Genomic DNA, 124,196 nt, shown 5'->3' with positions numbered 1-124,196 from the left:
GCAGGCTAGATAGATAGAGAGAGAGAGAGAGAGAGAGAGAGAGAGAGAGGGGGGGGGGATACTGAGTGAGCGACAGTTAATACCCATAGGGCATAACATGTTTATCCTTAAAACGAACTCCGACTTTCAGTGCTTTATTCATGTCATGTTCACAGTGAGCTCGTTTGCCGCTCTCACCAAATACCATAGTCCCTAGCTAGAATGGTGATCTACCTTCGGTTGTTGGCAATATATAGCCTGCTCTTGTATTGTATTGTCCTCTATAGTTAAAATGTTTTAGACTTAATTAGTGGTTGTACGTTTCCATCTGTGATAATCTGGATTTTGTAATCTAATTCCACACATTATCAATTTATAACTTTTTAAGGCACGATATATTGAAGGTGACCATAAATCCGAACTCACTCACTCACTCACTCACTCTCAACAAATGCAATCTTGTTTGTGGGGATAGTCAAGACTGGGTACCATCTGACTATTTATATTTACAGACACCATTCTATTTCGAAATGATTCAAAATGATTCACATACGGGCATAGAACTATTAACTAAGCTGTAAATGTACAAACCAACAGGCTACGCATCATGGGCGTTTCCACAGTAAACGGCCTACACAATCCCTCACGAACATGATGATACTGTTACATGATACTGCTTGCACAGGTCAAATTACTGACAACGTATTGCCTATCCACACGTCCAATACATTAAAATTGTTGTCAATACGTTGGTATTTGTGTTTTTCTTCTGCACGAATTACACAAGGTGTCATATCAGGACAGTGTATATATATTTAAGAAAAGCAATGGGAATGTTTGGTGGACGATTGTAATTAAGTGCACTATTACGCAACTGCTCGGGTTTTGTTGATCACGCGAAAGCCTTTCACACACGTGTAAATAACTAGATACCTTTCATCGGGATTAGACGCGTATAATTTCGATGACATATCGTGTTAGTGGAAGTTAAACACAATGCACTACGTTATACGACACCGGTGTTTTCCCATCAACTTGCAATTCTGGTTTTATCAACGTACAGTGATTCCTGTAACTCCACCACCCATAAGCTATTTACATTCTGGCATTGAACTTCATTCGTTCGTGCTATAACACTAAAACCACACATTCGGGTATGAGCTGAGGATTTCATACACCGGGTGACAATGCCACTCTCTCTGTCAGCTGCCGCATTAATCTATTAATAATTAATAGTCGTTTCACGCAAAGGTAATAGATCTGTCAGGGCGTTATTGTCGGTGGATACCGTTGACAGCGCTGCACGCGGACAGCAACTCGTGTACATGACGACTGACCGAAGCTGTACAGTTACGACCACACTGGGGTATACTGCGTGAATATGACAGCCAGGATGACTCTGGTAGGTATCAAGTTACAATATATTACTGCAGCAGGATGTTGGCAAATTAGTATAAAAGTTTTCAGCATAAATTCTTTCCGCATTTCATGTGTTTTGTTTTCAGTACTGCATTGGGAAAGATGTAACGGTATTCTTGTGAATGACATTATGACTTACAATGTTCCGTTTTCAAATTGTTACTGTATTCAAACTCGCGTTCATTTTCATCTGTCAGCAGCACTTGTATTTGTTGTGTTTCACATCGCCAGGCCGACATAAATAAATAGAACGATAAAATAAAATGAAAATGAAAATAAAATTTTAAAAAATTGTTTCATTGCAACACCGCTGACTAGAACCCAAAGCGTACCGTATCGTCATTTGAAATGTTTATCTATCTGAAACGTATATAGCATCATATAATGTATAATAATAGCAGCCTAACCGAAAACTTCATCATTGTGTGGTCTCACTGTCTTCCATTGATCCATTCCATGTTTACAGCGGTGTCTTCATGCATTACCGGACACACAAAACCGTCCTTAAACAACCAAAAACGAAATACAGGAAAATTTAAAATTTAAAATCAATTAAGTGGTGAGTGTTCAAGTCGAGTCGATTTGTTCAAGCGTGAAATGAACAGAAACCTCACTTTCTGCTCTTTTGTGAGAATGGTAACAACCAATCACTTGACACATGGGCCTTGGTGGTCGTGATGTCTTAAACTTCCCTTGGGGGACAGTAGGTATCTGGCAGTTACCGTGCTCGAAGATCTGTCCCGTGAAGTCGTTTCGGGACATGTGAACCTTCAGTGGAATTCCGACAGGCGTCAAGAAGTCTCACCATGCTTCCACTGAAATCACATTCCCTCGGTATACACATATACATACAACCAATCTTATGTTTTAAATGACAACATAAAAACAAATTTATTATTATGAAACTACGGCATGCTACTCTACTTACAATGAAGCGCCATGTACAAATTTATTTTCCATCAGCCGAAATTTGCCCAGATTTGTAACAGACTGGTGTCTGAAGTTACAAGAGTACCTATGATTTACAGTTTTTGTGTGTTTGTTGTTGTTGTTTGCTTGTTTATTTTTGTATGTTTGGTTGTAATTTTTTTACATTACACTGTGTCAAGATGTAAAATGTACGTCTTAAACGTGATTGAGGAAAACCTGTTTCCTGAGGTCACATCATTTGGGTCCCTGCAGGAACTTTCAAACGTTTCTTGTTTTGTGGTCCAACCTGACGCAGTTTTTGCTTTGTGGTGTATGCACCTACATGTCCAAACTGATGCAGTTTTTTGTGGTGTATGCATGGACAGCATTCCCAGACCGAAACAGTTACCCAAATTGCTATTCGTCTCTACACAAATACCGATTCTAATATGTTCCAATGTGGTACGATGAATAAATTCCTTGCCGTTTTGTGTATTTATGGTGGATTCCATCAGTGGAGAATTTGCACTGAATCGTAACTTTGTGAGTAAGTAAGTGAGTTTAGTTTTACGCCACACTCAGCAATAGTCCAGCTATATGGTGGCAATCTGTAAGTAATCGAGTCTGGACCAGACAATCCAGTGATCAACAACATGAGCATCGATCTGTGGAAATGGGAACCGATGCCATGCGTCAACCAAGTCAGCGAGCCCGACCACCTGATCCCGTTAGTCGCCTCTTACGACAAGCATAGTCGCCTTTTATAGCAAGCATGGGTTGCAGAAGGCCTCTTTCTACCCCGGCACCTTCACGGGTATGTGACTTTGTGAGATTATAGACTTGTGTATATTTGTAAACTATATGACTAAAATTCGGCCTCATATATCACAAGCACACACACATAATAATAGTAATAATCCTAACGTAAACTACTTAGCCCAAGTTTGTAAATAGTAAATAGAAAATATTGTTAAAATGTGTAAATAGGGATCCATTATCACGCTTAACGTGTACAAATATCATTTTAATTTTGAAGATATGTTACCGAAACGCGCTTACGTCACTAAGTCGAAGTTTCTGGTATCTGTCGAGAAATTGTTTACCACGGGGGTATAACAGATCTCTCTGATGCTGACTGCCATAACGCGAATGGTTTCAAAACTTTAAAACTAACAACTGTTTCACTATGGACATAATGCAACATGAGAATGACACCGCGACTGGTGTCTGAAGTGACACCACGTGGACATATATGAATGTTACAACAGATTTTTGTTCATGTTATTAGTCAATAACAGGAGTGGAGGCGTAGTCTAGTGGTTAACGCGTTTGTTCGTCACGCTGAAGGCACGCTGGGTTTGATTCTCCACATGGGTACAAAGCCCATGTTTGGTGTCCCCTGTCGTGGCATTGCTGGAATGGTGATAAAGGCGTAAAACCATACTCACTCACTAAGCAACTCTGATAAAAAACTAATGAAACAAGAGGACCAAAAAGAATATAAAGCCTCAGTAATGGGTATCAGACTTGCACCAGTAGCAGTTTCAGTAGCATTCAGTGTCTTGTATGTGGTCAGTGTATCATGTTTCCTGGCCAGGTATTTGTGATTTTGTGATTGTCAAACAGGTCATATATAGAGGAAAAAAAGAGAGGACAGTGACAGTACAAGGATTTATACAAGAAGCGAGTAGCTGTACATTTTCTCGGAGATACCATTTTCTCGCGGCAAAGTTCGATGTCAATTAGCGAAGTTATTTGGTGGAATCACAATGGCAAGAAAATGGTCACTAAACGATACTTTTAAGGCCAATAAACGACGTTCACGTGTTTATAAATGTTTTATGCTCAAAAGAATCATTTTCTGTGCCGGTGCTGGTTTTGTTATGTTTGTTTATTTGTTAGTTGTTCAACGCCGCTTTCAGCATTCCAGCTATATATCGTATTCCAGCTATATGACGGCGATCTGTAAATTATTGCGTCTGAACCAGATAATCAAGTGATTAACATCATGGGCTTCGAACCTATGCAGTTAGGTTATGATGGCATTTGTCGACCGCTTACATTCGTTTCAAAACTGCTACCGAACGATGTTACCGGCACTGAAACATAATCGAGTAAACACTATGCCCAGTAATACTGCCCTCTTTGTGCCTCTGTGTGGTTGTATTGAAGATTTGTGTCTCATTTTCTACTTCTCATATCAAGTTGAAGTGTTTTGTATTTTTAATCAGGAGCTATTGATGTCCTGTCACACCAGCCGAGCAGTGAAATATAAGATTCCTGGAAAACAGAATACCAGACAGTGGGCTAAACACGATGTATTCCCAGGGTAAATGGCAATGGATGTCACGAGTCTATATTAAATCAAACCATGAAATTAGTTACATGTATAACGCATGCATGTGAGTGAAATGAGCCCAAATCATTGCACATGTTTCGTGTACAGATATTAAGCATTGCATAGTGCGTTGAACAAGTTGCACACGTTGTCATTTATGTGCAGCGAACAGAAGGCGCACTGTTTTTGAGTGCCCACGGGAATTCCACTCTCTCGTACCAGACGGTGGGTTGATTCCGAATCTAGTGTCATAACTGATTTTCTGACGTCCACTCATGTATTTTTCACAGCTACTTCTTTCACATCCAATTGAACAGAAAAAAAATCAAGTACTCGGTGTGTGTTTACTGTTATCGACGTTTCTAGTTGGTTGAACAAGCGCCTTTTGTCTCTGTCTTTAACATGGGACGTCAACTTCACACACAAAGTTTCCGGACATTGTATTTTGAATGTTTCATTATTCGTGAGCCTGATCCTGTTCTAATGGCCCACTTTGGTTGACAGTTTCATTATTCGTGAGCCTGATCCTGTTCTAATGGCCCTCTTTGGTTGACAGTTTCATTATTCGTGAGCCTGATCCTGTTCTAATGGCCCTCTTTGGTTGACAGTTTCATTATTCGTGAGCCTGATCCTGTTCTAATGGCCCTCTTTGGTTGACAGTTTCATTATTCGTGAGCCTGATCCTGTTCTAATGGCCCTCTTTGGTTGGCAGTTTCATTATTCGTGAGCCTGATCCTGTTCTAATGGCCCACTTTGGTTGGCAGTTTCATTATTCCATGTCCATGATAAACATTTGGTGCCAATATATATTTGTGTGTGGATTGTGTGGTCTAGACTCGATGTGTTTACATACATTGTGATGCAGCTGCAATGTTGCTGAAACAAATATCTACCCTTGATATAATCACAATTACACAACCGACTCTATTTTTTATCAGTGATTCTTACAAATGTAGAAAGGCGTCTGTCTCTTATATTTGTGAAATATATAATATATCAAAGTGGGATTCTGTGGTGGTTGTTTTCCTGTAGTGCTCATTCCATCTTTTGGGATTCTGTGGCGGTTGTTGATGTGATCGCACACTTTGTTCAGGTATCAAATGTACGTTCGAGGGGGTGTAGAGACACTGACGGTCATGAAAGTACATGGCTCACATAGTTCCTCACACAGACCCGTGTCCGTCCTGAGGACGGCAGTTGTCGAGTGGAAAAATTACCTGCTAACCACGGTATACGAAGGGATCCGTGAAGATCCCAGGCAGAATTTGTCTCAGCAACCCATGCTTGCCACAAGAGGCGACTATTCCTGTCGTAAGAGGCGACTAACATGATCGGGTGGTCAGACTCTCTGACTTGGTTGACACATGCCATCGGTTCCCATTTGCGCAGATCGAGGCTTATGCTGTTGATCACTGGATTGTGTGGACCAGATTCGATTATTTACAGACCACCGCCACGTAGATAAAATATTGTTGAGTGCAGCGTAAATCGCTGTCACACACAAAACCGTTCAAAGTACACGGAAATAAGGTACAGACATCTGCTTAGAATATTGCTCAGACTACGGCAACAGGTTCCGAAGATAATTATGACTACTCAGCCTTCAAACACTCCCCATATTCACAGGTTAGCGATATATTATGAAAAGTATGAAAGGCCACTACCAGTCTTCATTATTCTTTTGAAACAAAGTCCATTTGACGTAATGGGCAACATAGCTATGAAGACTGTGTACATAGACCACTGAAAATGGTGTTCAAGTGTTGTCATAAAAGGGTATGGATGCCGTACCGGTAAAAGATTTTGTTGAATGGATGCTGAAACAGAATATGTTTATATAGTGGGGGATTATGTACACGTGTTCAAACAGGGTTTTGACATTCGAAAGCAGGTACATGCAATCTTTCTCGTTAATTCATATGTCATCATGTCATGGGGAGAACACTTACGTTATGAATATAGCACGTCACGTTGAGGGTCAATGTACTGACATTCATCATCTGACATTCCGGCAGCTGTAGAGCAAAGTCTCTTCTCGGTTCTGTCATAACGTATCAACATATGATACTCGGTGTAAACCCTTGGTGTGCAAACTCTTTCAGTGTTGTCACAACCCTTCTTGTATACAGTTCACAGCCTTGTACACTTTAAGAGAATCCAATAATCCGTTGGTAGATGACCAGATGATGGCCACATGAATACGTGCAAGCACGTAGTCGCTGGTACAGTAGCGTGTAGTAGACTTGGACAAAGTACTGTGACTACGTGTCCCAGTCCACCCAGCTGCGAATGGGTACCTCGTAAGGATGGCAAGGCCACATTGACTTGGTGCGCCTGCTGTCTGCAAGAGTTGTATGTCCTATCCTGATGGTAGCAGGAACCTTTAATACAGCTTGCCTACAGAAGAGAGATAGCGCAATACAAATTGAGCAGTCCATCTGCAGTGATCTATTTCTCATGTTTACCACAATGGTGGTACTCAGGATCTCATTCAATATGTAATGTCAGAGTTTGCTGTGCTATCTTCATAAAATGGAGAAAATCGCACTTGGGGCGAACATGTTTTATGTTTAGTGTTCGCCTAGTTTTATTGAATAGGTGTCTCATACGTTGAGAAACGACAAACATAGTTATTTTAAATACTATATGCATGTATGATTTGGTTGGTTAATTGCTCTTGAATGATAACGATTGCAAGTTGATTGTTGGAATTTTGACTTGATGTTCTAATCCATAATGTGATTTATCTTACCTCACACATATATGTCGCTGTCTGACAGGCTGAGCGCTCCTCTGTTACTTTCAATGCACCCCGTGATCAAGCGAGGTGTATTGTAATACACAAGATTCGAATTGTTTGATTTGCACAGGTTGGCTGAAGCGTACTATCCGATACTCATTCTTCAAACAGTTAAAAATTAACATTGAGGTGTTCGGTAAGATAAATACGTTTTAATGTAACAACTTTTAATATCTGTTTTTGGAACCAATGTTGAATTCAGCCAGGGCTTCGCGAGGTGGTAATATCTTTAAAACCAAACCAAACAATTATATTCAAACATGCACTTGCTGGAACATTTCATCATGTTCATGATGCAGTTTCTTCTTTCATGTAAGAGATCAAATTGTAGATTATGCTACAATGGATGGTTGGATCACTGTGTTCATAGGTTCGGAAAAAGCGTCAAACGTCCAAAAACAGGTGCCATCCGAAATTTAACGAGGAAACGATATGTGTCCGACGTCATTCCTGATTACGTCATTATAGAGTGAGTTGACAGGAAATTTGGGAAAAGGCAAGATTCTCCAGTGGCTCCTACTGTCTTGTTTGTTGTTTATACATTGGAATCGGAATTTCTACTCGAAGGGGCAATATGACAAGACGGACGTTAAACGACAAGCGGACAGCATATTCACTATGACTGAGAAAACCATCGTCGTTTGATTGTGTTGATCAATGTGTTTCACTTCTCATACATTCAACACATGTGGCAATGATGAATACCATTGTAATGAAAGCATCGGTAGTGCATTCTGCTGCAAATATTGGCAAATGGGTTCGCGTCATCAGTTCGGACTCTCGTAAGGCAGCTAGTGCATAGAGCAAAAATGTCAACATGAACCGTTCAACACGAAATGAGAGATTATGTCGCAGTGTTTTCGAGGCCATGAATTTGGTATTCCTTTGGGATCTGGAATCTTGAAAACATGTTCCCCACAGCTGAACTATAACTGGTCTACATCAGTTGTTGTGACAGTAATTATTGGTTTTTGCGTAATGACTAAAAGCCCGTTCCGCGATCATCGGTTGTAACAAAGAACCATGTGATGTTTCTTTAATGCCGTGTTTCATTATGTTGGTGCATTAACTTCAGTTTATTACTGGATCAGTTAATTGATCTGTATGTTTGTATCGCTTTACCAGTAGAATAAATCGCAAATTAGTAATTGGTACTCGATAAACTCTTGTGTGTGATATGCTAAGGACATGCCTTCAGCGACCACATTTGTAGACATAACTGGAACGTACATTGACAGCCGAGTCAGACGTATGGATATATTGTCATTAGAATTTCTACTGTACGGCTGCTCATTAAGATAAGAAAAGCATGAATCTGAATTCATGTGCATTGTTTGAGAAGCTGTGGAAACTGAATAAACACCATGATAGGACAACTAAACCGTGTCAGTGTAAACATCCTCGAGGTGCATGTTCGTAAAACCTTGGCCTTGTATTTCAAGCGGGCTTTGTTGTTTTTGTTGTTTAACGCCGCAGTCAGCCATATTCCAACTGTCAGACTGAGTCTGGACTAGACAATCCGATAATCAGCTAGACAATCCAATGATAATCGAATGTCCGCAGTTGGAACATGTGTCAACCAAGTGAGCGCGTCAGGCCACCCGATCCCGTTAGACACCTATTGGTTGGTGAAGACCAGTTCCATACTCTCATCGTTACGGCTGGATTTTTTGAAAGGCGAAATGGCAATGCCGAGACAAAGAGCGCCTGGATCAACACCGGTTATCATGAACGGCACACGCACATTGGACTGCCCCGCTGTGTAATCCGACTGATACTGCCAGGCAGAGCGTATATAAACACATCAATGTGGGCCACCATATGGTAGCAACACAACGCAAGTTAACCACAATATGTCCAAAGTAAATCCCAACCCCTAATTTAACTGCTTACATTAGAAATCGCATTCGTAATTAGATAAATAGTCGCGTGCGCCTTTAAATCCTTGCATGAGTTGAAGCATGACTGGATCCCGTGTGGACCCGGGTCAGAATGTGTCCACAGCACCCTGCCGGTCGTAAGAGGCGACCAAATTGGGCAACCTGTTTGCCGTGGGTTGCGTCCCGTGTCGGTGGAGGACGGTAGTCTGGTGGTTGAGGGCAGTGGGAGAATGAACCATTTTGCTCTTACTGCTCAACACACCACTTTGGCCCTTACTTCAACTAGACGGGTGGTAGAACTGGCCCAGTTCTATCAATCGGCTGGTCACGCCAAGCCCTGAGCTACAGCCATGCTCAAAATTTATGAAACTGTTAATTTGCTTTTTCATGCTTGGTTATTTTGAGTTTGTAATTTCAAATGCGTCATTTTATGTATGTTTTTGCCTAGAGTCGTATGCCCAGAAGGCGATGGCTCATGGGCCAATCTGGTGGAACTATTAATCTATTAATTTTTATGCTGGAGTATATCATCCGGGTATCCTTGGTGCTGCAAGCTGGAGATCCGCTTGTTTTAGCATTGTCCTTGTGATACTCCGTGGTGGGTGGGGAGCCCGGATGATGAACCAATAAATACTAACCATGGAATACCAAACCCCTACCATAAAGACAAAACGTCCACTTGACATTGATTCTGAAAATACTGCACAGAGATCCACTAAATCAATTGACTACTGGCCGCGCTTTGTCGTAATTGAAACTCTGGATAAGACACCATTGAAACTGAACCCTTTTGCGGTATCTAAGGGAATACAAGGAATTGCAGGTGAAGTAAAAAACATCAGACGCTTGCGTTCAGGTGCTTTACTTGTTGAATGCAGTAAACGGCAGCAAGCCACGAACCTGATGGCGATTGAATCGTTTGTGAACATTCCTGTGTTGGTCTCAGCACACAGAACCTTGAACACCAGTAAAGGAATAGTGCGAGACCGTGACCACGTGTTTGCTGACATGACAAAATTTGATATTGTGTCAGAAATGAAGAATCAAGGAGTCACTTATGTTAAGCGATTCCAAAGTCGTAGAAATAATGAAACCGTACAAACAAACACACACCTGTTTTCCTTTTCGTGTCCAATTGCTCCAAAATCAATAAAGGCTGGCTACTGTAACATCAATGTGGATACTTACATTCCTGACCCGTGAAGGTCCCGGGGTAGAATAGGCCTTCAGCAACCCATGCTTGCCATAAAAGGTGACTATGCCTGTCGTAAGAGGCGACTAACGGGATCGGGTGGTCAGACTAGCTGACTTGGTTGACACATGTCATCGGTTCCCAATTGCACAGATCGATGCTCATGTTGTTGATCACTGGATTGTCTGGTCCAGACTCGATTATTTACAGACCGTCGCCATATAGCTGGAATATTGCTAAGTGCGACGTAAAACTAAACTCACTCACTCACTCACTCACTCACTCACTTACATTCCTAACCCTTTAAGATCTTTAAATGCCAAAGATACGGCCATGGTGTCAATACATGTAAATCATCGGTTACATGTGCTCACTGTAGTGAGAAAACTCACACGATGGATGACTGCACCAGCACTTTCAAAAAGTGTACCAATTGTGAAGGAAATCACTCTTCTTTCTCAAAGGAGTGTCCCATTTGGAAACAGCAAATGGAAGTCAACAAAATAAAATTTACACAAGACATTAGTTTTGCTGAAGCCAAAAAACAAGTGCAAAAATCTGAACTCAAGGAAACGTATGCTTCCGTATCTCGATCACCGTCTGATATAGCCAAAATAACCAAAATGTCTATAAGCTGTCAAACCAACTGGACATGGATAAATACCGATTCCCCTCAGATTCTGTCACCTGAAATATCCACTCAGACTGCGGAAGTACTTCCAGAGTCATCCCGTATTCAGGATGCATCTATATCTAAGGCGTCTAAATCCCAGTCACATTCTAAATTTGATTCTGAACCAAATGTGAGAGACATTGCAAAGCACCCAGTGAAATCAAGAAATGTATCTTCACACAAATGTCAAAGTGACAGAGCTTCGAAAGGTTCAACAAATAAAATCCAGCTGTTCAACAAATTTGGATCTTTGGAGGACATGGATGTGTCCGAAAGCATCCCCCACAGGGCACATAGCTTGTCGCCCTCTAGAAAGGCAAGGGGTAGGTCCCCAATAAATCCTCCAAAAAAATAGTTTCTTCATCCATTCTACAGTGGAACTGCAGAGGCCTTAAAAATAACATTCATGAACTTCAACTCCTAGACGAGGATATTCAACCATCTGCGATCTGTTTACAAGAAACGTATCTGAGACAAACAGATTCTATAAACTTACGTCAGTTCAACACATATCATTGTTATTCTCCCCCAGGTGATAAAGCCACTGGTGGATCCTCCATTCTTGTAAGACATGGCGTTATCCACAGCCCTGTGATGCTCAAATCTCCAAGCAGTTGCAGTGCGCCTTGCTTTGAACATTACACTTACTCTGTGTTCATTGTACATTCCGCCATCATCGACTCTCCTTTTGGTTGATCTTCAATCTCTCTATGATGAACTACCAAAACCATGTGCACTCGTGGGTGATTTGAATGGCCACAACCCACTCTGGGGGAGTGCAACCACAAACACAAAAAGTAAAATTCTAGAGGATTTTATTTTGAATAATGATTTATGTATATTCAATGATGGTAGAGACACGTATTTACATCCTGGTACAGGAACATATTCAGCTCTTGATTTGTCAATAACTGACTCCAACGTACTAAATGAATTTGAATGGTCAGTCCACGATGATCTTTGTGGAAGTGACCATTTTCCTACTTTATTGAAATCTGTAACTCCATCCGATGTTCCTCCATCTTCAAGATGGAATTTTAAAAAGGCTAACTGGCATTTATATGAGAAATTGTGTCTTGACAAACTTAAACCTGAACTTTTTATTGATGTTCCTGATGCTATCAAATGTTTTTCTGATGAACTGAATTACATAGCTGATGACTGTATACCAAAGTCCTCTGCAGTTCCACATATCCGGAAACCATGAAAATAGCAGAACATTATTTCCGTCACCATCCTATGGTGCAAAATTTAAATAATTTTAAAATTTTAAATGCTAAAGCGCGGCGTACATTTAAACAGAGTAAACGCGAATCTTGGTAAAATTATGTGTCCAAAATAAATTCTCGAACACCCATGTCCAAGGTATGGAACGTGGTCCAGAAAATTAAAGGTAAAGGTACTACATCTACTGTCCATCATCTTAAACATGGAGATCAATTACTCACTGATAAATCAGATATTGCGAATAAACTGGGTGAAACTCTTGCTAAACATTCTTCCTCTTCTAATTATACACCTAAATTTCAGCAATATCAAAAACAGCAAGAAACGAAAACTATTAATTTCAATTCTGATAATGGGGAAGATTATAATGAAACGTTTTCTATTCATGAACTCCATACTGCTCTTGATCAAGCTCATGACACTGCTACAGGAGCTGATAACATACATTATCAGCTCTTGAAGCATTTACCAGAATCCTGTTTAGAGACGCTCTTATCCATTTTTGATGATATTTGGACTTCCGGGAAATTTCCTTCTTCATGGCGTGATGCTATAGTAGTACCAATACCTAAACCTGGACGTGATCATACGGATCCATCCAATTATCGTCCGATTTCATTAACTAGCTGTGTTTGCAAGACCATGGAACGCATGATAAATAATCGACTCGTTTGGTATTTGGAAACTAATAACCTTATCACAGATATACAATGTGGTTTCCGTAAAAACAGAAGTACCATTGATCACTTAGTGCGTTTAGAATCATTTGTGAAAAACGCGCTGATTAATACACAACATGCTGTGTCTATCTTTTTTTATCTTGAGAAGGCATATGACACAACCTGGAAGTATGGCATTCTGAGAGATTTACATGACACCGGCTTGCGAGGTCGTTTGCCAGAATTCATAGCCAAATTTTTAAATAACAGACAATTTCAAGTCCGCGTGGGTTCTACCCTGTCTGATCATTACAATCAGGATCAGGGTGTTCCACAAGTCAGTATTTTGTCTATCACACTTTTTAGTATAAAGATAAACAGTTTGTCGAAGGTTTTAAGCGATTCAATTGATGGATCGTTATTTGTGTATGATTTTAATATTTCTTGTGTGAAAAATATGCATACCATTGAACGACAATTGCAGTTGTGTTTAAACAAGATTAATAAATGGTGTCTTGAAAACTGCTTTAAATTTTCTAAATCAAAAACTAACTGTATACATTTTTGTCGTAAATACAAACCCCATAAAGACCCCGAACTGTTTCTAGATGGGACGCCCATTAAAGTTGTGAAGGAAGCTAAGTTCTTGGGTCTAATCTTTGATTCACATTTAACTTTTTTACCACATATTAAATCACTTAAAACTAAATGCCTGAAAGCACTTGACTTGTTGAAAGTTGTTTCAAATTCAAAATGGGGAGGGGATCAAGCTACCCTTCTCCATCTATATCGATCACTCGTTCGTTCTAAACTTGATTATGGCTCCATCATCTATGGTGGAGCCTGCAAAAGCAATCTTAAACTTCTTGATCCTGTCCATCACCAAGGTCTGAGACTTTGTCTTGTATCCTTCAGAACTTCACCTATTGACAGTCTTTACGTTGAGGCCGATGAAGCATCTCTTGCACAACGCCGTATCAAATTATCTTTACAATATATCAGAACACTATACTCTAACGAATCTAACCCTGCACATAATTGTGTCTTCAATCCTCTGTATGATGATTTATATAGCAAAAAGTCTTCTCTTGTTCCCACCTCTAGGGCTCAGAATAAAGCCGTTTATTGCTGCTGCTGGTATTGAGCTGGACAATATAGCTCCCTTCCGTCTTCTTTCTTCTCCCCCTTGGCAGTTGGTTAGACCGCAAGTCGACCTAACATTAACTACATTTAAAAAATCAGAAACAAATGAGTTACAATATAAACAAGAATATAATCAATTGAAACATACATATAACAATTACAAATCCTTATTTACAGATGGGTGCAAGGACGGTGGCGCAGTTGCTTGTGCTACTGTCATTGGATCCAGAAAAATATCTTCTAGATTACCAGACAAAAGTTCTATTTTTACAGCTGAAGCTAACGCCATATTAACAGCTCTTAAATATATTCAAAGACATCCGAAACGTAAACAGTATATAATATATTCCGACTCTCTTTCTTGTCTTCAGGCTATTAAAAATATATCTTGCAAACATCCACTTTTAATAGAAATTATTGAATTGTATAATAATCTTGCCACTGGCCAATACGACATCGTCTTTTGTTGGTTACCCAGCCACGTAGGCATTTCCGGTAACGCAATGGCCGATCTTGCTGCTAAAGCAGCACTCAACAAATCTGTGACACCACTTCTTATTCCATACTCTGATTACAAAGCAAGCATTAGAACCTACATCCGTGATCTGATGCAGAAGAAGTGGGACACCCAAGTAGGTATGAATAAATTACATGAAATAAAACCGTATATTGGTTACACCTACTTGGGCTGTCAGTCCAGATTTGAAGAGGAAGACGATGTCGTATTGGCCATACTAGATATACACATGCGTACCTATTGAAAGTTCAGGATCCTCCGTTTTGTATCCCTTGTGATGAGAGAGTCACGGTCCGGCATATCCTGCTTGACTGTGTTGAATTCTCCATCACAAGGGATAAGTATTATACAGTTAAAACAATTAAGGATCTTTTTATCAGCGTTAGATCTCATTTAATTATTGGTTTTTTAAAAGACTTTTGAAAACTTGTTGTGTAAATAGATGTATTTTAATTATTGGAAGTTTGGATTAGTAACTTGAATTGTTGGTGGCTGTACCCTCAAAGGGGTTTGAAGGACCGTAAAATCATTGTCCTCCTGAGAGGGTACGTAAGTCCCAAAACATTTCCTGTACGTTTAGACTTCCACTGGTTTTAATCGTAGCATATGTGTATTTTTAATTTTTGGCTAGATGTGTCTAAATTGTTAGCAGCTGAGGGGATGATGTAAATCCGACTAGGATCCATGCAGGTAGAAAAGGCACTGTAAGTCCCCATGGTCCCTAGTATGGTGATCTACCTTCAGTTGTTGGCAATCTATAGCCTGATTTTATATTGTATTGTCCGAATAGTGATATTATTTTTAACTTTCCATGCTAGGTTTAATTGATATTGTGATATTCTAGTCGTTTTACTCTCCTTCGTTGACAGGTTTTTATACTATACATATATTTCATTTCAGAATTAAATGCTCTCGTCACGATATGGCTGAGACATTGCCGATGTGACGTTAAACATTAACTCACTCACTCACTGAAGCATGGCTGGAACACTTCAATACATCACTCGCTAGTTTGTCACTGAAAGTTTATTAACATCCCCAAAGAAAGATAAGGATTGATTTAAATACCAAACAGAATGTTCGATGTTTAAAACATTCGGGGTGCATTCAGGGTGATAAAAACTACCGACAAGACAGAATGACAAGATCGATGACTCTGCCTTTTAAACGTCCACTGAACATTTTTGGGGGAAAGTGGTGTTTGAACAAGTATGTGTAAACATGCAATTTCACACTGCACTTGCTCCAAAACTGTTAGATCAATAAATCGAACTTTTTGTCGACATCAAAGAGTCTCATGACACTGTTTATAAATGGCTGTTCGACCAATGCTACGACAATCAAGGTATTTTAATACCGCTGCCCAGACGTGGTAGATATATATGGGCAAAAACTATTTCTGATGTATCTCTCTTTTGTAACTTGTAACAGGTGTTCTTGTTTGTTCCGAGGAATATTCTTTTGTCTGTACATGTGTTTGTGACACTCTATGGATAGGATACCCCAGGTATAATCAATACCAGCTCATGATAGACCCGTAAAACTCCGGGCTAAAACTGATCTTCAGCAAACTATGCTTTTCGTAAGATATGACTGCTGCAGTCGGACCACTGATGTGGTTGACACATCTATCCAGTTTCGCAGATCGATACTCATGCTGTTGATCACTAGATAGTCTAATGTAAACTCGATTATTCACAAACTGCCGTCAAAGCTTGAATATCGCTGAATGTGGCGATAAACATCAACAATAAAATGATAACAAGAAAAAAACACAGTCGGCCAAATATCACTATAATATTAGTACCAGATGTAAGAATATTCCTAAATTACAAGACCGGTTATGTCGAATCCCGGTAAGTCACATGTTGATGACGGTTTCAACAACCATTGTCTCGAAAACGCTTTATGTTTTAGAAGTCTGAAGGATATTGCGAATTCTGCAAAAAATGATAACAAATGCGATATCAAACTAAAAGTGCTTTATGGTTCAACTTCTTTATTATACAAGGTCACAACGTTTCGAGACAGATTCTAGTCTCTTCTTCAGGTGAGGCGTTTATCATCCAATTCTTTGATCCACAGGAAATATCGCTTGTGTGGGATCTGATGATATCTCCTAAGATACATCGTTTTGACAGTAGATTTTGGACAATGCCCTGACAATGCTATGTCGTCATGAACTTGATGACGTCACAATGCTATGACATTGCTGCACAGCAAATCTACTGGCAGTGCTCTGTTCAGAGACGTACATTTTCCATTGTAAACCAAAAGTCTCTGTGTTCTGTAATCTGATTGGTTGAAAAACATGATCAAATGGTATTAGATTCCTGGAAACTGCAAGACTATTCACTGCGTAATGACCTCGCAAACAATTGTTTTGTTGAGTCATCAACAGTGGTGACGTCATTCAAATCATATGGTGACGTAAAGTTAGAATGACGTCACAAATGAGCAACGCCAGATGCTACCATGGGAACCAGCTGAAACGGCCTGCTGATGACACTTCACTGCTGTACCCCTACTCGATGTAAACGAGTGCAGACAGTAAAACCCTTTGGTTTACTTTTTGGTTTACAATGTCGATAAACATCATGTGATGGCTAATTTCCGGGTGTTATTGAGTATTTGAAGCACGGGAATGCATTTGGAACCGACTAATTGTAAACCAAAAGTTACTGTGTTCTGTGATCTGATTGGTTGAAAAACATGATCAAATGGTATTAGATTCCTGGAAACTGCAAGACTATTCACCGCGTATTGACACGCAAACAATTGTTTTGTTGTGTCATCAACAGTGGTGACGTCATTCAAATCATATTGTGACGTAAAGTTGACGTAAAGAATGACGTCACAAATGAGCAACTCCAGATGCTACCATGGGAACCAGCTGATACGGCCAGCTGATGACACTTCACTGCTGTACCCCTACTCGATGTAAACGAGTACGGACAGTAAAACCCCTTTGGTTTACTTTTTTGTTTACAATGTCCGGCTGACGCCGTCGGTTCCAAATGCATTCCCGTGCTTCAAATACTCAATAACACCCGGAAATTGGCCAACACATGATGTTTATCTCCTAATTAAAAACTAATGAAGAATGATTTTGGATGATAAATAGAATCTCACCCTTGTGTCTGCTGATATCAGTTACACCAACACTCATTGATAAAGGTAAACACATCCTCGGTAAGATTCGGATAATTATTGCTTTATCAAGTCGAGGTGATGTATAATTTCATATCAGAAGACACTTGGGTCTCCGTGTATGTACTCCGTGTATCACTTGGGTCTCTGTGTATGTACTCTGTGTATCACTTGGGTCTCTGTGTATGTACTCTGTGTGTCACTTGGGTCTCCGTGTTTGTACTGTGTGTGTCACTTGGGTCTCTGTGTATGTACTCTGTGTATCACTTGGGTCTCTGTGTATGTACTCTGTGTATCACTTGGGTCTCTATGTATGTACTCTGTGTATCACTTGGGTCTCCGTGTATGTACTCTGTACTCTGTGTATCACTTGGGTCTCTGTGTATGTACTCTGTGTATCACTTGGGTCTCCGTGTATGTACTCAGTGTATCACTTGGGTCTCTGTGTATGTACTCTGTGTATCACTTGGGTCTCTGTGTATGTACTCTGTGTATCACTTGGGTCTAGATATTTGTTAGCTACGCACCTAACTTGCCTTTGTGTGTGTATGAGACGGGTGGCAATGGAGGAGCATTATCACCACTACTTGATCGTTTTCCCAAACACCCGGTATCAGCACTGCATGATCGTTTTCCCAAACACCCGGTATCATCAATACTTGATCATTTTCCCAAACACCTGTTATCATCACTACTTGATCGTTTTCCCAAAGACACACGTCCATGCTATGGTCAGATTCGTACAACAGACGATCGTATGTTTAGTGCAGTTTTCTCTCCCATCTCATATCAACAAATATTTCATCCGAAAAACTTTGTTTTAAACCACCCATGCATGCACATCCAGCTATAGTCAAGAGTTTTAAACCAGCCATGCATGCACATCCTGATATAGTCAGGAGTTTTGTGAGTGTTATGTAATATTACTAAGAGGTTAGGGCAACGTCGGGAACTGATGTGAGTCCATTGTTGTCGGATCCTTGGCACAGCATCTGGTTCTTGAATCATTAACGATGTCGTTCATTGTATATGGTACGTGGCCCACTCGCGTGACAAGTGACACGTTGAAGCTGTAGGGTTAATATATTGTTGCATGCTTTTAACTTACTGAATACTCCACGAACGATATGAAACACGCGATGAAACGTGTAATGGAACAGGTGATGAAAATTGAGAATTATAACGTTATTATAATAGATTATTAATGAAATGCAAGCATCCAGAAAGAAGTTAACCTGCTTCAAGAGATCATTCGTAAATCGAATGGCTGAGTTTGGTTTTCCGCCGCTTTTAACAATATTCCAGCTACATCACGACGGGGGACACTAGAATGGGCTTCACACATTGTAGCCCGTGTACGCAGTGGAACCCGGGTCTTCAGCGTGAGGAGCCAACTCATTAACCACTACTCTTCCCCACAGCCCCGATTCGTTTGTGGAATTCCGAGTGACAATTACATGACTGTACCATTGGAAACTGACAGCAGGATTTTCGCGGAATTCATAAACAGGTCCTTTTCCGCGTGTAAATGTGTTTTCTGAACACGTGTTTATTTTGAAAGCCCATGTGTGCGTAACCGTGCAGTTGAGACCCGTACATGGTATACGTTTCAGCAATATTTGTCTATATTGTGTCAACAATGAAGCAAGTCCCCCAGTGCCAACTCGTGATATATTGAAAGGTGGTCTTAAAAAAAAAGCTTTCGATGAATAATGTATATTAAATATATGTTTGTTGTTAGGTTCATTTGAAACTGCTCAGTCGTTTACAGCGCGTAGCCTAAGGTAAATGTAACATTTACACAATAGAAACAACGATTCTTTTTCAGATCCATCATTCCTATACACTCGCTTACAAGACGAGAACTTTGTGTATAACCCACGGGAACAGAATAGCCGACAGCAAGAACTTTTCGATGTATCAGCTATTCCCTGTGTTTATTTGTTAGTTTACGCCATATAATGTCACAATCCTTCATTGTTGCGAGAAAACGTTATGACGTCAGACAGTGATTACGACAACACACATTGGTTACATTGCAATCCATTGAATGCTTTCTGTGAACGATATCTTCGACTACCTACATACTGTAAACTAAGGCTTGACAACACAAAGTTGAGTTTGAGAGTGTGAACAATCCAACAAATCGCCACGAACGCTAACGTCAGTGTTGTCGAGAAATAGTATCGGTCTCTATTCGCGCAAACTTCCCCTCAAGCTTTCGGAGTTGTCAACGACTAAAGTGTTGCCACATTTATGTTGTTCATCAAAAACAATCGCCATCAATGAAATTGTCTCGTCACTGCACTCACAGAGACATGGCGCTTCAATGACACGAACGTTTGACAATAGGATCGTTCTCTATTCCCGCCAACGTTCCCATCAAACGTTCGGATAAGAAAGTAAGATTCTTAATGGATAACAACTTCTTTATTACATATAATGCGACGTTTCAGTATGGATCCTTGTACCGTTGTGACGTTTGGGTATGGGTCCTTGTACCGTTGTCAAGAAAGGTAACGGTACAAGGATCCATACCGAAACGTCGCATCATATGTAATAAAGAAATTGTTATCCATAAAGATTCTTACTTTCTTATTACTCACCAGCTTCTAATAATGGCAGTCAAACAAATCAAACTTTTGCAGTTGTCAACGTCTAAATTGTTGTCAAGTTCGTGTTGTTCAGAAAAAAAGACAATCGCCATCAATGAAATTACCACATGACCGCAGTGATAGAGACATGGCGCTCACATGACATCACATGATTTTTTAAATTTCAACGTGTGTTGTTAAACTTCAGTTAGAGCTGACGTTTTACAGATTTGTTCTTCGTTTTCTATGAAATATCCACGAGAAAATGCAGTTAATTTGCCTGACTGAATGTTGTGACACCGTTCGTTAATTTAGGACTGATAATCCATAATTTCTCGCCGGCCGTTTTACATCTTATAAGGTATTTTTGTATGATATATCTAGTATCTAGTACATCGTAGTGCATGTGCATGCGTAGTCCTCTTGTTAAGTTTAACGTTCAGGCCATGGTGAGTGAGTATGGTTGTTCGCCGCGTTTAGCAATATTCCAGCAATATCACGACGGGAACATCGCAGTTGGACTTCACACACTGTATACATGTGGGGGCTCGAACCAGAATCTTCGGCGTGACCAACAAACGCTTTAATCACCAGACTACCCAACCGTCCCCCTACAGGTTAGAAATCAAGTAAAGCAGAACTCAGTGATAAGGGAAGTTACGAGTTTCCACCCCTACCGAAGGCTCGCTGACTCGGTTAACACATATCATCGTATTCTAATTGCGTAGATCGATGCTCACTGTGTTGATCACTGTATTGTCTCGTCCACACTTGATTATTTACAGACCACTGCCATATAGCCGCAATGTTGCTGAGTGCGGTTTAAAACTAAACTCACTCAATCATTCTATGGCGCCGGTACTGCTTCAAACACATTGCACAACCGATTCTAATAAGAGAATTTATATGGCAATATCTTTACAACGCCTTGTTAAGTAAGTGAGTTGCGCAAGTTGTTTTCATCTGAACATTGGAAGCATCCGGGGGCATGACTTATGACGCTCTTTTGCAGTGACGATCTTTTCCTAAGAAATAATTTTTAGCTCCGATAACACCTCACACTTAACCGCATTCAACACGGGTGGTCAAAGATGGATAATTATGAAAATGAAACTAAAAACAAAACTCACCGAGACGGGTGCCCCTTCTAGTGACGCCATGTTTTGATGTGTGAGTTTCAGGACGCGACCGACAAATCACGGAACTGAGCCCCGAAATCTCCGAAGATGGTCAATCTTGTTTCAAGTATTACCGACATTGTTTCCGATAGGGGTGTTGTGTTTATGTTATTATCGCTAAGCTACCGATATCGCTGCAATTGTTTCGCGAGTTGGGTGCGTTTGATTACACATAAGATGCAGTTCCTTCAAATTTGCCGTAATTCCTTCCATTACTTAGAGGGGCCTGAATATATACCGACTGCACATACAGCAGTTTACATTAGTATTATAACGGCTCTTCAGCCCTGACGATATACATAATCGTATGACTGCACATACAGCAGTTTACATTAGTACTATAACGGCTCTTCAGCCCTGACGATATACATCATCGAATGACTGCACGTACAGCAGTTTACATTAGTACTATAACGGCTCTTCAGCCCTGACGATATACATAATCGTATGACTGCACATACAGCAGTTTACATTAGTACTATAACGGCTCTTCAGCCCTGACGATATACATAAGCGTATGACTGCACGCACAGCAGTTTTGCATTAGTATAATAACGGCTCTTCACCCCAAAGCAAGATACATCGTATGTCTGAATGTAATGCAGCTTACATTACTATCTCATTGGCTCTGTAACCTAGCGACAGCAACACGCCAGTGAATACAACAGCTCTTAGCCCGGTACCCTTAGTCCCACTCTTACAAATCTGAAACATACAAAACAATGTTAAATGCTGGAAACTACATATTTTATATAAGAATATGACGTGTTGACCGTGCTTGCACTAGAGCGAGAATGAACAATTCAAATCTTAATCACCTTAAATACCCCAGTTTAGCGCCACCTACTGGTGCAGACTACTCTACTCACAAAACTCCACACCACTAGGAGAAATTAATTTCCTTCTTGTTCATCCTTCAAACGAAAGAAATTACATTTATCCTATACCCAAACGTTACGCAACATAACAACACATTTGACAGTGGGACACGAAAGTCAAAGTCCGGGAGAAAGAGAAACTTTCATTCTGTTATCGATACTATCTCTAATATAACCGTCCTTAGCGTTCTCACTTTTCCATCTTCCGCGTCTCTTAAACATAAGGTCTGGTATCCCATTGCTTGCTGGAGCTGTAGCACCACCACTACGTAGACTATGCAGACCGTAACTGTTTATATTTTTAACGAATGGAGACAATGCGTCCAAGAACAGTTCCCTTAAGCTTGTGTAAGATAGAAGATTGTTGCCTTTTCTTAACACATTTACAGATGCACATTTGCTAAGACTTCTGAAAACATACTGATCAGAATCTGATGGAATGCATGCAAGTTTTAGGTATCTTTCCAAGCAATCCACCGGACACAGTTTTGATTGATTTCTGCTTATAATAAACAAAGCACCGTCTCTGTAGACATCTGTTTTAGACTTTTCAATGAAAACAGCCATATGAGTTTTATGAAAAACAAAATCAGAGCGAGAAATGTTAATCAACTCAGACGATCCTAAAAATCCGGCATAAGCCAACAAACACATAGCTAATATTCTCAAATCAGACAAGGATGCGTTCACTATTTTTGAATCATACAACTTCTCAAGAATAGCAACAGTAACAAAACCGTACATATACTTCCTCACAGTGGACTCAGCTCTCGACTCCGACAATAAATCTGGCAGACTGCTAGCCAACTGGCGTACGGAAACAGGAAGTTGATCAAGTTCTTTCTTATATGCACACAAGAATACATCTGTAACAATGAAAACCTCAATCAGCGAAAATCAACAAGAAGAGCAAGTGCAGATCAGTTTCTCCAAACATTCCTCCTGGAATCCTACTTGCCGTATAAGACTCTCTGGAAGTTGGCAAATATATACAACCTTTAACTTGTGGGATAAACATTGAATTTGAACTTAATAAAGGCCAGAAGCAAGCAGAATGTCACTCAGGGACACCAAGCGTTCCAATCGCACCACATTCTGCCAAATGCTTGATCGTCTGTGGAATCAGACATACAGGGGGCACAATCCAGTTCCTTGTTCCTTTCCAGTTCACAGTGAATCAGTCAACAGCTGCACAACCGGGATTGCTATAACGAGAGTTAAATACCACTAGTTTGGTATTGTAATACGTTGCAAACCTATCAACTTCATGAGGACCCCATTTGGCGTTTACATTGTCAAAGATGTTTCTGGCAATGCCCGGGTCGTCATAGTTAACCATCCGACTTAAAGGTCACATGCAACGTAAAACACAACTTTGCAGATTCTGGTACCTTTCGGTATGCACTTACCGAAACAAATCATAAAAAATGCTAATTCAACCTATAAAGTTGAAAAAACGCGATGAAAAAAAGCCCGCGAAATCGGAGTTCAAACGTTTCACTAAATTCCCCCCAGCGCTGGGTTCAAATTCAAAATATTGCACTTTTGAATCGCGATTGTACGCTTATGATTTTGTTTATTTGTTTTTTTAAAAGCAGCAATGTATATTATATGTCATGAAGAAGTGATAAATGTGTTTTAATTATGTTTGATTTTTTGGTTGCATGTGACCTTTAAGTAATCTGCTTTCTGGTTCTCGTAACGAGGGATCCACTTGAATTGTAGGTCAGTCACATTCTTCACACATAAGTCAAATATTTCCAAAGCTGGGGACTGTATGTGGACCCCCATGCTACCTTTCTCAATAATCGTAGCAACATTGTTGTTGTCTGTAAACCACTTAATGCTTTGGTGTGATAGACTAGTCACAAAACTTTGCAAAACCATAAGCACTCCTTTCAGCTCCCGCCACGTCGAGCTACACAATGCCTCATCCCTTGACCATTGTCCATGTGAAGGGACATTATCCAAGTCCACACAGTAACCACCGAATCCAGTATCACTGGCATCTGAATATACAAGTCTCTTCGCTACTGTTCTCTGAACTAGATATCGGGAACAATACTTATTTATGCAGACTGACCAAAACTTCAATTGTTTGATGCTTGAATCTGAAAACCCATTAGAGCTCTGCCATGACGGGGCTGCAACCACGTCAATACTCAAAGATCTGGGAACCTGGACCCATCACAAGTTTCATAGATATTATCTGACCAACAACAGAAGCTATATAATTAGCAGGAAAACGTATATGCTTAGATTGCAATAACACAGTAATGTCCTGCAATACCTTATCCCTTTTTCTGTTTGGAACACTCATGGTCATGGATACCGTATCAATCGTACAATCTAACCACTCAACTGACTGAGGCGGCAACCAAAGAGACTTTTCAACCTTGGGAACAACACCTGATCTAAGTACGTCCTGTTTAACAGATGAACCTGACATTTGAGCACCTGAAACAATACCATCATCTAAGAAAGTTACTATTCTGTACCCCTCATACCTCCATTTCTTAACCAACTGTCTTGTAACTTTGGTGAACACATATGGAGCCGATGTTAATCCAGATGGGAGAACAAGGAATTTGTAATAGTGAACGACTCCTGTTTGATCAAACCATGAGAATCCGAGATAATCTGTATGAGGGTAGAAAATATCGATGTGGTGATAAGCGGATGGATATCAAATCTTATAAGCCAGTCATTATTTCTGATGTAATTCAAAGCTGTATGCCAATCCTCGTATTTTACGCTTTTTTTTGTACACATAGCAGTTAATTCTTTGAAGATCTAGGATCAATCTCTTCTTCCCAGAAAATTGGACTGAAACAGACAATGGGCTGACGACAGTGGGTGGGGTATCACACTCGCATATAAGGCTTTTCTTCTTTAGCTCATCAATCGCATGAGTTACAATTTTTTTGTGTTTAAAAGCTGATTGATTGTTTTTTTCACAAACATTGGAGGTGGCTGAAAGCAGAATGGGATTTTATAACCATTAGCAATCAAATCTACAACAAATTGTGAAGAACCAATGTCTATCCAAAATTGCAAACTGTTGTTGAGGCGCCCTTTAACGATAATTACAGATGTTCATACTCATAATAACCATCTGTTGGGATCTTGGGGAAACACAAATCATCAACAGCATCATCATGATTACACTCAACTGACAAGCCTTGAGACCTATTGATTCCCTTGTGTTGATTCGCCAGCTGCAAACGTAGACAATCTCTGGGTTGACATATTTTGTGGACAGTCTCTCCTGAAGTGACTGAAGTCACCGCATGTGAAACACGCTCCTGTCTTCTGACCTTTGGCTTGAAAAAGCTGATTGGTGATTGGTTGAATATGCTGAACAGAAGCAGGTAAAACAGCAGCTTGCAGGTATCAGTTGCCGATCGCCTAGCTGGCCTATTTCCATAGGGCGTTTGACGTGCACGTTTCTGGCGTAATTTAGGCGCCGCCTTGCTGTCGGCCCTCGCAATTTTCCGATCATCATCGGAATCATCCGCCAATTCGTTGGAAACATAGTTTCTTCAACCTCCCTCAGACGAGTCTGCTAATTTTATCAGTTTGTTGCGTTTTTGAAGCCGTGTGATTTCCGACGTGACCAACGTTTCGCAGTCCTCAAATCGTTGATTTTGAATAGCTACCAGAATTTGATTTACTGAATCTAATGTCTCTTCATTGAAATTATGTTGGATTTTCTTGCTGAAGTATCGCACCAAGCTGGGCGTGTGACGTGTTGGCCGTGCTTGCACTTGAGCGAGAATGAACAATTCAAATGTTAATCACCTTAAATACCCCAGTCTAGCGCCACCTACTGGCGTAGACTACTCTACTCACAAAGCTCCACACCACTAGGAGAAATTAATATCCTTCTTATTCATCCTACAAACGAAAGAAATTACATTTCCATCGCAATGGCACTAGAATATATATCAAGTATTCCATCACAATGACACTAGTATATGTATCAAGTATTCCATCATAATAACACTAGAATATATATCAAGTATTCTATCACAAAGGGTCAGTAGCTGATTGGTGATTGGTTGAATATGCTGAACAGAAGCAGGTAAAACAGCAGCTTGCAGGTATCAGTTGCCGATCGCCTAGCTGGCCTATTTCCATAGGGCGTTTGACGTGCACGTTTCTGGCGTAATTTAGGCGCCGCCTTGCTGTCGGCCCTCGCAATTTTCCGATCATCATCGGAATCATCCGCCAATTCGTTGGAAACATAGTTTCTTCAACCTCCCTCAGACGAGTCTGCTAATTTTATCAGTTTGTTGCGTTTTTGAAGCCGTGTGATTTCCGACGTGACCAACGTTTCGCAGTCCTCAAATCGTTGATTTTGAATAGCTACCAGAATTTGATTTACTGAATCTAATGTCTCTTCATTGAAATTATGTTGGATTTTCTTGCTGAAGTATCGCACCAAGCTGGGCGTGTGACGTGTTGGCCGTGCTTGCACTTGAGCGAGAATGAACAATTCAAATGTTAATCACCTTAAATACCCCAGTCTAGCGCCACCTACTGGCGTAGACTACTCTACTCACAAAGCTCCACACCACTAGGAGAAATTAATATCCTTCTTATTCATCCTACAAACGAAAGAAATTACATTTCCATCACAATGGCACTAGAATATATATCAAGTATTCCATCACAATGACACTAGTATATGTATCAAGTATTCCATCATAATAACACTAGAATATATATCAAGTATTCTATCACAAAGGGTCAGTAGCTGATTGGTGATTGGTTGAATATGCTGAACAGAAGCAGGTAAAACAGCAGCTTGCAGGTATCAGTTGCCGATCGCCTAGCTGGCCTATTTCCATAGGGCGTTTGACGTGCACGTTTCTGGCGTAATTTAGGCGCCGCCTTGCTGTCGGCCCTCGCAATTTTCCGATCATCATCGGAATCATCCGCCAATTCGTTGGAAACATAGTTTCTTCAACCTCCCTCAGACGAGTCTGCTAATTTTATCAGTTTGTTGCGTTTTTGAAGCCGTGTGATTTCCGACGTGACCAACGTTTCGCAGTCCTCAAATCGTTGATTTTGAATAGCTACCAGAATTTGATTTACTGAATCTAATGTCTCTTCATTGAAATTATGTTGGATTTTCTTGCTGAAGTATCGCACCAAGCTGGGCGTGTGACGTGTTGGCCGTGCTTGCACTTGAGCGAGAATGAACAATTCAAATGTTAATCACCTTAAATACCCCAGTCTAGCGCCACCTACTGGCGTAGACTACTCTACTCACAAAGCTCCACACCACTAGGAGAAATTAATATCCTTCTTATTCATCCTACAAACGAAAGAAATTACATTTCCATCACAATGGCACTAGAATATATATCAAGTATTCCATCACAATGACACTAGTATATGTATCAAGTATTCCATCATAATAACACTAGAATATATATCACGTATTCTATCACAAAGGGTCAGTAGCTGATTGGTGATTGGTTGAATATGCTGAACAGAAGCAGGTAAAACAGCAGCTTGCAGGTATCAGTTGCCGATCGCCTAGCTGGCCTATTTCCATAGGGCGTTTGACGTGCACGTTTCTGGCGTAATTTAGGCGCCGCCTTGCTGTCGGCCCTCGCAATTTTCCGATCATCATCGGAATCATCCGCCAATTCGTTGGAAACATAGTTTCTTCAACCTCCCTCAGACGAGTCTGCTAATTTTATCAGTTTGTTGCGTTTTTGAAGCCTTGTGATTTCCGACGTGACCAACGTTTCGCAGTCCTCAAATCGTTGATTTTGAATAGCTACCAGAATTTGATTTACTGAATCTAATGTCTCTTCATTGAAATTATGTTGGATTTTCTTGCTGAAGTATCGCACCAAGCTGGGCGTGTGACGTGTTGGCCGTGCTTGCACTTGAGCGAGAATGAACAATTCAAATGTTAATCACCTTAAATACCCCAGTCTAGCGCCACCTACTGGCGTAGACTACTCTACTCACAAAGCTCCACACCACTAGGAGAAATTAATATCCTTCTTATTCATCCTACAAACGAAAGAAATTACATTTCCATCACAATGGCACTAGAATATATATCAAGTATTCCATCACAATGACACTAGTATATGTATCAAGTATTCCATCATAATAACACTAGAATATATATCAAGTATTCTATCACAAAGGGTCAGTAGCTGATTGGTGATTGGTTGAATATGCTGAACAGAAGCAGGTAAAACAGCAGCTTGCAGGTATCAGTTGCCGATCGCCTAGCTGGCCTATTTCCATAGGGCGTTTGACGTGCACGTTTCTGGCGTAATTTAGGCGCCGCCTTGCTGTCGGCCCTCGCAATTTTCCGATCATCATCGGAATCATCCGCCAATTCGTTGGAAACATAGTTTCTTCAACCTCCCTCAGACGAGTCTGCTAATTTTATCAGTTTGTTGCGTTTTTGAAGCCGTGTGATTTCCGACGTGACCAACGTTTCGCAGTCCTCAAATCGTTGATTTTGAATAGCTACCAGAATTTGATTTACTGAATCTAATGTCTCTTCATGAAATTATGTTGGATTTTCTTGCTGAAGTATCGCACCAAGCTGGGCGTGTGACGTGTTGGCCGTGCTTGCACTTGAGCGAGAATGAACAATTCAAATGTTAATCACCTTAAATACCCCAGTCTAGCGCCACCTACTGGCGTAGACTACTCTACTCACAAAGCTCCACACCACTAGGAGAAATTAATATCCTTCTTATTCATCCTACAAACGAAAGAAATTACATTTCCATCACAATGGCACTAGAATATATATCAAGTATTCCATCACAATGACACTAGTATATGTATCAAGTATTCCATCATAATAACACTAGAATATATATCAAGTATTCTATCACAAAGGGTCAGTAGCTGATTGGTGATTGGTTGAATATGCTGAACAGAAGCAGGTAAAACAGCAGCTTGCAGGTATCAGTTGCCGATCGCCTAGCTGGCCTATTTCCATAGGGCGTTTGACGTGCACGTTTCTGGCGTAATTTAGGCGCCGCCTTGCTGTCGGCCCTCGCAATTTTCCGATCATCATCGGAATCATCCGCCAATTCGTTGGAAACATAGTTTCTTCAACCTCCCTCAGACGAGTCTGCTAATTTTATCAGTTTGTTGCGTTTTTGAAGCCGTGTGATTTCCGACGTGACCAACGTTTCGCAGTCCTCAAATCGTTGATTTTGAATAGCTACCAGAATTTGATTTACTGAATCTAATGTCTCTTCATTGAAATTATGTTGGATTTTCTTGCTGAAGTATCGCACCAAGCTGGGCGTGTGACGTGTTGGCCGTGCTTGCACTTGAGCGAGAATGAACAATTCAAATGTTAATCACCTTAAATACCCCAGTCTAGCGCCACCTACTGGCGTAGACTACTCTACTCACAAAGCTCCACACCACTAGGAGAAATTAATATCCTTCTTATTCATCCTACAAACGAAAGAAATTACATTTCCATCACAATGGCACTAGAATATATATCAAGTATTCCATCACAATGACACTAGTATATGTATCAAGTATTCCATCATAATAACACTAGAATATATATCAAGTATTCTATCACAAAGGGTCAGTAGCTGATTGGTGATTGGTTGAATATGCTGAACAGAAGCAGGTAAAACAGCAGCTTGCAGGTATCAGTTGCCGATCGCCTAGCTGGCCTATTTCCATAGGGCGTTTGACGTGCACGTTTCTGGCGTAATTTAGGCGCCGCCTTGCTGTCGGCCCTCGCAATTTTCCGATCATCATCGGAATCATCCGCCAATTCGTTGGAAACATAGTTTCTTCAACCTCCCTCAGACGAGTCTGCTAATTTTATCAGTTTGTTGCGTTTTTGAAGCCGTGTGATTTCCGACGTGACCAACGTTTCGCAGTCCTCAAATCGTTGATTTTGAATAGCTACCAGAATTTGATTTACTGAATCTAATGTCTCTTCATTGAAATTATGTTGGATTTTCTTGCTGAAGTATCGCACCAAGCTGGGCGTGTGACGTGTTGGCCGTGCTTGCACTTGAGCGAGAATGAACAATTCAAATGTTAATCACCTTAAATACCCCAGTCTAGCGCCACCTACAGGCGTAGACTACTCTACTCACAAAGCTCCACACCACTAGGAGAAATTAATATCCTTCTTATTCATCCTACAAACGAAAGAAATTACATTTCCATCACAATGGCACTAGAATATATATCAAGTATTCCATCACAATGACACTAGTATATGTATCAAGTATTCCATCATAATAACACTAGAATATATATCACGTATTCTATCACAAAGGGTCAGTAGCTGATTGGTGATTGGTTGAATATGCTGAACAGAAGCAGGTAAAACAGCAGCTTGCAGGTATCAGTTGCCGATCGCCTAGCTGGCCTATTTCCATAGGGCGTTTGACGTGCACGTTTCTGGCGTAATTTAGGCGCCGCCTTGCTGTCGGCCCTCGCAATTTTCCGATCATCATCGGAATCATCCGCCAATTCGTTGGAAACATAGTTTCTTCAACCTCCCTCAGACGAGTCTGCTAATTTTATCAGTTTGTTGCGTTTTTGAAGCCTTGTGATTTCCGACGTGACCAACGTTTCGCAGTCCTCAAATCGTTGATTTTGAATAGCTACCAGAATTTGATTTACTGAATCTAATGTCTCTTCATTGAAATTATGTTGGATTTTCTTGCTGAAGTATCGCACCAAGCTGGGCGTGTGACGTGTTGGCCGTGCTTGCACTTGAGCGAGAATGAACAATTCAAATGTTAATCACCTTAAATACCCCAGTCTAGCGCCACCTACTGGCGTAGACTACTCTACTCACAAAGCTCCACACCACTAGGAGAAATTAATATCCTTCTTATTCATCCTACAAACGAAAGAAATTACATTTCCATCACAATGGCACTAGAATATATATCAAGTATTCCATCACAATGACACTAGTATATGTATCAAGTATTCCATCATAATAACACTTGAATATATATCAAGTATTCTATCACAAAGGGTCAGTAGCTGATTGGTGATTGGTTGAATATGCTGAACAGAAGCAGGTAAAACAGCAGCTTGCAGGTATCAGTTGCCGATCGCCTAGCTGGCCTATTTCCATAGGGCGTTTGACGTGCACGTTTCTGGCGTAATTTAGGCGCCGCCTTGCTGTCGGCCCTCGCAATTTTCCGATCATCATCGGAATCATCCGCCAATTCGTTGGAAACATAGTTTCTTCAACCTCCCTCAGACGAGTCTGCTAATTTTATCAGTTTGTTGCGTTTTTGAAGCCGTGTGATTTCCGACGTGACCAACGTTTCGCAGTCCTCAAATCGTTGATTTTGAATAGCTACCAGAATTTGATTTACTGAATCTAATGTCTCTTCATGAAATTATGTTGGATTTTCTTGCTGAAGTATCGCACCAAGCTGGGCGTGTGACGTGTTGGCCGTGCTTGCACTTGAGCGAGAATGAACAATTCAAATGTTAATCACCTTAAATACCCCAGTCTAGCGCCACCTACTGGCGTAGACTACTCTACTCACAAAGCTCCACACCACTAGGAGAAATTAATATCCTTCTTATTCATCCTACAAACGAAAGAAATTACATTTCCATCACAATGGCACTAGAATATATATCAAGTATTCCATCACAATGACACTAGTATATGTATCAAGTATTCCATCATAATAACACTAGAATATATATCAAGTATTCTATCACAAAGGGTCAGTAGCTGATTGGTGATTGGTTGAATATGCTGAACAGAAGCAGGTAAAACAGCAGCTTGCAGGTATCAGTTGCCGATCGCCTAGCTGGCCTATTTCCATAGGGCGTTTGACGTGCACGTTTCTGGCGTAATTTAGGCGCCGCCTTGCTGTCGGCCCTCGCAATTTTCCGATCATCATCGGAATCATCCGCCAATTCGTTGGAAACATAGTTTCTTCAACCTCCCTCAGACGAGTCTGCTAATTTTATCAGTTTGTTGCGTTTTTGAAGCCGTGTGATTTCCGACGTGACCAACGTTTCGCAGTCCTCAAATCGTTGATTTTGAATAGCTACCAGAATTTGATTTACTGAATCTAATGTCTCTTCATTGAAATTATGTTGGATTTTCTTGCTGAAGTATCGCACCAAGCTGGGCGTGTGACGTGTTGGCCGTGCTTGCACTTGAGCGAGAATGAACAATTCAAATGTTAATCACCTTAAATACCCCAGTCTAGCGCCACCTACAGGCGTAGACTACTCTACTCACAAAGCTCCACACCACTAGGAGAAATTAATATCCTTCTTATTCATCCTACAAACGAAAGAAATTACATTTCCATCACAATGGCACTAGAATATATATCAAGTATTCCATCACAATGACACTAGTATATGTATCAAGTATTCCATCATAATAACACTAGAATATATATCAAGTATTCTATCACAAAGGGTCAGTAGCTGATTGGTGATTGGTTGAATATGCTGAACAGAAGCAGGTAAAACAGCAGCTTGCAGGTATCAGTTGCCGATCGCCTAGCTGGCCTATTTCCATAGGGCGTTTGACGTGCACGTTTCTGGCGTAATTTAGGCGCCGCCTTGCTGTCGGCCCTCGCAATTTTCCGATCATCATCGGAATCATCCGCCAATTCGTTGGAAACATAGTTTCTTCAACCTCCCTCAGACGAGTCTGCTAATTTTATCAGTTTGTTGCGTTTTTGAAGCCGTGTGATTTCCGACGTGACCAACGTTTCGCAGTCCTCAAATCGTTGATTTTGAATAGCTACCAGAATTTGATTTACTGAATCTAATGTCTCTTCATGAAATTATGTTGGATTTTCTTGCTGAAGTATCGCACCAAGCTGGGCGTGTGACGTGTTGGCCGTGCTTGCACTTGAGCGAGAATGAACAATTCAAATGTTAATCACCTTAAATACCCCAGTCTAGCGCCACCTACTGGCGTAGACTACTCTACTCACAAAGCTCCACACCACTAGGAGAAATTAATATCCTTCTTATTCATCCTACAAACGAAAGAAATTACATTTCCATCACAATGACACTAGAATATATATCAAGTATTCCATCACAATGACACTAGTATATGTATCAAGTATTCCATCATAATAACACTAGAATATATATCAAGTATTCTATCACAAAGGGTCAGTAGCTGATTGGTGATTGGTTGAATATGCTGAACAGAAGCAGGTAAAACAGCAGCTTGCAGGTATCAGTTGCCGATCGCCTAGCTGGCCTATTTCCATAGGGCGTTTGACGTGCACGTTTCTGGCGTAATTTAGGCGCCGCCTTGCTGTCGGCCCTCGCAATTTTCCGATCATCATCGGAATCATCCGCCAATTCGTTGGAAACATAGTTTCTTCAACCTCCCTCAGACGAGTCTGCTAATTTTATCAGTTTGTTGCGTTTTTGAAGCCGTGTGATTTCCGACGTGACCAACGTTTCGCAGTCCTCAAATCGTTGATTTTGAATAGCTACCAGAATTTGATTTACTGAATCTAATGTCTCTTCATTGAAATTATGTTGGATTTTCTTGCTGAAGTATCGCACCAAGCTGGGCGTGTGACGTGTTGGCCGTGCTTGCACTTGAGCGAGAATGAACAATTCAAATGTTAATCACCTTAAATACCCCAGTCTAGCGCCACCTACTGGCGTAGACTACTCTACTCACAAAGCTCCACACCACTAGGAGAAATTAATATCCTTCTTATTCATCCTACAAACGAAAGAAATTACATTTCCATCACAATGACACTAGAATATATATCAAGTATTCCATCACAATGACACTAGTATATGTATCAAGTATTCCATCATAATAACACTAGAATATATATCAAGTATTCTATCACAAAGGGTCAGTAGCTGATTGGTGATTGGTTGAATATGCTGAACAGAAGCAGGTAAAACAGCAGCTTGCAGGTATCAGTTGCCGATCGCCTAGCTGGCCTATTTCCATAGGGCGTTTGACGTGCACGTTTCTGGCGTAATTTAGGCGCCGCCTTGCTGTCGGCCCTCGCAATTTTCCGATCATCATCGGAATCATCCGCCAATTCGTTGGAAACATAGTTTCTTCAACCTCCCTCAGACGAGTCTGCTAATTTTATCAGTTTGTTGCGTTTTTGAAGCCGTGTGATTTCCGACGTGACCAACGTTTCGCAGTCCTCAAATCGTTGATTTTGAATAGCTACCAGAATTTGATTTACTGAATCTAATGTCTCTTCATTGAAATTATGTTGGATTTTCTTGCTGAAGTATCGCACCAAGCTGGGCGTGTGACGTGTTGGCCGTGCTTGCACTTGAGCGAGAATGAACAATTCAAATGTTAATCACCTTAAATACCCCAGTCTAGCGCCACCTACTGGCGTAGACTACTCTACTCACAAAGCTCCACACCACTAGGAGAAATTAATATCCTTCTTATTCATCCTACAAACGAAAGAAATTACATTTCCATCACAATGACACTAGCATATATATCAAGTATTCCATCACAATGACACTAGTATATGTATCAAGTATTCCATCATAATAACACTAGAATATATATCAAGTATTCTATCACAAAGGGTCAGTAGCTGATTGGTGATTGGTTGAATATGCTGAACAGAAGCAGGTAAAACAGCAGCTTGCAGGTATCAGTTGCCGATCGCCTAGCTGGCCTATTTCCATAGGGCGTTTGACGTGCACGTTTCTGGCGTAATTTAGGCGCCGCCTTGCTGTCGGCCCTCGCAATTTTCCGATCATCATCGGAATCATCCGCCAATTCGTTGGAAACATAGTTTCTTCAACCTCCCTCAGACGAGTCTGCTAATTTTATCAGTTTGTTGCGTTTTTGAAGCCTTGTGATTTCCGACGTGACCAACGTTTCGCAGTCCTCAAATCGTTGATTTTGAATAGCTACCAGAATTTGATTTACTGAATCTAATGTCTCTTCATTGAAATTATGTTGGATTTTCTTGCTGAAGTATCGCACCAAGCTGGGCGTGTGACGTGTTGGCCGTGCTTGCACTTGAGCGAGAATGAACAATTCAAATGTTAATCACCTTAAATACCCCAGTCTAGCGCCACCTACTGGCGTAGACTACTCTACTCACAAAGCTCCACACCACTAGGAGAAATTAATATCCTTCTTATTCATCCTACAAACGAAAGAAATTACATTTCCATCGCAATGGCACTAGAATATATATCAAGTATTCCATCACAATGACACTAGTATATGTATCAAGTATTCCATCATAATAACACTAGAATATATATCAAGTATTCTATCACAAAGGGTCAGTATTCTTGCATGCAAGCAAGACTTTCCCGAGTGCACTGGTTGCCATTTGGCCGCTGGTGCGGTACTAACAGGAACGTTATGCAGTGCATAAATGTACTAACTTCTTTCAGTGGCGTTTTAGAAGTTGGGAAGTACAATATAGACAGATTGTGTGCATAACAGCTTCTTTACTTCGGAGTGCGACATCTCCGTGCTCAGCTTGTACCTGCTTGACAACGATAATAATATTTCCCAGAAAGTTCTTGGTGGGTTCGACAAGGTAGCGTTTCATGGGAGAAGTCGCATTCGCTGTCTAGACAGCGTGTGGAGCGGGCAGGGACCCTCGTAAGCCATATCTGCCTCACTGTGTTAGGATCATCCGAACCATCTCTGTTGCATTTGCTTATTCTATTTATATAGCGCCGAAACCCATCTAGAAGGTGCTCTCTGGCGCTGTACGTAAGTGAAAGTTATCGGTTCTTGTCACAATGGTACACGAAGCAGTGTCGAAACGTCGCACTCACGAAATGACATAATTCTTTCAGACAAATGAGAATAAAAGATGCCATATTAATAATGAACCAGTTAAATTTGGCATTCTGAATGGCCCTTTTTTATCATGAGACTTGTTTTATTTTCAGGCTGTTCTTTTGCTTTCCATGAACGCTATGAAAGGTAAGCGTCATATACTAGTATATGCTACAGCAGATTTCACGCACGGCATCAATGAATGGGGGGTAATGGTAGCTCTGTTGTGTAAGGCCTTGTAATTCGGTGTGCAGTTATATCCCTTAGACTGACCAGGAACCTGCTATTGTGAGTTGGAATCTCCGATCATCTGAATTATGGGTGTAGTGGTTTACTTTTAGGTTTCGGTAAAAGTGTAACAGTGGCATTAGGGTTCTTCTACCGTGTCAAGTTGACGCTGGGATAGTCTGTCTCACAGAGCCAAGCGATCGAATTATAGAATCGTATCCAACTCAACTTTAGAATCAGTCTGAGTAAATCAGTCTCAGAAATATTTGTTACGCTCCTCGTGTGAGTCTAACAAACCCTAGTAGGAGGTCGTGTCATGTAACCTTTCATAATGACCAATCAGAACACAGCTTTTCGAATCGAAAAAGTGGACATTTGCACATACCTTTGACCTTTTACCTCGAAAAGGTTAGTTCCAGAAGATTCTGAATGCTATTTTCCGCACGATCGCTTCCGGGTGATGGACATGGAGCACGCTTCACTATCAACAGTGAGTAAAAAGTCTCTGAAAATGGCGTTTTTGTCAATATTGAAGGATGTCAGCTTGCGGAAATACTGGCTAATGGTAACCATGTTATCAGAAAGCCCTGAGCGTATATACTCGAAGTCAAATATCTATGTTTCATGCGGAATTTCGTTTGCTGAGGGATCAGTGTTAATGACCGGGGAATTTTGTAAGTCCCGCCAAGCCCTAAACAGTCGCCGTTGTCTGATTGGTTAAATCCTTCCGGGCGTCCTGCGTTTGACTGGGCAGTCATAGGTCTGTCAAAGGTTACTTGACGCGACCTCCTACTAGTTTTGTTCTTGGTTTTCATGAATCAGTTGCGGAGTGTAACGAATAATACTGATACTTACTGAGTCTGATTTAGAATGACGTGTAGGTCTATATTACCAGCGATGTGAGCCTGAGAGCAGGCATCGTGATATATGGAATATATGATATATGAGTAATCGTTGTAATACATGAATTATGATACCAGCCGTCTGCTTGTGATCTCATTTTCAGTGCTTTCCCAAGGTAATTGGACAAATACCACAGCCCATTCAAATGTTACTCTAACTTCTGCACAACCTCCTACTACCCAGATGACCACAACTGATTCTACCGACGACGGTACATCAGTTATGGCAACAGAATATACGTCAGATTACTCAGTGACGGAAGAATATATATCAACACAGATAGTGACGGAAGATTCTACACTGTTTTCTTCAACTGGGGAACTGACAACAGAAACACTTTCCAGTGAAGAGCCAACAACAGTCCCTCCTACAACTGAAGGTCCAACAACAGCCTCTCCTACAACTGAAGGTCCAACAACGGCCTCCCCTACAACTGAAAGTCCAACAACGGTCTTTGATACAACTGAAGGTCCAACAACAGCCACTCCTACAACTGAAGGTCCAACAACGGCCTCTCCTACAACTGAAGGTCCAACAACAGCCTCTCCTACAACTGAAAGTCCAACAACAGCCTCTCCTACAACTGAAGGTCCAACAACGGCCTCCCCTACAACTGTAGGTCCAACAACGGCCTCTCCTACAACTGAAGGTCCAACAACAGCCTCTCCTACAACTGAAGGTCCAACAACGGCCTTTGATACAACTGAAGGTCCAACAACGGCCTTTGATACAACTGTAGGTCCGACAACGGCCTCTCCTACAACTGAAGGTCCAACAACAGCCTCTCCTACAACTGTAGGTCCGACAACGGCCTTTGATACAACTGAAGGTCCAACAACAGCCTCTCCTACAACTGAAGGTCCAACAACGGCCTTTGATACAACTGAAGGTCCCACAACGGCCTTTGATACAACTGAAGGTCCAACAACAGCCTCTCGTACAACTGAAAGTCCAACAACGGCCTTTGATACAACTGTAGGTCCGACAACGTCCTTTGATACAACTGAAGGTCCAACAACAGCCTCTCCTACAACTGAAGGTCCAACAACGGCCTTTGATACAAGTGTAGGTCCGACAACGGCCTTTGATACAACTGAAGGTCCAACAACAGCCTCCCCTACAACTGAAGGTCCAACAACGGCCTCTCCTACAACTGTACGTCCAACAACAGCCTCTCCTACAACTGTACGTCCAACAACAGCCTCTCCTACAACTGAAGGTCCAACAACCGCCTTTGATACAACTGTAGGTCCGACAACGGCCTCTCCTACAACTGAAGGTCCAACAACAGCCTCTCCTACAACTGAAGGTCCAACAACGGCCTTTGATACAACTGAAGGTCCAACAACGGCCTTTGATACAACTGAAGGTCCAACAACGGCCTCTCCTACAACTGTACGTCCAACAACAGCCTCTCCTACAACTGAAGGTCCAACAACGGCCTCCCCTACAACTGAAGGTCCAACAACGGCCTCTCCTACAACTGAAAGTCCAACAACGGCCTTTGATACAACTGAAGGTCCAACAACGGCCTTTGATACAACTGAAGGTCCAACAACAGCCTCTCCTACAACTGAAGGTCCAACAACGGCCTTTGATACAACTGAAGGTCCGACAACAGCCACTCCTACAACTGAAGGTCCAACAACAGCCTCTCCTACAACTGAAGGTCCAACAACTGCCACCCCTACAACTGAAGGTCCAACAACGGCCTTTGATACAACTGAAGGTCCAACAGCGGCCTTTGATACAACTGTAGGTCCAACAACAGCCTCCCCTACAACTGAAGGTCCAACAACGGCCTTTGATACAACTGAAGGTCCGACAACAGCCCCTCCTACAACTGTAGGTCCCACAACGGCCCCTCCTACAACTGAAAGTCCGACAACAGTCCCACCTACAACTAAAGAGCAGACAACTCTTCCCACTGGTTTGTTCAATTAATGAAAACGGTTCCTTTTGTCTTAGAATGTGTGTCTGCTATGTTGTGAAAACATAATACATGCCCGATTGAGACATTTATCCATTTCCTGTCAGCTTGACAAACTAACTACGAGAGACTGGTTGATTGAAAACACAAATTGTTTGAATGTAACATTAATCTTTGTTACACGGTTGTTTGTATACATAAATGTATTATTGGGTTGTTTCAGTTGATCTTTGTGCATCCTCTCCATGTGAAAATAACGGCACGTGCATCTCCAGCAGCACTTCCTACAAGTGCACATGCACGTCAGGGTTTGGTGGAGAAAAGTGTAAGAAGGTTTGTTAATTTACTGTCAAGGTTGTTGTATTGGTGAAAAAAAGTTAACAAAATAACTAAAATAACATCTATGTTCGTTTTCCTTGGTCGTACTTGTGTACACTTGATCCAGTGATTATAGTACCGCAACATTTATACCTGCATCTTAATATCCAACTACTGTAACAATTCTTATTGAGAAGACCGTCAGGGTTCCACCTCTGGAAGGTTTGCACTTGTGCAGTAATGTTAAATTGAGTGTAATATAAGACACATGTCTCCATGATGCTTCATTATCGGTGGTCTTGGCGATGGCGGTGGTGGTGTGTTTGTGTGTGTTTGTGTGTGTGTGTGTGTGTGTGTGTGTGTGTGTGTGTGTGTGTGTGTAGGGGTAGGAGTGAGAGGAAGGGAGACAGCAGAAATAAAGCGACAGAGATATGCTAAAAACTGCTTTCCAGCTCACAGTTGAACGCGAAGCTCTGTCCATTGATGCATCTGCACCCGATTCCTTCGAGAAGACTGAGAATGTGCTGCAAGGATTGAAAACAGATATTGACAGCGCCACCAGTATCGACGTATTGGTACGTATTCCGTAAGAATAGGTCTTCCGCAATCGAGGCAACCCCGTAGAAGGCGACTAACGGAATCGAGTGGTCAGGTTCGCTGACTTGGGTGACACATGTCATGCGAGGTTCGGTGCTCATAATGTTGATCACTTGATTGTCTAGTCCAGACTCGATATGTTACAGACCTCCGCCATATAACTGAAATATTGCTGAGTGCGGAGTTATACAACACACAAACAGCATATTTAGGTTATGTGAACACCAGGTGAATACTCTCGTTGTGTTCTGGACTGGTCAATGTGTTTCTGGAATGTATCACTCTTTTAGACAATCAATTTGGCTGTACACTTTCCTTTAATATGTTTTGGTTTTGTTTGTTAAGATAGTACTTGTTCTTGTGCAGTAACGTAGATGTTTAAACTCAGTGTAATGTTTCATTGATATAAACTAGTGGGCAAAGGAAAGTAAACTCCCGTACGACCTACGACGACGATGTTCCTGGGTCAATACCATTCCACGCAGAGGAGTTCTAATATCTGCTGCATGTGGCTTTGACTGGTGGCCCTAGAGCCGTTGCCGTTTCCGTTTCCGTTGCCGTGATCACCGGGTTGCGCAAGTGAACGATCCCCTCCCCCTCCCCCCCACCCCCCCCCCCCCACCCCACCCCCCACCCCCACCCCCATCTCTCTCTCTCTCGGTCTCGCTTTCTCCTCGCGCTGCTAGCAGTGGCATTTCGGTGGTTTTCTGTCAGCTGCGATATATGGCCAACGATGTGCTGCCTTTTTTGTACCAGCTCTCGGCAAGCATTTTGTGAAATCACTTTCTTTTGCCCATGCCCAGACTAAATGAGAGAGAATGAGTTTTGTTTTGCTCCGCGATATTCCAGCAATGTCTTGAGGGAGGGCATCAAAAATAGACATCACACATTGTACCAAGATTGAGATTCGACTATCCCACCGCCCCGCTTAAAATGATAAAATATAATTAAAAAAAAAAGATATTATCATTTACCCGAGAGGTATGACAGAACTAATAACATTAAGACGTCACCTCAGTCTTTGTGACGTAATAAACATGGCAGTTAGTAGAATATCATTTCAGTAAAAGACTACAAGCGTTTGGAATCAGTCTTGGGACGACATTAGTGATGCACATACGAGGGTTGGCTGAAAAGTTCTCAGTCTGAGTGGTTTTTCCCCACCAGGTAGAGACAGGTGTTTGCCACCAATGAGGACAATCATTTAGTGAATCATAGACACAAGAACTACAAACGTACTAATAGTTTTATCTCAACTACAGCTCTTTTGGTAAACCTACCCTCTGAAATCTTTAGAATTGGACTAAACTGAATACAGGGCAGTCATCAAGTACTTGCAAAAGAAAGGGATGTCCCCAACACAGATACATGCTGACATGGTCTCCACTCTAGGGGATGATGCTCCTTCATTTTCCACAGTAAAGAAGTGGGCTGCAGAATTTAAAGCTTTGATGATGACCCACGCTCAGGAAGGCCTTCAACAGCAACCACTCCAGAAAACATCACGCGAGTGCTCGATATGTTGATGGATGATCGACGATTGACTACTCGACATATTGCTAGTATAGTGGGCATCTCTCATGAGAGGGTTGAGCATATTATCACCAACGAATTAGGAATGACTAAAGTTTCTGCAAGATGGGTGCCAAAGCTCTTGACAGCAGAACAGAAACGTGTCAGGTTCCAGACGTCCCTTGACAATTTGCGTCGTTTTGAAGCAGATCCCTATGATTTTGTGGCACGATTTGTAACTATGGATGAGACCTGGATACATTACTTTCAACCAGAAACAAAACTACAGTCAAAACAGTGGAAGCATCCTGATTCACCTGCTCCGAAGAAAGCCAAGTCTGTCCTTCAGCTGGAAAGGTGATGGCATCAGTCTTTTGGGATTCCAGGGGTATTCTGCTCACTGATTATCTTGAAAAAGGTCAAACTATCAACGGCAGATACTATGCTGATCTACTGAACCAGTTGCGAGAAGCAATCAAAGCCAAACGACGAGGGATGATCGCTAAAGGTGTCCTCTTCCAAAAAAGACAATGCGCCTGTTCACAAATCGGTGGTGGCCATGTCAACAATCCGCGATTGTGGCTTTGAACTCATTGACCATCCTCCTTATTCACCTGATTTGACTCCTTCTGACTTCCACCTGTTCCACAAAATGAAAGAGGAACTCGCCGGTCGCCATTTGGCAAGTAATGATGACGTCATTTCCGCTGTGACTGATTTTTTAGGGTAGCTGAAGAAGATTTCTTCCTGACAGGGAATCGGGCCTTGCAGCATCGCTGGCAAAAGTGTGTGAACTTGGAAGGGGACTATGTAGAAAAATAAATTACAAACGTGGACTTTGTAACTTTTTGTCACAGTGAGGCTTGGAACTTTTCAGCCAACCCTCGTACAATTCAGAATATATGGATGTCAACTGCTTTATTTTGATGAACACGAGCTTTCGAAGTATATTCCTACTAATTTGTCGGGGAAAATAAAAATTCTGGGAAACAGTTAGCTGTATGAGAACATGTGAGGCAACAGTTATAACATAACAACAAAGGAAACCAGTAACTGGCGCTGATTGGTGAGGACAATGGACAATTAGGAGCCAAGGATTAATCCGGGCATCAATGATGAGATGACAATGGCGACACTTACCAGAAAAAGCCATACTGAGTGGTTAATGACAATACACATTTAGAAGCCAGGAATTAATCCCGGTTTGAAGAGTCCGATAAACATGTTGACGTGGAAGTAAGCACTAATAATCAAATTAACAAATCCCAAGCGCTGGGCAGGGATATTTCCTGGTCACGGTTTATTGCCGATACGGATCTCTTTCTCTGTGTGTATAGCATGCACTGGCTGTCTCTGTCCACAAACCGAAAACATTGCAGGGATGGTTGTTGATAACACGCCGTACCGAATTACATAACTAGCAACGCTAATCGATTCGAATTCATATAATGCATGTCACAAGAAACTGTTGTAAGATACAATATATGTATGTCGCCGAAAGCGTTGTCTCAAATATAATTAAATATACTTACAAAGTAGTCATGACAGACATTCATTAAAATATGTTATTTGTTTATTCCAGAACCGAACTTCCAATGTCATCAGCGTCATTGTTGGGAAGGCAGCGGAAGCGAACTGGACAGGGACACAGTTGCAAAAAGCTGGTCAAGGTTAGTGGCAGAGCTCGTGCCACAGTTCGTAGACTCTTTTAGGGTCGGTCGCCATCAATCCTTGCCGTTGTAACAGGTGGCTGATGGGATCGGGAGTCATGCGCACTGACATGGTTGATAATTTGTCGTGGTATTCCCGCAGTTTCAAATTACGTATCCCGCTCAGATTTAGCATACCGACTGTGGGCCGATGTGTCCCTGTTCTGTCCCTGTGTGTCGAAACCACTCATATTAATGCCACCTTTGAAACTAGTGAGTGAGTGAATATTTTGACTCAGTTATTTACCGACCGCCAGTGTTATACATAAGTCAGTCAATGTTACATGCAAAACCATTTGTCAACACCACGGCAACTCACCATCATATATATTGGTGACAAATTCTCGAAACAGTGTAGCTTCTTGATTCTTTCTGGTGACCGGCAACCCAGCTTAATCAACATTTTAAAGAGTGGTGCATCTATCTTTGATAGGGGTAGATATATTATACGAGTTTTTATGTGATCTATTTCAGATGTTCTAAACAGTTCGAACGCCCTTCTGTCATCTCTTCGGGTGCACGCCGACGCATCAGTTTTACCAGGAAACGACTTTGCTGACACCGAAAACCCCCAGGTACTTCACCCTCCGGAATTTCAGTGTTATCATCCGAATTAGTTACTACCAACGAACACGGGTATGGACATAGACAGACAGTCTCTCAATTACACAGATGATGTAGATGATGACATTGTTATCAAACGATCAAAGGAACGCTATTTATGGACAAAAAACATAATCTTTATTGGAAATGAAGCGACGCTTCCGTGTACATCCTAACACGGTCATCAACATTTGCCTGCTACCGGTGTTAGGATGTGCACGGAAACGTTGCATCTGCTGCAACAAAGAAGTTGCTTATGAATAAAAAGCGCTCCTCTTCATCACACTAGCTTCTAAATGCCACATATAGTGATGTACAGAAGTGTAGGAAAAACCTTCATATACCCGAGTAAAGTTCGTACAGTTAAAGCACAGGCTGACGTTGTTGACTGATGTTTACACAGTCAATGCATTTCTTTGAGTGCCATTCAGAGGCTGGTATGATAAAGAGGAAATTGAGTTTGAATAGACAACTTCTTTATGGCAATAAATGCGACGTTTTGGTGGAGTTGCTAACGCTTGATAACGGAGTTAACACTTTACTGAAACGTTGCATATTTTGCGATAAAGAAGTGGTCTATCCGCATCATGAAGATTTGGTGAATAATTGCAATTCCTTCATAAATTAATAATAAATTAATATTCTCGCTCATGGGCCCAATGTTTTTCGCCCATGAGCGAGATGTTTTTGAAAATCGGTCTCAGTTAGCAGAATTAAGTCACAATGAGTTGGATTTTGTGCCATGATACTCATAAATATATCCGCACTCATGTACAACCTCCAAACCACAGGAAAAGATGTATTTTGAGTGAAGGCAAATATTCTCGCCCATGGGCCAAAATGTCTTTCTCCCATGGGCGAGAGTTTTCAAAATTGCTCCCATTTAGAGGAATTAAGTCAAAATGAGTTGAAATTGCTGTTATGATACTCATAAATGTACTTTCATTCATTTACATCCTCCAAATATTGGAAAGATGTGTTTGGGGTAAAGGGAAATATTCTCGCCCATGGGCCAAAATGTTTTTCGCCCATGGGTGAGATTTTGTTAAATAGCTCTAAATTAACGGAATTAATTCAAAATGAGTTGAATTTTGTGACATGATACTTATGAACATACTTTCATCCATTCACAACCTCCAAAACATGGGGAAAGGTGTATTGTGAGTAAAAGTAAATATTCTCACCCATGGGCCAAATGGTTTTCGCCCATGGGCGAGACTTTTTGAAAAATCACTCTAAATTAGCCGAATTAAGTCAAAATAAGTTTAATTTTGTGTCAAGACACTAATAAATACACGTTCATTTATTGAAAAACTGCAAAGCCTGAAAAAAAACATGTAGTTTCAATGACATTAATTATTCTCGTCCATGGGCCAATATGTTTTTCACCCATGGGCGAGATTTTTTTAAATCGCTGTCAGTTAGCAGAGTCAAGTCACAACAAGCTGAAATTTGTGTCATGATACTTATTAACATTTTTTCATTCATTTACAACCTCCAAAACATTTATTATGGATGAAATTAAACACATTCGCCCATGGGCGTGCCCATGGGTCTACCCATTGGCCACTGTTCGCCCATGGGCGTGCCCATGGGCGAGCGAGTTTAAATTTTGAGTTTTCGAAAAAAATATTTCATTTTTTCATCCTTAGCACATATACATAACAGCTGTCTGTTTAATTTTGCCAAATCCCTTGTAAGAGAGTGGCCACAGTGCTGAGAGTTTCTGGACTTTTGTGAGTCCAGAATTAAATTGTGACGTGTTTAATATTTAACGTTTGCTATCTTTGGCACAAACAATATATCTTAAAAGATGTTATACCGTGGCTCGTTGCTTCTACTGCCGTCTTCGCCATTGCCTGTGACTTTGACTCCGAGGTGAACATGGCTAGGGCGCCATGGAAAATCATGCTTTTCAGATATTCCAGCTGTGGCACAATCAACGAAATCGAATGTCAGTTTCACAGCAAAGTTGTTTTTCTTTTGATTCTTTGTTAACTATGCTTACTATCCTTAACAATGGTTAAGGAAATACGTGGCAGAGACCAGGGGTGAGTTAGGTGTTCGACCAGGTTCGACCAGAGCTAGTCTCAGAGCGTTGGACTTCCACAGGTTAAACTGATGGACTTGTGGGTCTGGTCCCTGTTGGACTGCTTGGCTGGTCTCTCTCTGTGCGGTGTTTAGCACCCTCCTGTGCCTCTCTAGCGACTTCGTTGTGGACGTAGTGTATATAGAAATTTCTTAGCTAATTGGCAGAGACTTTTTCACTACTTGGATGCCACTGCTAATCACAAACTTTCCAACTGTGCCTCTTATGTTAATTTGGGATCGAACCACACAGCTAGTGTAACAACTCACTCAGTAGTAGTGTCATTATTGACACGCATATCGTTAGATCTGGATTCATAACACCCTTTCCTATTATCACAGTTGGCAGGACTGTTCATGTGACATCCTCGACTGCATTTTTCTTTCATACAAGATGGTCAGCCACCGGTCAGTCTGTGGTACACTGCCTATTGTGCTGCACAACATAATTAACCCACTTGTGGTCACACATGCTCCAAACATAAAACATCTAATGTTACCTAAATGACATTTATGTTTATGTTTTGCAAACAAGCATTCAAATCTTTCCAAACAAATATTTCACTCACATTATGTTTCTGGCTTTCGAGGTATGCAAACTTCAAATGTAACCTCTTAATCTCCTGTTACGAAGGTGAGAAACGTAATTAACATTCATGGTATACCAATAGGACAGGTGAAGCATGTGAAGAAGCCTGTGAAATATTGTTCGCCTTGCTCTATAGATTGCCGTGACGGAGGTTATGAGTTATGGAGGTTAGGGTTTTTTCCCATCACAGACATGTGATAGTTTACAAAAACCTGTCATTATGTGCGCGTTTATGTTACACATTTTCAGTCCTCTTTCATCAATTATTTCTTAGGTGAATTCAGTCTTTGTTAAATGAATGTTTGCAGGAAGAAATACATGTTACGGAGTTAGATCCTTAAATGCGCCATTCACAAAATCCAGTTCGAACGCAATGCTAAAGATATATACTTTGTTGTGTTGCCATTAACGCAAACGATAAATATTCAGCGTCTACTTCCCTTCTGAATGAAAAATGCAATTATATCTGGTTGTATGTTGAAGTCCTCTTGTTCTTGGTACCCTTGGTTTGGTGATCTCAGTTTCTTACTGTTTTGAACAAGTGTCGATTTTATTACCTGAATAGTTAATGGTAGGAAACATCTTTTCAGATGACGGCATCATCCAGTCAACCATATTACTGATCATTCGGCGTGCGATCGCCATTAATGGTCAGTCAATATCCTAACCACTATGCATGTAAATATATTCTTGACATATTAAAAATAAATGTTCGCGTTAATTTGGGGACTACTAAACAAGACAAGTATCCGGTAAACACATGAAAAATAAATAGATGGGACCTACTTCTCGCAACACTGCGATATGCATCTACTGCAGTATTAATGCAGAAACACAAAGTCAATAGAGAAGTGTTTCGAGATATCTCCTGCGAGAGATAGTGACGTTCAATGTGTGATCACAATTACAAATGAGCTTGAATTTTGCATTTTCTTCTCAGGTTAGTGAGATGAGGTAATAGGTTTGGTACATTGTCTGCTCGAGTTGCGAGACCATTGCGGAACAGTTTTGTTTGTGGGTAGAGTGATAGTCCCAAGGCAGATTAAAACGAAAATACTTTTACGTAAGTAATGAATGTTGAATTACCAGCCTTGTCCCATTCATCCATCCGTCCTCCAGTCAATCCATCCAACCTTCCATCCTTATCCGTCCATCACGTCAAGCTTGGCCCACCAGTATCGACCAGGCACTCATGCAACTGTCATCTATTCAATCCATCCATCCTTACGGTCTTAAATCCCTTCCACCCCCCTTCAGTCCATACATCCAGCCTTCCTTCCTGAATACAGCATTGATTCCATCAGTCAGAATAAGCTACCATCTATTCACATTTCCATCCTCCGTCGTATTCTACTCAAACTGCCTCCTCTGGTCACCCTGACCCTGACCCTAAATGCATTTTGACATCGCAGCGAATTTCACTCGTTGCGGAACAACACTCTGTGTTCTTTGGCTACGTTTCGTCGATTGTTTCCTGACTTCCAAATGTGGACAGCCTGTTCCATTGTTCTGCTTCTGACGTCTGTCTTCCATTTTTCCCATCTATAGTTCTGTTTTTGAGGATTATCTATTTAGACGTTACATTTGACATTGACGGACAGGGTCACTCAGTATGATCTGGATATGAACAAAGGCTTGCGGGCGCAATGTTGGAGTACTTATGAGTAAAATGTGAAGATGTTTACACATACTTTATCTCTAAAAGTCTTTTTGTTATTACAGATGACCGACGAGTAGTGTGTAACGTATATATGTGTTTGTGTGTGTGTGTGTGTGTGTCTGTTTGTGTGTGTGTTTGTGTGTTTGTGTCTTTTGCCACATTTTCTCTCGTACATATTTTATCAAGAATTACACTTTATATCATGTTCTTTTCTGGATCACCTCACTATTTGCTGGTATATATGTTAGACATGTAAATAATATTGCGTAAACGAATACGTACGTGGAAAGTATGAATCCAACGTCGTGTGACCAGTGGTGATTTTCACGAAAGTTGATGTTTATGTATTTTACACTGACAGCTTCGCCCCCAGAAAGAAGCCGTACTGGAGAAAGTAGCCCAGAACGTTGTTGACCTTGGAAGTGTTGTACTGAAGGACAAGGAAATGGGAAGTGTTGACTTCCACACCGACACCGTCAACGTGTCCTATAAGAAGGCAACAGCGGAAGACTTGACAAAGGAAAATGAGAATAATGAAATTGAGCTTCCTGGTAGTCTGGTCGACATTGTTGGAAATAGTGAACTTGTCTTAACGGTAAGGTTTGACATCGAAGTGTGCTTCTTCTCATCGGCATCCTTTACGTCAGTGTTAGGGTATTTGTGGAAAGGTATTGAACGAATGGCTTGACCCTTCTCCACGGTGCCCATATTGTCAGTGTTTGGGTATCCATTGAAACATATTGTACGAATAGAGGGACCCTTTTCTACCGCGCCCCTTATCTCAGTGTTAGCTTTTCCATGGTCAAATTTGTAGGAATGGCGCGACCCTTCTCCACTCATCCCCGGGCCAGTATCAATCTAAGAAAAACATTGAACGACCTGTCACCGCAAAAAACGGATGCTTTTATGTCACTATTGTTGCTCACTCCTTTAACCAGTGGTTTGCATGGTCCTGGTTTCTAGATTCACTTGTACTATTTATGACCGAAGTCTGCTTCTATCTGAAGGACAGACATTCCGCTTTGACACTTTGATAAACTGGTCCTGAGTGAATGACGAAAATACTTTTGATTGGCTGAGTAGTTGGGTATTACTAACCCGGAAGGACGTGTACATCTACAACTAAACAGCACTTGTCCGCAAACAGTTGATAATTCAAACATATTAATTTTATTGTGAAAGATTTTAGATGCATATGTGTTGCAGTAAATAAGATATAATTTCATCCGGGATATGTAACTGTACATTCGTGTATCTGTTTGCCCTAACAATTCGTGTGTTTCTTTACAGGACATGAAACTCGAGAAGCACCTATACGATCATTCCAGAGAACAGATAAGTGTAACGGGTCCTGTCGTTCGTGTTGCCTTAGCAAAAAATGATGGTAGCCTCGTTCCTCATGTAGACCCCGATGGACCAATCACGATGTTCATTGATGCCGAGTCCAGTAAATCTTTTGATCAAATGGAGCTTCACCAAGAGGGATCTACCCTTACTGCAGTACAGCGTGTAGCGATACATGGACAGGGATCGGTGATTTTGGTTGAGTTTGAAGTTCCTCCAGATATGCAGGTTCAGCTCAGAGGAAGGTTTGGGGAGCTGCCTAGAACTTATGAGAGACACTTCGAAGTAATTGCGGGCGAAAAGGTGGATGTGGTTTTAAAGCACGACCACGTCAGCTTTCAACTTTACAATGGAGAACTGTTTATGTTCCTTAAAGACCCAACCGCCCTTCCAAGCGCCGCATACCTGGTGTTGCAGTATAGTAGTAAGTAGCAAATTGTTCTCCAGACAAATGTAAAGTGCATGGAGTCTCAATGATATGGAATCCGAGAAGGGACATTGTCGCGTTGTCGCATTGTCGCGTTGTCGCCCTCTCAAAAACAAGCAAAATGAGGTGAAAATCAACCAAAGCGCGACAATGCGAGAATGCGACAACGCGACATTTCGCCTGTTTGTCGCATTATCGCGATGTCGCGTGTCGCGTTTCGAATAACTTTTACTCTGTTCCTCCAAAGTGCGACACGCGACATAGCGACACTTTTCAAGGTCAAAATATGTCGCGTTGTCGCATTGTCGCCCTATCTAAGATATGTAAGAATTCACTAAAACGCGACACGCGACAATGCGACAACGCGACATTTCATCAAAATGTCGTGATGTCGCACTGTCGTGTGTCGCGCTTTATTAAAATATTGACCATAGTATGCATTTAACAAATTAACTGACACGCGACACGCGACAATGCGACAAAATGTATGTCGCATTGTCGCGTTGTCGCCCTTTTTGTTACCGGTGCGCATGTGTAGAAAGTCAATTAATCTACGCATGCGCAGAAAATGTTATACTCTATACCAGACTTCACTGGTCTTTCTTTACCTCCAATGGTTTTTAAAATGAAGTAGTGCTCGAAATGGCAATGGGCCTTCTCTTCTTGAACTTAATGCAAATCTTTCTTTATTGTTTTACATATTGCAAATGTATTTAGCCAGTCCAGTGTGTTCTAGAAGCAAAAGGAATTAGTAGCGCAACTATTCATTGTAATCACGGCGCACTGTACCCCAGTCATTCAAGCAATTTGCTGAGCAGAGTTAGTCTCTTAGTCACACCAGATAGTTATTACCATACGTTCGAATACCAGCACCATACACATTAATCACTTTGGAGATTTCCATGACAGGTTGTGATTACAGGTTGTGAAAAACTAAAATATTGTGAAAATTCAAGCCACATCGGCAAATTCATCAGATGATGTCCTCGAATGGGTCACTATGTTCCATAATGTGGCTCCTGACAGTTTCGTGGTACAGTCCTGTCGGACGCTGATGAATTTGTCTGAGATCTGCCTCTGTTCAGCCAGCAGTGGATGGATACCAAGTAGAATTAGATATAACTTAACCATCCGTCACCTCAATGACAGTTTTGGTCGACTTTGAACGTGATAATGGGAAAACGCCTTACACATGGACTGTTAGCAGTCGGATATTAGAAACAATGACATCACTTGGTAGAGTTGCGTACACTTGTAGTGCCAGAAACCAGCTTTCCCTCCCTCACTCCTCTCGCCGGTCCACTCCAGTCACCCAAGGTTTATTGGTATAAATAGCACGGTATTTCATTACAATGATGTTTTGTGATGCCCGTTTTCATTTCTGTTTGAATCCTATATTATTAATCCTGCACATAGCCTGATTCACAATATGCCTCATAATCTTTTCATACGGATACTAGATCCAGCGATATACATGTACTTGTATCGTTTTAAACCTACGGCTGTTATGTAAAAAAACAATTCAGGAAAAGGGTCAGTCTGAATAGAACCTTTCCGTTAAGCAACGACACTCAACCACTCTGGACTTCACGACTAGATGTACGTTCATTTATCATTGTTCTGATGTCGATCCCTGGCTATCTGAACCCTTTAAAAATATCGAAAAATAATCATGCCTTTTTACATTCCGCCATACCTACTAAAATTTCGATGAAATGTCGCACTGTCGCATTGTCGCGCGTCGCATTTTGTTAAAATATTGACTACAGTGTGAATTATAAGATATTAACTAAAACGCGACACGCGACAATGCGACAAGGCGACATTTCGTGAAAATTTCGCGTTTTATTAGTTACGGCGGAATCCAAAAACTATCACAAGCATGAATATTTTTATATGCTTTTTAAGAGCTGAGATACCCGTGATTCGAACTCAGAACAATGATAAATGAACATCCATGTTGCCGTGTTAGTGTGTGGGTTAAGGGTGCGTGGTTAATGGAATGCCGTATTCAAACTGTCCATTTTGCTGAAGAATATTATGATTCAGTAGGTGCATGTTTGAAAGTACATAAGTATCGCTTGATCAAGTATCCATATGAGAAAAGTATGAGATATATTGTGAATTATCTCATATGCAGGGTTAATAAGACAAGATTCAAACAGAACTAAAAACAGACATGACTACACATCATTGTATTGAAATACCTTGCCAGTTTGCAAAGCTTCCCAAACCTTGAGAGAGTGCAGCGGCGGAGGAGTGAGGAGTGGTTTGGAGCGATACGGAGAGGAGTGGGCTAGGGTGGAATGGAGTAGAACGGAGCGCCGGAGGAGTGAAGGAGGAGGAGGGGAGAGGAGAGGTGTGGTGTGGAGCGTCGCAGAGTAGGAGGAGGGAGGGAGGGAGACTTGGTTTCTGGCACTTCAAGGGTACGCAACACTACCAAGCTATTTCATAGTTTCTAATAAACCATCCCTCCAAAAGAAACGCATAGGCGATTTGTATTTTTACAACTCTTCTGTTGCCAGGCGTCTGAATGTTAGTCTGAGCAAGATACAATGACTTGCAGCTCGTTGCGGCCAAACAGATATAAGAAATCACCGCCCCTTTTCAGGCAGACCTAGAGTTACCACTGCAGCTCAAATAGGTACATGCGGGTACTACAGTTGCGTGATGGTACTCCCACGGGTGAGAGCACAACAGCCAGGGCTTCAGAGGATGTCATGTCCTCTGTACGGAACAGGCTGAAAGAGATTCGTTTGAGAACCAGAAAACCCGACGTCAGGGTCGTGCTACGTCGTCATCAACGTCTTCGCTGTCTAGAAGTATATTATTTGTTTTATAGACATTACCTTCTTCTAAAGCTGGAATTCGAACTTATGATAATAGTTGCCTGGTGTGATTAAAAGACTAACTCTACACACCAAATGCCCCGCCATGCAGTTGCGCAGAAAAGTTGCGCAAATAATTGTCTTGCTGCTAAAACACACTTCATTAAAGGTCACATGCAACGTAAAACACAACTTTGCAGATTCTGGTACCTTTGGGTATGCATTTACCGAAACAAATCATAAAAAATGCCAATTCAACCTATAAAGTTGAAAAAAACGCGATGAAAAAAAAGCCCGCGAAATCAGAGTTCAAACGTTTCACTAAATTCCCCCCAGCGCTGGGGGGAAAACTGGTTTCAACATCTGTGCTGCGCTGCGCCGGTGACGCATGCGCATTGAATAGATTCGCGGAGCTCGAAACAGTACGCATGCCTAGCGTCTGAGGTTGTGAGCAGTAGTCTAATCTTGGTTGTGTACACAAACAAGTAAATAATCTACTCGTTACGTAAACAAACTTGTTGATTGTGGTAAGCAGTCTCTGTCACAGAGAAAGCTCAGTGTCTGGTTTATTCACACCTATATGTCTGCCTGCCTGTCTGCTAAAGACAATATGCAATACACAGCTTCAACCATTGACCACGTGCAATTTGAACTTAACACCTATCAGACTATACGACATAAAGAAAATAGCTCTGTGTCTGCCACATTATGTAATTAGGCACACATGACAGGTTTTTATGTCTGTGGGTTGCAAACATACTACATTCATTTTTTTCGGATGACTGGATCTGACGGAAACTGGTGCAAACTCTTGTCAGTTTCAAGTCCTGCTTTGTACTTGGACGAATGACAGATTCCAGGCACGCAGTAATTGACCATCTCTACTGACATGATTTTTAATTGGATCGAGCGCAAATTCAGAGAACATGTATTTTCCAAACCCAACATCACTCTGTACATTCTTCATGGATAACGACTTCTTTTAGTGTATATGATTTTGTTTGACAACAGTATATGAATCCACACTGAAACGACGCATCAAGTACACAAAAAGAAGTTGTTATCCATACAGAATCTTACTGTCTTGGGACTCGCCATACTTCTAAAATGCCCATCAAACAGATCATCTTTCTGTACACACAATGAACCCTCAGCATATCAGCAATGAAACAGCCAATCGGAAACCGTCGTTACACTTGAGTGCATATCCACCCGGTATGACTGGGTTCGGTCTCCCGCAGGCTTCGTTTCGGAGGAAGTAAGCTCAAGTACAAAATATTGCACTTTTGAATCGGGATTGTACGCTTATAATTTTGTTTATTTGTTTTTTTAAAAGCAGCAGTGTATATTATATGTCATGAACAAGTGATAAATGTGTTTTAATTATGTTTGATTTTTTGGTTGCATGTGACCTTTAATATTGGGTAAATACATTTATATATGAAATACTTTTCCAACCAACAATGAAGATTTGCATTAAGTTCAAGAAAAGCAGTCCAACTGCCATTTCGAGCACTACTTCATTTTAAAAACCATTGGAAGTAGCAAAAAGACCATTGAAGTATGAAATAGAGTTTAACTTTCCCTGCGCATGCGTACTATAATTGACTTTCTACGCATGCGCACCGGTAATCCAAAAGGGCGACAACGCGACAATGCGACAATGCGACATTTCAATATGTCGCATTGTCGCATGTCGCGTTTTAGTAAATGTTTAGTTTTTTCTTTACACATCTTAGATAGGGCGACAATGCGACAACGCGACATATTTTGACCTTGAAAAGTGTTGCATTGTCGCGTGTCGCACTTTGGAGGAACAGAGAAAATCGCGAGACGCGACATCACGACAATGCGACAAACAGGCGAAATGTCGCGTTGTCGCATTGTCGCGCTTTGATTAATGTTCACCTCATTTTTCTTGTTTTTGTGAGGGCGACAACGCGACAATGCGACAACGCGACAATGTCCCTTCTCGGATTCCATACAATGACGAACTGACTGACTAAAGATTTAAATGGAGCATCCCAAGGGAGATGAGAGTTGGGTTGCAAAGCTCATTATTCACAGACGCTGTATACACTGATCAATGTTGGGAAATGGTCAAACAAAGAGAACCCAACTCCGCGCATGCCACAGGAGATTGGCGTCGGTTTTACAATCTAGATGGCTTTCAACGTGGACGTTAGCGTGACTTATCAATTATAAATAGACAAAGCATTACACTTGGGATGGGATGTGTCCTGTTTAATGCAAGGGCGAGTGTGATGCGATCATGATAGATGACCATGTAATAGGACCTGTCCTATTTAGGTGCAGTTTATTTATTTCCCTTTACTTTAGCCACAATTGTTGATTTTCTCGTAATTGTATTAATATTTTTCGCCCATAGGGGCCGTGTCAATTTACAGTCAGTGGGGTACACAAAGTGTGCTATCTAGACTGCCAGTTGTCACATTTCAGTTTTGTAGACGCACGGGTGACTGGCATGGCTTTGATTGCCGACTTTGTGTTCTGGCAATAGGTGCCTGTAAAGGAGATTGTGCTTTCGTATTTGTATGTATGAATGGTACAAACAAACGTACAGTGGAAGCTGTCTAAACCGGCACTCATTGTGACTGAAGAAATAATCCGGTATAGAGAAGGTGCCAGATTGTAGAGCTTATAAATGTACAAGCTGTAGATGGGACTGAGATTTTATTCCGGTGTTTACAACTTGTCGCATTGGACAGATGCCGGTTATGACTGCTTCCACTGTTCTTATATCATACAAAGGAGATAGATATGCAACGTCGCCCGTAAAGAGAACCGCACTTGTTTTTAAAGATGTTTATTGTCCTTGTTCATTGTACCAACATAATCCTTAACTACTATCCTAACTAGGCTTGGATCTTGGACTCTCTCAAGGTACACGGTATACGTGAAGTCATTTTAGCACTATACAGATGTGGGTATTGTTTTCAGTGTACAATGCCTGACCCATGCTCGATTCAGAGTTACGTAAAACAACATAATCAAGAATGCTGTTTTCAATTACTCAGAGCAATGTATATTCGGACGTGAAATCTTTATTTACCACTGTATTGATGTTACATTCGCTTGATAAATCACATAGACTAGAAAGGTTCCATCAGTGCAATAACCCCACTAAATCACTGTGTCTCGACCACAAAGGTCAGTCACGCACACAGCCATAACCGGTTACCTAGGCTACTGTTGCCAGTACCTGATAAAAGTACCTATCCTATAGGGTATCAAAATCAGGCAGAATGGAATACAAGCCCTTCGCTCACTCACACAGCCCTGTAAACGTAGAACCTGACAGATGTACTGTTTTTGTATCTGACTGTATGGTTAATTGTCTCCGTATTCCTGAAATATCATCTATTAATCTCAGATGCTTTATCCAGAACCTGCTCCATGTTACACGAGACATTCATGAGAAATAACTGTATATAACTTTCTTCAAACTCAGGTATGCCATTTGTGAATTCTAAATAAGGTGATTTGAAATGTTAGGTGAAACTGTCCGGGTGAAGACTTTAACCTGCCTTTGTACTAAAACAAACCTTCGAGATTATCTCCTCATGACGGAAACCGCATGACGTATTTATAACGTTAAACGTCCGGTCATAACGTCCAAAATTAGAGTTATCCACCCTTGAAACGTACCAAGAATGGAGATACAAAAATTACACAGAACAACAAGTTGAACTCAACTTAACGAAACGTATTGTCTCTGAATAACTGATTCCCGTACAATGGACAAATGAAATATTGAGTTTTGCAGTTGGTAACAACTACTGTTAAATGCGACAATGTCTCTTTAACTAGTTCTTAACACTGTAACATTTTGCTGAACGTTATCTTGGCTTGGTAATTGCATGCCCAAATATGTCAGCCATAAAACTTGTGGTATTAAATGATTTGTACCCAGGCAACACTCCCCTCATATGAAATGTTTTAACATTTGTCTCACAAAGCAGACATTTAATTAACATGTTTGAGATACCCAGTCATGTATTATGCTAGTTTCCAACAATATTTTAGAGATAAAACCCTGTCGAAGCACATTTCGAGCGCTGACCAGACTAACTGAAATCCAGACATGTGACTATCTCCTGACGCGCCAAAGCTAATCGCGTTACATCCTTACTGTTGTCGACTATTACCAATCGGTGTTATATTCAGTCAGTCCTAAAGGTTTGGATCTAGAACAGATATAGATAAGTACTAGTGTCACGGTGGATCTAAGTAAGCTCCGTTTAATAGATAAACTTCCACTTCCTTTTTGAGAACATCGAACATTAATCAAAGAATGCGCTAGTGAGGAGTGCCGCTCGTGGGAAATGGTAATGTTAAAGACAACTTCTCTGGCACATGTGCCCCTCCAGCCTAATTAATTCAAGTCGCTGGTTATAACAATATCACACACAGCATTTTCACTGATTTTGTCATTTAATTATCCCCATCTGTATACAGCTGGACTGTTGGACTAAACCGTCGACGCTGAGGAATCACCAGTCTTGATTATCCCCAGGGTGTGAGTGAGTGAGTTTAGTCTTGCGTCGCTTTTAGCAATATTCTATTCTATGAGAGAGTGGGACACCAGAAGTGGGCTTCATACATTGTGGGTACTTGAACCCGGTTCTATGACGTGACGAGCAAATGTTTCAACTGCAAGGCTACCTCACCACCCCGATATTCTTAGAAACATATTTCCATATTTTTAATATTCATGCCGCATAATCAATACTACGCTGTGTTGTTTTTGTTTCAGACCGCGGTAATAGCAGACAACGTCGTTCAGCGTCCATGCCCCAGATGCGTTCGAGATCACTTACGCCCAAAGTATGGAACTCGCAGAAGATTGACTGGGAAGATAACTCGAATATCCTGGTAGGACCTTAGCCGTATTTGAAGCCGTCGTACTGGTAATAGCACCAGCACCAGCACCAGCACCAGCACCAGCACCAGCACCAGCACCAGCACCAGTAGCAGCTGTAGTAGTAGTAGTAGTAGTAGTAGTAGTAGTAGTAGTAGTAGTAGTAGTAGTAGTAGTAGTAGTAACAGTAACAGTAACAAAAGCCTTATAGTTGCTCTTATTCGGATAAACAACCTTGAATGCCCTACAGTATGAGGAATAATCCCAGAATCTCAGGGATAATTATAAATCATTTTTCAATTTAATGTATTTCAATGCCATGCCAATCCATGCCGTTTCAATAGATTTTGGGTTACAGTTGATACCTTGTAAACTGATATGTTCGAGCTGTCTTATCACATATCCACAAGTATACTTTTCTGGTGCATGTTGTAATGCATCTTTTTGCGTGCATACAGGTTACCGGCTTAGATAAAACTGGAAAAGTCAAATTTACGTCAAACTTTTTTGGGACGTTCGCCCTAAACGAAGTTCTCATAGCTCCGACCCCCATCGACTTCCATCGGCTCTTCCTGAACATAGAAACGTACATCAGAGATAGCCCGTATGTCCTGGCAGTCAACTGTTTTCTTGTTGCCATGACAATCATTGTGGCGATCCTCCTCCGAAGAATTGATAAAACTGATAAAGAAATGGTAGGTATTCGGACTGTTTAGCAAATAGATCCACTATTTAGCAATTATATCCACTATATAGCAAATTGAGATAACAGAGCAACAAAAAACAGCTGCCTTGTCAGTGACCAGCACATCCTATTACAGAAATATATGTAACCTAGGGGACATCACATCACAGGCAGTTATAGGAGTGAGTGAATGAGTGAATGTTTTTTACATCAATATCAAAACCGGGATGGAGGGTGGGGTGGGGGGTGGGGCTCAGAAATAGGTCTCACACATTATACATATGAGAAGAATCGAGCCCGGTCTTTGGCGTCTTTTTATGTAATACTGTTCCGTTAATAGCTTGACTTTAACAAGCAAATAAATAAATGAACACATCCCGCATATGACACGCTAACAAGATAGTCTCCTGTCCATGTTTTGAGCACATATGTGTGAATTTGCCGTCGTTTCTGTACAGTGGCGTTACCTCCACTTGCTGGACAACGCTAACGCCAATACCTACTGCTACACGTTAAGTGTGCACACGTCACTGAGATCATCACGTCACTTGACGTCAACGCCATATTTCATCCTCCATGGTAAGGACGGCAAAACGAATTCCAGAATATTGTCAGATGGGAAGCGGAAGGTAAGCTCACCTGAAGTTAATATGTGTGTGTGCTTCTGATACTGACATGTGGTTTCTGTCTAAACAAACGTAAAAGTGCATCCTTGTTCGGAATGACACTCTGAGCCGACGAGCCCGGTCGTTGAGCGGTTGCGTTTCGCAGGTTTACATTCCTCAGATGTGCAGGCTATCTGTCATATCGAAATGGGGACTGTTATAATTGATATCACTTCTTTTTTGAGGAACATGATATTTCGAAGCATACCAGGAAATGAAACTGTAAGACTAAACTCCGAAACGTTCGGTTCCTCGCTACCAGAGAAGGTCCCGGGCTTCTCTTATCCATGCTTGTCGTAAGATGCGACAAAAGGGATCGGATGGTTAGACTTGCCTACTTGATTGAATCGTGTCATCGGTTTCTGTTTGCGTAGATAGATGCGCATGCTGTTGCTCACTGCATTGTCTGGTACAGACTCGATTATTTACATACCGCCACCATATAGCTGGAATATAGCTGAGTGCGGCGTTAACAACAATCAATAATTGAATCAATCGGGTTCATCGCATACAGATATTGGCATCCACAAATCATGTATGTGTATCACATCTACAGACCATTGAAATATGTTTTCGGTAATGGTAGATTCCAGTTAAACGTATTTCTGTATATCAGTACGTGTTTTTCATCTAAGTATTTCGCTTTAATCTATCATGCCAATGACAAACATTCTAAGTGGCATTTAACATACACATTCCATCATACAGAACTTCGTACCAGGAACCGTATCCAACTTCTACATGACGACGGAGAGAAGTCTTGGTGCCCTGACACGTCTCAAGGTGTGGCATGATGACAAGGGAAGTTCCTCCAACTGGCACATCGATAGGATTGTTGTCATAGATGTGCAGACAAAAGACAGGTAGGTAACCACAAGGCTACCCACAACGTAGAGCAGATACTAACCCATGGATGCCTTTAGGGTAGCGTTATAGAACACACCACTCCCAGAAGTCTTTACGGGCGATGGGGTAATTTGGTGGTTAAAGCGCTGGCTCGTCATGCAGAAGACCCGGGTTCGATTCCCCACGGTGGTGCAATATGTGAAGCCCATTTCTCGTGTCCCCCACCGTGATATTGCTGGAATATTGCTAAGAGCGCTGTAAACCCATACTCATTCACTAATGGGACAGAGAATGTTCTATTGTGAAAGGTCGAGGTATAATCGAGTAATACCACTACGTGTCCAGTCTTGACTATGCGTTTGCTTCAGAGAACTATACTACACTTCTCTGTGTATGACCGCTTTACACGGAACGGCGAGCAAATATATCCGGTATCCGTCATGCCTGAATTGTTGAGTATATACAACAATCAAAGTATAACGAGACCTTGTGTACTTCTCCCCTGGGACAAGTAAGCTGACCATTGATAGAATAATATATTTTCTCATTTTCCTCTAAGTGCTCCTGATTTACATACCCCATGCCAGCCAAAAATAATGCTTTCAAGAGAAAGGATACGGTTGCGATCTGTTATGGCTTGAGTACCGGATTCAACATTCGCTTGAAACTACATGATTATTGCTTTCATTAACGACATCTGTTATTCTAGTTTGTCCACTGCAGACAAAGCGTGTCATGCTAACCAGCATAAGCTGAATTAAATGGCTGACGCTTGTTCAGCTGTGTAGTATTATGTCAATAGATGAGTATCAGACTGGTATCATGCTGTTATCATACAGGCAAAAATATATGGTAGAAAGTGGATTGTAACATCAGTATAAAGTAAGTACACTGCATGAAATTAAAGACTACCTCGTGTTCAACTGAACGTACAGGGCCACGTGACCGCAAAAATGGCATTAAAATTTGGTTGAAACTTGAGATTTAAAAAACATCCGAATTTCAAGTCTGTAATAGCTACTTCGCACTACATGTATTTGCTCATGCATGCTTGAAGTCATTTCTAACCCGAATCTTCTCGGGTCTCACATCCACTAAACGATGTTGGTTCGAACCTAGCCGTCGACAAAAATACACCATTCCGATACCTTTGGAATCTTCCACTTCACTGAAATTTGAAAAATTCCCGTCTGTTGCACCTGTATTTCAACTGACGTGGTAACTATGTGATATGTGAATTTTGTCCCATTGTGATATCAACACAATACCATTCGCATTTCTTTCCAGGTAGACCTGTGAAGGTCCGGGGTAGAATAGGCCTTCAGCAACCCATGCTTGCCGTAAAAGGCGACTATGCTTGTCGTAAGAGGCGACTAACAGCATCGGGTGGTCGGGCTCGTTGACTTGGTTGACACATGCCATCTATTCCCAGTTGCACAGATCGATGCTCATGCTGTTGGTCACTGGATTGTCTGGTCCAGACTCGATTATTTACAGGCTGCAACCATATAGCTGGAACATTGCTGAGTGCGGCGTAAAACTAAACCCACTCACTCACTCTTTCCAGGTACATATTTATCTGTCACAAATGGCTTGGCCTTGATAAGGATGACGGCAGACTCTACAGAACGTTCGAAGCTTTCTCCCCGGACGGTCAAGAGATAGCTATGTTCGACATCGTCTCGAAACAGAAGCTTTTCGATGATCACCTATGGCTATCTGTCATCAAACGGCCAATGTTTAGCCGGTTTACAAGAGTCCAAAGATTCCTGTGCGCAGTGGCAATGCTGTATCTCGGGATGGTCACCAACGCCATGTGGTTCCAAGACTATGACAGCAGTACCCAGAAAACCAGAGGTATAGAAATAGGCCCTGTTAAACTGAACTACAGGCAGGTGTACGTTGGGGTGGTGTCCGCAGTTATAATAGTCCTCCCTGGGTTTCTCATGACTTGGGCCTTCAGGAGAAGAAATTTGAAGGGAGAGGTGGTGGAGGAAAGTCTCAACAGAAAAGGAAGAAGATGTCGATGTATGGGATACATCACTGGAGAGCTAATCCTACCCTGGTGGTTTATTTTCGTTGGTTATGCGATCGTGGTGTTGTCTATAGGAGCAAGTGCCTTCTTCACCTTCTTGTACAGCTTGGAATGGGGTGGCGCTACATCTACCAACTGGCTGATGTCACTTGTATTTTGTACTACCGGAAGTACCATTCTTATAGAACCCATCAAGGTAGGAGCCATTGTTTCACATAACAGTTTTGTAGATATCTGAGTAGATGCTTGTTAGCAGCTACCACCCATTAGCAACAGAAGGTAGGTGTTCCCGTTTCGCAGGCGTCATTAATCATGTATAAGCAGTTCATGGCATTACTGCGTCACATTATAATGGTACTTTTGCAGACTGCTTCATCATAATTGGTTTTGGATGCCAACAATATGTACTCATTAAACCAATGTCGTAACACTTTGCTGTCGGAGAGGCTATTTCAGTTCTCGTTACATTCACGAAAAGTATGGCATACTAGATTAACACATAACACACATTACTTTTGTATTTGTGAGGTGCAAACGCCTGCAATCATTTAGCCAAGCTGAATGTGTCTCTCAGGTGAAGTTTCACTCTAGACTATACACTTGGATTATTCCACATGAACTTTCAACCACTAATACTTAAAATATTTGTATTTTGGCCATTGCAAATGGTCAATGAACATAACTGTAGCAAATTAGGAGCCACGTGACTATGTGAGTAATCTGATGTTATTGTCCTGTTTCAGTTCATAGTTAATGCGGAATTAGAGTTTTCTACAAAATCTCTAATTTAATCACACTCTGTGCTTTCGCTGATCAAAACATCGATAAACTGGTGTAATCGATTCAAAACAATTTTACACATAATAGAGTACTAGTTCAGTGCATACATTCGACCTGCACAATCGGAAAATCCATTCCATTTTAGTAGCACCCATTAGCTTTTCCTGGAATTTAGCGAAGGGCCGACTGGTGTCCTAGAATCGGCTCGAGAGGCGTGTTCGGTAACAGTACAGCGAGGCCCAGCGCTGAGAGAACACGTTATTCTCATATGGTCATGCTGATGTTCTCGAAAACAGCTTCCCCCAGACGTCATCTCACTCCCTCCGAACTAAATTTCTTAACTTACTCATTAGCCTCCAACTTTGCCTTTTTCAAGGTTTTTTTTAATGTTTTAAGACAAGTACTGGTCAGTAACGTTCCCGCTTGCTTTAAACATAGAGAAAACGAACACAATCGCATGCAACCTATTCCGCTCTACGAGTTGACAAAGTTTACAGTAATACACCGATTCCAGGAATCGACATATCCTGTAACAACGTGTTTATGTGTACCACAGTGACACTGACATCGTTCATAGTTGTGAGATCGATGTCATCAATATACCCACTATTTAATCCTTCAGTTACGTTAGGAATACAAGCTGGAAACAATTCTTTTCTGTTATTGTATTGTGTAAAGCTGAACATGAACAGGAAAAATAGAGATTTGTGGATTGGAAACTGTAAATCGCCCAACACAAACGCAGCGAGTGTATTTGTAGTCGATTAAATCTTTAGGCATATCAAATTACAGGTTATAAAATTAATACAGAAACTGTATAATCAGTAAATATCCATATAGAGCATTGTATAATCAATAAAATCTTTTGAAATCTACAAACGGCAACACAATGGGGGAAAGTAATTATGTTGTAGAAATACTAAATATAAGTCATTATGTATCCCCCCTGTCGGAATGCTAGGATTTTATTTTAGATTACCCTGAAATGGAACAATTAAACAGGCTGCATGTGGATTTCGTAATAAAAAAGAAAGATTCGTTTCCGAGTCATTAAAAATCACGAGACACAAGTTAACCGCAGCTCAGTCGAACCGAATTAATGTTGAAGTGAAGATTCGCGAAGGTGTCACGTGCTCGGGAGGAAGTTCGGCAGATGCAGTCATTTTAAGGGCGTTTGATGCACTTGCTACGTCATATGATCAGCCATGAGGAACCTTTGAAACTATAGACATCCACACATGACAGTGCCACCGTTGAAGGGTTTGGCTTACTCATATACAAACATGTATGAGTATACATACAACATTTCACCAATTTTTAAAGATAGCATACATATGTACGTATCTCTACAACAGGTGACATTTGTGAATTAAATTAATTTAAACATTTCCCAGTTTGGGGGTTTTGCTTTCGGAAGGTAGGTGTTAGACAGTGTTAAAATAGTTCTAAAAGCTGGATAAGACTGCTCAGTGAACAGACACTGTGAAGATAATGCATTCACTGTTTAGTTTCATGAGACTGATTTTGGAAAATACATCAAACGTTTTGGTCCATTTTTTTATGACTGGCCCATCAGTGCTGACGCCCCAGATACTGATCCATTTCATGACTGATCCCATCAGTATTGACTCCCTTGCCAGATACTGATATTTCTTATGACAGATCCCATCTGTACTGACTCCCAAGTTACTATTCCATTTGATGACTAATCCTATCTATATTGACTCCCCAGATAACGATTCATTTGATACCTGCATTGACACCTTAGATACTGATCCATTTGATGAGTAATCCCCAGATAATGATCCATTTGATGACTGATCCCAAGTGTACTGACGCCCAATATACTCATCCACTTGATTACTGATCCCATCATTATTGACTCGCTTGCAAGATACTGATATTTTCTTATCTCATCTGTACTGACTCCCCAGATACTAATCCATTTGATGACTAATCCTATCTGTATTGATAATGATCCATTTGATTACCGATCCTATCTGTATTCACACCCCCAGATACTCATCCATTTGATGGTTGATCCCATCTGTACTGTCTCCCCCGATAATGATCCATTTGATTACTGATCCCATCATTATTGACTCCCTTGCCAGATACTGATATTTTCTTATGACTGATCCCATCTGTACCGACTCCACAGGTACTGATCCATTTGATGACTAATCCTGTTTATGTTGACTCCCCAGATAATTATCCATTTGATGACTAATCCAATCTATATTGACTGCTCAGGTAATGATACATTTGACTACTGATCCTATCTATATTGACTGCTCAGATAATGATTCATTTGATTACTGATCCCATCTGTACTGTCTCCTCAGATACTGATCCATTTGATGACTAATCCTATCTATATTGACACCCCAGATACTGATCCATTTGATGACTAATCCTATCTGTATTGAATGCTTAGATACTGATCCATTTGAATACTGATCCCATCTGTACTGTCTCCTCAGATACTGATCCATTTGATGACTAATCCTATCTATACTGACACCCCAGATAATGATCCATTTGATGACTAATCCTGTCTATATTGACACCCCAGATACTGATCCATTTGATGACTAATCCTATCTGTATTGAATGCTTAGATACTGATCCATTTGAATACTGATCCCATCTGTACTGTCTCCTCAGATACTGATCCATTTGATGACTAATCCTATCTATATTGACACCCCAGATACTGATCCATTTGATGACTAATCCTATCTGTATTGAATGCTTAGATACTGATCAATTTGATTGCTGATCCCATCTGTACTGTCTCCTCAGATACTGACCCATTTGATGATTAATCCTGTCTATATTGACACCCCAGAGAAACTCATCCATTTGATTACTGATCCCATCTGTATTGAAACCCTAGATACTGATCCATTTGATGCTGTATTGACTCTCCAGATACTCATCCTGTCTGTGGCTCTGTCCAGCGTGTTCAGACGGACAGCCCAGGAAGACATGGGGACAGTTGCACCAGTGAAGAAGGTCAACGCCCGCGGAATCATGTCTATAGGTTGGTTAGAGAACTCTGCACTCGTGAAGATCCGGGTTGTAATTGGTTTTCCACAACCCATGTATGTTGTAAGAGGCGACTAACGGGATCGGGCGGTCAGACTGGCGGACTTGGTTGACACATGTCACCGTAATTCCAATTGCGTTGGTCGAAGCTCATGCTACTAATCATTGGATTGTCTGGTCCAGTCTTGATTATTTATAGACCGCCGGCTTTTAGCTGGAACATTGCTGACAACAACAAAGCAACCTACAAACAAGCAGAACTCGGTATAAAAAGTATTTATACTAACCTTAGACGTATGTCACAAAAACGAAATGCATTGATTGCCAAGGTCATTAGAAATCAATTATTACGTTTAAGTTCCCATGAGTCTGCATTCGGAGGTCCCAGAGCCGCCGGATGAGAATTCGGAAGAGATAAAGAAGCGCCGAGAGGAGCTTGTCCTGAAGCACCGGCTATTCCTGGTCAGCAAGAGTCTGGGGGCCAAGCTGGCGTTTGTTGTCGTCCTCACAATCATCTGTCTTCACAATAATGTCAAGGAATCCTACCTCCTGAACACCCTGATAAAAACATATGGCAACCAAACGTTCCTTTCAAAGGTGTGTCTGTAGCTCATTAGTTCTATTCAATGGATAAAACCGTCCGTTCACCCATTTTTAGGTAGCCTAGTGATTAAAGCGTTTGCTCGTCACGCCGAAGAACTGGCTTTGATTCCCCAATGGATACAATGTATGAAGCCCATTTCTGTTGTCACCTGCCGTGATATTGCTGGAACATTGCTAAGAGCGGAGTCAAACTAAACTCACTTACTCGTCCACTCATTCGCTCGCTCACCCATTTCTGAAAGGACCCGTCAAGGTCCCGGGGTAGAATGGGCCTTCAGCAACCCATGCTTGCCATAAAAGGCGACTATGCTTGTCGTAAGAGGCGACTAAAGGGATCGGGTGGTCAGCTCGCTGACTTGGTTGACACATGTCACCGATTCCCGATTGCGCAGAACGATGCTCATGCTGTTGATCACTGGATTGTCTGGTCAAGACTCGATTATTTACAGAGCGCAGCCATATAGCTGAGTGCGACGTAAAACTAAACTCATTCACTCATTTCTGAAAGAATACCCTGAAGGATAAGGTGACAATTACACTACATGTTCTAGCGAAACTTAGGAGAACATCTTGGGGGTTTGAGAATGCAGTCTGAGTTCATATTGATTGAATGACATGGGTAATGTAATGCCATAGCTTTCACTTGTTCATGGTCTCAGTATTAGCAGTATTAGTGTTGGTATTAGAAGTATTGGGGGTAGTATGAGCACAGAGATATCGGTATCGTTTCTATATGTAATGGGTGTAACACATGCATTCCACTTGCTATGACGTACCACTGTTTTATGTGAATCAGTTTTGTGTTTTCGTCTGGTAGCAGTTTTCCCGTTCAAAAATTAAGTGGTGCCGACTACATTTCATTTCAATTCTCATTTAACTATAAATGCATTCTTTATATGTGCCTTAGTTTTCGGGATTAATGAACCCATGCAGTAGGGACAGATCAGAATATCTACAGCCTGCCTCCTTATAACTGGAATAGTGTGTATGTGTGTATGTGTGTGTGTATTGGCGCGTGTGTGTATGCGTGCACCTTTCAACGTCAAAGGTATGTAAATTTAGTGTAAACATTACAGTGATCTATGATGAATGTAGACGCACTGACTTAAACCCCGTTGTCTTTTTTTACAACAAACAAACAAACTTTTTACAGATTAAAGACGGTAACAGGAATGAGAATTGATTAAATTGCCAGAAAAACAAAACAAAACAAAAAACGAAAAAAACCCAACTGATATCGGTTCATGCAACGGTCAGCTACACAGATAAACAACTCGGTATGCTTTCTTATGCACATCAGTACGTATTACTCCGGTACAATATGTTGTTATGGTATATTTTCGAGATCTTTGGTAATCTGTGCGTACGATGATGTTTTGCAAAGTAAAATCACTGGTTCTCACAATTTGCTATTTCAGAGCGTTAACAAATCGTCGGAAGTTTGGGGCTGGTTTGACCACAGTTTCATACCTGCACTCATTCCTAAACGACAACTTAATGGGAATCTTATGTCCGTCTATGACCAGCGGTTTACTGTGGACGGTGTCAACTATCGACTAGGAGCGATCACCCTGCGACAGTATAGAGTCAGAGGTCAGAACCCAACTGAAGGTTTCACATAATACTCAAAACTTTCTGACATGTCCATCTGTATATATTCATAGGTAAAGGCGACACAAACATGACACAAATCACAAATAGATATTCACTGGTAAGGACAAACACTCAACACTATGTTGCATATCTCACTTATAAACATTCATAGATCATGGCAAGCATTTAACTGTGTGTATCATATCCCACTTGTAAACATTCATAATCGTGGCAAACATTTAACTCTGTGGTGCATATTCCACATATGTATGTGTGAAACCCACTTCTGGTGTCCGCCGCCGTGATATTGGCGGTATATTATTAATACTGTGTACTAACAGTAAAACTAAACACTTTTACTCACTCTAGAGGTATAGTAGTGGTCTCTGGATTTATATCAGTTTGTGTAACGCACCTGTGCTGTACAAGACTAATGGTTTACGCGTGTGTTTAGGTCCATGCCATAACCAAGCGATTACAAGATGGTACAGTGCTCCTCTGAGATGTATGCCAGGATACGATTCCCAGTCAGCTGAAACTGGCATATTTAGAGAACGTAAGTAATGAATGTTGAATCAGATGTTTTCATATTTGACTTTCTTGAACCATCTTAATCAGTGATGTGTTTGTGTGTGCTGACGACCATTCACACATTTATAGGATAGTTGGGTAGCCTAGTGGTTAAAGCATTTTCTCGTCACGCCAAAGAACTGGGTTCTGATAAGTCACATCAGGAATTTCATCCAGTGTATGACATCAGCAGTACTAGAAGTATCAGAAATAATTCAGCGGTGATCTTTAACGGATACCTAGTGGTTAGGGAAAACAAGTGAAATGTACATGATTTGCCTGTTTAAAACTGCATGCTGATTAGTTTCGAAGTTTTTCTAATCCACGAACGTGTGTGCAGTATAGCCAGTGTACTTTTAGGGTCTGATACAACTAAGACTGCTGCCAAATCTTTTATAAAACCACTCTTGAAGATTGCATCTAGCAGTACAATTAACATATCGTAATTACTAATCCCCATGACATTCGCCAGAAGTGCAGTTTTTAAGTCTTAAGACTGGCAAACCATCTTGGAATTTGTCGTGGACACGTATACCATCTTTGGTACTGGAAGTAAAATTAGTTGGATAGTAGCTGGTGAAGTCTTGTAGATGAATCAGTAGTTCCTGTGCTTTGCCATTTAAGCAAAATGATAGTCTTTGCTCTACCTTCTGTAAACTCTTCACCAAGATGCCGCACGGCCGACACTGCTAAGCCTGTTGATACACTTTTGAAGCAAAGGTGATATAGGACAGATTCGTATAAATCACAAGCCAATACTGAGGATTCAACGAATTCATCTCTTCGTGCCAAGGATGATTGAAGTCTCCATTAGTTTTACTTGCTATGGTACAGGAGTCTGAGAGCGTTAGTAAGTACTAAGAATAGTCAGGGCAGTCTTGGGGTGGGTATGGCTATTTCACGTGTGTAAGCTGGGCTTCGTCAAGGTCAGCAGTATATGTAATAGTACAGAAAGGTAGCACTCGGACTCCCTTTGTTAATGATTGTGACCTTCAGGTTTTAACGTTAACAATGACCACATGCAGGATAGAGGGTTAAACCACAAGGGATATGCAAGAAAGGAATGATGATAGATCCAAACAATATGCATTAACAACTCGTTAGGGTCTGGTTCCAAGATTCCAACAAAACAGTGATATTTTTACTATTTTCACTCCTAGAATGGCAGAGGTGCAATGCCACCGACAGCTGTACGGAGAAACCTTTCCTCTTCACCAAAAGCACAGGCGGTACTGGAATAATCATTGAAGGAACTTTCGGTTACTATGGTGATGGCAGTTATATTGAAAGCTGGAATAAAGATCAAAGGTACGCATCTAGCAGGAGAATATTCGTGGAAAGAGAGAAGTGGTTAGATTCGCAAAGTCGGGCCCTGATTGTGGAAGCGTCCTTTTACAATCCCAACGTCCGTCTGTTTACCCGGCTGCAGGTTATGTTTGAGTTCCCAACTCTTGGTGGTGTGAGCTTCAACGTTGATGTCAAGACAGCAAGACTCTATCCGTACGTGAACGTGTGGGACTACCTGATCCTTCTGTTACAAGTAGTTTTTGCCGTGATTGTGGTCATCCGTTTGTGCAAATTCTGCCATTCAACGTGCTGTACCGGTGAGCGGGTTTTCAGTTTAAGCACGTGTGTGTTTGTTTTAGAAATGTTACTCTCGCTGTGTGCTGTGATCGTGTATGGAGTAAAGATCGACAGGACTATCTTCGTAGTGGAGGAAATTCACAACAACCCAGGTAAACTCATTAATTCATTTACAATCAAATTCCTCATTTGATCTAGGTAGGTGGGGTAGCCTAGTGAGTACAGCCCTCGCTCATCACGCCTCACACGCGGGTTCGATTCCCTACATAGTTATAATATGTGAAGTCCATTTTCCCCGCCGTGATGTTGTCCCCACTCACTTATTCAGCTGACCTAGATGTTACTCTATAGAGTTGACGGAGCAGGCTACAATGATTTCAACTTCGTACCATTGATTCTTCAGAGTTATTTTCGTTCAGTGTCTATCTTTGTACGTGTTGTACGTAATGGTCTACTTCTCTGGAGCTTGAACCCGTTAAACATTATGTTTATGAACGAGAGTTTGACATACATGTGCAATCAAACCATCACTGTACTACTGAAATATTCAGCTGCAAACGAAATGTTCCTAATACTTAGAAGAGTGATCTATCGCGGCGACACGTTGCCGATATATTTATCACGACATGCAAACGTCGAGAGACAAGCACACGTGATACGCCTTCTTAAAATGAGACGAGGTGTTGGTTTGGGAGTACAAAACCAGCGGAGTTGGGAGTACAAAACCAGCAGAGTATCCTTCAAAAGAAGTGAATTAGTGTATTAATCACAATAGCATTAAGACACAAAACTCAGTGGTTGTATTGTTGCCATGTTAAAAATCCAAAACAGGTGTAATAGAATGTGTGTATGAACATTCATCGTTTATTGCGTGTCCAGGATGTTCATGGAAGGTACACTATACTTTGTTTCTTTTTCAGAAAACTACGTATCGTTTGACTTGGTTCATCTTTTGGATGAAATCTACAGGTGCAGTCTTGGAATGGTTTTGTTCATACGTATATTATACCTTCTACAACCACTGTCTCTCAACTACAACCTGTTCCTCATGCGGGCGACTCTTCTAGCCTCTAGGGCGGAGCTGTTTGGGTTTTCATTTATCCTCTCCGTTGTAGTGACAGCATATGCATCCTTCTTCTACCTCCTGGAGGGGCCAATCACGTTTGACATACGTACACTATACCATTGTTACTTGGCACTGGTGGAGTCCCTTCTGGGGCTGGTCCGATCTCGACAGCTGTTGTTTTCAGAGTCCGGGATTGAGGTGTATCTCAAACAGACAATGTTCATATGTTTCTTCTTCACAGCGACAATGATTCTCATGAATATTGGAGCCAGTATCCTAAACCTTGACATGTCGTCTATCAAGGGTCATAAAGATTTTACAGTTGGTCCAAAGTTTGATCGCAATTTGAACGAATTCCTTTGGAAGACTGTTGAGGAGCTTTTCAGGAAGTGTTCGCCCAGGGTTCAACGTGGATTTACAACAGATTCAGTCTACCCGTGTGAGTAAACGTTCGTGAGTTTCTTATATGGTTCGGAAGTTGTTTAACATTACAAACGGCAGAATATCAGTACATACTTTCGACGTCTAGAAAGATTCTGAACCAAACAATCTTGAATATAAATCCGAGAAAATCGTGAAATTAAACCTGATTGATAGCCTACCACGACAGTAATCCCTCAGTTCGGTACGCGCTGTAACGTCACATGGCTCGGATATACCTATATACACATCTAACTGCAAACAGTGAATTCAGATTGATTGATTAATTACGTAAACCCCTGTCACACACCTGTGGCATCATTTCCTTCAGTCCTAGCCTGTGGTATGAGGCAATGAACGACAAACAGATGTAAATGTTGTGCTGATTGGACGTGGACTAGGATTGTCTCTACCATTGTTTGTGGTTGCTGGATGTCATTGTATCTCATTCTATGTTTCAAAGTGTCGAAGGAGGGTGACGAGGATGGTGCGTCCATGGGTGTAAATACATTCGAGATCACCAGCAAGGTAACATGACATAAAATGTTGGTCAAAGGGCAACAGATCTAGTACATCACAGTGTATGCGTTTCTCGTTGACACACTTACATTTCCAACGTCACACCTTAAGATATTTGTCAGCGCAGTTGCACAAATAAACTGATTGTATACGGAACAGCAAGAGAAATGCAAGTTTCGAAAAAAATAAAATCTCATGAAAGTAAGCGTTCATGTTTAATGTCTACAAATGATAAAAACCAAGAGTTGCCTTTCTTTTGCTGTTCAGTATAAATTGTGTCCACAGTGCTAACCTATTGTAATATGGTGTCACATATTTTCAAACGTGATCATTTTGTAGGAATTTTGTTTGTGTATTCATACTAACACTGTGATTATATGCAAACGTTTTGTCAACAGCTAGACAAGCTGATGATGACGATCACTAACAGCAATAACGCTGACATCCTTCTAGCCCGATCTATCGCGAACAATGCTTTGCTGGAGCTCAACACTGCCCAGTCTCGTATCAGGCAGACTGAGGAGGAGGTGTTTATCGTGAAACAGGAGCTCAGCCATCTGCAGGATACCGTCAGGAGACTGACATCTGAAGAAGAGAAAGCACCGGTTCCAGAGAAAGCAGAAGTGACGCTCAGGTACACACTGTGATATACGATCAAGTGGTGTGCGCCTGTTTCATCTACTATTTAAAGGGTTGATACGAGAGTGAGTTTAGTTTGTCGCAGCTTCTAGCAATGTTCCAGCAATACCACGGTGGGGAACACCAGAAATGGACTACAAACATTGCACCCTTGTGGGGAACCCGGGTCATCGGCATGATGAACGAGCTTATGGCAAGCCGTTTTCACATTTATTCAGGAATTATAGATATCTTCAATTGTTTTAAAGATATCAGCATTATATTTAAAGATATCAATAATGAATTAAAGATATCTGTAAATTATTGAAGATATCTCTAATTAATTTTACATATCCAAAATAGAATTATTGATATCTCAAAATGTTATAGAGATATCAAGATAATATTTCGTGATATCTCTATATGTTTTAAAGATCTCTGCAAAACAATTACGATCATAGTGTACATAATTGTATTAGAAATTAATTCAAGATATCTTGAATTCAATTCAACATATCTGGAATTCAATTCTAGATATCTTGAAATGATCGGTACATATCCACAACTGTATTACGGTTATCTTCAATTCAATTAGAGATATCTCTAATTCAATTATTGATATCTTCAATTCTTGCTATTACTGATATCTAAAATCGTTTTACAGATATCTTGAATTGATTTGAAGATATCTTGAATTGAATTAGAGATATCTTGAAATGTATTATAGATATCTTTAATTGTAACGGTGTCAAGATATCTTCAAATACTTCCGGCTACATATCCGTAAATACTTCCGGTTGGAAATGGTTGGTGACCATGCATGTACAGCTCTTACATGCCAAGAGCCGAGATGCAGTCAAGACATGATCCTGTATCGCGGCCGAAAACACCGCCTATATGAATTCTACCCAGATTCTATTACCCCTCGTAGTACTAGTATTTTGAGTCAGTTCCTGTATCAACGCTACCGAGCTAACACGTGTGGCAATGCGCCACATTCTTACAGTCTGTTTCTGATAGTGTTCTACAGTGGCGGTGCGCAGTGTTCATTCGAGCATTCATTTTCGCCGTTTTTTCACATACACTTTTAACCATTAACATATAAAAGACTTCTGGTTAGTTTTGTGCGGAACACCAAATTCATTCTTTGAAAAACTTGTGGTTAGTTAACACCGAGTGATTAAAAGTAGCCAAAAGGTCGTCTGATTCTTGCCCGCTATAACGAAACCACAAACAGGTTACGTACATCTGTCGCCACAGCACTGCAGCGAACCGCTGTGACGTCATGTAAGGAAGGGTTTTCGGTTAGCTTTGCACATGTATATAAAATGTGTAACAAGTCCGTAATTTTGCTGATTTCTCGACGTCAACAAAAACATGCAATCATTGCTTTGCCCTCAAACCAGGGGTCGGGTGATGGTGCCACCATGCACAAATATCCATAGGACCCGCAGTTCCTGCTTAGTGGGTTGTTTGCGAAGCGAGCGTTGAAGAAGCCCGTGGTATATTTTAAATCCGATGGCTAGACCCCCCTCTTGCTTAAAGATACAAAATGCTGTTTAAGATTTGTTTTGATCACGACAAAAAAAAAAACAGAAAAAGTACTTACTAGTAGTAGTAAATGCTTAATGACCAAAAGGAGTTTGACACTCACCTTGCTTTCAAGAGTGAAATTGTTATATTTTAATCAATGTCCTGCAAAATCCTATAGGACACCGATTAAATACGTATTTTACTTCCAGTAGAAAGTAATTTAGATTTTGTTACTCGGTGGAAATACACCTTAATGGCATTTATTCTCAGACTGGGGGATGTTAGCCACTGGGCGCTGCTACATTTTTTTCACAAATCGTGGAGTCACGGGTTAAAATCAGTTTGAGAAAATGGGTTTAGACAAACCAGTAAACCAGACAAATTATCCTCGGAAATGTACATGAATTCTACAGTGACCCACATAGGAATAAATCAGGCCGCCCCTCAGATTGGTTGAATCGCGAGTTCACATTTGTCAAAAGGGTCGATTTAAGGCATTTAAATGTCGAAATGAGTAGTTGTAATGACGGGTTTCATTTGTAACGATGCCAATAAATGATTTATACAATTGTAACACTCCCGTTCAAGGTATAAACATATTGATATTAGAGATAAAGCTATTGGATTCCCCAGTTCTAATTGTCTAAACAGCTTTGATTTAAATGAAGTACAAATATTGTCTCACAACCACAGCTCTTTAGAACATTGCCCTGTGATTTGGCACACGGGTCTGTGATACTCTAATGTAAACACCCGGTGAGTCTGTCCAGAGAAACGTACTTTATGACTGTAATAACAGTTACTATTGAATTGCTTATCGTGAATTTAAGTTTGCCTGGATTTTGAAATCTAACTCTGGGGAATATTTGCTAGCATTGCGTGCCGCCAATGCTGAACACATACAGAAATGGACTATAGAAACATGGGACATGCGCACAACATGTCAACAAGCCAGCTCGCTACCGCTGATACAAGAACTGAACGGTTTACCGAGCTATTATTATCTAAATTCATGGTAATAAAATATGACAGTTAAATGTATGTACAGGGAAATTATCTGGGAGTACATCGATATCAATGTTTTAGTCAAAACCCCACGGGAAATATTTCTAGAACGTCTCGAGAAAATACGAGGGGTAGTCGGCCACGAGAATCTGAAGAGGGTTGTGGTGACTTTTTACGTCGCACTGGCAATATTTCGGCCATATAGCGACGGATCTGGGTAGGATGTACAAAAGTGGTGTTCTCGGCCGCGATGCAGGATCATGTCTTGACAGTACAAGACTGCTTCTCGGCTCTCGGCATGTGCGAGATGTACATGCATGGTCACCCGCCATTTTCCGAACCGGAAGTATTTGAGGATATGTAGCCGGAAGTATTTGAAGATATCTTGAAATTGAATCTGTTCAAGATATCTTTAATCTATTTAAAGATATCTCTAATGCGGTTTAAGATATCTTCAATTCGATTCGAGATATCTATAAAACAATTTCAGATATCAGTAATCCCTTAACATATTTTCTCTATTTGAGATATCTTTAATTAATTTCAAGATATCTCTATTTCAATGCATGATATCATTAACTCTTTTTAAGATATCACTAATATGATTCAACATGTCCTTAATTCAATTCACGATATCTTTAATTTCATTGGAGATATCAATAATTATCTCAATTCGAGATATCTTTAATTCAATTCAAGATATCTTCAATTCAATTCAAGATATCTTCAATTCAGTTTAAGATATCTTTAATTCAATTAAAGATATCTTTAATACCTTAATAAAAGTGAAAACGGCTTGCCATACGAGCTCATAATCGCCTCTCCTCTAAAGGGTTGAAACTAAAGCATACTCGGTTTGAATAGTAAAACATGTGCTTTGCCGTTCATCCTGTATAGATATTAAATAGCGATATGGGTTAACAAGAGTAGATTGTTTCTCTTCCTCAAAATGATACCGTAGATATAAGACAACATATCCTCCTGACCCACGTTGACTGTCAAGGGGCGATAACTCTCTCGAGTACTCGAGAAACAGCTTCACCCTAGTGTCCCATTTCCGTTTCAACACCAGTTACATCACAGCTTAGTATGAGATGAAAGCCCGAAGTAAAGCGAGTCTGAAACCTTTACCAACTGCGAAAACGTGTGAGCACGTATGTGAAAAATCTAACATGAGCAGCATGAGTTTTAGGTTCGAAGCCTGCAGCGGTTCTGTTATGTCTTGTACTTTTGCACACTGAATATGCAAATGATGTGATAGAAACAATGTTTGGTTACCGTACAGAATGTTCGCCTAACACAGAGCGTAGCGCTACGACCATCGTAGGTCTATGTGGAATTAAAGGAGTTGGGCGATCACCTTAGCACCACTATCGCTATGTCGAACGGGACCGGGGCTAGATTTTCGAAGCCATCTTAGCGCTAAGATAGCCGTAAGTGCTTCGAAATCCAGGAATATGTCTGTCAGGTGTACCAGATACCAGGTTAAATGATTTGGGATTTCGGGGAAGTAGTGTGAACTATTTCCATTCCATCTTCAATCGCAGTACATCCCTTTTGGAACGTGAGCCAAATGCAGTCGACAAAACCTTCTCTATTATCTCAAAGGTTACAGCAGTCTCGATTACCCACCGAAACATATTCCACTGAACATAAGTGGCAGAACAGGGGTGAAGATGGTGAGAATGGATATGTAAAAACGGATTTTTACCATTCCTTAATTCTTGCTATTTTGTTAAAGGAAACCGACATTAGACTCGTGGGTGATCATATCTACACTAGTATCTACTCGTAGATGTTGTGACCCATTGTAAAGGGATGCTGGCTCTACTAACGTCATTGTTCATTTTATTACAGCGTCGATGACACCACAGGCAGGGCATACGTGATGTTCAAAATATCATCAACATCCCCGACAACAGCCGAGGATGTGGAACTTAGTGACGTCACGAGCATGGAAACGGGCGCTCTTATAATGGGCATGCGCACTCTCTATGGAAAGGTCTACAAGTGTCAGTCTTCACTTGGTTTGCAGGTAAGGGAGTATGGTAAATTATGTTTGCGTATGTCACAGTCGTCGTAATTACCATGCCTGTTGAAAGCGGATAGTTGGGTTTTACACCGCTCTCGGCAATATTTGACAGACAGACAATACTAAAAAACATGAAAAGAGATAAATATGTGCTTAAAATAATTAAATGAATAAGATGGTAACTGGACATTCGGCATTTGTTTAGAGTTGTAAATACCTTGAGGTTCAAAAGACATTCTAGCTCGTTTAGTCTTGGTGATTGACACTGTGCAGCGGCGGCCCTAAGAAGAACGTTTATACTCTAGATTTTAAAAATGTGTCATTAATGATTTTTTCAGACGTTGAAAGTACTTGCCGCTCATAGAAAAGTGAAAGAATATCGACAGTGACCCCGGTTATTTCACTTAAATACTGTATTTTCAATTTTGTTATGTTTTGTGAACATCGTGACATGGGCCACCCGAAACGGAGTCGATGAGATTGATATATAATGATTTGGACCAAACTTGTTACTAAAAAAGAGTCCATTTGTTCACATTCAACGCCTTTTCGAAAGACGTCAGAAAGGTGCAATCTAGAACCACCACTAAGGTTATGGAGACCATCAAGAAACTTAATCTGATAATAATGTTTCCGATTTGTGGCGACTCTTTGGACGTGAAATCTGGACAAGAACATATGCGACGGCGGTTTATGACCCCAGACAATGGTGAATAACTACCGTAAGGTGTTTCTTTAAGGTATGTTGTATCTTCCTTCAACAGAAACAGCCAGTAAATCTCCAGTTCAGGATCGCCAAACCTCCTCATCCATACGAGGATGCCATTATTGCCGTTCGGTCAGAACACTCCAAGAAGTGGAAGTTCCTCACAACATGCAGTGGTTCACAACACAGTGTGAGATATACGTACTCGATAATATATTTTCTTGTCAATGTCGTTATCATGGAATAGTTTTTTATTTATGTCGCTGTTCTTGTTTTTGTGAGAGAGAAGCGAGTAGTTGCCATTTGAGTTCACAAAGACGCGTTTGCTTCTATGCATTTCGTTGTTTTGATTGCAAATTATACTTTAGGCCGATCTGCCCATTGTTATTTGTTTGGACTTTACAAAAGGAAAGTGCACACAATCAGAATCGGAGCATACAATACGTCATATAAACACCGGTAATAGAAGTTGACCAAAGATTCCCCACGTGTCGTGTAACACCACAATAAGTAGGGTTGGATCTTTCTATAAAGCCAGTAGCAGGTATGTCGCACTAATGCATTTAATGTGACGGAAGGCCATCTGACTGTAAATATCAGGCTTTGTTGAAATCAGTTGCATGCCTACCTCTCCCTTCGATATATACTGGACGATGTCTCATCAAGTGATAGAAACTTCTCAAGAAAAAAAGAGTTGTCTAGAAGCTGATGTTACAAACAGTACAGAGATGAAACTGAGTCGACATGTTACCCATACACGAGGCTCACATGATTATTACATGCGTGGGGAAATGTTACGTTTTGGATAGATGTTGGGGTTCAAGAATCAAAATTAGGCATCAATGAAATATTTCGAGTCTACCTCCGTGTACTTTTGTTTCCAATTGTGGCTACGTATGTGGGCAATTACGTTATTTAGATGTGTTACACCAGTCCCTGCGTTGACTATTCGATCGTAACTGATATTTTGTAAAAGCTGAAATTTTGACTGTACTCACTCTGAATAACTGAATAACTTACCCTTGTTTTTCAGGGTTCAGAAAGTGTGGGTGAAGGACATGTGGTTGCTTGTTTAAGCGATAATCTTCCAGATTACATTGCATGCGTCTCGGAGCCCAAAGCTTTTGTTCAATCGGTTACGCCATCTGGTGGCGAGTTTTCACTTCCGTTTGAGCCAAGGTCAAGGTTCTTCTATGAGAAAGGATGCGTGAAATCCAACAGTGATGTAACTATTAAGGTTGGTAATTGTTACGTATCTCTACCAAACGGAAATGATCTCTGTTGGAGAAACACATGGTAAAAATGGCGACGCAACCCTTTCCATTCCAAAGAAGTCCCTGCTAACAGCAGAGTCAGGTGTACAAATCCAATTTCATCACAAGCATGTGCTAATGAACTGTCAGTTCACAATGTGTGTGAGCTAGATGTGAGGGAGAGTGAGAAAGCCTGGTTTTATGTCACTTTTAGCAATGTTCCAGCAATATCACGGCAGGGAACACCCTAAATGGGCTTCTCACCTTGTAAAAACTACGACATAGAATGTTTTATTCATGTTTTCAAGATTCTCAACAAATACATTGCCACCCACTGAAGCACAAGCTGATTTTCTCTTTCAAATTGTATTTTGACAAGGCAATATTAAATTTTGTAACCAAGCTGTACATAGACTTCATTTATGAACACGTATTTATATGAAAGTGGGCACATGCAGCATCCGGAATCTATCTGTTGAGGTTATAGTCGTTGGTAATGTGCTCTGCTTGTTTACCCATCCAGCTGATACCAAGGCACCCCGTCCCGATTGTTCAAGTTATGCCCGAGGGGAACCTTCTGTGTCCGGTCAAAGTTGAGATTCCATTCCTGTCAGACACGTATGAAAACAGTGAGTATTTCCGTGTATGAGACTTTAGGAAACTAACAGAATGGAATGCCAAAGGAAGTAAATAATGTATAACACTGTCTTCACCTTTCCATGTTTCATTACTAGTAGTGATCTAACCTCTTGACACAATCCAAGGGCGAATCATAGTTTGGGGAGAAGGAGGGGTGGGGGTGCGTACAATCTTTAAGTCGGATGGTTAGATGGAAATGATTGTCTGGGTCCATCCCTGCACAAGGAGATTCTCCATCAGTTCAGCAGCGGTTTCCTTTCTCCGATCCTCACTGTAAACTGCACCAAGATTGATATCCTGTATCGATCGTAGTCAGCTAGAAGGAAATAGAATCGGTAAAGTTGTTGTGGTGATTTCCTTTAGTTATTTCTTATTAACCCTGCAAGATTCGTGTTGATATTGATACATAACCCAGGAATAGGTGCTTGTCTTATGAGATATGAAATATATCATAGACTAGGGAGTTATACTCTGTAAGACTGACTGACTGACTGAGTTTGTTTTTACGCCGCCTTTAGCAATATTCTAGCAAGATCACTGCGGGGGACACCAGAAATGGGCTTCACGTATCGTACCCATATGGGAATTCGAACCCGGGTCTTCGGCTTAACGAGCCAACGCTTTAACCACTAGGCTACACGCCCCACGTTGTAAGACGTTGATCAAAATATTCCAGATCAGACTCAATACCATTCCGCCGTTAGACACCTTAGTATTGTTGAAACTGCATAATGTAAATGATACACCCAAGTGTGATTGTGTATATATTTCAAATGGTTTTACCACTGTAAATCTATCTCTACAGGTCCTGAGTCCGAGTGGATGGTACTGAGCAGTACTTCAGACAACAACTGGTGGAAAGCCCCAACACAGATAGCGGTAGAGCGGTCCATGGTGATATTCCAGGCATATGTCGGCCCAGCGGGGTAGGTAGATCTAAACTCGTATTCAAAAGAAATTGTCTGCATTAAGAGTGGTTTGACTATAATGTTACAATGTAAAACACAGTTATGATACTAACATCATATACGTTATAATCATTTATTACCGCATGCTTAGTCTCCATCAAACAGTGTTTACTTCCATGATGATAACATAACAAATACCTTTCTTCCATCACATACACATGCAAAGACAAGGAAACTATTCCCTTGTAAACAAGACATAAGTACGGTGAGATACTCACATGCATTTCACTAATGTACTGCTTGTCTGCAGATGGGACCATGTGTTTGTTTTTCCTATGTTGAAGGAATCGTAGTGTTTTTGTCACATTGATTTATCAGTGATTCGTGGATTTGATAAATGCCAAACGTTTTCGGGGAATATTTGGTACTGTTTATTTTCTGGTCTTCTTGAACTATGGGAAATTGTCAGATCTTCTGAACCATGACATGTATTAGTCTGCTGGTGTTTTAAGGGTTAAAGACTACTGATATATAGCATCAGTCGTAGTAGTATTTCATGATGCTGTTGTTTGTATGGTCACATGCATCAGGTATTATGTAAGGCGCAGGTTATGTCCTTAGATATTTAGACATCTTATTTATCTGTACGATACATACCATTCAAAGATAAGCTATTCCGAGTAGTACGGAACAGAGGATGTATGTAAGTGTTCATTTCGTCTACTTCCAGCATACGGATTTCATTTTGCCCCAAGGTGTCTGAGCTCCAATGGGTGAGTTAAGTTCTAAGTCAAATTTAAGGTCAGCTAAGTGAAAACTACCGCTTTTCAACTATTTCCCTTAATGACAAAGCTAGCAAATGTGATGGACGCATGATACATGGCACCTAAACTGGACATTTGCTGACCATAAATATGTTACCCCATAAGTTTTAGTGTTACAACATTTCACTTCAGAAATAATATAATAGTGATTAAGTATTCAGACCCGTCTCAGTTTACTCCGAAACTCTTAATTCATTACTCTAGTGCGAAGATATAAACGATAGTCTGATAATTATTCTATTTCATTGTGGTGCGAGATTTAGTTCGTGATTTTTTTTCTGACAGCAGGGAGATAGGTTAATCGTAAACAGCAAGACAGGCTGACAGTTATTACATTTGTGTGATGGATAAGATGGCATCCTAGCTGCATATATTGATAATGCTCGTGATGTCTTTTACTGATTCAGTTATTTATGGGTCTGGAGCAATAGGTGAACAGTCTATTGCCTAAACCACAAACACAATGAGATACTACTTCCTCCCCTTCATTCCAAACAGTACGACTGAGCTCTAGTATGACATGTGCGGGTTTAAATAAAGCCTGGAGCTTTCATTTCATTACCGAGAATCCACAAGTGGAATTCATTTTAACCATTTCGTGTCAATTGTATTAAAATCCTTCAGTTTGGCTTAAGAAAGAAAACGTGCTTCGGGTCGAAATTATACGTTTTGTCATCTGAAATCGTGGTCTTGATGAAATCCGAATCACGTGTGAACCAATCGGAATATTCCATTATAACTGGCTGTCACATAATCACCATTTTACAAGAGAGTGAGTGAGTTAATTTTTAAAGCCATATCGGCATTTGTTCCATCATATCGTGAATTCGAGAGTTTAATATTAGTGAGTGAGTGAGTCAAAATTTATCGTCAAACTGGCAATATTTCAGCCATATCGGGACATTTATTGAGGCAATTTTTTGTCTTAATAATTTATAAAACATGTCGACATTTGGTTACCTATTAAACAAAAGATCAAAAACAAGCTCCAGACATTTGTCTCCAAGTCACTGCAACAAACAGCTCCATGTAATCTGCAAACTCTGTTTGTTTTGTACGTCCCCAAAAGATGTATACGTTCAGAACGTCTTATGCAGCTCGATATTCCCAAAAGAACAAACACATTTGGTGATAGAGCTTTTGAGAAAGCGGTGTCAGTTCTGTGGAACTTCCTCAGTTCCTCCCAGCAAAAGCTCAAAACGCATCTCTTTGCAAAAGCCTGCCAGTGATCAGCATTCTTGAGTAATCTTTCTTGAATAGTTCTCTGTAGATATGACTAGTTTTATAATTTATTTTATTTATAGTTCATTATCATTTTCTGTTCAGATCAAACATGTTCCTGGAAGCAAGCCTGCCGGTAAGTGTGTTTACAATACAAAAAAACCTATCGACGCAGTTTTAACCACACCTCTCGGGCACTAACGTTGGTTTAGCAATTATGAGAAAATAAATCTACAAAATAAATTGTCTGCATGTTCTGTAAACCATCATGTGGTCGTTGGCAACTTCATAGACTGGTGCTTAGTGTAACGTATGTATCGCTTGTTATTCGAGGCACCTGCGAAATACGCTTTAATTTATATCCCCAGGTCTCATTGACCATGGCTTCCTGGTTGGGCTCTCCCAACTGGTGGACAAGGATTGGACAGCTCTGGCGTCATCCCTTGGGTTTTCATATGCCCAGATTACCAAAATTACATCTACTCAGGAAGTGAAAACACAGAGTGAAGTGTGCTGCCAAATGCTGTCGATGTGGTACAAACAAATACCCATCGCGGCGGACAAGGTTCGTGAAACACGTTGCTTTCAGTAAACATATTATGTGAAATGTCGTTGCAAATGATGTAGCATTGTCTGGAATATTGATATACAGTCAGTTATGTCTTTGTGCAATTAAACACGTGAACTGGCAACGTCAACTTTTAATTCTTCACTGCCATTTATCAGAAAACTAAATTATTTCGACGTCAGGGTAATGTCATTTGGTGATGCATGAACTATGATGCATGAACTGTGATGCATGAACTGTGTGTAGCAGTATGCAACACCGACGATGGGAACATTCTGTCACTTTAGTATTTATTTTTATGATTTTTCTATGTTATTTTGCTGTTAAAAGGACCAATCAGAAGGGGTTTCCAACCTACAGGTTTTGTGTTGTTGTGCTGTTTAATATGTTTCTACTTTCTGTTGTTAATCTTTTTGAAAAAGTAGTTAGTCGTTCTAACCGTTGCTCTACGTATTCAGCTTTTGCCTATCCAAACATACATTGTGTTATGTTTCTGTACTGTTATAAAATATGTACGTACTGGAAGGAGAAGAGAAACCCGTTTTGTTACTTTCATTTCCATATGTCCTTTATATCTGAAGTGTCTTGTACATGGTCATATGGCCATAGTGGATCTGTATGTATGTGTATGATGTCTTTCACATTGTATCGTCCAGTAATGATACGCCGATCCGCTACGCTCTGCATTCGGACTCTGTGACTCTTTTTCATAAGGATACGGAGAAGGTGGAAATGCCCATTTAATACACTTTCGCTACTAATTGTTTTGTTGGGTTCTGTAAGTAGGTACATTAAAAACTAGAGGAGATATTTACGTTGTTCCATAGCGTGTGAAAGTTCACTATTTACAAATTGATATCCTCACTGTAATTTAAATCGGTTTATATTTGTGACGTTGTAATCTTTGCACATGCCATAAACATAGCACAGAAATATTATGTTTGCAGTTTTGACATGAATAGACAGTTCAGTCACTGATTGCATAATATGCACGTGAACCAAGTGATAGCTGTCGCTATTGGCCTTCATTCATACCGAATAAACACAAAAGACTCCTTATGTCAAAGAATTTTGTATTTTCTTAAAGAATCAACAATTTTTAAAAGTGATCAATATTGCCCGGTTGACAATTACGTAAATACATGTGCAAGTAGGCTTTGACACGTGTGATTTGCAGATCCACACTGCAATGTCTTGTATACATGGCTCAAGTGGGTCGCGTATTTGTTAGAAGTAACTGGACATTTTAATTTGAGAGGTGAATCATTGAATCATTTTCCGCAGGCACACACCTTGAAGCAGGCAGTCAAGACGCTGGGACGCAAAGATATCAGCGACTGGTTCGAGGCACAGGAAACTCTGTACAAAACAGCAATGGCGGATTCTGCAAGAGGTACCAGATCTTGTGATCCCAATGCTGCTGCCAGTGTGCGACAGGCGAACTATCTCTACAGTAAAACCGAACAGATTTTGTATGTCTTAATATGCTGACAAACGCGCCAGTTAAAGTCCTAAATATCATAATGCAAATGGCATTGTTCAACAGTAGTAGAGAGAGAGAGTGAGAGAGTGAGAGAGAGAGAGAGAGAGAGAGAAGAAGGAGAAGAAGCACTGTTCTCCCTGTGATAATGCCATGTAAGCTGTCAAACGGATTAATCCGGTATTGATATACAAAAGTGTACTTCAGTTTGGAGACAAATTGCTAATCGGGGTTGCGTACCTCCTCCTTTGCGACAACTTATTTATATTATGGTGTGACGTCTCGGCATGTGATATTATTCATCAAATAAAATGCCAGTCAAACAGATTGGGGTTCTCTACTGTTTTCAAAATGACAATACCTGTGAAACGTATGCCCTGTTATATTTACGATTTCATTTCCGAACTTCCAATGTTCGTTTTCGTCCGCGAGAGTGAGTGTGTGGGCGGACGTTCACATTTCAGCCCCTCTTAAAAACCGTGTTTCATTTGTATCACGGCGACAGGTAGATTAAATAGTAGTCACTAATATGACAAATAGGGGATTCAGATCCATTCAAATTTCAACCACTGCTATATGTATGAACACGTATCCATGTAACACGTACAGAGTTTATCACCGCCATTTACAACCACCATTGTGCTTTGGAAACGATTGATCCCATGTCTTGTGTAATGTCTTTCAAGGAATTAAAATGGTGAAGGCATTCAACACCGCAGTCCGCCACGAGGATTTGTGTAGCGGCTGGCGCCGTCTGGCTGCTGTTCTGGCCCTGCCCAAAGAGGAGATAATCCAGATCGATTGTGGAACTGCAAGAACCACCAGTGAAAAGGCGTTTGTTATGTTAATGAAATGGTTTGATCTGAACCCTGGGTCAAATCTGAAAACCCTGCAAGAGAAGCTGGCCCAGGCAGGGTTCCCTCTCGTTGCGAGTAAGTATAATTAACTATTTCAGAAGATAAGCGTAGGTGGCTACATGGTCGACGCTGCCTTGAACTCATTTTGCATGCTGGTTATCTGTGATCACTAGGTCGAATCCTAGAATCTAATTATGTTTCTAGGTTCATCAGCATCATGTACACAGCTGAAGTCTGTATCAGTTTGGACAGTACTGATAATATTGATAGTAACTATTTACAGCGCCTGTTTCCGTGCTTTGTGTAGGCTCAAGAAGCTAACAGGTTATTACCCCGATTACCCCAAGCTGCCTGTGAAGCGCGGGAAGGTTAATAGTCATATGATTTATCCCACCGGGTACCCATTCACTGCTTGGTGAAAAGAGTCAATTTGTGAACAAACTTACTTGTCTGGATTGAGGCCATTTTTTCTGTACCATCAAAGCTCGTTCTGTAAGGCTAACTATTGTCCTTGATACTTGTAAATGACTGTTATTTGGTATTGTTGCCCTGATGATTGCTGTATAATAAAATCTGTTTTCATAGTATTACACATATTACTTTATGCATAGTTGGGTTTAATTTAACAAGTGTCAGGTATTCACTTTGATTGTGTACATTACAATCTGTACATAAAGGCTTTTGTGAGTGACCACAAATTCTTCAGAAGGCAGTATGACAAGAGTGAGTGAGTATGGTTTTACGCAGCTTTTAGCAGTATTCCAGCAACATCACGACGGAAACACCAGAAATGGCCTCCATACATTGTACCCATGAGGGCAATCATATGATCTTCCCTAGTCTGGCAAATACGTTAATCGCAATGCTACCTCGCCGTCCAAGTATCGCAAGAAGGGTGGCTACAATTGTCCAGTCGAAATACCGTTATATAACAAAGATAAAATTCGAAATAAAGACATAAAATTCCACAATCACAATTGTGTCAACTAGCTTGTTCAGTGTTCACTTATATTTCTGCATGACAGTTCCATGTTAGAGACAGTGGAAGCTGCCAAAACCGGCACTCACTCGGACTGAACAAATAATCCGATTAGGACAATGTGCCGGATTGTACAGTTGACGGGACTGAGATTTTATGCCAGTGTTGACAAGTTGCCGGATCGGTCAGATGCCGGTTTTGCCAGCTTCCACTGTATTTGTCTCTTCATCTTTCAAACTATTTACTGATACAAATATTTTAACTGCTGTTTTTATCACCTCGTTTTCAGAAAAGGTACAAAGCACCCGGTAGCTACGAGCATTAGAAGTTCCAGTTGGGTATTAGCTACCCAGTGAAGACAATATTGTTATTGGTGACAAAAGACGTTGTTTTTGCTGTTGACTGTGATATAGACGACAGGGACTGTGCCGGTGACCATTCAATGATTATTCAGGAGATGGTTGATTAAACTTAGAGACAAGCTTTATTGTAGCGCAATGTTTTAAAGGCTGTGTTTGAAAAACTGAAATTATCTGTGCTGACAAGAGCCAGAAGGTCCCAGAAACAAAGTTCTATTTTTGCCAAAAATTAAGCATGCATACCATTTTCAGTAAAAAAAATCGTTTCAAATTATCACAAGTTCGGTTCCCTGTGTGGCAGCTGTTTGTTACTTCATACAGCTACAGCTACATTTACTTATATATTTGTACAGCTTTCAGTCACACAAATTTACTGTTGTGTCTTTTGTATTGACATACTTAATATACATACATTTGTGTTCATTAACCATGCATCAAGCTCAATACATTCTGTCACTGAAAGGTCATTCATTGACTAGTGTCATTAACCTGTAATCATTCCATCAGCAATATTTTAAGATTATAATAACAGGGAGTATGACAAGTTCGTCCAGTTTGAAGCATGCCAGTAAGCGGTCATCACGTTGTCAATAGTCTAAGGCGTTCATCACGTTGCCAATCGTCTCAGCTGTTCATCACATTGCCAGCAGTCTCAGCCATTCATCGCGCTGCCAGTAGTGACATCCGTTCACCACGTTGTAGAGACGAATTCCGACTGTGTTCCCAAATACTGCAGTGAAGGAAAAGTACAGAGCTGACAAATTCTGTTGATAATGAACAATCAATCAACAATAACAATGTCCTGGAACGATATAACGGTCTTCACTGATTGTGTTAATATCAGGAACTCTTATCACCTAGTCAACGTGCAAGGTGTGTTGGGGCATTGGAATTGGATTCCGAAACTGCTCACCCAGTGGCAATTTTCAGATCTGGTCTTACTTCTGACGACCGATTGGCATGAGGCAATTCGTGCGATCGGGAAAACCCCAGTTAACGAAAAAACCTTATTTCTGCGTGGCAATGTGTGCAAACAGGTACTGATCGATTAAGAAGTATTTTATTATTTTTAAAGAATATTTGTTACGTTAACTGTGCGAACATGATATTGGGTGGAACCGTGTGGTGAATGTCCCATGCCGCTTGTGATATGTGTGATTCTAAACCCGTCGCCAATACAAAACAAGGTGAAGTACTAATATCTATGAAGTTGCTCTACTACAATGTATATCACTACTAAAGTTAGTTTCTTGAACTATTACGTGCCTTTGTGAGAACAAAACTGTAACCCAAAACCCCTTTGGCCAGAACAAAGTGTGCTGGGCTGAGATGCGTTCTTGGAAGTCCGTACACAACGTTGTCTATTTCATATTTCATCATTGTAATAAATATGCAGAAACGTTGATGTATTACATTTTTTCTGTAGCTCCAGAACATCGTGCCATTGGGTACAAGTGGACCTAATGGGTAATGCAGTTCCTTATCCCTGATGCTCAGCCTCATCTCGATCCGTGGTTTCACAACCGATGATATGTGCCTACCACATCAGAGAGCCTGACCACCCGATCTCGGTAGTCGCCTCTTACAAGCTTGTTTGTTCGTCGTTTGAGGCCACTTCCAGAAATATATCAGCTATATTGCAGCGGTCTCTATTTTTCCGGATTTGTAGATAATGCTCTTCGCTCTCACTGTCGGGGAGAAAATGTTATTTACTAAATGCATTGTCACTCTGAAGTCTGCATAAAATATTAACGTTTCTCGGCCACATTTTTTTCAAAAGTGACGGGGACGGTACTACCTTTTAAAAAAAATCGACAGAAAAAAAAACGACGAGGGAGGAACATATTTTTATATTTCTTTTCTCAGAAATACAGCTTGGAGAGTTTAGAACGCTTTAGTGAGTTGTAGATTCAATGACACTCATTCTTAAAGCGGACAAATGGATGATCGGGACGAGGCAAAGTCAAAATTATTTTTTAATGGCAATAAAAAATTGTTTCGCGCACTACTTCCCTATATCAACTCGTGTTGATTTATTTGATATGAGTAGACACTTGGGTGAGAGTCTCTATATACCTGGGAACATGGCGTGGTGAGAACCGAACCAAAACCTTTCAATAAAATAAGCAGACCAGGACGTGTAGGTAAATATTGATGTAGGCAAGCACTCAGTCAACACACAGCAAATCCTGCAATTACCACCCATTTCTTCTGACTAGTAAACCAGCAGACCGCCGATGTTGGTAAGAACTTGCACAGGTTTAAGTATACATGAAACCAGTAGACCTATGTTTGGGGGAGGAAAGTGGAATCGTTCACGCACCATATAGCACCCTTACCTGGAGACATAGACATGGCTTTCCCCTCTGTGATCACCTGTGTGTTTTCAAGTGTGAAAAATGTTCATAAAGTATGTATGAAGTGTATGAACAGTTCCATTAAGATTTACGACTGCTACGTGTTGACTCCCACGGTGAAAGTAACGCAACAATTGACCCCTGTTTTGATGCACGTCGTTGGATACACAGCACGGAGACATACAGATGATTGTGCGTGTACGCACTGATTTCACGTGTATCATCTGTATGTCTCCGTGCTGTGTACCCCATGACGTGCATCAAACCGGGGAAGTTTACGTCAATTAAACCTGAAAACATCCATTAATATTCGAACGGTTTTATTTATCATAAACAATTACGAATAAAATCGAATATAAAAAATACACATATCTGTATAAATGAGGTATAAAATTGTTTCTGTGATGTACATATCACGTATCTGGAATAATAATTAATACAAAAGGACACTTCTGATCCACAACTCGATTTCATTATAGACGCATGTGATGCTGGTAGAAAGATTGATGTTGTACGTGCTTCTCCAGAAAAATCATCACGACCTCCCTTGCTATAAATTATAAACGGTCCCTAAATGGTTCGCAACTAACCGAGTCTTGCCCGCAGACAGTCAAGTGATTTATATCATGAACATCGATCACTGCGATTTGGACACATTGATACTTTGGACACATTTATACTTTGGACACATTTATACTTTGGACACATTGATACTTTGGACATATCAGCCAAGCGGAGGATCACCCTATTCCGTTGGGCACCACTAATAAGTTACAGAGGCACATGCTTTCCCGGATCTTCATTGGTCAGTTGGATGTTGAATCATATCTCCAGCATCTGGAACTGTATGTTCATTTCATTTAACCAGGCACTTCAATAGCGTGACATATTGGGTCTGCGCCAGACAACGCGCGGGCACGTGACATCGTGACAACGCACCAACAGAATTAACACGAATTACAAGGAAGCAACCAACTCTTACCCGCGGGATTTCGTCCTCGAAACGTGGAAGGTGCGACGAATCAATTGCAATCCTGAACTCCTAGACTTTCTCGACTTGCGTCCATTGATTGCGTCCAGAATTGACAGAATTTCCATCATGATTTCGCACATGTATTGTGTCAAATCGTCAATCATGTATCACCCATTGCGCTTCTGGGTTAGAATATATTTCACGCAAATTGCACAAACCTTGAGTGAGTGGTTGTGCATGGTCTTTTCAGACACGTCACACCTGTACCATGGAGTCAGTTAGCTGTAGTACCTTTGACTTTTAACACTTTGTTGAAACCAAAGCGCATTGATACAGTACTTGCAAATATTGCAACGCAATCAGGGAAGATTCGTAGCAGTGATCCTAGTTGTGTGGCATGCTTTAGGGGTAGACAGCATAATTCTCAACCTCCCCCGAGTCATACACTTTACTGTGATCTACAATGGTATATCATTAAAGTGCGGAATGACTAGAATGCACCTGTAATACTGACATTGGTATTCCTGACATGTAGTATAGGCATGTTTGACTCGTACCTGGTATTCTGCGGCCTCGTGGGTGAAAAGCGGACACATTTCTGTACCATCTATGTTGCTCATTAAACCCCTCATCAGTCACTGTCACGCCTCATTATACCGCACTGCCATTCATCACTGCTGTGCTTGTATTACATTGTTTCCCATACATTCAGTAGAGGTGGCGGTTACTGTCCATAGAATGGGAGACAGAATTGGTTCAGGGCCTCTCATGGATAGCAAGTGAGTGTCCTACCTCAACCACAGGCGTGCACTATGTATATCAATTCCTCACATTTCACATATTCCATTAAAGTTATTGCACATTTTTCAACTATTTCATTTTTGACAAGTCTATACATCTTGACTGACATGCAGACAAAGTCGTCACTATTCCAGATTCCTGAGTGTGTTTCATGTACGCCAGTAGAGTAAGAATATTTCTGATGTAGAACAGCATTAAGTCTTCTTCGATGTATGGTGCCTTTCCGACCTTTGGCACTTCTGATTTCCTCATCTTGCACATAGCTAACCACAAGCAGCTAACAAAAGGTAGGAATGATTATGAATATCAGTAATAATGTAACATATTTCCATCCCAAACCTTTATAATATACATACAGTAGTAATGCAATAATGTGAGTAGTGACATTTGTTTTTGACGACTTAAAATACAGGAGGCCCAATTCTTCTCGATACATATTCCTGTTGCCCAGATCAACACAGGTGAATTCCAGGTCCTTTATCCTTGGCCGCTGAAAGAAACCACAACCTTGCATTCAGTCCACTCAACATGTATGTGTCATTATTATACACAATAACTACACTTTTAAGTAACATATAAAGGCAGTTAGGACCAGAGAATGACCTGAAATCCAGTCATGATAGAGTATTTACTAAGTCTGGTGATGCGAAAAAGGATGTGCTAATTTTCAGTCCAATCGGTTCTGTACAAGTTGCTGTTTATGAGTGAGAAAAGAACATTTTGAGAAATGTCTGACTTGCAACATTGTACAGAGAGTCAGTTTCGTTTTACATCGCCTTGCCAATATTCCAGGAATATCATGGTGTGGGACATCAGAAATGGGCTTCACACATTGATGGAATATAGGGAATCAAACTTGTGTCTTTGGCATCAGGACAAACATCTTAACCACTAGGCTACCCCACCACATACGCACTGTGTTGCAGGGTGGATGGGGAGGCCTAGTGGTTAAGGTGTGAACTCTTCATGCTGAAGACCTGCGTCAATTCACCTCATGGGCACTCTGTGTGTAGCCCATTTGGGGTGACCCATTGGTGAAATATTGCTAAAAGTAGCATCAAATTACACTCACTTGCATAAGACTGGGCCCTTATTCTCCAAATGTTCGTAGGCCTAAGAATTCGTAACTTTGATCATAGCCAATGACTTAAGAATGGGCTTACAAAGTTCGTAAGGTTATAATTACGAACGTTTCGAGAATAGCCTGGCTGGTCATGTTCTCTGTGCTGCACAACCACAAATGCACTACAGTTTGCCTGTGCATCAAAAATCACATGTGATTGAAAATCTGTCAGTTTCTTGGTTAACATCACCCTCAGCATTGTCACTGCAATATAAATAATAATGCCGGAACCACATAGACACGTCGAGCAAGACCTACCTAACAAGCTGCTGAGGAAGGAGGCGTAGGTAGCTGAGCCAGTAACATGTCCAACTTTAGCCGGGTTACTACGGATAGTCTTACAGTGGAAGGCCGACCCTGTAGACAAATCTCCTGGGCCCCACACGTCCACCTCCACAATGTGCCAGTCTCTCAACCTGCAGTGAGTGAGTGGGTGAGTGGGTGGGTGGGTGAGTGGGTGGGTGAGTGGGTGAGTGGGTGAGTGGGTATTTTTGGATCGTCTCTCCAGCTGGACCTCTCAGTAGCCTGGTGAATTATGCCTCTACAAGACCTAGGGACAAAGTCCAATGCTTGCTCCATACCATCTGGATAATGTTCCAAACAATGTTCTCAGAACCCAATGGTTGCAATAAACTTACGCATGAATTTCTACATTTACAGCTGAAACATTCCCAGTTGATGTCATAATAATTCTTAAATACCGTTGCAATGGTTATTTGCACTAAACTGGTACTGGGAACAACAAAGTGAAGATTTTGATCTTTTTTACTACTGGCAATGTTAAAATAATTCTGAAATCATGTAAAGTAGTTCCTCAGAATCAGAATGGATGTAATTGATGGATGAAATACAATCTTCTGTCCATCTGCATCTACAGTAGGGATTCAATTTTTTTTTAAAAAGCCACTTGCTATAGGGCAAGAAAGTTACTTGTTCTGACTAACTTTCCACTTGCCGTGATTTTATGACACAATATTTGATGTTAATGTTTACTGACTATTTATCGAAGAGTGATAAATTTCAAAGAATGATAGCTCTAAATTACTATTATTACGAAATGTAATAGCTACGTTATGAGCACATATGAAATGAAAGCCAAGTTTATATACAGTTAGAAACCGTAAGTGGAAATGATCTAGTAGTCCATGGACAAGTAAGATACCATTATTTGTTTGCCCAAAATGAAAACTAACTTGTCCTGGGCGTCTGGCGATGGGATTTTTTAACCCCTGTATAGTAACTCTGCTCACTCTGGATCAGCCACAATGCTGCCATTTACTTTGTCGAAGCCGAGGTTGTGTGCTGCTAGTGCCGCTGCTGCCATGGTGTTGACATTGTTGGGGGCCAGGGGACACAACTCCCGCACCGGTCCTGTGAAGGAGGAGAATTAGTGTTCAACATTGGGTATTTGTGAGTAGCAAACATCATACAATCCCTTTATGCTAGGAAATACATGTCTTAGAATTTTGGATTGGTGAGGGTGACAGGATGAGGGATTTTAGCATCACAGGCACAAATATATTGTAGGTCAGTTTTAAAATATTGGTACTTCTATGTGAAGGCTAGTACTAGGAACTGAAGGGGGATGCATTTTTCATAAATACCACAACTATTTATTCTTACTGGAGTATAAGAGCTGCACTGCACATTTAGAGAAGAAATGTATTAGGAAAGTGCACCACGCATTAGGACATGTCAACATCAAAATTATCTACAGTCAGCAGTATGGACACAAGATTAGCACCGCACTGGTCCTTCCATTTCATTATTCAGTCTTTGAGGTACAGATATCCCATTCAACTGACTGACCACTTAGGGACCCAATCAAAACTCTTTATTTAGGTGAGACAATTAGAACAGGTGTCACTTTGAAAACCCATCTCAGGTGACCACTCACCATCATACAGCACTGTCCTTGTGTCTTTTACTTGGTCATTCTTAACCTTAAGCTCACCACTGAGCTTGAAACTTGATGGGTGTTTGGTCATAGTGACTTTCAAAGCCTGGAAAAAAGCCACAAAATAGATTAACTGATGTTTTGATATTCAGACATATGAAGACACTGTGAAAAACATCAAATAGACAACGAAATATCTGAGTGATCCTGGGTGATTTGGAGTGATGGTCTCTTGTTATATTTACTATGTTAGACTTCTTTAAGAATACCTGTAATGTTCCGCGGTCTGCCATCTTCTTGATGTCTTCGCCTCCCCAGAATGCCCCACTGGGTATGTACAGACCGTGGTCTGTGGCTGCACTTCGCAGAGCTGCTTCTAGCTCAGCATCGGCCAGGGCAGTGGGAGAGCCTATCTATAATACAAAACATCTCACCTCACTCACAACCCGATCAACTTGTAGGGCACTGCAGTGGGTGGAATTGCCAACTGTCAAACAGTGTCTGTTTCTGTGTTGAAATTGTTCCTCCGAACTGTATTTCTCTGGGGAATAATTCCCAGTGCACAGTTTTTGCTGTCAGGTTCCAATAAACAGCTGAGGTAACAATATTTGTTCTTGATGACAAATATACTGTGACACGTTCATGTGATCTCTGCATACCACTCAGAGAGGTCCTGGAACTAATCAGTAAAGTTCTACCACTTCAAAGTGGTCCTGCTGTGGTTTTCAACCAAGAAACAAATGATGACCAGATAATTTTCAAGATGTCTGAAGTGTCTGTAAAATCACTGCTCCAAACATATTGTTCCTATTTTCCAATTATACATCAAAACGTCTTGACAAGCTTCACGCAAGGACTAATTTGAATGCATCTGGTACACAGTTGTGGTGATATGCGTGTAGCACTGGATCATAAATTCAGGGATCATCTGAGAATGGGCCCCTGGTCTTCACCAATAGTGAAACCCTAAAACCAATCATTGATATGATCTGGATTACAGACTTTTGCTAACAAGGCCCTGCCATTTTCTGTTTTACTTCACTGATCCATCAAAATGATTTTCCACCAATTCCAAATATCTCCTTGCATGGCACTACAGATTTCAAAGGATGAGATTTAATGAAGTCACTTTCCTCCATCAATCCAGGCTAATCAGAAACATTCCACAATGCAAGAAAACAAATTTTCTTGTTTAAATTTGATAATGACAAGAGTCAGTCTTTGTATATATACAGAGTCAGTGCAGGTGTATAACCACGATAGAGGAGTGCATTGTGTCTAATGCCTGACTGAACAAACACTTGCATCCATAAGACTTGCAATATTTCTGTATATGATCACATCATCAATGCAAATTGCAATATTACTGTTTGTTATGTCCTTCTACTGGGTTCAGGTGATGGTTTCACATCAGCATTCATACTCTCTATCAGAACGGAAACTATCAAATATGGGGGGATAGGTAATACCTTTTTTTTCCAAACCTCTTGAATACAATCAAACCATTACTCTCAAACCTTTAATCACTGAATGCAGTCAAACTATACCTCTGAAAGCAGTCAATAGAAATATTTATCCTCAAAGAGTTATGAGACTGAAAGGACCTTACTGATGCCTCATATTACTACTGGCAATGTCAGACATGCAGGGTGCAGAACATAGTTCTAATGTAGTTCAAGCCATACTTTACCATGAAGTCAGTGCTCTGCAGGATACCAGGCCCATACTTTTGTGTGATGCTGGGATGAGCTACTTCTACTATCAAGTCTGCCTGGCTGTCAGCATTGATCAAAAGAAGAATAAAAGTCTATATGCTAACTTTAATATAAGTAATGAAACATTTATACACAGTATGTTATTCATGCAGTAAGTAAATATCAAATCCCCTGAAATCAATCACTCCTAACACTGGTATCCATTAGTGGCTATAACTGATACACCTAAATTTACAATTTTATCTAGACTGATCAGATCCTGATATTTTATCTGCATCTGGCATCAGTATCTCCAGTACTCACAAAACACACTATGAACAATTACAGTTAACAGAAATGTATTACATTAAACATGTGAACACATTGTTGTGATAAAATATCTCTGAAATAAGGAAGATAAAACCTTCAAGAGCCAAAGCAGTTATAAACAAAATAATGTCCTCCTCATTGTAATATTTTGAAATAATGAAAACTGTATACTTTGGTATGTATTTTATTGATTGTTTATAACAAAGTGGCTGTAATCGTTTTAAACTTCCAGGCAGGTGTACCGCTAACCTGTAAGATCATCCTGACTGGGCACTGACAGCTTGAAAAATACTTTTGTGAAATTGTGTTTGATAGATAAGCTGACCCCCTACTACAGACTGCTGTTTTGGTTCTCAAACATAGGTTTATCTACGGTAATATACAGTATGTTTGTGATCCTTGATTAATCTTGGTACATTGAAGACATAATCACTATTCCTTGCACCTTATTTTTAATCCTTACATTATACTCACTATTTTTCAAAATCAGACAAATCTTCCAGAATCTGGTCTGGTCTGATCTGGTCTGACTCTTTCAGTGCTGACACAGTTCGGTTCCATACAAACACCAACTCCATATCACTTCTGGAGTTGATCTGTTGCACCAGGTATTGCCCTGTATTTATACAACATATAACAAAAAGGACATCACTGTTACATTAAACGTGTTTCTGACTTACCATTATTAATAAAAACCCCAAGGTTACCCTTGATTGATGCTAAAAATGTAGGGCAAGCCCTCAATACTATCCAAATTAAATACAAAGCTTTGCAAAATATTAGGCTCACAAAAATGGCTTGCTACGAGCATGCTGGCAATATGGTCATGAAACTACATATACTTCTCATATTACTATTCTTAACGTGCTTACATCTTAACTGAAATTGTAGTTACATTTACATACACTTGTAATGTTATCATTACAATTATTATGCATTAACTAGAGCTGACTAAAGGGCATTGGGTGGTAATGCTGGGCAACTTGATTGTGTGACCAGCACACCCTGGCATTATGGGGCAGTGATCATTATATCATGCAGCCACTAGTCAGATTGACGTTTACTGTGTGATAATTTTACATGATTATTAGTTCTTTCATATACTTCAGTTACTTCAGTTATAAATAACCTTTAAGTTTGTTTCAGATATGATTACTAAATGATATCTTAGAGCAAGTTACAATATAAAATTTATGTCAAACTTATACTGTTTTGTGAAAACAGTTAAGGGATTATCACCATTATTTGACTATGGGTAAGCAATATCGTCAGCTATTACATGTATTGTTGGATCCACAGGCGATCGATGCATAGGGTATGCCCCTATACTACTATAAGAACTTATAGTAGTATAGGGGCATACCCAAGGCATCGGTCACCTGTGGTTGGATCTAGCAATGGAATACATTCCAATGGACCTATTAATTTCATTACATCCATTCTCTATGACTGATATCGCTTAGAATTTGATAGTAGTCCAAACTGTGTTTGTTTAGCCACTAAACAGATGATAAACACTACAATTATGAGAGAAAATGATTCTGTTCACATGAATAGCAGCCAAAGGGAGGTAACAAATATAAATAGGTCACTCCATTATTACCTCCCTTTGACCGTCTACACACAAGGCACATTAAAGCAGCTTCCCTTTCACGACGCGAATAAATAGTGAAGGTGAAAGTGATAATATGGCAAGAAGGCATGTCACATAACCTTGTGTATACGATAGATAGAATGAGGAAAACACTCTGAAACCAACATTATCCTTGGCATGACCGGCACGGCTGCCTCTCAGTGATTTTCTGATATCAGATATGGGCCGACTTCGTCTTAACACGCTGATCCAATTTGAATTGATTGCAAAGTCTTTACTGACAGCACTCTGTCTTTAGTTCAGACATCAACGAACATCCATTGGTAACAATACATACCAAGGTAGCCATATCCGATTATTCCTACACGTCTCACCATGGCGCTAAGCGAAGACTATGATAAGATTGAAAACGTGCCGGAAATCTGGGCCTTGCGTGTAATACTGGCATATTATAAAAGAAGAATCGGATAAATTGACATACTGTATATCCTGTATTGGCAGTTAGGTCTAAATTTCAATTTCTGTTGAATTGTACCGATGTTGATAAATAATATTTGATAACAGGTTCGAGTTTTCCTTTTCCATTTTAAATATACGCATACTTTTCGGAAAATGGTACCCGCGTCATATCCTACTTCCGGTCAGTAACCAAGGTTACATACACAGGGACTCGGTTTTGGATCTGAATCATAGGCCATTATTGTCAGATTAAACGCAAAGAAAGGTAACATATTTGTCTTCCCTAATTGTTATCCTCAGAGGTATCAGTATTACCTTTTCTGTGATGTTTATAAACAATGCTAGGCTAGTTTCTTGTGTGAATTTCGGGGATTGTTTGTAATATTTATGGTGAATTCCATCTTCAACACAAAGCATGTTTTTGTTGATGATAGTAGTTGGAATTTTCACAGGTTTACTGCAATGTTTGTTTTTTCGTAAAAGATGACGTTTTATATGTAGTATTTTGAACAGAATTGTTCGAACGGTTCCATGATGTATTTCGGTAATATTGGCAATAAAGACTGAAAAGTAGCCTTACACCTACAGCTGTCTATGTCCTGGATCATTATTTTTTGTTTAACTGATAACATGTCATCACTGATCATACAGGATTTAACAACACACAAGCATGCCTGCTAAGAAGAAGAAGAAGTCAGGCAAACTTGCCAAAATGACAGAGGAGGAACGGATTGCTTATGAGGATCAAAAGCGCCTGGCTGAGGAAGAAATGAGGAAAAAGAAGGAGGATATGTTAGCCCAGTTTATGAAAGTGCGTATATTGTGTGATATGCAACAAGGAGAAATGTAAAAGTATGAAATTGTTTCTTTCATTTGCTTTCTACATGGCATGCCGGTGCATTGATCAAGTAAACATTGTTGGCAGTTGTTTACCTCTGCAGATTCAGTACTCACAGTAGTTATAACTGAATACAAATGTTAAGTCATGTGCTGTAAATTCTACATGAAAACATAGAATAATTTTATTTTGTGAAATAACACATTTTGCTGGCAGTGCTATATACTAAGTATAACTTTGTGCCTCATTAAGATTTTATGGGATTTATAGTTTAGCTTGCCATGTGTCCTCACAGAATGAAATTTCAAATGAAACCTAGTGTTCCTAGACCATGCATAAATATGTCACCACTCACCTGTGCAGTTCTTTCAGACTTTTTTGTCAGTTTTGTTATATGGTACTTCCACAATATATCCTGATAATCGTTTGATATCTAGTAAACAATTATTGACTATATCTATATTCCACCCTAAAAGCCATGTACATTTCTGTACACTAAAATGTGGTAGGATTAACCTGTAAAATGCAAAATGTTACTTAATTAAGTTTTGTTTTCACGAGTGATATACATCAATACAACACATGATATGGTTACAAAGATAACTTCAACGACATGAGTGTCTAAATGTTGTTATTTTCTGAGTGGGAGTGAGGGATAGACAGATAATTAGGCATGAATATCAGAAACTAGAATATATTATTCTGTTTATTACCGAAGTTGTTAAATTGAGGAAAATAAACCCAAATCTACTTTCAAACATGGGCTGACTACCCACCATCACCACGTGTAGCACGAACATCACAGGAAAACCATGACGTCACAGTGACAGAGTGATATATTACTCTAGGGCAGTGTATGGAAAATATGAACCCTGATATGTTCTCCCTTGTAGGTAATAATTGGTACTATAGAGGAGATTTACCATAGCCCAGTGTTATTAAGAATATGCCTTAAACATTGATATTCTTTCAGTTTTTAGTCTTTCATCTTACCATATAATTACAAGCATACATGTACATATATTACCAAAAACATTACCTGCTAGACAGCCTCACTTCCATTTATATCTATGGTGAAATCTAGTCTCTGAAATTGGCCTATTTGGACCGCATTCATTGAAATAGGAAAGGAGAATTTTCTTTCTTACTGACACCTTCCAGGTAACAGGAGTTCTCAACTTTGTGGGAAATGCTTTTCCTGTAATTTGAAAACTGTTTTCATTGTTCTTTTTTTTTTCAGGATAAACTTACAAAAGAAGAGAAAGCCAGCAAGTTTAATTTGAACAAACTGAACCATCAATGGAGAAACATCATGAGAGAGGCCAAGTCTAGGGAACTCAAGAAAGATATTGAGATTCTCAGCCAGACGTTTGAGCGGGTCGTGGATCGGAAGGATGCTGTCATAAAATCTTTGGCCAAGGACATTATGGAGGCTGAGGAACAATACTCCATGGCGCTCCGAAGCCACCTGCAGAATGTTGACAACTTGATAGGTAGGCAGTTCATTTTCTCATTTTGTTTTTATCACTTTCTGAGTATCACTTGGAAATTAAACTTTAAAACAGGCTTTCTCCTTTTCACTCCTTCTCTGCATCTCACCCTCTAATTCTATCATTTTTCACTCTGCATCATTTACTCTCCTCATCACACTCTCTCTCCTTGTCTCTCACTGTCTCCACGATGTTTTCTCTCTTCATCTCATTCCCGCTATCCTTTTCAATTTGCCCCTCATCGATTACAATCCGTCTCTCCATCTTGCCATCTCACTCCATCTCTTCATGTTGCTCATCATTGTCATATTCCCTCATCATGTTCTCTATACATTCAATACCATCTCTCCATCTCAAATCCATCTGTCAGGGCTTTTCAGCAGCCGAGTGGTTAAGCATTCACTAGTCACTCTGAGAGCTCGCGTTTGATTCTTCACATGGGTACAATGTATGGAGACCATTTCTGGTGTCCCTTGTGGAATATTTCTGAAAGTGGCATAAAACTAGACTAAACTCACTCACTCCATCCATCTACTACCTTCCTGTTCTTACCCCTTTCATCCATTACCATCCTTTCCTCTCCGCCATCTGTTTTGTTCCTCTCTCTATCCACTGATTATGTTCTCTTCTATCTCACTCCCTCCATATACCCTTTCCCTGTTCCTTTTTGTTCACTGAAAGCATATTTCCCCCTCCATCTCACTCTTTGTGTCCTCCTGTATGCAGGCCTGCAGCGCCAGCGACTGGGGAAAGCTAAGGATGAATACACGGAGGAGTTGAACATTATCATGGAGGAGTTTGACAGTGAGCGGGAGATGCTGGTGGAGCAACACACACAGGAGATGACAGATATTGATGACATCCTCTTCGCAATGGATCAGAACTTCCAGGAGGCTGAGAATGAGGCCAAGTCCGAGTTTCAGAGCATGAGGGATGAAATAAAAAACAAGGTGAGAGGAATGAACAAGTTGTTTAACTATCATATCCCAAGGGATTCTAAGTTTGAATTGGCCTTCATCAGCTTTTGTTTGTTGTCTGAAACTCCTCTCTTATCAGTTGATGGACTCAGTGACGTGGATGATTGTGTTTTATCCCTTGGTTGTTGCTCATATCGTCAGTCACTGGTTTGTCTGGTACAGACATACAAACAGCTGACATATCTGAAGTATTACTGAGTCATACACATTATGACAGATTCATCTCTACGTTGTGTTTGGGTAGTGCCTGATGGTCCCTTTATCAAGTGAGAACCTGCACAGGCTAGTGGATGGAGCAGGTGCTATAATCTCCAGTGCTATACCAACAATGTTGAATAATAGTACCTGTTGCCACCCTGGTTGCTGCTGTGTGTTATCAAATGAAGCAGGGACACATTGGCCAGGAAACTGTGTCTGAGCAGTTATATGTAATGTATATATATGACCAATTTTCAGGCTAGATCTGCTCAAAGCACTTTATCATGTGTATAGTGAAGTTCGGTGAGATATATTTTAAGGGGATTGTTCAAGAAATAGGTTTTTATCAGTCCCTTGAACATGTTTGCTATTTTTGGTGCAAGTGATGTTGGTGTGAATGTGGATATCCACTGTAATATTGACATTAGTCTGTAACAGCAGAGGCAGCAAAACCTGTGAAGATTTGGGTTAGAATTGATCTTCAGCTACCAGAACATCGTAATTATTGTGAAGGGGGAGTAATGGGATTCAAGTGGTCTGAGGCTTGCAGATTTGGTTGACTCATTGTATCCCAAATGCACTGATACTCATGATGCTGATCAATGAATTGTCAAGTCCTGACTTGACTTTTTACAGACCACCACCATTTTAAGCTGGAATATTGCTGTGTGAGGCATTTTACTGCAAACATGCAAACAAAACAAAGAGGCATCCAAACACAAGCATGGGAACTCAATCATGCACACGCATTTACACACACACACATATGAACACACATTGTTATACATGTGCCAAAATCTGAAAGACAAGGTCAACCCTCATTTAACCTCATGTTACATCACAGGTTTCAGCAAACAGGGCAGCTATGAACTTTAGCCTTTTGTCTTCATGAAAGATAAGTTCCCCCAAATTGTGTTATCTTTGTGTCAGCATTAATTTCATTGACCTTTATGTTGCTGTTTTGATTCTGTTTCAGAACCTTGAAGAAAAGCATGCCTTGCGTGTTGTACTGGAGTCTAAGGTTGATGACTTGTGGCAACAGTTCAGACAGGCATTACAAAACTACAATGAAACCACAGAAGAACGCAAGACAGCATTTGAAACTCTCAAAGCCAAGGATGAAAAGAGTGCCAGGGAGATCGAGCTTCAGATGAGGAAGCTTCAGAGAATCTCAGTGAGTTCTAAAGAGCAAGCCTGCAGAAAGATGGAATTGTTGGTTTAGTTGATGATAGTGATCTATATTTGGTGTACAACATTGTTCTTCAGTTCACAGAACACTTTAATAGGGTGGTTACAGTATTAACCACTTATGTCATTCCTTGACAAGCAGAAAGGCAGTCTGTTGCTGTTTTATCAAATAGTCGTTAATTAATTCCTGTCTTACTATAAGTGAACATGGATATTTGGTGAATAGAAATCAATGACTGTTACAAACACTTATTATTCATTGTGCTGAAACACTTGTGACTTTGGTCTTACTAACTAACTTTACAAGCTATATCCATAAATAAATAGTGATGTTTGTTGTATATCTGAGAGAATTATATTCCTTTCAGTACTTGTGGTTGCTTATTTACAGCTCCACACAGCAGTGAACGATAGGGAAAAGAGTTTTTATGCAGATTATAGAATAGGGAAAGTGGTGACACATAATACAGGGATTTGGATGTAAAATTCTTCAAGCTGACTTTTTTTCCTCCTCAGCAGAGGAGCCATGTCTCTAGTTTTTTGGATAGTGCGTGCTGCCTGAGAAGAGAAGTTTTGTAATTAAATGATCCTCAGCCATTGCAGGCCAAAAGGCAATATAAAATGTTACTTGTTCTTGCCCTTCCTGGTGCATGGCATCATGGGATAAAAAATTGACAGGTCAGCTCAGAGTCAGTGCACTGTGTGTGAGTGGTATACGCTGTAACCTGCAGCAGCTTCACAATATGAACTCATTATGAGTAATGAAATGGTTGAGGTTTCTTCAGATTCTGTCATCCTTCTGTATTCCAGGACCAGATATCCAACTTGAAACTGAAGATGTCCAACAATTCCAAAGAATGTGAGGAGAGGAACAGGTCGCTGAAAGAGGTGGGTACTCAAAATATAGAATTTGAGGGTCTTCTCCTTCCAATGCGACTTAACATCTTGAGATACACATCTTAGGTTCAATACTTTTTAATAGTTCAAAACTCTTTTCACCTGAATGTGGATGGTTCGCAGCCTTATGTTGTTGTGATTGGTGATTGTATACCCATACCAGTGGTAAACCACCACTCTAAACATTGGGTCAGAAGATGTATCTACAAACTTGTTCTCACCTTCCTGTGAACGAACCCGTGAAGATCTGGGTTAGAATTGGTTTTCAGTAAACCATGCTTGTCATAAGACGAGAAACGGGACTGGGTGGTCAGGTTCACTGCCTGGCTTCACAAGTCATCGTGTCATGAAACATGATGTGAGGTGAGAGAGGCATACCCTCTATATATGATTTAATATCTGCCAGAATATTCCGTAACATGCTGGATCAAGCTGTGTTGACGTCTTCGCTGTTTCAGATTAATCCAGATGTGTCATGAACACACTAGACACATAGTGTCTAAACACTAATGTATCTTAACAGAAACAATAAAAATCACTTATCTGCAATTAATAACATTGCCAGATTACACATAGTCAGGACAATAACAAATAAACTGGAAAGAGAATCTATGCCATGTCAAAGAACATGAAGATTTGGGATACAATGGGTCTTTAGCCATCCATTCTTGTCATAAGAGAACAATATGGATGGCATATGTCATTGTATCTGAATTGCGTAGATCAATGCTCAGCTGCAATTGATCACTGAATTGTCTGATCTCGATTCTATTCTTTACAGACTGCTGCCATCTAGCTGGAATATAGCTGAGTGTGGCATAAAACTTAATTGTTTAATTTGGCTGCATAACTAATACTTGTTGATATATTCTGATACTTCAACATTGAAATATATACCAACACTAAACCTTCCAATGAATGAAACATCTAATTGTTTTTACGCCCAAGAACGTCCAAGGATTCCAGGTAGTGGAAGACTGATGCTAAAGCAAACAGAATGGACAAAACATCAAATGTCATCCACATTCACATATGGTGTATACATGAAGATCCCGGTTAGAATTGGTCTTCAAGAACCCTAGATGGATTCAGAGGTGGGGTGCAAGAATGCAACCCCCTGTGGGGCCAGACTCGATCATTTCTAGACCGCCACCATTTAGGTTGAATATTGCTGAGTGCATTAAACAACTGATCAACTAACGAACCAAGCATCTTTGTTGTTGTGATGTTGCAGGAGCGGGAGAGGATGCTGGCTCACTTCCAGGACCTCAAGGCCCAGATGAACAAGCTAAGGGATGCAGAGCGGGACAAGCTGACCAAACTAACTCTGGAGAGTAACGCAGCTATCAAGGAACTCAAGAGGCAGAAGGAAAAGGTAAAGCTGTAATCCAGGAAGCAAACAGTAGCTATGTGTGACTACATAACAAACATCACTTCAGCACTGTTTGGAAGCATAGTTGGAATTTGCAACCAGCTACCTATGCTGGTTGTAAGAAGTATCTAAATGGACTCAAAGCCTAACCAACAACCCATGTCTGACCTTTGTATGATGTCATACACAGCTCTTTACCTACCGAACTATCCATGTGACTTTGGACTCAATACCTGAGCAACTGTCCATGTGTAACTTGTATATGTCATACATGGCTCCCTGCCTAACCAACTATCCATGTATGACCTATGTATGATGTCATACACTACTCCTTACCTATCCAAATCTTCATCTCTGTGTGTGATGTTGCAGGCAGAGCAGATAATGCGGCTGGCAGAGATGTGTCGGAAGCTGGAGACAGAGGAAGAGAAGGTTCTACCCTTCTATGCATCCTCTCTGACAGCGGAAGAGACTGAGGATGTAAATGCAGCTATCTTGGAGCCACCTTCAGAACCACTAGCAATGGTAAGTATCCATACAGTTGTCACTCTATCCGATGTTCTACTTTAATTTACTTGGATTTAGGCATAGAACCATACACGAAAGAGAAGGATGTGACTGAGAACTATGTGCTGGTCGACCATTTTACATGGCTAGTGTTTCTGTAACCTTCATTGAACACATCTGCAGAAGAAGGTTTTTGATTGATAACTGATTCTTGTTCACCACTTCCAGCTTTTTGTCCATCCAACAGTTTGCAGAAGTTCTGCACAACGTTTTTGAGTGGATTGTTAGAAGTTGGTGAATCAGATGAAGTCAAACCTGGAAGAACAACTTCTTTTACTCAGATGATGTGACACTTCGATACAGATCCTAGTACAGATCCTTGTATTGTTGTCAAGCAAGTATAATAAAATTTGTCCTTATCTCAAGTTCTGTAGAGTAACTAATTTGGGTTTTTCATGATTCAGGTGATCCATGAATACTCTTCTCTGGAAAACTTCTGGAAACGCCACAACAAGGTGCTACTGGATAAACTTGCACTGGATAAGGAGAAACAGACACTGGTCCAGGAGAACCAACAGCTTCGTACACTTCTCAAACAGTACCTGGATGGAATCTCTGTCAACGATGAGATCCTGTCTCAAGTGAACCCACTGTTCATTGTCAACAACAAGACAAATGTCAAGTGAGCTGCTATTTTGAAATTTGGGGAGTTATGTTTTGGGTCTTTTTTAACACTTATCCTTTCATGAAACTCTGACTTTAGCTGTCTTCACACATTGAGCTACTCACTGTGTCAGGGTGAAATCAAGCCTAGTTGCTCAATCACTCGATAAAGATCAGCAATGTAAGTTTCCATGTTTTGGGGTAGGGAGGAAAAGAATTTTATATAATTATCTTTGCAGGGAAAGATTCAGGTGCAGTTATGGGAATTCTGGCTGAGTATCGTCAATATTTCATTGTGCTGAGTGGCAAATAATGCTTATTGTTTTACATTGTTTTTTCAATGTTTCTGAAGCAGCCTGAGATAGTGACTCCACATCAAAGCATTGTTTCCAATCGTTCATGATAAACCCATCCATAGTTCAAGAGTGATTGAGTATGGTTTTACATCACTCATAGCATTGTTCCAGCAATATCACAGAGGGGTTATCAGAAATGGGCTTCACACATTATACTCCCATGTGGTGAACTGAACACGGGTCTTCGGCGTGACCAGCAAACTCTTAAATCACCGGACTACCCCACCGCCCCATCATTCATAACATCAGAACAGTTTTACATGACATTGTTTCAGAAGTAGATAAATTGAACTATTCGTGGATTCGTCTTTTCTCCATTTTTTCAGTTGTAGAGGCAGAAAATGAACAGGATCACCAATTGTCCATATCTAATGTTTGATAATCTGTCCTACTGTAGTGATATAGTAATTGTTCTCAGGTTTTACAAAATTATGTATTTCAGCTTCATAAAGTTGGTAATTTCTGCCTGACCTGTAGGTTATTACTATTTGGGACTATATATTCTGTCTAGAACTGTTATATTGATAATGATGGTCATCCAATTTGTTATAGAAGTCATGAGCACCAGTATTAACAGAAAACCCCTTTAAACTGAGACATTTCGGAAAAACAACAGAAGACAAACACCCTTCATTCTAAGTGGAAACCATGCCACTATACAAACATTTGCAGTTTTTGTGAAAATACTGGCATGGCATACCCATAAAATGATATTTGTCAATCAATACAACAAGCCTGACCACCCAGTCTCGTTGGTCATCTACTAGGACAAACAATGGTTACCGTAGATCACTTCCATCCCAGATAACGTTAACCTGTGGTAATATGCTTCTTCCTGCTTCACCCAAACCAAACACATATTTCCTGGAACTCTCTCCCAGAATTTGAAATTATAGTGTGTGATGCACAAAAGATGATATTATATGAGTGCCCATATCATACTATGTTTACAACACAAGTGCCTAAATGTAGCTATTTCCCGAGGGAGAGTTGTACAATCAGTGAACCCTGACTCAAACTCAATCTGAACAGCAAACTGCATTGTCTTATATGACTCTAGGCAACCGAATGAAAGGAACATTTTGGTCATTTGTTTGTTTGTTTTCAGGTTGAATGTCCCAGTTGTGGATCCTCGTGTCCGACGCCCTCCTCCCCAGACTGTAGTGGAAGCTGCTCACATCATCAAACACATCCTTCCCTCATGAATATATGGCCGAACACATCCTTCATTTATTGTCCGCACAGGCATTGGATAGCAACATGGCCCCCACAGCTTATTCCACAGTTACCCCAACAAATATTAAACATCTATTATCTTAAGTGTGAGACTGCACATTTTAGTGGCCATAATGTGATGTTTGATGTTATTTTTTTCTCAAAGCATTTCTACTTAAAGTCATGGAATATGAAATGCCATATGATTCATTTTTTTTATACCAATTTAGTTTTTACCACACCTTTATAAAGGCAATATCATTGTAATTGTGTTCCTTTCCCATTTCAAAAATTCTAAAATGAACAAGCACTATTGACATTCTGTTGACACATTTTTGTAACTGTGCAAGTTCTAGTGGGGGCCAGGACATTGTAACTAAACTGTCTGTGATATTTGTTTGGTACATATTGAAGAATATTTTTCTCCATCAAACTGAAAAGTGTTACATGCAAATTTGTACAAATATGTGTAAATACAACTGTTTTGTTGGATGTCAGTTTTATTACTTAAATGTACGATAATAAAGTTAAGAAATTCTAATGTTTTGTAGATGAAAATCAAATTTTTAAAATTTGAAAATAAACAGTGATCTATTTGTAGATCTCAGCTATGTTTTTCTTCCTGCAAATATATGACGATAGACTTCAGCTTCAGGAATCCACAATCATTCTGTCTGACACAGAAAGAACCACTGCTTGAGGCAGATCGCAAATTCCTGAAATACTTTTCGTATGAGAATCAAGCAATAGGTGCCTCTGACTGAGCTTTTTTTATTTATATGTTTATCATTAATAATTATGACAGATGTCACCTAAATGTCATATTTTGATAAGTCACGATAAATAGGAGTTTCCATCTATATGTAAGTTTAAAAATAACATAGGCGTAAACAGTGTTAAAACAAGGTTTTTAGAGTTTATTCTGAAATGATTAGAAGTGTGATGTATAAATATGTCATCATATCTGACAAGATAGAACCAGACAAATGACAGTAGCATATATATATATATATTTATATAGTTATAAGGTTAATAAAGATCTAGTCTGTTGCTTGTTCGGATCAGTTTGTCGGATGACTTTTTAAATACCTGGCAGTCCGTTCTGAGGGTTGTTTCATTACATTGCACCTATAAAGAGATCTTAATTCAGACGGCAGGGAGTGGCATAAACAAAAGCTCAAGGGTCGATCTTGACATATCCCTGTGGGGAATATGTTCATCACAGAACATGATATAAGCTGTGTACTGGAACATTGAAGTACCTATTAAGCGTGAAAGAATGAGTCTAGTTGTATCCCGCAATATTCCAGCAATGTCGCAGCGGATGTCGGAAAAATATTGTCGTCATAAGTTGTACTCACGTGGGTAATGGAACCCGAGTCTTTGTCAAAGTTTATTTCAGTCATAGAAAGTCTTTAATGGCCAATATTTTTCATGAGCGTTTACTTGTTTAGTAATGATATATGTATTGTTTCTGGGGCATCGGTTAATTATTATTTTGCATACTTGTGTGTTATGTAACACCCGGGGCGGTTTTCAACAACAGCAAAAATAAAATAGCAGATAAGTTAGGAAAGGAGGCAGCACGATTTATGGATGTCAACTTCTGTATTGTGAATTACACGACGTTCCGGGGCGCATGGTGAATAAGGGAGCAGGAATACGCCCCAAAACTTCGTGTAATTCACAATGAGCAAGTTGACATCCATAAATCTGGCTTCTCTCTTCTAAGCGTTTAACTTCTAAATGCACTTCAAAGATCTGAGTATATAAGTTGTTTTGTAATTTCATATGTAATGAATCTCTGAAATATGACACCAGTCAATCTGTCAAAATCAATTATTCAAATTTCATATTGATGTTTGATTTATGAATTAAAATATTAGTCGTTTTGGTAATTTAGTGTGATCCTACATTGTTCCTATTACACATTCCTCCGTCACAGACCCGGAATGTTCCCGGGTTTGTCGATATAGAACAACGTATTGCTACTTCGAATTCTGTGTTCCTGAACCACGGTCTAGTTCATTTAATATTCTACATTTCACCGGCCTGGTTCACCTAAAACTTAACATCCCAATATTTTCTATTACTATAAACATTAGACTTTGAACTGATCTTGCCAAATGTGATGATATCATCAGGTATTAGATGTGTATGTTTATTGGGTGTATTGTTATTGACTTTATGTCAATGTTCCTTCAATAACGGTTTCCCGCTCATTTCTGGATTGTTCTTTTCTTTGTGATATGCTATGTTATTTGTTTGATAGGCGCTCTGGAAGACTGCAAGTGATAACGTCCATGTATACAGCAATCTGTAATTAGCTATAGCCCACGCGCGAATATGTACTGCCATTGGAAACAGGATTCAACAAAGTTATTTATCAACTTTTAAGTCAAATCGCACTGCTGCCTGTAATATTGCCCAAGGATAGACCAAGGTATTTCATGATGGGAACATGGCATTTTGAGTGCAGTGTTCACTCAATGAGCAATATTGCTGTCATTAGAATGGGCGTTGTCTCGTGACTGATAGGTTGTTTTAATTTGGGATACACTATCACCCAAGGTGCCAAACTGCTTTAGTGGCGTTTATATATCAAAGTTACTTGGCATAAAGTCAAAGGCGACGTCAGTATTCCATCATGCATTACAGTACACCGACCGATCCGGCATTCTATTCTGCACCTTGTAATTAAATGCAGCATTGGTACCCGACTTCTCAATTCGCGTCATTTGTTCTTGCTCCTGTCATGCAAATAGCTCGACCAGCGTCTTACTCCATGGTGTGTAATGACTTCAGTCGTGGTAGAAACCTAACGTTCACATATTCCAAGGAAACCTTCTCAAAATGTGAGTGTGATTCACAATTAAACAACGCCAGTTCGAAGGTACGATGCAATATTCCAGATATATGACAGCCTTCTGCAAACAGTCTTGTCAAGTCTTCTATTAATATATTGAAAGAATCGTTCTTTGGGATAACCATTGACACTCACCCTATGATCTACCATCCACGTTAACTTGTTTGTATCAGTTATGTAATTTACATCAGTATGTGTTGGGTGTATTTCAGATACACACTATGTCTATAAACGCCACGTGTGAAGGACTGATTCAATGAACTGTCAGGTTGATTGTTTTATTGTGTTTTCGCACCTGACATTGATCTGTGGTCCCTCGGGTTATGGAAAGAGTCGATTGACGTCAATTATGTCCAGATGTGTGGTATATGTTCGTAATGTTGTGTTCTGATTCGCAAGTCATCAAGTCAGTGTTCTTCTCTTGTCGGTATTATGCCTTAACACGATCAGCAAAATCCTTTGTTTTGATTTCTCCTCCTCCCCATCTTCTCCCCAACTCGACCACTCGATCCCGTTAGTCGCCTCTTACGACAAGCAAAGGTTGTTGATCACTTAACCAAAATCTTCTCATGTTTTTCACCCTTTCATTCTCTCCCCATTTTTGTCTTTGTCATCGTCCCGGTTATGTGTGATGTGGAATTGATGTACATTGCAGAAATGTGTTATTTGATAGTTTCTTAGTAGATTCAATAGATGACAGTAGTGTGCTGGCTGCTATGTGTGGACTTCGTTGAGTGTGTTCTGGAGTATGATTCAGTAGAGGACAGTAGTGTGCTGGTTGCTATGTGTGGACTTAATTGAATGTGTTCTGGAGTGTGATTCAGTAGAGGACAGTAGTGTGCTGGTTGCTATGTGTGGACTTAGCTGGTTGCTTAGAGTGTGTTCTGGAAGCTCCTGGAACATCGGAAACGTATCGGCACAGGCTGATCCAGCATGTTTCGGAACATTCTTGAAGATATTTATACCATACAAAGAGGGCATGTCTCGTTCATCTCACATCAAGTCAAAGTCCTTAGTCTGCGGAGACGTTCACCGTGGATATCTGATTTGTGTCTAAATTGAACGTTTGACCACAATTGTTGCTTGGTGAATATTAATGTCAGTGACTGTCTGGTTGTCACTGTTAGTGCAACAGTATTTGACACTCTATTTTCTGCTGCCATTTCGTTTCCTCCGTAGTACAGGATTTGTGAACCCAGTTATTTTTATCATACCATTATTGATTTGTTAACATTTCGCTTGTTACTAATGTTTGTCTTTTACGTTTATAGTTCTGAATGGACCTCTTTTTACTTATACATGCATGCCTTTTTCGTTCATAGGTCTGAACTGACAGTGTTTCAAGTTCAAAGCTGGCTCGTGAAATGTGTGAGAAACGCTATCTTCCTCAAATACAAACACAGATTCTAAGAAAGGAGTGATTCTGTTTGAGATTTATTCAACAAAACTTTACAAAAAAATGATTTCATCAAGGCGTGTCCGTCTGTATCTTTGAGCTTCGTGTCTGAATCTGTGACAATAAATGTGGAACCATCAGAATATGACTTTGCATTGGGATACACTCTTCAAACATAACTTGCCTTTGAGAAAGTAGTCAAATGTAACATTTGGGATTACATTCTCTTACACAATTTTGGATTTTCCGGGTACATTTGGGGTTCAGTCCCATCCGGGATTCGAACACATATCGCTGGAATATTGCTAATAGCGGCCCATAACTAAACTCACGCAGCCACTCACTCTTCAGACAGTGGAAGCAGTCTTGATCTGTGTACGCGTTTGTCGTGTGTCAACTGGTCAGTTGATACGGCAGGCGATCCAACTTTGAGTTGCATAGCAGATCATATTCACACTTTCATGGTTAATCCATTCTATTCATGTGAGCTATAAAAGTCCCACTTAACAAGACCTTTGGGCAGGTAGCAGATCATATTCACACTTTCATGGTTAATCCATTCTATTTATGTGAGCTATAAAAGTCCCACTTAACAAGACCTTTGGGCAGGTAGCAGATCATATTCACACTTTCATGGTTAATCCATTCTATTCATGTGAGCTATAAAAGTCCCACTTAACAAGACCTTTGGGCAGGTAGCAGATCATATTCACACTTTCATGGTTAATCCATTCTATTCATGTGAGCTATAAAAGTCCCACTTAACAAGACCTTTGGGCAGGTAGCAGATCATATTCACACTTTCATGGTTAATCCATTCTATTCATGTGAGCTATAAAAGTCCCACTTAACAAGACCTTTGGGCAGGTAGCAGATCATATTCACACTTTCATGGTTAATCCGTTCTATTCATGTGAGCTATAAAAGTCCCACTTAACAAGACCTTTGGGCAGGTAGCAGATCATATTCACACTTTCATGGTTAATCCATTCTATTCATGTGAGCTATAAAAGTCCCACTTAACAAGACCTTTGGGCAGGTAGCAGATCATATTCACACTTTCATGGTTAATCCATTCTATTCATGTGAGCTATAAAAGTCCCACTTAACAAGACCTTTGGGCAGGTAGCAGATCATATTCACACTTTCATGGTTAATCCATTCTATTCATGTGAGCTATAAAAGTCCCACTTAACAAGACCTTTGGGCAGGTAGCAGATCATATTCACACTTTCATGGTTAATCCATTCTATTCATGTGAGCTATAAAAGTCCCACTTAACAAGACCTTTGGGCAGGTAGCAGATCATATTCACACTTTCATGGTTAATCCATTCTATTCATGTGAGCTATAAAAGTCCCACTTAACAAGACCTTTGGGCAGGTAGCAGATCACATTCACACTTTCATGGTTAATCCATTCTATTCATGTGAGCTATAAAAGTCCCACTTAACAAGACCTTTGGGCAGGTAGCAGATCATATTCACACTTTCATGGTTAATACATTCTATTCATGTGAGCTATAAAAGTCCCACTTAACAAGACCTTTGGGCAGGTAGCAGATCATATTCACACTTTCATGGTTAATACATTCTATTCATGTGAGCTATAAAAGTCCCACTTAACAAGACCTTTGGGCAGGTAGCAGATCATATTCACACTTTCATGGTTAATCCATTCTATTCATGTGAGCTATAAAAGTCCCACTTAACAAGACCTTTGGGTAGGTAGCAGATCATATTCACACTTTCATGGTTAATCCATTCTATTCATGTGAGCTATAAAAGTTCCACTTAACAAGACCTTTGGGCAGGTAGCAGATCATATTCACACTTTCATGGTTAATACATTCTATTCATGTGAGCTATAAAAGTCCCACTTAACACGATCTTTGGGCAGGTAGCAGATCATATTCACACTTTCATGGTTAATCCATTCTATTCATGTGAGCTATAAAAGTCCCACTTAACAAGACCTTTGGGCAGGTAGCAGAGGCAGCAAATGACTTCTAAGAAAAAGCACAAGTATGACTAAAGTTTTGTCTAATACTGTGTGATAATTACTCACTTAATATTCAGTAACGGCGTACTCGGCTGAACAAGCTAGGTTGACGGCTCAACCCTGAAACCATTCGATGCACAATTACCATGTGTAGAAAAAAAATCACAATATCATAACCTATATGAATATCTTATACGAATATCTCTTCATAAACACACTAAACATTTGAGCGCCATCTTCTGTACATCCTTACACTTACTATGAAAGATGTAGCCGAATCATGTAAGGCATCGAAATGCCCTATGCAGTGTTGTTTATATCTTAACTAAACGTTCGAAATAAGGTACATAACACTGGGCCTGCATTAGGGTAGTACAAGGTCTTCGGTTCCGTCCGTTTCGATTCGGTACATGAGAACGAGTAAGAACGAGTGTGACTGAATCTTCAACTCATTAGCACGTGCTAAACGTCACACTCTGTATTTCTGAGACAATAAAAGTGTTCCTTCCTCGTCACTCTTTTTCTATCAAAAATTAAAAAAAGTCCTACCGCTCGCGTCACTTTTGAAAACAATGTGCTCGAGAAACGTGTATTTTTATGCCGCCTAATACCGTAATATATCGTTTCACCCCTAGCCCTCATCCTATATAATCCGTGGGCCAGAGGGGGTCAGAGATCACCACCTCGAGGTACCATTCATTATATATTTTATGTAGATCAACCAGCTAGTGAGACATTGTGATATCGTGCGTTATCATGAAATGGCTTTCAACATTTGTGCTGCAAGGACTTTCGTTTGTCATCTCATTTAAACAGAACGGGTGAAGGGAGTAATATTCTAATATCCATAGCTGAAGAATCTATGAAAGGTGACTAACAAAAATACAGTTGGCACTAAATTTCTAGCTCCATGATTGGGGCACCCTTTTATCGCAACATTAGAGAGTTTGCTACTCTGTTTGAGAGGTCCGGTCGAAAAATAGTAAATACAGTATGACACATAAGCTCAGGTAATAATCTTTATATATTCAATAAACTTATTGTACTCACTGTTACCATACACGGAACCTGCAAAAGATGTGAACAGTGTAACATTCGCATGTCAGTTAGGAAATAGTTGTGGCTTCGGTGTGGTATCATAAAGTGAAACTACTGAAACACACAGTGATGTTATAATATAGCACACATCATCACCATACATCTACATTCATCACTTTGCAACAGTATCATAATAGTGCAGACACACTGAAGGGCAAAGACCAGTATCAGCGGATCCTGCTGATACGATGTCTGCTATTGATTATACTGTCGACATCAAGCACAAGCACTGGAGAAATGTCTTTATTTCATGCAACGTCTATAAAAACGAATTTTCAAACAAACATTATCTATTACACGATTGCGAGAATATATAGCTATTTGTTGACGCTCGTATGTTAATTATTATTAACCAAAGGCACACCTACCTCCAACGTTTCCGCCGAGAAGAGACTGCAGACCTAGGATGAAATGGGATGAAAGCATGGATCACACGGAGCAGGGAGACAAAGGAATGTTTTGAAACATTCCTCTTAGTAAACAAAAGCATGACAGTGATGTTTTAATATCTATCTCTAATGTGTATAAACATTTATATAACTTGGTGTAACTCGATGGAGTTTGAGACTGGGTGACGAATGAGGTTACTAGAACCAAACGAGGGATTGTGTGACGACTATGCATTGTTATAGACATTAAGGGTAACAAGCACTGACACTTTCGTGAAGTGGCTACAACCAGGTGATGTGGTACATGTAGTCGGTGTAGTTAAGAAAACGTACAGTTTAATAGATACCAACTTCGGATTTTATTACATCGAAACGTCGACGTCGCTACAGGTTCCTACGCAATAATCAAGCATGGATGACAACACCCAAATGATGAGAAGCACATCTCCATCAGCCTATCTTTGTAACCGCCATTGATGTTGTATATGCATGGTATGTGGCGGTGAGTAGCAGATTAAAATCAACAACATCTAAAATACAAATTAACTAAACCATAAAGCTGTACAAATTTGAAACCACTCACGAACGTAATGCCCATACATACTGCATACCCCAGTAGAACTAAATGTTCGTGAGTTATTCAAACGTACTGTAGAAAATTTGTTTGACAATACGACCTATACGTCTCGCGAGGCGCTACTTCAAGCGTTAAGCTGGTTCCCGGCTTCCTTTTGCGCTTATATTTCTGAACCAATTCTGATTCCATATTTCGCGCCCGCCAAATATGACTTTATATGACCAAGCATATAACAATGCTTGGCTGTCACACCTGTTGATAGTCATAATAGTTGACTAATTTCGGGATGGTTAGGGTTTATTTTTATAATTATATTGATGTTCTCGGTCATGTATATCATTGGGAAATATCCTTAACTGTAACAAAATAATGGAATCCCATCCCTTTTTCAAATGCGATGCGATGCGATGCGATGCGATGCGATGCGATGCGATGCGATGCGATGCGATGCGATGCGATGCGATGCGATGCGATGCGATGCGATGCGATGCGATGAAAATAGGTGCAGCATCGCCTTGCCTCGCATCGCATTGTAGAGTGCGCGGCCATAGCTAAACGACGTGCGTTTTTTCACCCATCGCATGACGCATCGAATGGAAAATCGGACGCAGTGAGCGTGCACCCTTGCATGTTTGTCAGCACTAAACCCGTGCTTGTATCTCTCACAGAAGAGGTAACACAGCAGTTCGTGTTTTTCTCCCACATCTCGCTAGCACACATCTCACGTCAATACTATCTAAGTGTCATTTAAACAAACTTACACCATTAAAGAATGGAAAATACTTACCTCCGAATGAGCTACCTCCAACTAATAACAAATAGAAACAATTAATCAGTGACAGTTCTTTGCTGAATTGTATAAAAATAATGTTACAATATAATTGTTAAGTAGTCAAGCAACACCTACTTGCTAAAACTGGAGATATGCATAGATGTGTTTAATTACAATTACAGTGAGCATAATGTAAAAATATGTTGATGTGTAACTCACCATATGGAGAACCACCTACAAGAAAGAAACATAGTGGTGTTACAACCTATCTACAATCACCCCTGAATGAGACCAAATGATTGCCAATCAGGTACTCCAAATACGGAACGGAACATCATTTATTACTTTCAAACCATTATCCGTGGCATATGACGTTCCATGTAGAGCAATGGTGTTTTTTTTGTGTTGTTTGTTTGTTTTTCTTGCCATTGTGGTAAATATTTTACCATTTGAGTTGGTGTTGCGAACGTGTTGAGCGTAATCTCCTATAATCTAAGTATGTTGCCCACAACATGGAACGGATAATATTCATCATAATTCAACGTTTATCACATCTTCCTTGGGATTTGAACATAGGCCGTGAGTAGTCATCAAGCCATGGTGTCAACGTTCGCACAAAGATCATTTAGTGGAGGGTGGGTCGAGGTGGGGGTAGGAGGTGAGTGGGTGCTCTGGTGTCAGGTCCAGGTTGACTTGTTGGTTGGTTGGCTTGTTGTTTAACTCAGCAATATTCTAGCTAAATTGTAGTGATATGTGAATTATCGAGTCTCGACCAGACAATCTAGAGATCAACAGCATGAGCATCGATCTACGTAATTAGGATACGATGGAATGTCTCAACCATGCCAGCTAGCCTGACCAGCGGATCCCGCTAGTTGGTTTATACGACAAGCATTGGTTACTGAATACCAACTGTAACCCCGATCTTCACAGGGGATCTGGTCTACGGGAGTCATGCAGTCATATAGAACGCACAGCTTCTTTCACCTTCTCACAGACAAAACTATTTCAAGTAATATCATACCAAGCAGGATTCCGTCCACCGGATCGGGTCGATCGTAGTTTTCAAGCTGCAGGGAGGTGCGGAGACGTCCCCCAATCAGATGTGTCTTCCGATCCTCGACTGAAGGGAAAATATTACATTACTGTGGAGATTCCACACTGAAAAGATCACAAGCAACACGTTGTTGGTAAGAGGTCAGTGAGTATGGTTTTACACCACTTTCAGCAACATTCCAACAATATCACAGCGGGGGACATCAGCAATAGGTTTCACATATTGTACGTATATGGGGAATCGAACACTTTAAGCACTAGGCTACCCTACTACCCCTTGGTAAGAAGTGGCCATACGGTGTGGATACACGTGCAGACTGAATACATACCATGGATCGTTATTAACAATTAGCCCAGTCCCGTTATTGAGTTAATAGGGACGCAGTGGTAAAAGCGTTCGCTCGTCACGCTGAAGACCTGGGTTCATTTCCCCACATGGGTACAATGTGAAGCCAATTTCTGGTGTTCCCCGCCGTGATATTGCTGGAATATTACTAAAGGCGGCGTAAAACTGAACTCACTCACTATACCGTATATATAATAACGAACAACTAACACATTAATGTAAACTTTATGAGTGGGAATAAAAGAGCAAAACCAGAGAAAAAAACCCGAAATAAACAGTATCACAATGCATGTAAAGGTTGTTGTAAGTGAAATCATATTTTAGCAAATAAAGCCTACCTGTTTCGTCCTTTTATCGCCACATTCATCAACTGACGGCGGTTTATACATATTCGAGTCTAGACTCTACATTCTTAAACTTGAGATCATGGGCATCGATGTAAGCCTTTGGGATACGATTACATATGTATCAGCCAAAACAGCGAGTCTGATCACCCGATACTATTAGTCGCCACTTCCGACAAGCATGGATTACTGCAGATTGATCACTCGGATCTTCACTGTGAATGTCGTAAAATAGTCATTTGAATAAAGCAGCAGTATAGCCATGGAAGTCAAGAATGATAGTTGTTGACTTCTTTGACTATTCCAGATTATTAAGCAGAAAATGTATTCAGAATATTGTACAAAACTGTTCTTTGTGTATGTGCCGGAGCCCTTATAATAATATCGTTGCAAATGAGGATGGATATTGTCAGTTCAAAGTTTGTGTCATGTGCACAATGTAGCCTATTTTACTGACTTTGGTAGAGGCCTCCTGTGGGAGTCTGGACAACTTGCTGGTAATCTGGAGCTGTAAAATATCAAATTTAATACATGTTACATTTGGGAGTTCTCTTTCTTAGTACAGTACAAATTCCTGTACTTTTGTTGGTTTGAGTCCTATCCGGGATTCGAAAAACCCTCAGGGCACTATGTCAGCTGCCAACCCGCTCAGCCACCGCGACTTTATTTTTCCGTAGTTTGAATTGGCCTTTGGTATTGATCAAAGAGTCTGAATACATAAATTCGATGGTCAGACTTCTTTGTGTTCCTGCATTCTGATAACGAAACTGTTCACCTTGTATGAACTGGGGCAAATGATCGATCTACTTGGCTAACACGTTTCACTGAATGGGTGGATTTTTATGTGTTTCTTAAAAAAAACCATTCTCACTTGGTTTTAGAATTATTCTTACCAAGATAAAACACGTTTTACATGTCTCTGTGTTTACTTATGTTCATGTTCTGGCCATACTCACTGCCGTCAGGGATAGTCAAAATACGGGTTCTTCCAAGTCCTGAAGACCCACGCCCGCCATATAAGCTTCCTGTCAAAAATCAAGGAATAGTTTAAACACTTTGCATAGCAACAGGTATAATTATACGTTTACCTCATAATAGAAAATATAGTCAAATACGAAAAGACCATATATACCGAGACTGAAAACGTTGCGTGAAAAAAATGCGCCAGTCTGTTTCAAAATTAAAATGTGATCATGTAGCGTTGGAAATGGGAGTCTGAACTAACTGGTAAGACCAATCATATTTTGAAAAGTTTCATCTGATAACTGTTTTGGGGATGTCAGAACCATTTGCATTTACAATTAAAGGAATATTGTTAAATATAATTATGGCACTGTTTTTTAATCAAAATAACTATTCCCGTTGTGATTAGACAAGACCATTAAATTCAGGTTTCACGTGTTCAAAGTGACAATTATGTGACCATATAAAAGTCATTTCTGATTTTCCCTTTCCAAAAGAAGGTAACCTTTTGAGGAAAACAAAATGCGTGTTTTCCAAAAGAGCATGCATCCTGTTGAAAGTAAATGAAACTTTCCAGTATGGTTTTGTTATTTAAACCAAAACTACTAAACCAAATTATGACAGCTCGTTTTTTTCTGAAAGATTTCCTATGTGCCAACCTATATTTTTGCAAAATATACTGGGTGGCGCTTAAGTTTTTATACACGCTATATAAAATCATTTGCCTACGTGACATATGATTCGGCGAAACAAGTTATTAGTTATTATTTGTTTTTAGTTACATAAATAGTTTTTACATAATGCAGTTACATAATGCAAACACACAGCTTTACTTCTTTTATGGCAACACGATGTAGTATATTTTCAGCTTTCTATACTTATTCTCACTGGAGAATGAGTGAGTGAGTTCCGTTTTACGCCGCTTTTAGCAATAATCAAACAACATCCCAACGGATGACACCAGAAACGGGGCTCACAAACTGAGCCCATGTGGGGAATCGAATCCGTGTCTTCTGCGTGCCGAGAGAACGCCTTAACCACGAGGCTAACCCACAAACCCCAGTGGGAAATGACGCACACTACCTTCTCACCACACACCTAAAGATGCTTACACCTTCATGAGTCCGTTTAGAACACTTTCCTATAACAGCATGTCGTCAGATGACATTTCATTAATCAGGCATGTACCAACGGTCACAATGAAAATGTGCTAAGGGTGAAACCCACAGCCATAGACATTCTCATCTACAGCAATTTAACAAAACGGAGACAAGAAATGCCCAAACATAAGATTACGTAATAACATCTTCGCAAGTACATTCGACCAATTGTCTGGTACTGGTGGAATATTGCAGAAAACGGTTCATTTTCAGTACGATATGTAGCATACCTCCATCCACATCAGTGAAACAAACGACTGGTTTCCTTGGTTTCCAGGAACAGTTGAATATATAGTGACACCAATAACATTTGCATATGTTCCTGTCCCGACGGCGCACTGCGTTGTTCATAATATCAACCATCGAATTCAACACTCTACCGTTTGGAAGAATATATATTGAAAACAAACCCGTTAATATTGACAATAGCTTACTTGTCTGGTACATCCCGCTGATGAGGCAGGGCAACAGGCACAGCGTAATCACAAGGACTGTCCTCATGATGAGCAATCTGTATCGATAAACACGCATATGTCTCCTTATTTCTTAGATATAGTTAGAAACAGACGTGCACTGTTCAAATCATATGTAAAGACAAACATTTCGATGTAAATATCAACAAGAATGCAATCAGGATTCACATTTCGTAAAGCGATGTGTTTGATTGTCCAACGCTTTCTTAAATGAATTCGGAAAACATGAAATATTAACACAAGTTATATGATGTACAATCGATATCTGCATACTTGTGTACTTGTCGTGAGCATTAAATGGCTTATGCCAATATCAAATTGTATGTCAGTGGCTTACCTGGTTAAGTGTGAAGGGCAAATGGAATGGTCTTATGTAGTCAGCATGTTGCCTTTTATACCAACAGGTTTATTGTACAACACGGACATACCTCAAACAATACGTACACGATGTGTCACAGTGATTGATTGACAGTCACCAGTGATCACTCGTCACACTGTCACGTGCTATTAGCTGTACTTTACCTAATACTTATTCCGTTATGACAATTATGATTCAAGCTTTGTTTTCGATCCATTACAAGTTTAGACCATTTTGACATCCGTCCTCTGACTTTCGTTTTCTCATATCTGCAACACATATACCATTAGAAAGTTAGAGATACTGGTTTTACAAGATTGATAAAATGCGAATGATGAAGCCAAGGAAGAAACAGATGGTGAAGAGAAGTAAGGGAAAATGTGAGAGTTCCATCCACTCCTTTGGAAATGTTTCATCTGTATGGATATATGTTACTTTTTCTCACATGCATTGAAGCTTGCTAGTGGTATGCTCGCAAAATCGATTATCCCCTATTTTTGTGAATGGTATTAATAGGAATAAGACGTAAACGTATTAGTAATTTTAACGTCATAATCACATGTCACGCGTTACAGTAAATGGTAAGCAACAACGTGCGCTGGACGTCCTTTACGAGGTGATTGAACTGACGCGCAGATCAAAGGGTAACCCACAATTAAACTGTGAAATACATAACTGACTACACGGGGAAGAGAATAATCAACAAGGTATATTTGAAATAGAACTCAGTTTTTTTTCTTTTAAGAATAATTACTGATCCACTTCACTAAACTGTTTGCCTTAAACTGTCATACTGCGTTTTTCCGACATCATCAAGCATTCCCAATGGCCGTTTGTATGAAAATGTATTGAGGAAATTCACTATAGACACATACTCACTACCAACAATTATTCAAACAATATGGGACTGGCATTACTAGATCTATAATCAGTAATCACATGACAGTCAGGAAATAACTCCTTTTTTCGAACCCGTATAACATTTGCTGTGAAAATACCTGGACAATAGATTGCAATATCAATAAGTCAATGTGCGGATATATTTATGGATCCCGCTTGGATAATTTAATCATTTTCAAATAATATTCACCTGAAGGAAAAGTTGTCTTCTGTTTGATTGACTTTATGACCTATCCGTAGTACAAATCTACGCTGAAGCGAACATTGCCAGACAAATGGGCACCTAAACTGACAATAGTACTGTCTGACACAACGTTGTATAACATAGAGATACTCTCAGTTGACAGTCTTGACACCAAAGCCGACGCTACTTCATGGAGTTACAGACCCTTAAGATGCCGCAGCATGGTACTTCATATTAGTGACAATTAATATGATCACTGACAGGCACCGTTGAACAAGTCGCCTGTGCAGAGTTGTGTCCCTTCGCAGTGCCGGAAACCATGTTTGTTTGGACCATGAAAGAGTTCGGGAGGATTCCAAGTATAATACGTCTATAATCTCCGCTAATTCAGTCTTCCTTACAGGAAACTCACGTGCTATAGCACAATAAAACAGTAGCACAACACACAGTATAGCCACACTGGCACAGTCGCGAGAACAGAGGTTAGACTCTCACTAAACTGATTTATTTATGTCAGTTTGTGTGTTTGCACTGAAATATATACTATGTCAAAGCGTTGTTCAAACTCGTGTGAACAAGCGGGTTCACAAGTTACACTTACACACACTTAATTTACATATACTGTTTTTACCCATTTCAGCGTGATCTCTGTATGCCGTGATGCGTGTAATGCCATTCTGTTGAAGACCGTATTACAACCATGTTTCTTAAACATGTATCCCAACCCTTGAAGAAATGTTTCTCACAGTATTCAGTAAAATATAACAACAAATTCGTCATTAGGTCTGAAACTGCTTTAATAAGTATAACATCAACAAAGACATCAAACAGAGACAAATGTCATAACAACAATAATAACATATCATTTTAACAAACTGCCGCTGTGCCTGTATACTGTTCAGCCTTCATTTGACCGCGTAATAATGACGGACTTCGAAGTTGTGCGGTTTGGCGAATAGGAAGCAGATCTCGTCGTTCCATTTCATTTATTTGTGATTGGGATTTATTGTCAAAT

The 124,196-nt window shown here is 40.4% G+C and overlaps 4 protein-coding genes across 5 annotated transcripts; 2 read left to right on the top strand and 2 right to left on the bottom strand.

The window, feature by feature from the left end:
• The first annotated feature begins 36,492 nt into the window (after window positions 1-36,492).
• LOC137277588 (polycystin-1-like protein 3) lies at window positions 36,493-88,716 on the top strand. The gene is made up of 34 exons (XM_067809393.1): window positions 36,493-36,499; window positions 37,587-38,162; window positions 38,223-38,522; window positions 38,553-39,182; window positions 39,637-39,746; window positions 40,184-40,306; window positions 43,423-43,510; window positions 44,024-44,124; window positions 48,851-49,084; window positions 49,780-50,257; window positions 57,866-57,984; window positions 58,429-58,665; window positions 59,114-59,284; window positions 60,029-60,183; window positions 61,734-62,397; window positions 65,916-66,027; window positions 66,391-66,629; window positions 68,054-68,228; window positions 68,683-68,784; window positions 69,959-70,534; window positions 71,303-71,887; window positions 72,332-72,396; window positions 72,786-73,021; window positions 77,401-77,578; window positions 78,340-78,470; window positions 79,305-79,518; window positions 80,058-80,163; window positions 80,979-81,099; window positions 81,812-81,854; window positions 83,232-83,262; window positions 83,495-83,695; window positions 84,953-85,087; window positions 85,861-86,106; window positions 87,300-88,716. The coding sequence occupies exons 1-34, from the start codon at window positions 36,493-36,495 to the stop codon at window positions 87,320-87,322; spliced, it is 7,512 nt and encodes a 2,503-aa protein (XP_067665494.1). The 3' UTR covers window positions 87,323-88,716.
• Window positions 88,717-90,029: 1,313 nt separating this feature from the next.
• On the bottom strand, window positions 90,030-98,578 carry LOC137256933 (aspartate dehydrogenase domain-containing protein-like). Of its 2 annotated transcripts, XR_010954594.1 has the most exons (9): window positions 98,476-98,578; window positions 97,019-97,160; window positions 96,211-96,295; window positions 94,790-94,933; window positions 94,521-94,626; window positions 93,874-93,994; window positions 92,882-93,039; window positions 91,257-91,990; window positions 90,030-90,569 (listed from the first exon to the last, which is right to left on the bottom strand). XR_010954594.1 is itself a non-coding variant. In XM_067794580.1 (8 exons), the coding sequence occupies exons 1-8, from the start codon at window positions 98,513-98,515 to the stop codon at window positions 91,953-91,955; spliced, it is 834 nt and encodes a 277-aa protein (XP_067650681.1). In that variant the 5' UTR covers window positions 98,516-98,578; the 3' UTR covers window positions 90,030-91,952. The 2 variants fall into 2 exon arrangements, 1 of the variants encoding a protein (XP_067650681.1); XM_067794580.1 differs by having other exon boundaries at window positions 90,030-91,990.
• Window positions 98,579-98,746: 168 nt separating this feature from the next.
• Window positions 98,747-108,898, top strand: LOC137256916 (dynein regulatory complex subunit 2-like). The gene is made up of 10 exons (XM_067794579.1): window positions 98,747-98,862; window positions 99,249-99,408; window positions 100,676-100,928; window positions 101,652-101,875; window positions 103,077-103,274; window positions 104,099-104,176; window positions 105,420-105,560; window positions 105,930-106,082; window positions 106,529-106,746; window positions 108,192-108,898. The coding sequence occupies exons 2-10, from the start codon at window positions 99,268-99,270 to the stop codon at window positions 108,286-108,288; spliced, it is 1,503 nt and encodes a 500-aa protein (XP_067650680.1). The 5' UTR covers window positions 98,747-98,862; window positions 99,249-99,267; the 3' UTR covers window positions 108,289-108,898.
• A 3,684-nt stretch (window positions 108,899-112,582) lies between these two features.
• Window positions 112,583-122,116, bottom strand: LOC137285159 (uncharacterized). The gene is made up of 11 exons (XM_067817393.1): window positions 122,077-122,116; window positions 121,701-121,777; window positions 120,100-120,168; window positions 119,601-119,651; window positions 118,422-118,520; window positions 117,617-117,631; window positions 117,413-117,433; window positions 116,028-116,060; window positions 115,612-115,629; window positions 114,628-114,681; window positions 112,583-112,674 (listed from the first exon to the last, which is right to left on the bottom strand). Exons 2-10 carry the CDS (start codon window positions 121,765-121,767, stop codon window positions 114,635-114,637), a joined length of 420 nt encoding a protein of 139 aa, XP_067673494.1. The 5' UTR covers window positions 121,768-121,777; window positions 122,077-122,116; the 3' UTR covers window positions 112,583-112,674; window positions 114,628-114,634.
• Window positions 122,117-124,196: the final 2,080 nt, after the last annotated feature.

The sequence above is a fragment of the Haliotis asinina genome, chromosome 1 (assembly GCF_037392515.1).
Source record: "Haliotis asinina isolate JCU_RB_2024 chromosome 1, JCU_Hal_asi_v2, whole genome shotgun sequence".
In the NCBI taxonomy this organism is placed as follows: Eukaryota; Metazoa; Mollusca; class Gastropoda; order Lepetellida; family Haliotidae; genus Haliotis; species Haliotis asinina.
Note: the sequence above shows the minus strand (reverse complement) of the source record. Positions and strands in the feature narration are given on the sequence as shown.

Coding starts and splice junctions, on each gene's coding strand:
- LOC137256916 (XM_067794579.1), top strand. CDS start 99,268: ATGCCTGCTAAGAAGAAGAAGAAGTCAGGCAAACTTGCCAAAATGACA. Junction 99,409..100,675: donor TGTTAGCCCAGTTTATGAAA/GTGCGTATATTG, acceptor TTTTTTTTTCAG/GATAAACTTACAAAAGAAGA. Junction 103,275..104,098: donor GGAAGCTTCAGAGAATCTCA/GTGAGTTCTAAA, acceptor TCTGTATTCCAG/GACCAGATATCCAACTTGAA.
- LOC137285159 (XM_067817393.1), bottom strand. CDS start 121,767: ATGAGGACAGTCCTTGTGATTACGCTGTGCCTGTTGCCCTGCCTCATC. Junction 120,169..121,700: donor CAGCGGGATGTACCAGACAA/GTAAGCTATTGT, acceptor GATTTTTGACAG/GAAGCTTATATGGCGGGCGT. Junction 119,652..120,099: donor TTTGACTATCCCTGACGGCA/GTGAGTATGGCC, acceptor GATATTTTACAG/CTCCAGATTACCAGCAAGTT.
- LOC137256933 (XM_067794580.1), bottom strand. CDS start 98,515: ATGGTGAGACGTGTAGGAATAATCGGATATGGCTACCTTG. Junction 97,161..98,475: donor AATCGGATATGGCTACCTTG/GTATGTATTGTT, acceptor GTATAAATACAG/GGCAATACCTGGTGCAACAG. Junction 93,040..93,873: donor AGCATTGTGGCTGATCCAGA/GTGAGCAGAGTT, acceptor CACTCACTGCAG/GTTGAGAGACTGGCACATTG.
- LOC137277588 (XM_067809393.1), top strand. Junction 39,747..40,183: donor GTGGAGAAAAGTGTAAGAAG/GTTTGTTAATTT, acceptor ACTGCTTTCCAG/CTCACAGTTGAACGCGAAGC. Junction 78,471..79,304: donor TGCAGTGGTTCACAACACAG/TGTGAGATATAC, acceptor ATAACTTACCCT/TGTTTTTCAGGGTTCAGAAA.